This window comes from Alligator mississippiensis, chromosome 1 (assembly GCF_030867095.1).
Source record: "Alligator mississippiensis isolate rAllMis1 chromosome 1, rAllMis1, whole genome shotgun sequence".
Classification (NCBI taxonomy): Eukaryota; Metazoa; Chordata; order Crocodylia; family Alligatoridae; genus Alligator; species Alligator mississippiensis.
In genome coordinates this window covers 91043696-91187874 of record NC_081824.1, presented here as the reverse complement: position 1 = coordinate 91187874, position 144179 = coordinate 91043696, and the positions used below count along the sequence as shown (strand labels likewise).

The 144179-nt window shown below is 42.5% G+C and overlaps 1 protein-coding gene across 4 annotated transcripts; it reads left to right on the top strand.

Annotated features, from left to right (window-relative positions):
- Positions 1-51162: 51162 nt before the first annotated feature.
- On the top strand, positions 51163-133870 carry HACE1 (HECT domain and ankyrin repeat containing E3 ubiquitin protein ligase 1). Of its 4 annotated transcripts, none has more exons than XM_014608495.3 (24): positions 51163-51353; positions 55506-55560; positions 57752-57841; positions 61440-61544; positions 67669-67744; positions 68585-68716; positions 70227-70309; positions 73342-73438; positions 74399-74500; positions 76120-76226; positions 82677-82827; positions 90393-90730; positions 93626-93694; positions 94438-94525; positions 98338-98449; positions 98546-98643; positions 98833-98920; positions 101540-101689; positions 106865-107061; positions 112839-112970; positions 122101-122199; positions 122991-123061; positions 132307-132420; positions 132950-133870. In XM_014608495.3, the coding sequence occupies exons 1-24, from the start codon at positions 51278-51280 to the stop codon at positions 133050-133052; spliced, it is 2733 nt and encodes a 910-aa protein (XP_014463981.1). In that variant the 5' UTR covers positions 51163-51277; the 3' UTR covers positions 133053-133870. The 4 variants fall into 4 exon arrangements, with proteins under 4 accessions (XP_014463981.1, XP_014463980.1, XP_019355452.1 ...); XM_014608494.3 differs by having other exon boundaries at positions 82677-82923; XM_019499907.2 differs by lacking the exon at positions 57752-57841 and having other exon boundaries at positions 82677-82923.
- Positions 133871-144179: the final 10309 nt, after the last annotated feature.

Sequence of the window (144179 nt, the reverse complement as noted above, 5' to 3'; positions counted from 1 at the left end):
TTTGGCAAGTACTGTAATCAATGGTATATTATACAGAAAGGAGGCACTTTGGAGTGGGCAGGGGCCATTTTAATTAGAGTGATTCCCTGACAGCTGCTCTAATTAAAATAGCTCGCTGTCACGTGTATTAAGCCCCATCACATTTTAAAATGGCCATGGGGGCACTTTAACTAAAACCCATTCAAAAAGCTTTAGTTAAAGCACCCCTGTAGCCATTTTAAAAGCAGGGGGAGGAGGGGGAGCTTAATACATGTGACAGTGAGGTGACTCATTTCTAATTAGACCTAATTAGACCGCAGAGCAGATTCAATTAAACAAGTCTGCTCATTCACATTCTGATTAGAACATGAACGAGCACGTTTATAGGCTGCCTATGAGAACATCAACCAGCAGCTGTGAGTGCTGTACTTTGAGTTCACTACAATGCTGAGAAGGCCAGTCATGTTCTGTGGATGCTAATGGATCAGGAACTTAAGTACCTCCGTAGAGGCACTTAATCTCTGTTGTATTCTAGACTATAACAGATTTTAGGCACAAGGTGTTTGATTTGGACCATTTCTGAAGATACTGGGCACATCTACATGTGTGACAAGCTCATGCCTGGTGCTGCTGCCCCAGTGTTATGGGCGTGCCCTGTGACCTTTTTGCCCACCATAACTTGATGTTCCAAGATCACCTTATGGTCGCTTGAAGGTGATCCACTGGTTCTCTGCAGGTCACATGTGACCATAGCAGTGCTCCGGCTCCTCTTCTCCTATACCCTGCCCTTTTCTGCTTGGGTATAATTGCCATTCATTGGGGTGTCATAGGTGTTTTTCACGTGGGCTGCCCCATGGTGATCGGTTCTTGCTTGAATCGTTAGGGGTCTGTCCTCTGCCTGTGTTAATGTAGGCATTAAAGAATGACAACTAAACAGGTAAGGTAACCTCAAAATGGCTCAGCTTGGCAGCCAGGCAAGGCACTGGTGCCTCGCTGCCCCAAGCTTTTCCCCCCTTTTTGGGATGTGAGTTACTTGGGGCCTTATGTCTCCCCTCATCTTCTTATGGGGCCCCTGGTGCCCCTTGGGTATGTGCCCTTTCTGGGCAGACCCTTCCTGGTTTGGTGCCAGGCAGGTCTGGCTTCACCTTGGGGTGACCACTCCTGTGCCCCCATAAGGCCAGTGCTCCCTCCCAGCCACCTGCTGGAGCGTCCCCAGGCTGTGGGTGTCACTGGTGGGCCCATACAGTTTGGCACTGCTTCAAGGAACTCTTCCCTGGTTACTCATTGTGGGCAGTCCCTGGGTACCTCTTTCCAGTTCCTCTGGGCTAGGGTCTTCAGGTGAGGGTCTCTAGGCATGTGCTCGGCCCCTGGTGTGCCACGGGTAGGGCCCAGATCAATGTCTCCTGCCAAGGAGCCTGTCAGCAGCATTTCTCCGGTGCTCCCAGTGGGCACCATACTCACTGTGGCACCATGATGTTTCCTCTGGGTGAGATGCAGCTGGCTCCTCAACTGCCATGTGGGATGTGGCCAGCTGTCTAACCCCTGTAGGGCACACAGTGTTGGAGCCAAACTGGTCCTGAGTCCATGGTGTCATCACCTAGCCCCTATATGGCCTCATACACATGTGTATCTTAAGTGTGTCAGAAGATGAATCTTCTTTGACCTCTAGACTAAGAGCATGTGCAGTAGTATCTGGAAGTCACCGCCCTTCGGTAGGGCGGGGTCCCCCGGGTCCGGGCGGGGCCCCCTTGTTGCCCTAAGAGCAGCTTCCTCGACGGCAGGCCCACTGTGCATGTGCGCAGTTTAAAAGGGCCCGCCGACCGGGAAAAAGCCCAGTTAGACATGGGAGTGGCGAGAGGCGCGCGGGTGAAAGCTCGCTGCGCCCCTGCTCCCCCGAAGCCCCCCAGAAACCCTCCAGCAGCCGCAGAGCCCCCCGCTGACCCCCAGCACAGCCGGGGTAAGCGGGGCCCGTGGAGAGAGGGGGCTAACCCCTTAGTGTGTGTGTGGGAGGTGGCGGCTGAGTGGAGCCGGGCCGGGTCAAGCCCCGCCCAGGCCCCTACTTCACCCAGCCCCCCAGGGAGCCATGTGACCGGAGCCATGCGAACAGGCTGCGCAAACAGGCGCGCTTCTCTGCCGGCGTGTGAGTTAGCGCGGAGTTCGCGTGGGAGGGCGTGCGGGTGGGCGTCGGACCCTGCCTGCGCACCCCCCAGGGTCGACAGCCCCAGCCGTAGCCAGCCCACCAGAGGCATGACACGGATGGGCACGTGCCGCACCCCGAGGGTCCCCTCGGGCTCCGCGGCCCCCCCCTGGCACCTCAGAGACGGCCACCCAGACGGAGCCCCTGGTTCCGGGCTCCACGCAGACGGAGCCCCTGGCTCTCAGCTGCGGGGGCTGCCTGTCCCTTTTTCAGGCTCTGGGGCCTGGGAGCATGGTGACCTCCCCTTGCGGGGTCTGCTCCCTTTTGGGGTCTCTGGTGCACCAGCTGGAGGAGCTCCAGGCCACAGTCCAGAGACTGCGTGCCATCAGGGACTGTGAGCAGGAGATAGACTCCTACTGCCAGGCCCTTCTCCCCCAGGAGGCAGAGGGTAGATCACAGTCTCCCTCCACGCCAAAGGAGGACTCTGGGACCTCTTGCTGTGTCCAGCCAGGGGCACGGACCAAGGTGGTCAAGGGCCCTAAGGCCTGCCGCACCAAGGCCCCTCCCCCACCAGAATTGAGCAACAGGTATGCACCTCTTGCTGCCCCAGCAGAGCCTGCTGAGTTGCCGGCCCCCACAGGCAACATGGGCCTAACTGCAGCTCCCGCCCCTGCTCTCCCCAAGACAAAATGTAAGGTGTTTGTTGTGGGAGACTCCCTCCTGAGGGGGACGGAGGGGCCAATCTGCCACCCCGACCCCTTAGCCCGGCAAGTCTGCTGCTTCCCAGGGGCCCGCATCCGGGACATTGCAGAGAGGATCCCCAAGCTCCTCAAACCCACAGACCACTATCCCATGCTCCTTATTCATGTGGGCACCAATGACGCGGCTCGGAGCACTCCCAGCCAGGTCATGAGGCGCTACAGGGATTTGGGAGCGGGGCTTAAGGGTCTGGGGGCACAGGTGGTGTTCTCGTCGATCCTCCCAGTCTCAGGCTATGGGCTGAGAAGGGACAGGAGGATCTATGTGGTCAACCAAAGACTGCGGCGCTGGTGTCGTCAGGAAGGCTTTGGGTTTCATGACCACAGCCCGCTCTTTGGCGAGACAGGCAGTGAGCTGCTGGGAAGAGATGGTCTCCACCTCTCTCCCCTAGGGAGGAGGCTCTTCTCAGCCAGACTGGCTGACCTGCTCCACTGGGCTTTAAACTAAGCCCGTTGGGGGACGGGGGGACTACCTCCACTGCTGGCCCGCTGAGCAATCCTTGCAAAGCCAGCGGATCACGGCACTCAAGGGAGCCCACCCCAGCCCCAGCCCTGGTAAAATCTGTGGGCAAGGAAGGACCCCCCAGGGGGCACTTGCCTGCCTGTACACTAATGCTAGGAGCCTGGGGAATAAGCAGGAGGAACTCATTCTCCTGCTCAGTGCAAAAAATTACGATGTCATAGGGATAACGGAGACCTGGTGGGACTCCACCCATGACTGGACCATGGGGATAGATGGCTATACCCTGTACAGGAGGGATCGTGTACAGAAAAGGGGCGGGGGTGTAGCTCTCTTTGTTAAGGAAAGCTATGCGTCCCTGCAAGCCGATATTGGCGACCAGGGTGGACAGCTGGAGACCCTCTGGGTTAAAATCCATGGGGAACACGGCACACGGGACACAATGGTGGGAGTCTATTACAGACCTCCCACCCAAAGTCCTGAGCTTGACCAGGAGTTTGCCCAGGAACTGGCTGAGGCCTCATGCTCCAGAACCATGGTTGTCATGGGTGACTTCAATTACCCAGACATCTCGTGGGAGGATTGCTCAGCAAAATCTGAGCGGTCGCAGAGCTTCCTCTCGTGCATGGATGACCTCTTCCTGACTCAAGAAGTCTATGGGCCAACAAGAGGCAAAGCGCTGCTTGACCTGGTACTGGCTACTGGGGATGACCTAGTCAGCGACCTAGTGATTGATGGGAAGCTGGGTGACAGTGACCATGAGCTGATCACCTTCGCCATCTGCTGAAAAGCTGGCAAGTCAGTCAGCAACACGCAAGTCCTTGACTTCAGGAAAGCCGACTTTGACAAGCTCAGGAGGCTTGTCAGTGAGGCCCTAAGGGACTGTGATCACAGGGAGAGGGGAGTTCAAGAAGAGTGGTTGCTCCTCAAGGGAGTGATCCTCAATGCACAAACTAAGTCTATTCCATCTCAGAGGAAAGGCAGCAATAGGGCACAGCAGCCCCCCTAGCTCTCCAGGGACCTAGCAGACCTCCTGAGGCTAAAAAGAAAGGCCTACAAAGGATGGAGGATGGGAGTCACCTCCAAGGAGGATTATTCTGCACTGGTCCGGTCCTGTAGGGAGCAGACCAGGAAAGCCAAGGCTGCAACTGAACTCCAGTTAGCTTTGAGCATCAAGGACAATAAAAAGTCCTTTTTCAGATACGTGGGGAGCCGGAAGAAAAGCAGGGGCAACGTTGGACCCCTGCTGAACCAGATGGGGCAACTGACAACTGACACCCAGGAAAAAGCCAACCTATTAAATAGGTACTTTGCATCGGTCTTTCATCAGCCCCATGGGCCGCCCATGCCCGCTACAGGGCCGGGAAGTCCGGGTGAGGGTGATCCCCTGCCCTCCATTAATGCTGACTTCGTGAAGGAACATCTTGAGAAGCTGGATACCTTCAAGTCAGCCGGCCCTGACAATCTTCACCCCAGGGTACTCAAGGAGCTGGCGAGCATCATAGCCCAGCCTCTAGCGTGGATCTTTGAAAACTCTTGGCGCTCAGGTGTAGTGCCCGAAGACTGGAAGAAGGCCAATGTGGTGCCTATCTTCAAGAAAGGGAGGAAAGTGGATCCGGCTAACTATAGGCCCATCAGCCTGACTTCTATCCCGGGGAAGATCTTAGAAAAGTTTATTAAGGAGGCCATCCTTAATGGACTGGCCGACGCCAACATCTTAAGGGATAGCCAGCATGGGTTTGTTGCGGGTAGGTCTTGCTTGGCCAATCTCATTTCCTTCTACGACCAGGTGACCTATCACCTGGACAAGGGAGATGAGATTGATGTCATATATCTTGACTTCAAAAAAGCCTTTGATCTGGTGTCCCATGATCGTCTCTTGGAGAAACTGGCCAATTGTCGCCTTGGGTCCTCCACGATCCACTGGCTGGAAAATTGGCTCCGGGGTCGGACCCAGAGGGTAGTAATTGATGGAAGTCACTCATCGTGGTGTCCGGTGACCAGTGGGGTCCCCCATGGCTCTGTCCTTGGACCCATACTGTTCAACATCTTCATTAATGATGTGGACACTGGATTCAGAAGCGGACTGGCCAAGTTCGCAGATGACACCAAACTTGGGGCAAAGCATCCACACCAGAAGACAGGCAGATGATCCAGGCTGACCTGGACAGGCTCAGCAAGTGGGCAGACGAGAATCTGGTGGTGTTCAACGCCGATAAATGCAAGGTTCTCCACCTTGGGAAAAAAAACCCGCAGCATCCTTATAGGCTCGGCAGTGCTTTGTTGGCTAGCACTATGGAAGAAAGAGACTTGGGGGTCATCACTGACCACAAGATGAACATGAGCCTGCAATGCAATGCTGCAGCTAGTAAAGCGACCAAAACGCTGGCTTGCATCCATAGATGCTTCTCAAGCAAATCCCGGGACGTGATTCTCCCCCTGTACTCGGCCTTAGTGAGGCTGCAGCTGGAGTACTTCATCCAGTTTTGGGCTCCACAATTCAAAAAGGATATGGAGAAGCTTGAGAGAGTCCAGAGAAGAGCCACGCGCATGATCAGAGGTCAGGGAAGCAGACCCTATGATGACAGGCTGAGAGCCCTGGGGCTCTTTAGCCTGGAAAAGCGCAGGCTCAGGGGTGATCTGATGGCCACCTACAAGTTTATCAGGGGTGACCACCAGTATCTGGGGGAACGTTTGTTCACCAGAGCGCCCCAAGGGATGACGAGGTCGAATGGTCACAAACTACTACAAGATCATTTCAGGGTGGACATAAGGAAGAATTTCTTTACTGTCCGAGCCCCCAAGGTCTGGAACAGCCTGCCACCGGAGGTGGTTCAAGCGCCTTCATTGAACACCTTCAAGATGAAACTGGATGCTTATCTTGCTGGGATCCTATGACCCCAGCTGACTTCCTGCCCTTTGGGCGGGGGGCTGGACTCGATGATCTTCCGAGGTCCCTTCCAGCCCTAATGTCTATGAAATCTATGAAATGGTACCCAGTGCAAACCTCAGGTTTGTGTGCAGAGCCCTGGTGTGCCCTGTGCACCGCACTTATAAAGGCTGTTGGGTTTTTTTGCTGAGAGAAAGAGAGAGAGAGGAGGTTTGTGAGTGGGCATGTCTGTGTGTCTGTGTGTCATAGTGATGTGTCAGGAGTGTGTAGTAGAGAGAGGAATAGTGATTGCTTGAGGGTACAAGAGAAGGAAAAGGTGTGGAGTTTGTACATGGAAGTGGTGGAAGTCATTCTGTGGATGACTGGTGCGGTGGTGTGCCTTGTGATTGTCTGGTGTTGTTGCTTGGCCTACAGTGTGTTCTGCGGGACCCAACCAGCGACAGAGAGCACCTCAGTGGAGGCTGTTGAACTGAACAATCCAATGGAGGTCCACACCAGTATTTAACTCCAGTATAACTCCATCATCTACCTCTGATGATCCCCAGCTGAAGGTTGTTTGAGTCAGCTCCCCAGGCTTCTTTCCCTGCATGTGCCTTGCACAGAAGTAGCAGCTCACAACATTCCTGTGTAAGTATTACCCCTCTTCTCAGGACAAGAAGGGATAGGGAACCCAGTTCTTTTAGTGTCAGGTGCAATTCACCTAGGTCACTCCTTCCATACATACATTCATGTATTCATTAGGATTGTTAAGGTTGGTATTAGGAACTCATTGTTGTTAGGAAGTCCATAAGTCTGTTAGGATTAGTAGGTTAAGAGCTGTTTGCTTATTCATGTTTCCTTTCTTCTCCCCTGTCATTGCTGTTGGAATTTACCTGTGTTTTAATAAACCATTTATTCATTTCAGTTCATTTCCCCTTGTTTGTAAGTTTTATTAATTAGCCATGGCTCAGGCCAAATCACTGGGCTACTAAGGCAGTGATAGATATGTCTAGCTAGCTAGCTAGTTTGCCAAATGCAGGAGAGGCAAAAAATCACTCCCATTGGACTGAGCTATTACGACAGCTACTGATTGCTCCATTTTAATCAGATATTAATCCAGTCCAACAATGGCTCATGCCCCCTTTGCTTCTTCCGCAGTGGAGAGAGTGTCTCGTGCTCTGGCGGGGGTGAGAACAGCTGGACCCATTTCTGGTCCCTTGGCTGTCGTTTCCCCCTGCCCCTGTCTCCAGTGTGCTTTTGGCCCAATGCCTGGGGGCTCCAGGCCAGTCGGGAGCACGCTTCTAGCCAGCGCGGTGCTGGCCCTCCCATGCGTGCTTCGAGGATCCATGCCGCTGTGAGAAGGTGAGTCAGGCAGGGAACTGTCACATGTGTATATTAAAGCAATGCAAAAAACTCCAGTGCTTATTACACTGTAGTTTATTGTTCTGGGCATGCTGTTTGCATGTGTGTTTGGGACCACAGCACATTGAGCTGGGTCAGAGCAGCCCCAGCTGGCAAGGGGTCCCTGAGGTCAGCCTGCCAGACTTGGACTGCTTCCCCTGGCTCAGTGTGCTGTGGGGGGGGCTGGCTGGGGCACAAGGGTATGTCAGCATGAGGCTAGCTAGCAGGCAGCCCCTGCATTGAAGCACCCTCATGCCCCAGCCAGCTGGGGCAGTGCCTACATGTGTGCTGCCATGGAGTAAAAAACTCTGTGAATGCAAGTACTATCCTGCTGCGGAGTAAATTAGTTTACTCCAACCTAATATGGGTGCACGTATAGGTGTGCAATGTTTACTGCATCGCTAATTAGTCAACTGCGCAGTAAATGTTCCGTGTAAGCATACCCAATGAGTAATGGTGATAGAAATGGACTCTTAATTAAATTATTTTAAGAAAAACACATTCATAGTTCACTTTTTATGTCATTCCTGTGGTATTTATTGGCAGTGTCACTTTATGACCCCAATTAAACTAATAGTTGCAGGTGACCCAATATTAAACAGAAGACTGGACATTTCCTGTGGCCCAGTTTCATGAATGCATTATTTTCATTTAAACATGGATTTCTACACTGGGAACAATAACATACTAATCTGTCTAATGGAATCAGTTTAAATTGTCATGACCTTTGGTCTACTCAGCATTTTGCTTCCATTGTTGATTATACATGCATTGCAGTTTACAGGAGATTATTTGATTACTATTAAAATATCTATCAAGTCTGCTTTCTTAGGAAGAAATGGAATTACAGCAATGTGTAGAAAAAACACTGATAAACAATAAAAGCCTGGAGAAAAGTAAAGATATATAACAGTGATAAAGCTAGTTAAAACTGACCAACATACAGCTTAAAATAATAAAGCGATAAGAACCAAGTAGTTACTAGGACCAGAAGGAGCATAAAAGGAAGTAAAAGATATTCTCTGGCTTGTGTGGAGCTTGTATTGCCTTTTATTTTCTAAGTAGGCAAATTGAATGTTAGTGAAAGATGCCATATTGACATCCACTGGAACCAAAACCTAGTGTAAGTTTAGAACAGTTACAACAGTCTTTGCAGACATCAACATGCCTAAAAGTGGACATGATGGAAAGTTTTTCAGGAGTAGAAATGTGTCATTGGAGAAAGTATGACATAGTGGATAGGTAGCAGGACTGGGAGGGAAATCTTGGTTTTACTCCCAGGTATGACCTGCTTTGTGACCTTGGGCAAGTATGTTTCCTCTCCTCCTCCTTCTGTCCATTTGACTAAAATACTTCATTGTAGGGGCATCTTGCTCTATGTTTGTGCAATGGAAATGGAGGTGTCTCAGCACTATTAAACACAAATAACATTTTGTTGTTTCTAAGCAGTTTCCATTTGACTTCTTTATGATTATTGCCACAAGTCTTTTGGTGTCAATATGGGACATTTTGAGTTTTAGTATGCACTCTGCCTGTCCACATGTACAGTGCCTTCCCAAGCAGGACCTCGTGCTTAGAGGTGGTCCTTCAGGGCAACAAATGGACAGGGACTTTTTTTTAATCTTGACATTTTGTGAGATAAGAAAACTGTATCTTACTCAGATATATTCAGTAGCATCATTATAATATCAAAATATAATAAATCATATTGATGAAGATCCCAATATGCCATCTAAAAGACTCGCACCACATTATTAGCATAGAGTGGTAAATTTATACTAGGATTTATATGACTTTCAAAGTATCTGAATATCTCAGTTGAAAAAGGCAGGAAAGGCAGTTATGAAAGGATTTTTATTATGGCAAAATCCATATGAAATTAAAAGTAGTTTCTCTGTTTAAAAGATAGGAACGTGAGGAACAGGATAGGTAAAATATACATATACCTATGGATGTACATGAAGTATGTGGCTGACCTGGTGTGACAAGGCCCACCTCAGAGGGTAGTTGTGGCACCCCCTCAAATTAATCTTACCCCTACTTAATCTCACCCAGTCTTACCAGATCACCTCCTGATACTGCCTGCCATGCTTTGCTGGAATATTAATATAAATCAGGGAGGCTGCCCTCAGACACTGGGATAAAGCCTCATTCCATCCTGCTCATTATGGGATGGCTTCACTCTAGCCTGATTTCTACTTCTCTACGCTGAGCTGGATGTCTGTCCCTCAAATTAGTTTCAGCCAATACCCTGTGTCTCTCCCTCTCCCTGTTCTGGGCCCCCAAGACCTGTTGCAGTGCTCCAGGTCCCCAAATCCTCCCTCAATGCTCTGGGTCCCTCAGTCTTACTTTGTGACATCTCGCTCTATAGTACCAAAATATGAGATGGCTTGCCAGCATCTCTGTAGCCAGTTTATGTTTAATCATTTTTCCTTTGAGACAATATTCATGTGATGTACTATGAAGGTACTATGCTCTGGAGCTTTGGGATTCTAGATAGGGTACATGAAATCAGTTGTTAGCTGATTTCACAGGAGCAAGACTACAATAATAAACTGTAACATTCTGCAGGGTACTGAAGAAAAAAAATTCTAAACTGAACAGGAACAGATCTCAGATTACTCACATAAAACATATATTCAATGCCAAGAGACTTTGGTCAGTCTCAAGAAAGGTGAAGGCAATGTATAAATGGAAAGACTTCCAAACAAGAAGGCTGTACAGAGATAAGTGGGTAAGTAAACACATCACAGCAAATTCATACTGAATTTGTTACATGTATTCCATTCGGCATGCAAGATGAGATGTTTATTTCTAAGGGATACCAAATGGATGAACTGCTATTTTCACACATACCAATCCATAGTAATAATACTTTTCACTATTATAAATTACTTTTTGTCCATCCTATATTACTGTCATCCCCGTTTTACAGATGGAGAAATCAATGCATAGAGATGAAAAATTACTCAACTAGTGTCACTCAGAAAAATCAGTGTTAATACTAAGTATAAGAAATGTTGATACTTGGTCCTGCCCTATAGCCTCCTGCTCAGACTCTCTAACACCTTTTTCTACAGTGTCAGCATCAAAGAATACTTTGTTAATAAAAGAGCTGAGAACTAGGAAGCTTTTGCAAAGTCCATTAGCATCTCAGCACTTATTACCTTCCTGTAAAATAGTCAACCTTCAGTCTATTGGGGACAACTCCAGAAGGGGGTACAGGAGGAAAAGTCCAGAAAGGAGTACAGGACCCCTTTATGTGCAATTTCTCTTCTTTAAATGAGAAATATTCATAGATTTCAACTTGATGGTAGGCCATACTTTTCAGTTAACAATTTATAATGGATTTTCTTATAGGACAACAAAATGAAAACCAGACATTCAGATATCAACAAAATGAGCCTCTTCTACTTAGTAGAAAAATAGAACACTTCCTATCTTCATCATAATCCATTCCAGTTCCTTATATCTAATTCAATTTATAAATCCCTTTGTCATTCAACCATAAACTGGAACTCAATAAAAGAAGACCAGTCACAGAATTTGGCAAAGCCACCCCGTTGTATTATTTGCAACTTGGGCACCTTTAAGCAACAGATAATGTTTGGATGAGAAAAGGCCTTTTATCTCTTGTCTTTTTCCAACTAATTAGTCTCTAACAGTTGAAGTAGTATTATTTGTTGTTATTATTACTGACAGTGATACTACCAGCATCATCATATGCTCCTATGCGCCCAAGTTACGTATCAGATACCCTTGTGCTAGGCACTGTGCAAACAGCAAACCAAAAGCTGGTCTTTGTCCTAAAGAGCTTAGAGCAGGGTGGTCCAACTGGCAACCTGTAGGTCACATGTGTGGTCCTTGGGTGCTCCTCCCTCTATCATTCTAGGTGCTTGTGAAGCTGCAGTCTCTAGACTTCTCTTTCTGCCCTCCTTCCATCCCTCCCTCAGCTTTTGCTCCCTTCTCCCACCCTAGGGGGATGTCGCAGTGCAGTCTGGGAGTCTGCAGTGCAGTCTAGTGAGAGAGCTGAGGTAGACCATGGTGCACTGCAGATGGTAGAGTAATGCTGGGGGGGAAAGAGGGGTTCTCTGCATCTGCAGTGCAGCAGGGGGCAAGGGGATACAACTCAGAGGCCCAAGGCTTGCACTAGTCTGGCTCCCAGGGCATGTGGTCCTTGCTGGTGTGGCCTGCATGGTGTGTGGCCCCAGGCCACTTAGAAGTTGGACAACCTTGATTTGGAGTATAAGAGAAGAAAGAAAGAATGAGATGATTGTGGACTCAGCAGAAAAACAGCATGTCTGTTTCCCAGTTTTCTAGAGATAACATTATAGAGGGGATTTTAAGGATGGATCAGGGAGACAATGAGGCACCCCTGCTCTTGGAGCAACTTGCAGGTTGCCAGTTGGACTACCTTGCTCTAAGCACTTTAGAACAGGGACCAGCCTTTGGTTCCCTATTTGCACAGTGCCTCATCCAAACATGAAGGCAGCAAGCACAGACATGATTGAAAATTCAACAAATAGGTAATAGAAACTGCCATCATGAAGCTGCTCAAAAATGGGCACTGAAATCTTGACATCTATCTCTCAAGCTGTCTTAATTGGGGAAGCTCCTATGAAAATCTCAGTCACACAATTTAAAGATGCCTTCTCTCAACAGGAGCAGTGCTGTTACTTGCTCTCTCAGCTATATGGATGCCCCCTCTTGGATTCCTGCTGGTAAATGTTGCCTTTAGACTTCTGAAAGCAAATCAAGCTCTCTGAAGAGAGACTGTTTCCTCCATCCACACAAGGCTCTAGCGACCTCTGCAAAATACTGTGAAATGCTCTGAAAATAGTCAGAGATTACTTCACTTCCCTCCAGGAATTAAATTAGATTTAATTATTTTGTCTTCCATTAGTTTTACCTAGAGATTTCAAAGCAAAGGGTGTTTATACACATGCGGGAGGTGGCAGGGGGAGGGGAGGGCACACTTTAATTAGAGCGACTCTGAAAGCTGCTTTAATTAAAGTGCCTGGAGCATCAGATGTATCAGCATCTCTGCGCTGAAAAATGGTGGTAGGGGTACTTTAACTAAAGCTCATTGAATTAGCTCTAGTTAAAGCATTTCTACCACCATTTTTAAGCAGGGGGATGCTGATACACGTGATGCTGGAGTCTGCTGGAGCACAGTAATTACCATGCTCCAACAGACTTGATTGATCGAGTCTGCTCCGATGTGTTGTAATTACAGTGCATTGGAGCAGCCTTAATGTATATGTATATAGGTACCCTAAGTATCTAGAAAGCTGAGCAGAAAAACAATGTTTTACTTGTCTATCTATATTCTCTATCCCTGTGTGAAATACAACCCCTTCTAATCAACTTCCTCCCACAGTAACTTGCTTATTAGTTGGTGATTCTTTGAAAAAAACCTGACAAGCACTAGCACAAACACCATATAAATAAGTAAGCAAGGTCTACCAGTTAATTTTGGTCCGAAGACATCTATTATTCAAAAAGAGGACCAGAAAGCACATCCATTCTTCTGCTTCCATTGAAACTTGGATAAAAGCTGAAGGGAAATGGGACATGAGACAACTTTGTGTCCAGCTTTGCTTTCAGATACATGGGGTAGACCTTAGTTGGTATAAACAATCATTGTTCATTGGCTTTCAAAACAATTAATGCTTAACACACTTACCTCAAAGCTTAGATTCTGACCTGTGAACCATTACAAGAGATTCAGTCCTCTGAGATAAGGGAAAGCTGAAGATAAAGCTTATGACAAAGCATTCATCCAGAAAAGATAAGAAGAATCCAAAACCTGACAATGTTTAGGAAACGCTGACAAATCTTCTTTGAGAAAACCTTTTTACTTTATGTGATACTGACAGTTTTAATCTCCTCCTGTTATTTCAAACACCCTCTCAATCCTTTCTCAACAAAAGCCAAACCAAACAGACTAACCAAAACAACCCCAAAACAAAACAAAAAAACCCCAAACTCCACCAATCCTAAGCAATTTTTCTGAACCATAAAAGAAAGATTCATTTGACTCAGTGTACAAATCCTTCTTTACAAAAAACAAAAAAAGTGGTTTATAGTCATGCTTAGTGTTGGCTGCATTTAAATTTACTTTATAGTTGGTCTCCATTACTGAACACATGCTGCTTTTGGCAGCAATTTAATGCTAGACAATGTATTTAACAAGATTTCTTTGTATGCAAATGTAAGACAAGGGGCTTTCCCCCCCATGTTTATTTGCGGGGGCGGGGGGTGGGAAACCTCATCTTATGTTCAAGTAAATATGGTAATATGATCACATATAATTAAATATCTGTTGCCAAAAAAAAAGAAAAAAACATTTTATAATGTTTTAACCTTTCTTTTCATTATGTGTTTATTATTTATCAAAACTCAGTTTTGGGGTGGATGGCGAGGAAGGGACCAGGGCTGAACTGCCACAACAAAGATCAGGCCCTTTACAGCTTCCCTGCCATCCACCCCTGGCACACCAATATCTTACAAGTTTAGGTTGTGGGTGTTTTTGGCACTTTGCCCAAAAACATTGCTGACCTCTGCTTTACAGGCTCCCTGGCTACTGGAAACACAGGTCTGCACAGACTGGCTAAGCAACCAAGGCCAGCAAGGAACTACTACCCACAACACCCCCTCCCTCCTTCCTTCATAGTTTCATAAATTCCAGGGTCAGAAGGGACCTCAGTGGGCCATCTAGTCTGACTCCCTGCTCCTGGCAGACAAGAAAAGGGTCACCAACCCTGGGATCATGTGATCCCAGCCAGGTGCCTGTCCAATCTCCTCTTGAAAACCCCCAAGGATACTGTGAGCACCACCTCCCTTGGAAGCCTATTCCAGATCCTGGCAACCCTCAGTGTGAAGAACTTTTTTCTAATGTCCAGTCTAAACCTACTCTCCAATAGCTTATGGCCATTGTTCCTTGTTGTTCCAGGGGGTGCCCTGGTAAACAGATCGTCACCAACTTCATGTTGCTTTCCCCTTATGAATTTGTATGCTGCCACAAGGTCCCCTCTCAGCCTTCTCTTGGAGAGGCTGAAGAGGTTAAGGTCCCTTAGCCTTTCCTCATAGGGCCTTCTCTGCAGGCCTCCAATCAGACGAGTGGCTCTTCTTTGGACCTTCTCCAGGTTGTCCACATCCCGCTTGAACTGCGGCATTCAGAACTAGACACAGTACTCCAGCTGCAGCCTGACCAGTGCCACATAGAAAGGGAGAATCACCTCCCTGGACCTGTTTGTGAAGCACCTACAGATGCATGACAAGGTGCAATTGGCTCTACCAACTACTTCATCACATTGACGACCCATGTTCATCCTGGAGTCAACAGTGACTCCAAGATCTCTTTCTGCCTCGGTGGTGCTGAGAAGGTTGCCCCCCAGCCTATAGGTATAATGGCAGTTTTTTCTCCCTAGATGCAGCACCTTATACTTGTCCTTATTGAATTGCATCCTGTTGCTCTCTGCCCACTTCTCCAGCCTGTCCAGGTCAGCCTGAATCTAGTTCCTCCTCTCCAGGGTGTAAGCTTCACCCCATATTTTGTGTCATCCCCGAATTTGGACAGGGTGCTTCCCACCCCCTCATCCAGATCACTGATGAAGATGTTGAACAGCACCAGCCCCAGAACTGAACCCTGAGGGACCCCACTGCACACATCTTTCCAGGTTGACAACGACCCATCCACCACCACTCTCTGAGTGCAACCCTTAAGCCAGTTTGCTACCCAGTCTACCGTATAATCATTGAAGGCAAATCTCCTCAGTTTATTTATAAGGATGGCATAGGATACTGTGTCAAAGGCCTTCTTGAAGTCCAGATAGATAACATCCACTTCGACTCCTGCATCTAAACATTTGGTGGCCTTGTTGTAAGAAGAAATTAGGTTGGTCAGGCAGGACCTGCATGCTATAAACCCATGTTGGTTACCCCTCCGCATCACATTAGCCAGAGGGCTCCCATAGATGTGCGCCTTGATCATTTTTTCAAGGATTTTCCCAGGGATAGAGGTAAAGCCGACTGATCTATTGTTCTCCAGATCCTCCTTCCTTGCCTTCTTAAAGATTGGGGTGACATTGTCCCTCTTTCAATCCTCCAGGACCTGACCCAAGCACCATGAGTACTCATATAACCTTGCTAGTGGTTCAGCTATGACACTCGCTAATTCCTTCATTACTCATGCGTGGAGTCCCTCTGGTCCCAGTGATTTTAAACACGTCCAGTCCCTCCAAGTGTCCTTTTACCATGTCAGCAATGACTGTTGGTCAGCTGATGTTCCCCTTGTTGGTGTCTGTGATGCATATTGAGGGTTCATCTAGATTCCTATTTAAGAAGACAGAGGCAAAAAACTCATTGAAGAGCTCTGCCTTGCCTCTGCTATCTGTCACTAAGCCCCACTGCCTTCCCTGTAGGGGTTCTATGTTACCCTGCACCCTCTTTTTGCTCCCAATGTACTTAAAGAAGGACTTTTTATTGTCCTTAATCCCTGCCACTAGCCTGAGTTCTAAAGCTGCCTTGGCGTTCCTGACTCCCTGCAGGTGTGGGCCTAGGAAGTGTACTCCTCCTTGCTAGCTACCCCCTGCTTCCACTTCCTGTATACTTCTTTTTTTTGCCCTTAAGGTACCCTGGATGACCCTGGTTAGCCAAAGGGGCTTCCTGGCCCCTTGGCTCCCTCTCCTCTGCTATGGGATTGTCTCACTCTGAGCCCATAGAATGGTATGACCATTCTGAGCCCATAGAGAGGAATGACCACCCATTCTGGACCCCAAAAACATGTAGGCTCTTGGTTCCTAGTATCCTGCTAACCAAACCCCTGAGCCTATTAAAGTCAGCCTTTTTAAAGTTTAGCACCTGTGTCCTGCTAGGTATAGTGCCCGCCCTTCTTTGGATAGTGAATTTTATCATTTGGTGATTGCTGTCCACTAAGTTGCCTTGAATCTGCAGGTCCCCCACCAGGTCATCCCCTGTGGCCAACACCAAGTGGAGCAAAGCATTGCCCCTGGTGGGACTCCTTACCTCCTGTGTTAGGTGGAGGTCCTGAATACAGGTTAAGAACCTGTGTGAGTGGTTAGATCTAGCTGACTGTTCCTCCCAGCAGATGTCTGGGTAGTTAAGGTCCCCCATGACTATCATGTCTCTAGACCACACAGCCTCTGAGACCTGCTTGGAAAATTCCTCGTTTACCTTGTCTTCCTGGTGGGACACCCTATCTCAACACCCCCTCCTTTTTTCCCTTCTCTATCTCTCCTGTACAACCTATAGCCCTCTATTCCTACCACCCAGTCATGAGTAGAGTCCCACCAGGTTTTAGTTAGTCCCACTAGCTCAAAGTTATTGCTCACAAGCAAGAGTTCTAGATCCTCCTGCTTGTTACCCATGCTTCTGGCATTTGTATATATACACTTAATTCCAGTTGTCAGGCTTTGAGAAAGGAAGCCCAGAGCACATCTGCTGTTTTTAGAAGCCTGTCAGTTTCCTTCCAGCAGCCTGCACTGATCCCTTCCCCTCCAACACCAGCCAGTGGACCCAGGTGCCAGAGTCAGGTGAGTCTGGTTGGGGTCAGCTCTAGAGAGAAAGTCAGAAGCATGTGGGTGTTTCTGGGTGAGGCTTGAGTGCTGGTAGGTTGGGTTAGGTGTTGACAGGTCAGGTCAGGTGCTGCCAAGTTGAGTGTTGCCAGGTTGGGTGTTGCTGGGTTAGGGTTGGATGCTGGTAGGTCAGGTTAACTTGGGCTTGGCTGGGTTGGATTTCCCTGCCTGCTCGTGTGGCAGGACACACACATGCACAGCTCTGGGGATGCAGAGGGGCTGGGCTTTCCTGGCCCTGAAGCTGTCAGAGTCAGTGGTTTGCCCATGTCACAGACTATCTCCCTGGAGCTGTTGGTGGAAGGGCAGGAACAAGCCATGCTGGAGGACACTGCTGTGGCTTCTATAGATAGGGTAAGTGTACAAACATTTGCTCTCCTAGTAGAAACTCTATCGGGGCTGCTTCTACCTCGCTGGAATTGGTTTGTCTACCAGATTCACCATTTTTGGTCCTATAGAAACTTTGTGCATGATTGTACACTCTACAGGGAGTACTGCAATTCTAGGGGTAGAATTCTGGTGCTTGTATGCACCCTAGGACAAAAAGGACACGGAGTATAACTTTAAAATGAGAACTATTCTTTGTATATGCTTATAAAGGAGGAATGCTGTCATTCTTGAAAGTAGTGAAATATATGTATACCAGGAGTATGAGAATGGTGACAGAGAAAGGATTTTTTTTCTTTTTAGTTAAAAAGTTTAGTGTTTGTATCTAATCCTAAATATACTGCAGTAAGAAGTATAGTCTTAATATTAATTCTTATTTTAAGTACACAACTCCTAGAGAGTTAGCAGCACCTACAGAAATCAAAGTTGTGCTTAGCAGGATATTAGATAACACTTTCTATATTAACTGATGCATATTTACCTTCTGAGGGCCAGATTTTGATTTCCTTACTCACGTTGAGTAATACTGCACTCGAAAAGTGGTCCCTTTGATTTCAATAGAAACTTGAAGATTAAGCTGTCAGAATTTGAATTTATATATTGAATGGGAGATTTTATTAAAAACATATGGAGAGTGATAGATGGAGATATTTACCTCTCTGTATGTGGTTGTGTATTTGTGCATATCTACTACATTTAATACATATAAATAATTATTTAGTAGGCATATTAATTATTCAGGTGTATTTCACGGAAATCAAAGTTTCAGTTTAAAATAGATAATTTCAGTTAATTAACAAAAGAGACAACTTAAGTCATCATAAGCACTGAAAACATTATACTATCTTGTCATATTTCAAAGTGTATTTATAATGTACTGATAATATATTGTTAATGAAAAATTGAGACAATTATTGGGATTTATTAATGACCCTTGAGGTGGGCAAGTGTGAAGCAGAACTCAATTTCTCATGAGCTTCCTGAACACTTGAGTTGAAATCTAAAGGCTCTGTGCAATCTGAAGCAGGTTTGTTTAAGTCAATAACATTTTATATGCTATATTTCATTACATAAAATAATACCTTTGCGCCTATCCACAATTTCCGTTATTCCATGGTCAGCATATCTAGAGCTTACTCTAGTCCATATTTTAAAATACCATTTTAACATCTGTAAAGCTTGTTATTTAACGCAATTTAAATTATGAGTCATATTTTTTGTTCTTACAGCAGTTTATTATATATTTGTATTTCACATTTTAAGCTTTCTTTACGGGGACAACTTTTCTTGCAATACAGTTTATTTTGTATTTACATTATATTTTTTCTTCTAAAAGGAAGGCCATGCTTTTTATACTTTTCCTGTTACGTTCAATATGTATTAATTGCCTGATAAAATGCCTCATGGTACCTCATGCCTTCCTTGAACACCAAGCTCAGCAAAATTTGAACTTCTGAAAATCAAGAATAAAGAGTTAAGGTATTTCAAATATAAATTCCTGAAATCTAAGGAACTTAGGGTCAAATTATATTTCATCTATTAGATACCACCGCATTTTTACTGAAGAGAACACCTGGGATTGCCACCTCACCAATCTTAAAAAGGCTTTCACCCAACAAGGACACTCGTCCAGAGGGGTAGATTGCACGTTTGAAAGAACCACCTGGATATCACATGAAGAACTGCTTCAGTACAGAAGAAAACCCCCCACAAATGGCACACCGCTGGTTATGACATATCACCCCTCCCTTGAACCTGTACAGAAAATCCTCAAAAAATTGCAACCCACACTAGAAAGAGACCCTATTCTTAAAAAGATCTTCCCAGAGCCACCTATCCTAGCCTTCAAACAAGCACCAAACCTCGCCAACCTCATCACCAGAAGCAAACTTCCTCGGGCCCAGAACACACCGAAAGGATCCAGACTGCGCCATGACAAGAAATGCAAAACCTGCCAACACATCTCCACCACCCCCACAATTACTACACCCCAAAACAGAGCCATCAGCATCCCAGGATCTTACAGCTGCACCTCCAGAAATGTAATATACCTCATCCAATGCACCAAATGCCCTGATGGAAAATATGTAGGAGAGACCAAACAACAACTGTGCACCAGAATGAATGCACACCGGAAATCTATCAAAGACAGAAATACCCAATTACCAGTGGGGGCACATTTCTCACAGGAGGGCCACTCTCTCTCCCATGTCTCAGTCCAGATCCTCAAGGGAAACTTACACAGCACTTCCCAGAGACAAGCCTATGAGCTCCATTTCATCAACCTCCTGGATACCAGAGATCATGGACTAAACATAGACATTGGATTTTTGATACATTATAATCTGCCTGGCAACTGACTCCCCAGCCCAGCCTCTGGCTTCTTTACTTTTCATCCCATCCAGGAAGAGCACACACAAACTGCTGAAACTTCCTTAGCCTGACGAAGGGTTTTTGAACCCGAAAGCTTGCTTAATAACTATTCTCCAACTATTTGGGTTGGTCTAATAAAAGATATCAAATTCACCCAAGGAACCTTGTCTGCCTATTTCATCTATTAGGCATTTAAGTAGATATGATGCCTAAGGGTGCTTATACATGTGGCGAAAATTGCCTGTTTTTGCGGTTTAATTATGTCATACTTTACATGTATGGGATTTTTTTGTAATTTAAATGAGCTTGTTATATTGCAAACTAAATCACATCCTCATGTAGTTCAGTTTGCAATGTAGCTACTTCTAGCACTGCAGCCTTTAATCTGACAGCTCACCCCCCTGGCCACGGGAGAGGTGGGCTGAAGGCAGAAGCAGCAAGGGGCCCAATCCTTATTTATCTATTTATTTATTTATTTTTTAGCAGACCCTGCCCACGTCTCCCATGGCCAGGGGGTGATCTGCCAGCAGACTGAGCAGCCCCAGAGCTGTGGGGGGCCCCAGTCCTTCCCTCCATGGTGGCACTGCCCCCCAGGGCCACCTGGATGGCTGCTAGCAGGCTGTGGGCTGCCCCAGCTTGGGCTCAAGGAACAGTTGAATCAGGCTGGGTGTTGCCTCTGAACTGAAGCAGCCCACCCAGGTGGCCCTGGGGGGTACCACTTCTGTGGAGGGAAGGGCCAGGGTCTCTCTGCAGCTTTCCCCCCCTGGCTGCAAGCAGGCTCCTTGGAAGAAAAAAAAAAGGATCAGGACCCTTGTTGCTTTTTGGGGGCGGGGGAGGGGAGTGGGGGGTGGGGACAGAGCCTCCCCATGTGTGCTGCCCCAGCTGAGCAGGCTGCTAGTGGCCTGGGGGCTGCTCCAGCTTGTAGACAGCATCCAGTTCAATCCAACTGTTCCCTGAGCTCAAGCTGGTGCAGCCCTTGGCCTGCTAGCAGGCCGTCTGGGCAGCCCCAGGGAGTGCTGCCACCATGGAGGGAAGGACCAGCCCCCCCACAGATCAGGGACTGCTCAGCCTGCCAGCAGCTTGCCCCATGGCCACAGGAGACACGGGCAGACTTTGAAGAAAAAGAAAGGATCGGGCCCCCCGTCATAAAAGTGACAGAAGCTCCTAAATTGAAACAGTGGGTTTTTAATCATCACAAAACCCTGCCATTCCAGTTTAGGGAATGAAACCCCCATCATGTGTACAAGCACCTTAAGTGCAATCCTATTCCAACCTGCTCAAGTGCCTTAAAAGCTATTAATACAAGAAGCTGGTAACATTTTCTCATTCTCACTGCTTTTTTATGAATGAATCTTAAAAGTCAGATGGTAGTCTTTTAAAAACATACATGCATTAATGGATTTGCAGCAATTGAACAGGGTGGAACAGTATTGCACTTAGATGCTTAATAGGTGGAATGGAATAGGTTCAATAGAGAATGTAGAATTATACTTTAAATGGCCCTTCATGTAGGTCCCCTGGAGCTGGCAATGGCCACTGGGAAACTGCATTTGTGGTGTTAGGACTTGTTGGACTGAGTGATGTAGGGATTAATTAGAACAGTTTGACAGAGCTTTGATTGGGATATGGGTACATGAAATGTCCTTTTCCCTTTGGAAGAGTTTCTGAGTCCCTCTCCCTGTACCCCATGTACGCTATCGAAGGAAAAAAGTGAATGCATACCTACAGAGTTACAGTATGCCTCATATTTTGAAATCTGTGCCTGTGGTGACACACATGGGCCTTTTACTGTCCTAATGAGATGGAGACTGTCCAACTGAGATGGGGTAACAATGGTTTGTTGGTTTATTGAAAAATAGATAAAAGTATTAAATGACATCCTTTATGCAAAAATGAAGATGTAAAATTCAGTAGATATCTTGTGGGTTCTGTGGAGTAGGTTAAATATTGGGTGTAGGGCAATTATAGGTGGTTTCTGATCAGTATAATTTATCCAAAAACAAGCTTGCCTAAGCAAAAATAAAGGCATTAGACTCCTTCCTACAGTGGCTGTTCTCCAGTGACTGCAAAACTAGAGTACAAGTATTGTGTGTTATGGGGTGCTGATCACTGAAGACAGAAAGAAATCTGAGAACAGGTCTCCCAGGCCCTGGATAAGCTGTAACCACCAAGCTATTGGATAAAAGTAGGAACTGTTACTCCCACGGTGTTGAGTGTGAAAGTTGCTGTGAGCATTGCATTTTGCACTGAACTCACAACTGCTTCAAGTCTGAATTAGACATTCATAGATTCATAGATTCTAGGGTCAGAAGGGACCTCAGTGGGCCATCTAGTCCAACTCCCTGCCCCTGGCAGGCAAGAAAAGGGTCACCAAACCTGGGATCATGTGATCCCAGTCAGGTGCCTGTCCAGTCTCCTCTTGAAGACCCCCAAGTATGTGACGAGCACCACCTCCCTTGGAAGCCCATTCCAGATCTTGGCAACCCTGACGGTGAAGAACTTTTTTCTAGCGTCCAGTCTAAACCTACTCTCCAATAGCTTATGGACATTGTTCCTTGTTGTTCCAGGGGGTGCCCTGGTAAACAGATGATCGCCTACTTCATGTTGCTCTCCCCTTATGAATTCGTACGCCGCCACAAGCTTCCCTCTCAGCCTTCTCTTGGAGAGGCTGAAGAGGTTAAGGTCCCTGCCTATCTGAAGTCTGAGATAGTAGGGACATGCCTCCCCTAGCCCTGAGTGAGATGCCTGGGCTCAGAGAAAGGGGGTTCAGATATATCCCTCTCCTTCTGACTCCTTCTAGGCACCTGCCTACCAAGAGCCTGGGCACACTGGGTCATCTTTAGAGGCAGCCAACTTTCCCCATGACTGTATAGAGATCCTAAGCACCCAATTCCTTTTTATGAAAAGCAAAATCTCTTTTAATTGTCTTAGTAGAAATCATATTGGCCATGTAAAGTTACCTACGGGTACAAGAGCATTAGTTTTTTTAAATTCTGAAATAATAGTGTCCAGACAGGGATCTACTGCAGAATAGCTATTGTGGAGCATTCCATGGATTATGTGAATTCTATTACATGATGGCTCCATGATAACTCTTCCAGTGTAGTCAAATTCTTTATTTTAACTGAATTTAGTTGAAAGTGTTGGAAAATGTTCACAGAATTAATTGATTGGTCTGGAAAGGTTGTTTTTCCAGGATGCTTGGATTTTTTTTTCAAAGTCTTGGATTGTATGTATTTTTAGATAGACTTGCTGGAGTCACTGTTTGATGTTATTTTGTTGGCTCTGCAATTCTTGCCTTGCCTTCTATTCTGAATTTGTACAGTGGTAATCACTGTTAAAAATCTGACAAGTGCTGATGAATTGATGACATGTTAACACGGCATTCTAAGTACAAAATGGTACATACCATGGGACTGTTCTAGTGCTTTCTATGCATAAATGCTTTCTAGAGAAGAAAACAGAGAAACAGCTGACCTTGTGCCAAGGAGCTCGCAACCTACAGATAAACTGACAAGTAGACAGAGGAATGAGAAACAAAAGCTGTTAAATTTCTTCTTTTATCTTCAAATGATCATTTCCATCTCATAAAAGATGCTGTCTCAGTGAGGGGTCCACTGAGACAAAGGCCTGAATGTGCCAAAACTTCTCTCCATCCCAAATTTCAGATACCCTACCTTGACAAGACTTGATGTCCCTGAAAACAATTCTATTCAGTAAAGACAAAACTTCACCCACTGCATTTCTCAGACCATGCTAGAGCTGGTAGAGCTTGATTCACCTCAGCAGGCACAAGGCCATGATAGGATTTGCACAAAAACAGCAGGAACATCTATACCAGCCAACTTTCTCAATGGTTTCTTCCCAGGGAAACAGATTTAGTCTCCCTGTGATTACATAACAGCCCATCTACTAAGTGCTCTGGTTTCACAGATGTCTTGGCTATCTCTGCCCATTGCATGAGCACCATTAGCCAGCTGCCCTACTGTGCCTGGCTTCATGTAGACTTCCTGTCTCTAAGGCCAACAACTCAGACTGTAGTCTGTCCTTTTATCTGTACAATGGAATTATTTACATGCTCAGTTTGCTTACTTCACATAGAAAGATGCCCTACAAAACATTTTTTTTTAAAGTGGTCATTACTGGTTGAATGGCAGATAAGCTGGTGAGTACAGATCTTTTACTGAGGCCAATGCTGTAGTTTTTCAAGTGGAAATAAATGATTATAGTGGCTTAAATTCAACCTGATCAGATATTTACTGTGTAGTTAGTATATTTTCTGTATTTGTTTATGACCAACTAGGCAGATGACATTTTAGAGCGCTTTTGCCATATATTTATAATATGTAGTATGGCATATACTATCTTCCTGTTTTCCTCTTTACTTTTTAGTAAGCACGAGTCAATCAGAATAACTTACGTAATTCATTAGTGATGACACCTTGTGGTTTTTACAGGCAATCTCCAAATTCTTTTTCTGATACAACTCTGAAGTTATCATTTGACTTAAGCCATTGTATTGTTATAAAAAGCAAGAATTTTACAACATGCAGTTATCTATGTAATTGACAGTGTATTGATCCCAATGATTTAAAAATCTGTTTAATATCTCCAATTTGAGCTGTTTCAAAAGGGGGCTGAGAAGAAAACTTTAAATCATTTTCAATACTCATTTATATTTTTCTTCAAAGCTCTATTTGCTTTCCAAACTGGAACATCTGCTCATTCTTACTATTTCAAATACTCAGCTCTGTAACAATGTTTTAGATGTAGATATGTATCCACTTAAATATGTTTAAAAACATTATTTTAAGGGATCCAAAACAAACTGTAATAGTATAGTGTAAAGGAGCAGGGCAGTATGTTTTTACATAGTTTGTGAACCCTTCAAAGATACTATATTTTAGAACACAATCCAGTAAGAGCGGCAGGTAGGAAACTAGGCCTCCCATGTTTGGATTTTTTTAGTATCTACAGTTAGTCGAGACCCAGCTGTGGCTCCTAGGTTTCTTTGTATTCTTTGCTGGTGTTAAAAGAGTACAATTTATAACAAACCACTAATGTTTGCAAAATGGGATCTATTTCAGAGCATGGAATACTATCTTAGAACAAATTGAACAGAAATTGTTACACCTTTTCTAATCCCAGGGCTGGTTTAATGCAATGGAGTTATATTTTTACACTTTGCTGAAGCCTGATGGAGCAAATTTCCTCTCCCTGACAGTAATACAGTCATTAGCTGTAGCTATATAGCTTGACTGGACACCACTCTCAAGGCTCATATTCACCTTCTAGTAATACTATTAGTCACTTCAGGTTCTAGAGAAATATCTAATAGCAGGATTAGGAGAGCAGAGGGAGTCCATTTGGAAGGTAGCACTGATCAGTGCTAGAAGAATACAGTAAATAAAGTATACTATTTTCAGCTAATATCCTTTAGGCCAGGGGTCAGCAACCCTTGGCATGCATGCTGAGCATGGCACACAAGGCCATTTTGCTTGGCACACCACCGCCAGCCCAGGTTCTAAGCAGCTGCTGCCAGCCATGGAGCCCAGGGTGCTCCCAACAGGTGGCTGTGAGGCTGCAAGCCCTTTTGCAAGCAGACTGGGCCCTGTGGGCCAGCTGCAGTTGGGAGGCTGCAAACAGGTGCTCCGGGCTTCAGCATGTTAGCACTCCAGCACTTTCCAAGGTAGACATTCTAGTTTTTTCAGCACTCCAGCCAAAAAATATTGACTCAATCTCTGCCTAGAGCAGGGGTAGGCAATATTTTGGGACATATAATTTTAATTTATAAAATGGTGATTGTCTTTTTGGTAGCATTCATTCAATTAGAGAATCCTCCTTATCCTATTATTAGCCTAATTGCAATCCATTTTCAAAGAGGGAAATTAGTAACTCAGTAATGAAGGAATGGATTCTGCTCAGGATTTCAAAATAAAAATTATGTATGGAATGACAGAAAGCCCCATCAGCCCAAATCTGGTATTTTAATAAGTTAATTAGCCCTAAAATAGGGGTTTGTAATTAAAGTCTCAATGGAACGGTGCTTGTAAAATTATTATTTTAATTTTTAAAGTATTAAGGTCGTTCTCCAAAATTGAAAATAAAATTAATACTTGTGCCTTGTTCATTTTGCAGCTTTCCTGATTGCTACCTCTGTGGAAGTGCAATGATAGTGAATTACAAACCTAAACAATACTTATTTTATGCGGGTGTGTCTAAACAGGACATTTACTGCACAGTAGACTAATTAGATAGTAAATGTCTTGACATCTACACGTGTGCCCCTATTAGGCTGGAGTAAACTAATTTACTCTGCAGTAGGATAGTACTATCCTGCTGTAGAGTAAAAACAAACAAAAACCAAAAACCAAACAAACTCCACAGCAGTGCATGTGTAGATGTTGCCTTGGCTGGCTGGGGCATGAGGGTGCTTCAGCGTGGGGGCTGCCTGCTGGCTAGTGGCTAGCCTAGGGGTGGGCAATTATTTTGGGTGGAGGGCCACTTAATGAATTTTGGCAAGCCATTGAGGGCACATGACAGGCAGCCAGGGGTACATAAATATTATTTTTCTACATTTTTTAGAGGCCCCACGGGCCAGATAGAATGGCCTGGAGGGCTGCATCTGGTCTGCAGGCCACATTTTGGCCACCCCTGGGCTAGCCCCATGCTGAAGCACCGTTATACCCCAGCCAAGCCCTCCGCAGTACACTGAGCCGGGTGGGGAGCAACCCTGGGCTGGCAGGCTGATCCTTTGGACCCCTTGCCAGCTGAGGCTGCTCCAACCCATCTTACATACTGTGTTTCCAGGGGGCACATTGAAATGGTATGCCTGGGAGCAATAAACTCCAGCGCAATAAACTCCACAGTTTGCTTTGCATTAATTACACATGTAGATGTGCCCTGCATCTCTGATTTAGTTGATAAGGTGCAAATTTACTTTGCCTTATGGCTAAATAGTCCAAAGTAAATACAATTTAAGTATGCTTAACACCACAGCAGAGTCAAAACATATAATATAGAGCAATTGCCAAAATGAACTTGGAAACATCTGAGATTACTGTATTTCTATGGACATGGGGAAAAATGTGAAAACTAAACTAAACATGGGGAAAGGAGATAACTAGTATTAAATTATAAATTAGTGAAAACAGAATTATCATAATCAATATCACTATTATTATAGCCAAAGTCACTAGGGAGAGAATCACTATGTGCGTCAGATTGCCAAACTGAAAATGTTATTTAGTACCTGGAAGTAAGATAATTTCTTACTGAGCAAACAAGCTAGATCGTTTAGTTAATCTCTATATACTCTAAATCTGATTTTGCAAAGATAGGTGGTGGCATCTGTTCTCACCGTGCCATAATACACGAACAAGGGGACACATGGCAGAATCCAATTTCACTTTGCGTTCAAATGGCATTTAGCCATGTAACTGCTGTTTTTGGCACTTGTACAAAGTTTTCCATCTTATTGTACATACAGCATGGACATGCAAGAGTTTACATGGCTACTAAGTATGTGTGGTAGGCCTAGCACTAGTGGGACAAGTACTGGGTGTAGGGGCCGAGGGGCTGTGGCCAGCAGCCCGGGCACGTGGGCCAGGGAAAAGGTCGGCACGGCGAACTAGAATTAGGCACTGACGCGTAGAGGTTGATTAAAGATTATTTTACTTATCCCGTAGGTGGTCGCGGTGCAGGCAGGAAAACTTTCTTGAGTTGCAGTTACAAAATGAAAACAAAACTCGAACAAGACCCGCAGAAAACTCGAGCCTTTTGAAACAACCCGGACAGAGCTCTGGATACACACATGAAGTTTGCTAGGTTCCGTGGACCGACCAAAATGAGAGTCCAAAAGGTGACTCTCCACGAGTGCGCAGGGTGGGGTACGTCGAGGGATCAGGCGGTGACAGGGAGAGGCTAGAGGTTGATCAGGCCCCTGTATCCTCTTTTAAGGCACACACGGAGTTCGTTAGGCTCCACAGCGCGCTTAGAGTTCTTCATGAGATGGATGTGAAGTTCTCCTCCTCCAACTTGGGCGGAAACTGCTCAAGCCTCTTATACGGCTAGCAAGCCAATAGCTAGCCGCCACATGGGAATAATTTAGAAACAGCCAATAGTTGGAAGCAAATTTACATACAGGTGGCGGGAACTCCTTTGCCCTGGGGTTTTCTCTATGCAACTGAGAATTGCACCGTGCAAAGAAAGCTCCAAGTGGCGGGAAATAATTCTGCAGTGCCGAAGTGCACACACAAAATCATACCCTTTGGGTCATGACATCCCCCCTTGCTGGAGGCACAGCTGAATTATACCACATGCTTGTCACTCGGGTCGCCAGTAGCTCTTATAACGGGTCGTTGAACTAAACGGGTAAACACAAAATCAGCTAACATAAGAAGTTCATCCTCCAGGGATCGAATTAAATAATAGCCGGCACAAATACATACACACATAACCAGATTCATAACAAAAAATTGCACAATCAGGGCTTCAGTGGGCGTCATGGCGAAGTCGCGCGTCAAGCCCTCACTTCTGCCGATGATGTTATCCTTCTTGGGGCTTCTCTCCGCCACGCACTCTGAATTCTGGATCTGTGAAAAGAATTCTCTTAAAACAGTTATTTCACTAATATTTACAAAAACCCGCACACAATAGGGCGGTTAGTTAAACGCACTACCACTTCCCCAAAACATATAATACAGGTGTTTAAACATGGCTAGAGTGGAGCCAACTCTCTCTTGCATGATCAACTGGATGAAATCGTTGAGGAGCCGTCGTCTAGCTCTTCCAAATAATGAAAACCTAACTCATAGGCCAGTTGCCATTGGCCCACGTCCCCTAAAATCTGAAGTTGCCGCTTATTGAGTCCAGAAGGCTGTAGGAGAAATCCAAACATGTATCGCTCCTCTGGCGTTCTCTGTGGCAACGATGGAAGATCGGATTCGCAATGTCTTGCGCTTTGAGCCTCGGTCAGGTGTCGATGTTCCCGATCGCTGGATATTCTTGGCTCCATCAGGATACGCAGTCGTGACAACTGACGAAGAAGATTACTCACAGGTTGGTTCACCATTGGGTTAAGCAGAATCCAGAGGACAGCGATGTTCTTTTGTCCATAAACCTCAAGACAACTATCTATGCTGTGAATGGTCACTGTAATGGTTCCAGGATTTCGTAGATGACGGTGAGGCCATGGTCTTATTTGCTGGAGTGATGTCAGTCCTAGTGCACATGCCCTGGGGTTCCAGGCACAGTACGAGACTCCAATAATCTCTAGCATGAGTTGTTCTGCGCCGGTATGTTCTGGCCGTCCGTCATGCCATGCGTGGGCTTTTTGACCGATCAGTACTGCAACAAGCGCTGGCAGTGGAATAGGCCAGTGAACATTAAACGCCACCATGTCGATGTCAGTGACATGTCCTCTACTCCACGAAGCTTGTCTGACCAAGAAGCTTGCTTCTTCCTGGTTCAGCAGGTTGGACCCAAGTTCGACGACCAAACATCCCAACCACACAGCTAGAGTTTCTTCAGGTTGGATTCTTGATTCTCTGCACAAATCCTGTAGTTCAGTTCTGGTGCGAGCGTAATAGGTAGTAGCAACTCGGCTGGTTGTTGCTACAGGCTGATCTGTTACTTCGGGAATCATTGCTGCTGTTATTGCTTCAGGCAGGAGGGGCAGATGCACTCCTCCGCTCAATTCTCCCTTCCGTCGGCAAGAAGGCGTGGTCGCCGGAAGCGACGCTGCGTCGGTGGGCAGGGTCGCCGGCCGAACTCTCGTGGGTTCCTCCGAAGCTCCACCCTTCTCTTCCAGTTCTTCCACGCGGTCTCCCTCTTGCTCAGCGCCATCTTGGCGTGGCGTCTCAAGATTTTCTTTCGCAGCCGCTTCTTTGACCGCTTGAACGGCCATACGCAGCTGGGCTTTCAAACTTAAATTTTTCTGCATTAAATCAGTTACTGTACGGAAAGTTGCAGTTAACACTCCCCCCTTGTCGTATCTCGGGGTTACCCTCTCATCTGCGGCGCGTTCCTCCATCTCCAGATCTTCGCGGAGCTCGGATGGAAGCTTGCGACCCCTCAATCTAGACGCCACTATAAAGGGGGCAAACCGGTCGATTGGCACCGGTTCTTCACTCTCCCGAGCACATCTTAGGCAATGCGCACACTCCCGGGTGAGGGTCAGGTTTACTGCGCCTGCCGGGCTGACTCTGGCGAGGGACACAGTGTCGAGGGGCCTAAACAGGACCCGTTCATCACTCATTATACACCCGAATGCTGTGGGGTGAAGAAACACTTCTCTCTCTCTTGGGGCTCCATCTTCGGAAGCTCCCTCTTCTCCCTTCAGCGAAAGGCGTCCGCTGATAAACCTTTCACCTGTTCCGCCTGCCTGGTGGTAAGCGATATGCGCCTCCAGTTCCACGATGCTTGCTACATCGCGTTTCCCACTTCGCCAAGGGCAGTTCTCAACTAATTCTAGTTCTATCGTGCTTTCCCCGTATCCCATCCTCGTCGCCATGTCGGGGCCGAGGGGCTGTGGCCAGCAGCCCGGGCACGTGGGCCGGGGAAAAGGTCAGCACGGCGAACTAGAATTAGGCACTGACGCGTAGAGGTTGATTAAAGATTATTTTACTTACACTGTAGGTGGTCGCGGTGCAGGCAGGAAAACTTTCTCAAGTTGCAGTTACAAAACGAAAACAAAACTCGAACAAGACCCGCAGAAAACTCGAGCCTCTTGAAACAACCTGGACAGAGCTCTGGATACACACACACACGAAGTTTGCTAGGCTCTGTGGACCAACCAAAATGAGAGTCCAAAAGGTGACTCTCCACGAGTGCGCAGGGTGGGGTACGTCGAGGGATCAGGCTGCGACAGGGAGAGGCTAGAGGTTGATCAGGCCCCTGTATCCTCTTTTAAGGCACACACGGAGTTTGTTAGGCTCCACAGTGTGCTTAGAGTTCTTCACGAGATGGATGTGAAGTTCTCCTCCTCCAACTTGGGCGGAAACTGCTCAAGCCTCTTATACGGCTAGCAAGCCAATCGCTAGCTGCCACGTGGGAATAATTTAGAAACAGCCAATAGTGGGAAACAAATTTACATACAGGTGGCGGGAACTCCTTTGCACTGGGGTTTTCTCTATGCAACTGAGAATTGCACCGTGCAAAGAAAGCTCCAAGTGGCGGGAAATAATTCTGCAGTGCCGAAGCGCACACACAAAATCATACCCTTTGGGTCATGACACTGGGCAGTTCTGTACATGTGTACCTGGATGACTGCAAGACCCCAAAATGTAGCCAAGCAAAAAGCCAAGATGGGCAGAAGAGGGCTGTCTTGTGTTTTAGGCCAGGAGCCTGGTGGTTGGGGCACTTGTGCAGGAAGGAGAAAACTCGGGTTCTAGACCCACTCTTACACCCATGTGGGGTGTTAACATCATTTCTCTGACCTCCCAGTGCAGTGCTCCAGTTGCCAGGCTATAGATTAGGCATTATCCAGATGGTCACTTGGAGCTGACCCAGTAGGCAGTCTCAATAGAAAGATACATGGGACCAGGAGGAAAACAGAAAGTTCAAGGTATGTGGCTCAGTGGGATAGTTGCTGGCTTAAAAGACAGGGCCTAAGGGAGCTGTGCTCAGAGACAGGGTTTCAACCTCTTTCTCTGCTCAACACTGTCTGGTTCCTTGTCTCAAGCATCTTTTTCAGCCTCTCATTACTTTTTCCTTCTTATTTTTTGTAAAAATGCCTTTTATAATAAGTTGTCAAAAGATGCGTAAAAATTCAATCCACTAAAATTTCTCAAGATATTTTCATAGCTCTTCACTTCTGTTTCCTACATGAAATTTATTTTCTGCGCAGAGCATGAGGTTTTGAATGGGGAAATACAGGAGATGTGTTATCTACCTCCTGGTCTGTGAATAGGGATATTCTGCAGCCTTTGCCTGGGGTTTTATAGCAGAGGATATGAATAATTGCAAACTTGTCTTTCTCCCTGCCAAGCCCCTACATTCTTCTCTGCACTAGTCTATGTGGAGCTGTCCTTGCGGTATTCAGTTTGTGAGACTTTTGTTTGTTTGTTTTTTTAAATTTGTATCTGAGGTCAAATTAGCCAAAACTAATTCCAAATCCAAGAGCGCAGAACCATAAGTGGCCCTACTACTGGCAAACATCCTCCACCCACACCTGGAGTTTCAGATGTTTCCAAATCCTTTGGCGGGCATCCTACTTGCAGGCCCAAGCCCGGAGGCTTGGGGGTCATATGCCCCCAAGTTTTGCTTGCCCTTAGCCATAAGGCCCTTGGAGCAAGCTAGGGAGGAGACTTCCATTTCCATAAAGTGGACTTAAAGCTGCTACACCTCAGCGGGTACTGAACCATGCCGGAAGAGCAGTTCTCCTGAGGCATGCTTCAGAAAAACTGCCTTCATGGACACAGATACATTGTATTTCCCCTGCCAGGTTAAGAAACCACCACGCTTGTCCTGAGCCTTCAAGAGTCCGAGAAGCAGTTGGTGAGACTTCCTCTTGTATTAGTTCAAAACCACTCACCCACAGTTGCTGAAATCCTAGCAATTCTATTGTCCTGAGGGCTCTAGCTAATCCCAAACTTGGAGTGAGTTTCACTCCTTCTGATTGAAATCAAATCCCAATAGGTGTACTTTGCTTCCAACTAGACTTTAATACTAATGTAGTAACTAGATTTGTCCATTTAGCAGAGGGCATTAAAATCAGCTTATGAAATCAAATTTGTTCAAAATACAAAAATTACACTTTTCAGATATCATTTTCCTCAACAATATGGCCAGAGATATAAATACTAGGAGCATGCGAAATGGTCCGTATTCAATTAGGATTCAGCCTGAATTGCGGGCAGTGATTCGATTAGTTGATTTGGATCACTGTCCCCAATTCAATTCAGCCAAATCCGAATCTGAAGATTTGATGCCAATTTGGAGAATCAGTAATTTGGTAATAGACACAGCTTTAAATGTTTTTTCTACATACCTCAAGGTACTAAGCATGGCTCATGAATGTTGCAATGGTGGGGTGGATGGACCGTCCTACAGGAGTGTTGGGGGGGCCCTGTGTGCTCAGCAGCGAACCCAAAAGTGGACCAGAAGTACTTCCAGTCCACTTTCAGGTCCACTGGGGAGCATGTGGGGGCCCCCCCTGCTCCACCCTGGCTCAGCAATAGGCCATGGGGGAACCCTGGGTTCCCCCCAGACCCAAGAGGCACCAGTCACTGAGCCGGGGGACATGGGGGGCACTCCTCCTGCACTCCCTGGTGGACCTGGGAGTGGACCAGAAGTGCTTCTGGTCCACTTTCAGGTTCACTGCTGAGTGCACTAGGGACCCCCCACCCCCCGTGCTCCTGTAGGATGCTCCATCTGCCCCACCATCACAGCATTCATGAGCTGCCTGCTACCTTGAGGTATGTAGAAAAATCATGTAAAGCTGTCTATCTGAATTACTGAGTCTTTTCGAATCGATTCGGAGGGTTCCAATTTGATTTAGAGAGATTAACAGGTCTTCTGATTCCATTCAGATTCAGAGAGTCAGTCACCGAAATGGGCCAGATCTCTGCCAGATCGAATCAGGGACCATAGCTTCGCACAGCCCTAATAAATACACTATTGTTAGCTAGCAGCAACACATAATAACATTGGCATTTATATCACAAATACAGTAATAAGAACAAGAGCTTAAGTCTGAGAATAGATCAGATTTCTCTTAACAGTATAACTGAACAAGGGCATACATAGCTCATATTAACAGTTAATTTTGTTAAATGTCCCACTGACAATCGAGTAAGATTTCATTGATTTTATTTAAGATGGATATGTAAATTAAGTAACTGATTCTTAGTCAGAACCACAGAGAACACTGAAACAGCTGAATGTTAAATTTTCATGTCATTAAAATTATTGACAGCAAGATTAAAGGTAGATTTTGGAGCAGAATGAAAAGCATCTGGAATAACAAGGAATTATACGTGTAAGTCAATTTATCAAGTTGTTATAATAACCAAGCAGTATAATTTGAGAAGGTTACCCTATAGTGAACACTGGTAATGTTTTACACTGCCAGATGCACTGAAGTATGACAACATGAATATGTGCATTGTATACATACACAAATTTATTACAGTGTTGAACTTCCCAATAATACACATATGATCATCATTACTCTTTTCTTTGGGATTATGCATGGTTCTCTTTCTGGAAAGATTTGATCATGTTTCCTCAATTCCAAGAAAAATCTAGCCAGTAAAACAAATATGTAGTATCTTAATAGCCAAAAGAGACAAAAGTTACTGATTGAGTTCTGTTTAGTCGTATTCTTTGTTAATGCGTTGATGTGTTTGACTAGTAGAAGCCATGAGACATCCCTCACTTGAAATAGGTATCTGGAAAACCATCTCTTTTAGAGCTGTCCTAAGACTTACCTGATACACAATGGGCGTGTCAACACATGCCATTAATGAGAAGCAAGGAACTCTGGAGTTTAATGCCGTTTGAACACATGCCCAGGAATGCAGCATGTTGAGCTAGGTTAGAGCAGCCCCAGCAGGCAGGGGTACAGGGAGGTTAGCCTGCCAGCCTGGGGCTACTCCCCTGACTCAGTGTGCAGTGGATGGGCTGGCTGGGGCACGAGGGCGCTTCAGTGCAGGCTTAGCCAGCAGGCAGGTCCTACACTGAAGCACTGTTGTGCCTCAGCCAGTATCTACACATGCACTGCTGTATCATTTTTTAACTCTGCAGCAGGATAGGATTTGTATTTACAAGTGGCACATATACACCCTGGGCCTGGGGAGGTAAATGAACTCTGATAGAGTTGGTTCAATTAATCTAATTCCAGTAACTCATAAAAATTCCAGTAATGAAAACTTTAGATTTCTCAACCTTTTTAGACAGCAGGCACCCCTGAATAGACTTGAGGCACTGCTGGATAGCTTGGAGGCACCCCTTGGAAAATGCCAGCTCTTAGTTTTACGAAAAACTAGAACTCTTGGTTCCAAAATGATACCTTTATTTAGACCAGCTGGAAAATGGCAAGAAAAATGTCCTTTTCTGCAAGCTTTCAGGATCAAAGTCCTTTCGTCAGCCTCTGGGAAAAGTTTTAGTTTTTCCTTTTTTTGGCTACAGAAAAATAGAGCAGTTTCTTTGTTGCAAAGAGCTCAGAAAGACCACAACAATGAATTTCCACTTGATATCTCTGGGTTTATTTTATCAATCATGTTCGCAAACATAACCATGTTAACATTGTTAAGAGCACCCTTGAAAGGATCTTAAGATAGCCCTGGGTATTGTGGCACCCTGGCTGAGAATCATCACTGTAAATCTTGAAGAGGCACTGGCAACCTTCTTTCTTCCCTCATTATAAAATGGCAGACCAAAAGAAAGCTATCCTATTTTACCCATTTTAAAACTCTCAATGATATTTTTGTCATTCAAGGAGACTTGGTTTTTCTTTCCTTTCAAAGAAGACTCCTTCCTGTTTTATTGTCTGTCAGTGCTTGGATACAGGTTACTGCTTTGAGCCAGAAACTTGGAAGATATTTCCAAATAACTGAAATTAATCTGCTGATAGTCTGCAACATTTCTTATAGTCAATCCTTGGTTCAATTACTGCTTTTTGTTTTAATGAGCCATTCCAACTTTGTGAAACATATGTCTCTAAAAGGTATATGTCAGGTAGGAGTTGAAAAAAAACATTTCCAACACATTCAATTGGTTACTATGTTTATATTACTGAAGTATCCAAAGGCCTCAATTAGAATTGGCACCCTTTGCATGAAGCACTGTATAAACATGACCCCTGCCTGAAGAGCTACAATCTAATAAAAGACAAGATGCAATAACAGTCTGATATAAAGCCCACAGAAGTCTTCCTGTCCATATGGCCCCCCATCACATAAGTATCTGAGCACCTTCTATCTAAAAACAGAAATAACAATATCAATTTATTTCCTTCTTCCTTCCCTGTCTGTAGGATAAATGGCTTAATGAGTTTATAATGTTGTCTGCCTGTGTTAGGAAGGCACTGAGAAAAAGCTAAGTCAAAGTGCTAGGGTTTGGTGTTTTTTTTAAATTCCTTCTCTGACAACAAGCCGTCTTCCAAATCTGTCTGGAATAATACCAATGATTATTTCAATTTTTCTTTAAAAAATTCTCTCTGAAATAAAGGTTGGAATAAAAAGTTCAACAAGCTCCTTTGTTATAATTGTCCTGATATTATCTTTTTGCAGATAAATGTAATCCCCTCTCCAGTTATATGGAAGGTCACAGCCAATGAATTTACTGGAAAATCTAAGAACAATATTTCTTGCACACTAAAAACCAACTTGACTTCATTTATTATGAAAGACAAACTTCAACCAGTCCTTTTGTGTTTGGATATGACATCTTCAGTTATCCTGGCAGGTTGCATAGATATAATAACATCTGTGTAGCTCAGTGTTGAAGAGAACTCCTCAATTGCATTCAAAGAGTAAAATACATAAAAGCTTTTGATAAGCTGGGAATCAATAGCATAATGTGGAGTTGGCAAATGGGCCACTGGCCCTGGGTGCTGTCTTACCGGCACGAAAATGGTGGCTCCCCTGGGGAGTTGACATTATGGCAACAGCAGCAGCCCCATGCTACTCCTGCTGCAAGCAACCAGATACATGGACACCATGCTGCTGCTGTACTTGCCCCAACTAGAGTGGGCAGACCATGTGGCAAAAGTATCTGGGGACTTGAACTTCCAGACTCTCAGCAGCCCCTTCCCTCTACCTAGTAACACCTCACCTCCTGTTCTTTCTTCCCCTCTCCTAACTCTCCAGCAATATTTGTCCAGGGCACAAACCCTGCTAATTTATGCTTCTGCTGGGAATCTTGATCTTTCATTGATAAAACATCTTTTTGCTCTAACACTGGGAAGTGTATGAGATTCTGACACAGTATTAATAAAATTTGCATTTGATGTTTATTATTTGTACTCTGCAGAAAGACATACACAGTTCAGTCTGTCAGCAGCTTAATCCAATCTAATTTTTGTATTCAGGTCTTAACAAAAACGAGTTTAACATAATGTTCAATTAATATTCCATTCTTCCTCCTTAAAAGGGTGATTTAGAGGTCTTCTTATTCTTATACTGAGTGTACATTAAATACAAGTGACCATTCATTTGATGTTCTATGGCTCATTGAAGCCCTCATTTTAGACATATCAACATTAACATCAGGATAAAGTTGGTGAGTTCAGGCCATGCCATGCTCCTCCTCTTCTGATCCACCTTGATCAGCAAGGGTTCTTGCAGATTACTGGTTGCAAGTGGTTTATCGCAGCAGTGACATAGCCCCTGTTAAAGTAGAAGAGTTCTCACACCAGATTGGCACAAGAATCAGCCATGAGCAACTCTATGTATGCACCTTGGCATAAATTCTTTGTAAGGATACACGTGGTCAAAGACTTCTGCCATGAAACTGAGGGGTTCACAAGGTGTCTTGCATGGTTTCCTGAGGTTATTTTATTAATATGGCATATGTAGCCTCTTCAGATAGGCAGTGTCAATTTGGGTTCAGTCTTATTGTTCTTGGGCACTTTTACATGTGCTCTGGAGGTGGGGCAGGTAGTGCTTTACAGTGGCTTAAAGCGCTTTTGTGCCTTGTGTATTAGCATCCCCATGCTTAAAAATGGCAGTGGAGGCACTTGAGCTAAAGCTCATTCGACAAGTTTTAGTTCAAGAGACCCCGCTGCCATTTTTAAGTGTGGGGATACTGATACACAAGACACAGGAGGCTCTGCTCCAATGCACTGTAATTACAGGGCATTGGAACAGCCTTTGTGCTTATGTACAAACACACTGTAACAGGGTGCCATCCCAAGGGTGGTCGAGAACCCCTGGAGGTGCCCCTAGAGTCCCCTTTATTTCAATCCACTTCTGGGAACAGTCTCCTCTTCACTCACCTTCCATGTCTTGATGTTTCTTTTTGTTTCACAAAGGGGAGGCTGCCCCAGGGCTTCCCAGATTGGGTCTTCACTCCTGCAGGCGAGGAGCTCCTGCCTTAAGAGCTAATTGCACAGTTCCATACCATCCCTACACTGTGCCCCATGCCTCACAGATGTTACTCAACTGTTGTCACCTCTGTTGGGGCCTCAGCCTGTTTAGCCACTGGCCCTTTAATGTGGCTAGGCCTTCTAGCCTAGGTCCACTGTGTTGGACCTGGTTTTGAGGTACTAGCTCTGCTCCTTCCTTTCCTGTTGCTGAGCCCCTGACCTCTGGCCCTCTGCACCCCTCTGGCACCAGGCTCTCTGGTCCCTGTCCCTTGCACTATTTGCCAGGCTCCACTATGGCTCAATACTCACTGGAGCCTTGAGCCTGCCCCTGGCATGGCTCAAGGCAGTTATGTGCCTCTGGGCACTAATGAGGCCTCCAAACCTTCCCCTCAAACCTCATCCCAAACCTCTGGTTTAAAGTACAACATAAACACTAAGCCACTGGGCTATAACAAAGAAAAATGATAGAGGCAGCATGCCTGCTTTCCCCATGGCTCCTTCTTCCTAGGTCACTCTGTCCTGTACTTGCAGAGCTGTTTTCTTCCAGTCTCCCAGGCATTCAGGAACCCACACTCTACCTCCACCTGGGCTGGCTACTCACATTGGATCCATCCAGGGTTTATATAGCTCTAGCCTGAGCTGTCTCCTGGTCATGTGACAGCCCCCAGTCAGCTGACTGGCCTGCAGGGCTACCCTTTAACCCCTGCTCTGCTGGCAGGCTGTGCCCTGAAGACTCAGTCCTTAAAGGGGTCATCCTGCTTTCTAGTAACAGGATTATCTAGTAACAGGATTAGGGTTCCCTGTTACACAGCCCTTATGCCCACATGGCTTGTGGTATTTGATATCAGTATAATCTGGATATATCTTGATATTACAGCCAAAAGTGCTTTAGTGGGGCAGTGATTAACTTAAGTGGTCCTTACCTATTCATATTTGAAAGAAGCAATTCCTTAAAATCAGCATTTGACATGAGTCAGTTACTCATGTGTCATCTCCCTTGTGGATGGGCTGTAAGGGACAGGATCCAGACCCTTACAGACAATGGTGAATTTACTTTCTAAAAGAAGGGGTTGTAAGAATAACACCTGACCATTCAGACTACTGGGGGAAGAGAGACAGTATATCGGATTAGTATTTCACATCTCTGAAAGGCTACCCACATTCTCCCAGTCAGGAGAAAACTTTCCTGATATCAGGAAAAAACTTTTAGTCCAGTAAATACCTGCACCCTTTGTGGGGGCAGAAAGTAATATGCATGGATTCCTTAGAATCTAGTGGGGGAGGTATGTTAATGGACAGATAAGAAACTATATTTCAGCCTTGCCTTGAGAGCAGGGTATTGTCTCTAGTCTTCTTGGGTATGTTGGCCTTCAGCCAGGGGCTGAGTAAAGCAAGCTGCCAGGGGAGGCTGCTTTCTAATATGTTGAGCTGGGTAAGAACGGCAGTCCTGGATTGAAGTTGCAGGGTAAGAACAGGGTATTGTTCTGATAGTTTCTTTGTTTATTCTTATACCTCTTATATATTCTTATGCCATTTCAACATATGGTTGTGATTGCTTCTGCTTGTTCTTATTTTTATAATAAATCACTTTGTCACCTTTCATAACCACTTAGTGTCAGTGATCACTGTGATTACAGAGCGTTTGACCAGATGGACGAGCCTCTTCTAAGGAAGGGAGGGGGAGTGGTCTATCTTTTCTGAGCGCACGGCCAGACAAGGATGTGATTCTTCTAGCTGGAAAAATCCCCTCTACTAGGAGCTGGCGGGTCCTGGATGAGATGGTATAACAGAGAGCCTGGGGCTCTCTGTTCATTTAAGGCAGAAACAGGGCAGCCATGGAGCTTTGCAGGCCAGGCAGGGTGCATCAGCTGCAGGTCACCATGGCAACAGGGCACTTAGGCCAATTAGCAGGTACTGCAGGCAGCTGGGGGAATCTGCTCACCGGAAGGGGGTGGGCCCTGGGAGGATATAAGCCTGAGGCTCAGGCTAGAGAGCTAGTCTTTTCCTAGCAGCCACAGGGTGAAGAGTTCCTGGAGGGACTATGGTGCTGTTGCTTATGACTCCCTGGGGAAGCTATGGGATGTAGCCTAGGGTTGGGAGGTTCTGCTAGCTGAGCAGTGAGGGAAAGTTTTCTGTCTTAAAGGGGAAGAGGGCTGCTTCCTCTTCTCTTGTTTATGTTATAGCCTGGGAGCTTATGGCTTACGTTGCAGTTTACACTGGAGGTTTGGGTTGGGACTGTAGGGGTAGTATTTGGAGGTCCCATTCATGCCTGAGGGGCATGCGATTGATTGCCTTGAGTGACTGTTGAGCCTACAGAGAGGCAGAGTGCAAGGCTACAGGGGCCCACTGCCCAAGAGGGGCATGACCAGATGGGTCCAGGGGCCTGGCACCCAAGAGGGCCAAACCAGAGCTAGTGCCTCAAAGCCAGGTCTGGTACAGTGGGGCCTAGCCAGAGTAAAGGGAAGGAGGCCAAAGCCTCGGCAGGGGAGAGCAATACTACAGTAATGCCTGTGTGGCTCGGGGTATGGTGCAGGGAAGGAATGGAGCTTTGCAGTTAGCCCTTAAGGCTGTAGGTGCACCACACTGGCACTGTCTAGCGAGACCCAGCGAGCCACCTGGGATCAGTAGGGTGCCATGGAGCCCCAGTGGGGTGTTCTTCTAGGCTGGGGCCCAAGGCCTGTGGGCAGCCTCCCTGTTAATAATTTTCTTATTCCATCAAGGCATGATGGGTGAGAAGAGAAGGCACTCTAGGGGCGGAGCAGGGCATGATCGTGGAGCCACCAGAGGGTGTCATGGCTGCCCCTGGGTCCCCATTGTGCTGAAGATGGGTAAGGCTGAAGTTCCACGGACCTGGGAGTTGGCCCCTGGCACATTTCAGCTCTTTCTCAGTGCTCAAGCAGCAGACAGGAGGGTGGGGTTTGGGGCAGAAGGGCAACCCTGAAGGTGTGAAAGCACCCTGGCAGTGTGTCAGAGGTGTACCTGGCCACATCTGGGGTCAGGGCATGTGACTACTTCTTTGCTTTTTTGTTCTGATTGAATGTATTTAAAAATATGTAGACTGTTCAAGGAAAGCTTTATACAGTATGACTAACATTACTGCTAATTCTATAAAAAAAATCACTTGAAAGTAAACCTCATGAAATGTCATCAGTTTGAGTAAGCTTTGGTACCAAGCATAAGCAGCCAAACTCAGATTATTTCCCCTTAGGTCCTTATGTGGAGGGGATCCTTTCTGTAACTGCCCTATGCCCACATGATAAAGGAAACAGGAAAAGCTATCTCCCTGCAGCAGCATTTTTCCCCTTCCCAGCTCTAGCACAGTCCTCACTGATAGGCGCAGAAGGTGAATGGGTGGGTTAACTGGACTAGGGAAAATTCACATTACATACAATCTATTCATGAAATACTGAGTTTTGTGCAATGGATTCTTCCATTAAGACAGTGATTCTCAACTTCAATAGATTCAAGACAACCCTTAGGAGCTGCCAGCTCTTAGCTTTCAGTTAGCTAGGAGGTCAAGCTGACTGGCAGTCAGATGGAGTTGCAGTGGCCAAAGAGCTTATCTTGGGGAAACGCAGGTGTCCAGTTCATCCCTACAATGCAGTATTTTCTGAAACAATTTTAGAACTATAGAACTGTCATAGATCCTTATGATACCATTGTCTGACATGATTATATTATCAGGGATTCATTGTTAAAAGATTTTGTAAACCAGCGGTGATGAACATAGTTCAACAGCATATTTTAGTTGCCAGATTCCTTACTTTAAACTGAAAAAGTACGCACTAATTTATCTTTAGAAGCTTTCTTAACTCAGGGCTGATTAACTTCCTAAGCAAAATATTTACCTCTAATGGAGTGAATCTGTGGAAATCATGTCAAATTAATGTTCTAGGAAGAGCCAAGTAAATCTTAAATTAAATCCAAACAAATTGCTCCATGCCACTCTTCTGCGAAGCTCTGGCAGTTAATCAACATCCTAGCTGTGTCTGTAATACTGCAGTGAGAGTGAACAAGCTGTTTTGTTATTTCTCCACTGACTACTCTACCTCCAGTGACCTTTCTGCCTGCCTGACTGCAGGTCACAGTGCACCTATGTTTGAGTATAAAACATCCTCCGTTTAAAATGGAGTTAACTAAGGATTTTATATCATTGCTGTGACAATGCTAGAATTCTAAATGCATCTCAAATGTTACATTCATTTAAAAACATGTCCTCCTCTACTTTTGAAAGGTTTATACCTTTGGCATGGCATTATCTCAAACTGAATATTTAAGAGCTTTCAGCAAAATGCAGGGTAAAAAAATCACTTACCCATGTGATTAAAAAAAAAAAATTGAAATCTTTAGGCTTCCATAGAAGAATTGAATCAATTTCACCTCAGATTTTTACTTTGTTTTGCTTTCAAAAGATTGCACTTCCTAGGACCACTTCTGGCAGTGTGCCCATGGATGAAAACCTTTGAAAATGCATTAATTTTGCTCCTCTCTTCTGTAATGATTATTATGAAAAATGGAAATCAAGAGTTCCGCTGCTTATACATGTTGTAGTTCCTGCATATACGTGTTGTCTCCAACCTTCCCTTGTTAGCAAGGTCATCAAGAAGTTGGCAATGAACAAGCAGCAGCAGTTCTCACAACCCTTACTGTCCTTGACCCTTCAAACTGAGCTTTAGATCAGGGAATAAAATAAAAACAGCACTGGAGTGTTGGTGAATCACCTCTGTTTTGTAGAATACTATTTAATTTTAAGAGCAGCAGCAAAATTGAACATTAGGTACTACTGACATTTCTATATGCCCAGTTCAGGGTGGGTGGAGTTGTACTGCATTGCTTATTTTTCTTAAAACGAACCTGGAGGATTGAGATACTTTATCTTTCTAAAGAGCTGTCTGTTCTGCAGGGCTCATTCCTTCCTTTTTTTGTCTGTCTCTTGGACCATTAAGGTGGATTGTGATAGTCTTAAATTCTAAGACTATAATGATGATACCCAGATTCATACTGGGTGTCATACTAATTCTTTACAAACTGGTTGCAGACAATGTCATTTCCTATTCAGAACCTAGAGAAAAAGACATTTAGACAAAAAGCAGTTGGCTAAAGCTAAGCTGAGGTAAGATATGGGTGCTAAAAATTAATACTGCTCCTTAACACCATCATAACAGCAGTAGCCAGAAATGCCTCTTCCCATTTTCAGCTGAGAAGAAGATTGCAACATTTTCTTTGGTATGTGATGTTGTCTCAGGTAAAAATGTTTGCTGGATATTTTGACTCTTACTATGAACAAGAGACCATAATCATATGGAAGGAGAGTGGGAGCTGGCAAATATGATAAAGTTCAGGTGAATGAACCAGATGGATTAGCAAAGGTGCTGCTGCTGTATTTACTGTGTTTCTAAGGAAGGGGACTTCTGGCCTCCTAGGAGACTGCACAGACATCCATATAGATCCAGACTTGAGCATCTAGACAAGTCTTTTAGCTTCATTTCCAATTGTCGTCCTCCTGAGTTTCATTGGTTGCCATCTCCACAGCTTCTGCCTTCAAGGTTCTGGGGTCACAGTGGTTACGATACATTTTTCTTCTTCTTTTTTGCATGTTGCTGGAAACCTGGTGTTGTCCACAATTTGATTCTATGGCTGGCCAAGTGTTGAAACTCTTCTCAAATTCACTGTAAAAAGGGCAAGTTTTTCTCCTGGCTCCTTGGTTAATTGTTTAAGCCTCAGGATTTTATATAGTACATGTACAAGCCTTATATATTTTCTCCTGAGCTGTATCCCAGAGTGCATCATACTTATCTAGGCCAGATGCTCAGACATTGAGTCATAAACAAAACTATTTCTTATCTGGATCTGCTTCTGGTCTGAATCTTTCTGTCACCCAGAAACTGTCCTCTAGCTCTGACCTGCTTTTTTTGAGGAGTGATGAAGCATGACTGAAAAAGCTTGCAATAGAAAATGAGAACACAAAGATGGCCATGTGTAGCCCACTTTGCATATGTGAGGAACTTTCTGAAAACCTGAATATTGTATTTGCTCACATACAATGTGCCATCCCAAATAAGATATGCATATTATTTTTGAAAGACAGAATGAAAGACAGACAATCTTTTCTTGAAAATATTGGTAAATAGCAGTAAGTAACTGAAAAGAAGCAGCTAAGCAGCCTAGCATGGTCTTTGTGCAGCTCCATGTAGTGCAATATTACTTTCATTCCCTTATTTCCATTCCCTCCCCCACTTCCCCCGGTAGATGTTTAAGGTACTGGCTGCTATTACTGTATTTTTGGAAAAAGTTGTGTGTTGTTTGCAATAAAATATAGCATTAGGCATCAAGGTCCATAAACGTAAGGTGAAGTGCCACCTAAGTGAAATCTGGGGTACTGTGGGACATCCATTTGAACTGATGCAACTGCTATGCCAGTTCCAGTACTTCATATCTACACAAGCAGTAAGGCATAGATGACACTCAGAGCAAGTCCTGCTGTAGCAGTGCTATGAATGCGTGTGCTCCACTGCAACCACTTTTGTGCGGCTACATTTTGTTACAATGCTTGAGAGTTTCTGTGGTATTGAAAATAACAAAGTTCTCTAGTAAAAAATAATTCTCTGGATGTTTTGGCTTGACAGACCAGACCATCTAGCAACACCACTTGATAAATCTTGCTGCTTTTCACTGAGTTAGACAATCCTTTCAGCATTGTGACATTCATTAATTGAATTCAAGTAAAAAATAAAACAGTAAGATTTGGTGCAATTAAAGTTCCTTCTCTTTTCCTGTTTAAAATATTCAGGCTTTCAAGAGATACTCATTTCACTTAAGAGCTTCAAAATATCTAATCCTTGTTTTGGATTCCTGTCATTTGGATAACTCTAGAATAAAGTGTAAATTTAAACTTCAAATTCAGCTCAAGAAATCTAAAATATTAAAGTACTTAGAGTGGATAAAACACCTGGGCTTTTTTCTGTTATTGCAATATATTTTATATTGATTTTAATATATTTATATTACACAGTTGGTCAAATATTTGTAAGGATTCTGTGTAATGATTGCTCAAATGAAATACAACTAACAATATCAGTTGAATGTATAACAACAAAGCCCTATTATTTTTAATTGCTGATTTTTTTGGTTGTTTCCAAAGGAGTCCTAAAAGTCATAGAGCTATTTGCCCCTGAGGTGGAATAAATTATCCTTATTTACACAGTTTTTGAGCATCCTCGGTGTATCTAGCCTGACAGTCCTTCCAGACAGAGGTGTAGAACTGAGGTATAGAGGGACTTGCCCAAGGACAGCCAGGACATCTGGGGTGCAACATGTAATTGAATCATTCTGTCCCAAATGACAGGCTAGTACTCTACAACAGCTCTGCTGAAATCACGACTGTTAATATCAGGGATGAATTTGGCACAATGTATAAATAGGTCTATGTTGCTTAATGTACAGAAAAACTAATACACAGCTGTACCACACCTCTTTAGCTCTGGAGGTCTTCTTGAGGCCCGCCAGAGCCCAAGCCTGGATATCTTTTGGAAGTAATGTTAGACCTTCTTATTTGGGCAAGCATTAAGCAAACAAAACTAAGCTAAGATATTGTTTGGGGGGCTCAGCTTTATGTGGATATTCTAGTTTCCATGTTGTTTTGTTTTCTTGTCAAACTTCTGTTTTATGAGTTATTCTGTCCTCCTCTTGAAAGTTGTTTTATCCTCTTACTGTACTAAACCTTTGTTGGGAACGGTGACATATAAATCAAATGAATAGGAAAATAAATAACTGGACAAGAGAATACAGAAACCACACATTGCTTACAAAGGTAATATTTCCCTAAGTTTCTCAAGAGAAACGAGTAAGCATATATTTGTGCTTGCAAGATTAGAGACTGAAAGAGGACACCCTTAACTGAACATTTTAGTGTACAAAAATACCCACTTTTCATGTTTGAGGGAACATGCCCTCATCTATTAAACCATAAATAAAACTAAATCAAACACTCCTATTGCCTATCAGGCAAATGCTCGAGAAAACGGATGGCATATGCACCATGCCTTGAATATCAAGATTCAGGCTGTCATTCCAATTAGGATAGTGAATGCTAGCGCTGAAAATCTTCCACTGTGCACACCACAATCATTTTAATCAAGGGACTTTCAGATGACATACGTCAATGACTGTCCGGTGGGAAGAGAGGCTGTCTCTAAGGTAGATAGAAGCTTTTTGAGGATTAGGAAGTATTATTGTATTTTTAGGTATGTTGGCAAGTTTGCTTTCCTTTTCAGCAACTCTGATCCTTCATCTGATTTCTACTGTTTTTCTCTTGTGGAAGGCAGTCTTCAGAATTTAAACAACTACTCTATTTTTTATCTGTTATCTGTAAACCAAGACTGAGCTCTAGGAAGTGCAAACTTCCCTTATTCATCATCAGTGGGGTATTAAGTGTAAAGTCCTGCCTGCACAATCAACATCTCAATTACCTTTTAAAAACATTGTGAAAAAATACATTTGATACTAGAACTGGAAGCTATCTGATAATTTCTAAGAGTAGACTGGAGTCTGGCCACCATATCAGTAACAGGTATTCATTTGAGACAGGATCTGATTGACACAGGATACTGTAATCTTTCCTTTTATTCAGGCTGATCAAAAATGTAAACTTAATTTAAGTAGATTTTAAAATTAGCCTCACAAAGCAGTTCTGGAGGGACAGCTGATTACTCCTAACTTATTAAAATATTCACTGCAAACATTCTAATTAGCTATATACATCTAGCTAAGGAACTGATAGTCTATCTGTGTAATAACTAATTTTCCTGAGTCAACTATGATTATGCCTTGTTCGCAGCTATTACATGTATATCCATGATTATCTGGCTACATCCATTATTAAGCTTAACATTTTCAAAATAGCTCATGTACAACTGATTGACTACAAATGTATTAAATACTTTTTTACAATGCTGTGAATTTTTGATTTATTGAAAAACAGAAGAGATTTTTTCCATTGCTATTACAACTTATTCTTTTGAAAAATGACATTATGTGCTTTACTACCATATGACAACATGTGTATTCCCTCATTACTTCTATAATTCTTAAACACATACTCCTCAGATCTTTAGAGCGAATCTGATATCTTTTATTAGACCAACTTAAATAGTTGGAAAACAATTATTAGGCAAGCTTTTGGTTCAAAAACCCTTTGTCAGGCTAAGGAAGTTTCAGCAGTTGGTGTGTGCTCTTCCTAGATGGAATGAAAAGTAAAGAAGCCAGAGGTTGGTCTGGTATGCATACAAGACAGGTAGTCAGTGAAAATGTAGATTGAGGAGTCAAAGGGTGAGAGACAGGCTGTGGGCTGTGTGGGAGGGTGGAGAAAGAGAAGGGGGATGAATAGTGGAGAGATACCTGGGGAATCAGATGTTAGGCAGGTTATAATGTGTCATAAATCCCATGTCTATATTTAGTACAGGTGTGTAGGTTGTAGCCGTGTTGGTCTAAGGACTTAGGCAGACAAGGTTCCTTGGGTGAATACGATATCTTTTATTAGACCAACCCAAATAGTTGGAAAATAATTATTAAGCAAGCTTTCGGGCTCAAAAACCCTTCGTCAGGCTAAGGAAGTTTCAGCAGTTGGTGTGTGCTCTTCCTGGATGGAATGAAAAGTAAAGAAGCCAGAGGCTGGGCTGGTATGCATACGAGACAGGTAGTCAGTGAACATGTAGATAGAGGAGTCAATGTGTGAGAGCCAGGCTTGTGGGGGTACGGGGGGGGGGGGGGGGTGGAGAGAGAGAAGGGGGATGAAAGTGGAGAGATACCTGGGGAGTCAGATGTCAGGCAGGTTATAATGTGTCATAAATCCAATGTCTATATTTAGTCCATGATTTTTAGCATCCAGGAGGTTGATGAAGTGGAGTTTATAGGCTCATCTCTGGGAAGTGTTTTATAAGTTTCCTTTGAGGATCAGGACTGAGAGATTGGAGAGAGAGTGGTTTTCTTGAGAGAAATGTGCCCCCACAGGTAATTGGGTGTTTCTGTCTTTGATAGATTTCCGGTGTGCATTCATTCTGGTGCGCAGTTGTTGTTTAGTCTCGCCTATGTATTTTCTATCAGGGCATTTGGTGCATTGGATGAGATATATTACATTTCTGGAGGTGCAGCTGTAAGATCTAGGAATGCTGATGGCTCTGTTGTGGGGTGTAGTAATAGTGGGGGTGGTGGAGATGTGTTGGCAGGTTTTGCATTTCTTGTCGTGGCACGGTCTGGGTCCATTTGGTGTGTTCTGGGCCTGAGGAAGTTTGCGTCTGGTGATGAGGTTAGCGAGGTTTGGTGCTTGTTTGAAGGCTAGGATGGGTGGCTCTGGGAAGATCTTTTTAAGAATAGGGTCTCTTGCTAGTATGGGTTGCAATTTTTGAGGATTTTCCGTACAGGTTCAAGGGAGGGGTGATATGTCATAACCAGCAGTATGCGATTTGTGGGGGGTTTTCTTCTGTACTGCAGCAGTTCTTCACGTGGTATCCAGATGGCTCTTTCAAACGTGCAACCTATCTCTCTGGAGGAGTGTCCTTGTTGGGTGAAAGCCTTTTTAAGATTGGTGAGGTGGCAATTCCGGGTGTTCTCTTCAGTGCAAATGCGGCGGTATCTGAGGGCTTGGCTGTATATCACAGCTTTTTTGGCGTGTTTAGGGTGATTGCTGGTTCTGTGCAGATATGTATGTTGGTCTGTGGGTTTCTTGTATAATGTGGTCTGTATTTTATCATTCTGGATACTGATCATCGTGTCTAAAAAGGAGATGCTGGTGCTGGAGTATTCTAGAGAAAGTTGGATGGAGGGATGGTGATTGTTGAATTTCTGATGGAACTCAATCAGAGATTGTAGGTTTTCAGTCCAAATAATGAAGATGTCATCGATATATCTTAAGTATAGCAAGGGTTTGATGGTGCAGTTCTTGAGGAAGTCTTCTTCCAGGTGGCTCATAAAAAGGGTGGCATACTGTGGGGCCATTTTAGTGCCCATAACTGTTCCCATCATTTGGAAGAAGTGTTGATTATTAAAAGTGAAATTGTTGTGTGTGAGGATGAGGTGTATAAGGTCAGTAATATCTTTGGGTCTGTATTCTGAGTTGTAATCTTGTTCCTGTAGATATATAAGGCAGGCTTGGATGTCATTTTGGTGTGGGATGTTGGTATATAGGCTGGTAACATCCATGGTGGCTAGGAGTGTGTTGCTGGGAAGGTGGTCTATGTTTTTAAGTTTCCGTAGGAAGTCTGTAGTGTCTTGTACAAAACTTGCTCTCTGGGTGACAAGCTGTTTTAGGATTGATTCAATGAAACCTGATATTTCCTCAATTAGGGTCCCATGGTTGGATATGATGGGTCTGCCAGGTTTCCCTTGTCTGTGGATTTTAGGAAGCATGTAAAAAGTCCCCGGGTTAGGTAGTGTGGGGATCAAGGTCTGTAGTTTTTCGTGTAGTCTTGATGGAAATGATTTGATGGTTTTGTTGAGTTTTAATTCAGGGCTTAATACAGCAATCACAGCCCTCCCACCCCTAGCCTTGGCTCCATACTCTGGATTTTGGTGTTGGGCCCTGCCTGCACCCCTTGGATGCCTGGCACCCCTTGAATGCCTGGCCCCACCGGGAATGCTGCAGGCTGAAAGAAACACCTATTTTAAACCTTTCCAAGCTGACAGATCCCCATATTTCCTTAGAACAAAACTCAAACTCTGAGCTGCCATTCAGCCACTACTCAAATCCTTGGGTCGGCATGCTGATGCCCGCTATCCAGATCTGCTTTAAAAAACGGGCAGGAGATTTTGCAAACAGATTCAACATTTGAAGTAGTTTTATCCCACAGATTTCAACAGAGAATCTTTCCGGTTTGGAGATTTCGGTACTCAAGCTGTGAGGTCTGAGGGAAGGTTATTATTATATGAATCTTTTAGTGCTCTACTGTCATGTTCCCCGTACTTTTTTTTTGTTTCCCTGGCTTCCCTTTCCTCATATTTTCCCATGGAAAACAGGGAAGAAATTGGGGGCTGGGGGGGAGAGAGAGAAGGATGAGGTCAGGAAAAACAAGTCTGTTGGGAGAAAGAATATAGATTTGGGGTTTCATTAAAAGAAATAACCTCAGAAGTCAAACTGGTTTATTGATTCTGTGGTTCCCTCCCCGAAGGTCAAGCCTGGACACACCAGACTGGGAGGCTCCACATCTTCCCTTCCTCCTGCTGCACCTGGAGGGCTCCTGTCCTGTGGCCCTTTGCTGGCTGCCTTGTCCTGTCCACCCTGTTCTTCCTGTCCTGTCACCCAACTGCCCAACTCAGGAGCCTTCTGCTCAGGAAAGCTGAGGCCTCTTTGAATTAGTTTCCTAGACGGGGCAAAAGTTATAGCCGTGTTGGTCTAAAAGTACAAGCAGTCAGTGTGCTGGAGGTGAGATCTTTTATTAGACCAACTAGGCATTTGAAAAAAATCTTTTATTTGCAAGCTTCCAGGCACACACGCCCTTCCTCAGACATTGGAGAAATTGTAAAAACTGTAAATTGTAAAATTTCTCCCAGATAGAAGTAAAAATGCGTATTGCACACAAGTGCTGGAGGGCAGTATAACTTCTCCTGGCTGGGAAAGTCCTTTGCCCTCTCCTATGCCCCAGGAAGGCCACGTGTACCCGAAACCTTGCAAATCAAGAATTTTTTTTTCCAGCTGTCTAGTTTGTCTAATAATATGGCGCTGTCTTTTAATAGTGGGCTCAAGGGGGTATCTTTTAACATAATTCAAATCATGATACCGAGTTAGAAGTATCCATTTAAGACAAGGTCTTATTATATTTGAGTCCAGGACCATTTTCTAGTTCATAGCCAGACTAGCAATGTAAAAGTGTAGACAGCTGAACCAAAAATTATTCTAATCTTATCACTAGAACCTTATGGAATACAAAACAGCACCTCCACCCCGCTGACGGCTTGGTCTACAAAGTGGATCTACCCCGCCTGGTTTCAGCCCCAGAGTGCTCCCTACCCATCAGCCAGCCCCACCCCCGGCACCCAGCACAGCCCCAGGGGGAGCAGAACCCCCCGCCCCAACACCCAGCCTCATCAGGCCCCGCCCCCAACACTGAGGGCAAAGCGGGCTGGCGGCGGCGCCATGTCCCTCTACTGAGCATGCGCGCTGGGTGGTGCATGCGCGCCGTGGGCCCTCTAGCATGGGCGCGGGCGGGGTAGTGGGCTGAGGCCGGGCGCGGGGTTCACGCTGCCGCCGCCGCCATGGGCTGAGGGGCCGTGGCGCGGGGGCGAGCGCCCCGAGGATGGAGAGAGCCATGGAGCAGCTGAATCGGCTCACCAGGTCCCTGCGCCGCGCCCGCACCGTGGAGCTGCCCGACGGTAGGAGCCGCTGGCGCCGGGGCGGGGGTCTCTGCGTCGGGTCAGCCCGGCGGGCGGCACCTGCAAGTGTGCGGGGCCGGGGCTTGTGCACGTGTGCGGGGGTGAAATAATGCAGGGTAATAATCACAGTAATACAAAACGCTTACATCATACAGGGAAGTCACAGTTTTGAGTGCCAGTGGCGAGTTCAGCCCAGGACCCATTTGTCTGTCTGCCAGCCGCCTGGCAGGACTCGGTCGCTAAGGACTATATGTTTGTGCCTTCCTACCCTTTCCCACCCCCCCACTTTTTTTTTTTTTTTTTTAAAGAGAGGTTGGTAGGCGTGTTAGGGAAGAAGGCAGAATAAAGAGGCAGCTTTGTGGGGTAACTCAATGAGACTGAGGCCACAGTGAGCTAACCTCACACGTGGGAGAGAGGGAAGCACGTGCAGAGTTGTTGTCCGGGTAGGGAAATGTACCCAGAGCCTCTGTGCAGGCATGCGGGTGGCAAGGAGTGGGGAGCTGACTGTGCAGCTGGCATGCGCCTCTCGGGGTGCTCTGCAGGCTCCATTAGTCTTGCTGGTGACAGATGGTGGCGGTGCATAGGGCAGCCCTGATTGGCTGACCCTGACTGCCTGAAGTCAACATGGGTTTCCCTGCAGTGCAGTGAGGGGTTGGTGAAGGGGAGTGCTCTGGAGCAGCAGAGTCCAGCAAGTGACACTCTCCTGGGGGCAGGGAGAAGGGGAAAGGCTGGGGGACTGTTCTCCTCTGACTGAAGTCTCAGCATGGACAGGTGTTTGCTGTCCCAGGAGAAGCTCCCCTGGGAGTGATTTAACTCTGGTTGTGCCCAGGTTATTTTTCTTCCTTTTTGACCCTGGGAGAAAAAGCCTGAACATCTGTACACTTATGGTTTCTCCTGAGAGAGCAGTTACTCTCCCAGGAGAAAATGAATGTCTGTACAAGGCCAGAGAGAGAGAGTATAGGCTTTGGTGAGGTTGAAATTCACTTCATTGGGTACATCCCCCAAACTCGCTTCTCCACTGGAGTTCATTTGATGAGATGTGTCTGATGCAGTGAACTCGAGTTCACAAAAGCTTGTGTGTGTGCGCTCACACACTTATATATAGATATGTATATATAAGTCATATCCTCTAACAGATGCCATGTCTCCACACCAACCAACTCATGAAGTGGCTCTGCTATTCATTTTGCTCTGTATGGGTCATGTGAGTTTGGCACCCCATAGATTGAAGCTGCTGGTGAGGAAGAGGAGCCATCCATCTTGATGCTTTGCAATCGAGGGATATGCCTGAACGGTTTCATGTTCTTTCCTGTCTCTCAAGTTCTGCAGGCAAATATATCTGTGTAGAGGTACCTATATAGAGATACATGCACACAAATTAATAGATATAGGTATAAAGATAGATAAAATGTGTGTGTGTGTGTGTATGTAACTGTAACTGTAGCTGCATGTGTATTACGGGGCAGTGTGCATGTCTGCCTATATTGGGAATCTGGATTAAGAACTGTGGGTATAGGTAAGTGTTAACTGTTGAGCTAAATTTAAATGCTTGCTGAAAAGCACTGGTACTGGTCCATTTCATGCTTTTTCCTCGCTCCCTTTTTTTCTGCTTGTTACTCCTGGGTTCTTTTATAGGGAGCTGTTGTGAAGATGCTTAAAATTTGTCTTGGAGACTTAATTTATACTCCAGTTTTTTTCTCCTCTGCTTACCAGGAGGGAAGAGCAAGAAACAGAATCTTTTTTTCAGGTCTTTACACTCTTATTTTGCTAGTCTGCCTTTAAATTAGAAAATGATCCTGGACTCATTTTTTCAAAAATATGATAGGAACTTGTCTTGAATTGATACTTCTAATTTAGTATCATGATTTTGAATTCTGTTTTCAACCTTTCAATTCCATCTTCAAGGTATGCAAGAAGTTAGAAATCAGTCAGTGCATTCTGAGCTTTGCTATAAGGAAGAAACAGTAGAAAACCAGCAAGCTTTGAAAAATCTGATTTTGTTTTGAATGTGCTGGTGGCTAAAGATTCACTGTAGTTTTGAATTGAGCGAAGTCATTCTTCACTGCTCTCTATGAGATGCTTCTAATTCCCCCGCCCCTCCACATACTAGTGTTGTAAGCAACCACTTTGAGTCATCTACTTTATAAAGTTCTAAAAGTGATGTTTATTTATGGCTTTAATTAATTGTTCATATTTGCAAGATATTGCGTTACAGAATTCTGGTGCACGTAGAAGCAGAAAATGGATTATGAAACTATGTAAAAAGCACGATTGATGAGTAGCATGGTTGTAATGCAATTTAGATTTATATTTTTTCTTTTCCATTCATAACTTTTATGTAATTGCTTGCCCAAGACTGTAGTGCATCTGTTTTATGCTTTAGTTGAAGTGCCAGTGCACTTGCACAAGAATATTCAGAATAAGAAACATTAACATCTACTTGTTCTGAAGGTGTTAATTCTGATTACTTCATATCTTGTAGTAACCAAATTAAATTGATTGATTAAAAAAAAAATAAAAAAATGAAGAGCAGCCACTTCTGCTCTTTCCTCTCCCTCTCCCCTCTCTGTTTCTCCACGTCTCGATTTATGGTCTCCTCTGTCTTACATGATAAGTATATATTGCCGCTGTCTGTATGATATTCCTCCCTTATCTAAAATCTGGCAGTTGGTTAGACTCTGAGCATATAAGGAAGATCTTCAGTCAGGCACCTGAGAGATCTCTTGATATTCTTAGGAATATCAGTGCAACCAAATACTTTAGAGAGGTGAAAAACAACCCCCCAAAGGCAAATAATATCCTTGGGGAGGGGAAAGAATTATTTGGGCCCCTAACAGGCTACTAGCAGATTATTCAATTTTAAGGGCATCAGACATCTCCCCCCCCCCCCCCCCCCCGGGCCCGATGCCCAGTCTGGCCCAGGAGAAGCTCCATGGCCCAGGTGCGTTTGATGCTTCGTACCTAACACATCCCATATCGCTGGCATGCAGTGGCAGTCCCTCGATACAAGGATAATAGTACATGTCCCATATGTGGAAACATGAAACACTTGAAGCTATATATCACATTGATTACTATTCTGATGATACCCTATCATACTATCCCTTCCAAAACTCCTCAGGATCCGTCAACTCAGATTCTTCTCCCTGACTATGTTTGGAAGATCATTCCCCAGCCTCACTCCTCTAATGGGTAGAAACTTTCTACCTTGACACCTTTTCTTTGTTAATAAACAAGCTAAGCACTTTTAATGTTCTCACATAAGATTGCTTCTCTGTTCTCTATTGGACGCTTATCTTGCTGGGATCCTATGACCCCAGCTGACTTCCTGCCCTTTGGGCAGGGGGCTGGACTTGATGATCTTCCGAGGTCCCTTCCAGCCCTAATGTCTATGAAATCTATGAAATTCCACTGATTTTAAGTGGCTCTCCTTTGCACCATTCTAGTTTAAATTCATTATTTCTATTAGCCCCCAATTGCTAGACTGTATCCCTTTAAACATATCTTCCACATTAACAGTGGTAACTTTCCCCCTTGAATTTAATTTAAACTCTTAGATAAGAGCAGAAGTATCAAGTATGCAGGCCATATCCAGGCTGTGGAGTCACTATATTTGGCCTGCCAGACTACTGGGACACCAGAAATTGGGGGTGTGGCCTGGTATAGAATCTGGGATACTTGGACTCCCAGGTACATGTTGATTGGCAGGAGGAGGGCAAGGAAGGGCTGTTACAGCCCTGGTCACCCTCTAACTGCTTCACTCTTTGCCAGTGCTGCAGTCCCATGTCTTTGGTTGCTGGTCTGTTGCCACCCTGTGCTGGAGCCACTGCTGCTATTGCTGTGTGTCCTGTGCTGGAGCTAGAGGTGCCATGGCACAATGATGCATGCGGCAGCCACAGCAGCTTTAGCTCCAGTTCTGGGTATGTGGAGCCAGAGCTGCTCCTGATGCGTGCCCTGGCCTGAATCTGTCCCAAAAGGACCTCTGTGGCCCAGATCCAGCCTGGGGCACAAAGTGTTTGACATCCCTGAATTAGACAATTTGCGTGTTTTTTTTCTATCATAGAAACTTTAAAAATTGGGTACTTACTGATGGATAAACTTAATGCATGAAGAAGCTTTTATAGTGACTAGCTCATTTTAATTTCTACACAGATAACGAAACTGCTGTCTACACCTTAATGCCAATGGTTATGGCTGACCAGCACAGGTGAGCCTTCTGCAAGTCTGTGTAAGGTACAGTGGTGTACTGATGGAGGGGAGGGGGCCATGGCCCCTAGGCGCCAGCCTGGGTGGGGGGGGTGCCAGCCAGAGAGATCATGACGCTTCCTGCATTTGATGTATGGTCCACCCACCTGCCTGGCAGGCTCTACATTTTTGACCTGTTCTGGCCATAATTCTGGCCACCACCCCTCCCCTGGTGTCCGGTGTGCTGTGATCTTAATTGCCCCGTGGAAGTGGGGTGGGGTGGGAGAGGGGGCACTGCACCGTGCTCAGCTCATTCCCAGGGGCACAAATTTAGGCATGGGCCTCTGGGCACTGGAGACCCACGGTATGCCACTGAGAAGATACTTCTTAAATTTCCTTACGTGTAAGGTTGCAATCACTAATATGTTGTATAAACATTAAAATGTTAAATTAGTACTGCAAACACTCCACATAGCACATTCTGTAACTTTCTTTGTTTAAGGATATAGGCAGCAGTGTGTCTTGTAGGGTGTAATTATCTGTCAGAGGTTCTGTTGCTACCATGCTGGGTCATAGAGTCTGTTTTAGGATGGCACTGTTTTCGTGGGCTGGCCCGTCTTAGTATATCCAAGTAGCCTTATAGAATTCAGGCTTATGTGTGGTCTATGTACGTACATAAGACCAGAATCTGCTGAGGGAAAGGGGACCAGTATGCCATTTGTGCTTGGCAGAGTAATGGCATGGCATTCTGTCTCTGTTGAGAGAGAGACAATGCTATGTATAGATACATATATATGAGAGAGAGAGAAACCATGCCGTTTATTCTGCCCAGCACAAATGACAATACTATATATAAATATATATGTATAAATAAATATGAGAGATGGAATAGGTCAGGGGTGGGCAATTATTTTGGGTGGAGGATCGCTTACTGAGTTTTGGCAAGCCATTGAGGGCCTCATGACAAGCAACCAGGGGCAGATTAATATTAATTTTCTAAATTTTTAGGGGCCCCGTGGGCCGGATGGTCCTGGCGGGCCACATTTTTCCTACCCCTGAAATAAGTGCTTGAACAGTCTCCCCTAGTGCATGTAAGCTAAGAGTTGGGCAACAAGATTGATGCTTTAGGATTCTGTAGATCAGGAGTGTTAATAATGTGGCCTGCAGGCCATATTTGGACCGTGGAACCATGTCGTCTGGCCCATAGGGCTGAGAATTTGGTGGCAGGATGAACAGTGGCCCACGCCAATTACTACTACTGCCACTTGCCTTATTACCAAATTTCCAGCCCCACAGGCTGGATGACATGACTCCACACTCTTATGTCCAGGCTGGAAAGTGACTGCTATTCATCCAGTCCCCAGCGAGTCCTTCATGGGTTAGATGAGTTTGACACCCCTGCTGTATATGACGGCTGTTGGTGAGAAAGCAGAGCTATTCATTATGATGCTTTGGGATTGATATGACAGATACACATAACCAGTTTCATGCCTCTCCTCCGTCCCTGTTGAGTTTTGAAGGCAACTAAGAAGCATCTTCTTACCATGTTCAAATTTTTCGATTTGTTACTTGAATAGATGTGCGTCCTTCTGTACAATATCTTTTTTTTTTTGTCTGATATTATATATGAAACTCAGTTTGAACAGTTGTATCTCAATTAATTCCATGATCTGTCAAGGACTGTAGGATCCTAGTAAAGTTTCACATATTATTCATGCTTCAGATGTCTTGCATTAAAATTGCAATTCAGAATAATATTCCTTCCTAATTTTGTTACATTAGTGCTCTGTTATCTAAATTTGGCATATGTTTAAGAAATTTGCCAGATATATGAATAGAAGTGTGAGAAAAGGAGGAATTGGTTTAGATGAAACTTGCGGTTGTCTAAAGAAAGCCATTATAATGGTGGCCTTAGTCTGCAGTAAGGAAATGCTTTGGATATCTTGTCCCCATTCTCCTCAGTTACATATGTACAAAACAACCACACAGTATGGTATACTTGTCCATGCCATATTGAACTCAGAAGTGGAAGAGCAAGGCAGGCATCCTAGGAGCTGTGGAATCCTGCCTCTTATAACCAGTAAGGGAAAAAGAGTGGTCTTTTTGATGATGATAAAATAGAAATATACCTGATCACAAAATAGCCTGTATTGCAATGTGTGTGAAAGTTGACAAAATTCTTTTTTTACTTTCTTTCCTCATTTCTGTTTAAGGTCTGTTTCAGAGCTACTGTCAAATTCAAAATTTGATGTTAATTATGCTTTTGGAAGGGTGAAGAGGAGCTTGCTTCATATTGCAGCAAAGTAAGATTTAATGCGGTGTTTGTGTCTAAGAGATGACATTGGAAAAAAAATACACCTGGTTTCTAGACTTATCTTTCCTTAGTTTCAATGTATTTTACTATTACGTGTTTCTTCTAAAGTTTTCTTAAATAATTTACTGATATAATTAAAGTTGATTGTAACATAGAACTGGCCAGACTAAATGCACAATTTTAGTGTAGTGTCTGTCTTCCATACCCTAATGAAAGAAAATGTTGGCTGCTGTTTATTGCTTTGTACTTTCTCAGAAATGGGAATGTTGGGTATGCAGTTAGCTGCCTAGACAGACATTATCTTAATCACTACTAGCTGTCAAAGTTTGTTCCAAAGTATTTGAAGCTCTGCTTATTTTGGTAGTTCTCACAGCCATTTTGTCTAATTGTCATAATATAAAGTGTGTGGGAAACATTCAGATATTTGTTTTTTGTCATGGTAGGGAGAGGTGCTCCCTTGTCAGCTCTTAATTGGGCAGGGAAAACATTGAGGTTGGGTACTGATTATTTTTAATAATCTAAACTTTTTATATCCAGGCTGAAGTGCCTGCCTGTATATACTAAATGAATCATTTGACATGTTTTTCTAATAGTCAATCTAAGAAATATGTTAATAGATGCATATTTCTGTTTATTTCCCATCAGGTAAATCTCCATTTTGAGAAACAAGCTTACTAACATATTTAGTAGGAGAGAAAGTTGTTGGAATTGCCTTACAGAAAATTAAACCTTAAATGGATAAACATTCTTTTTAATTTGCTTTAGGAATAATTCCAAGATAGTGACTACTTTTAGACTCTCAAAAAAAGCCTAAATCTAGATCTTGGAGGAGATTTATACTTGGCTAACTTCTGCAACAGGAGCCATTTGTGCACTATGAAAATAGAATATTCAGAAGCAAATCTTTTCAGTAAAATTGTATTTAATCATTGAAAATTGAATTTTTCAGAATATTTTTTTTTATAAAGCTTGTCTTGTAAGAGAAAGTATAAATAGCTTTCAGAAGCTGTGTTGACACATTTCTCAGAATCTTGTATAACTTATTGATGAAAATAAATAATTTAGTTTAATTGTATAAAATAGAATTTGTTTTTTAATGTATTTTGTATTCCGTACCTGGAAAAGTGATTTTCCTTGCCTTACCTGGGATAGATCTCTAATATTTTTTTCTTCCTAACTACCTTAACTGTTGTCAACAAATAATCAGACAAACCCATTACTAAAGTATTAAACGGTAACTGAATGTTACTGAATTCAGGAATATATTTAGTGTTGTGGATAAATGGACTATTCCTTTAATAATATTAGATGAGAGAGAGAAAATAGAAACCAGAAACTTATTCAGTGTTTACTCCTTCCTGTTCTGTTTAGAATTTTCTTGATGGCAGTTACAATTCCGGACAGCTTTCAGATAGCACTGGCTAATTTGAGGACTATGTGTTATATGCTAACAAAACTAGTAGTAAAGTCAAGTATTTGGATGAGTCATGTAACTATTCCTCTTTTTGGCCTTGCTTAATTTCATGTGCTTACCCTTCTTGGGAAAACGAAACCTCTTAAACTTTTGATAAAAATAATATTATAATAAAAATGGTTTAGATATCTGCTGCCTAGTCTGGTGCTGTGAAAGGGCAAGTTGGATGGGGGAAAAATAAGCATAATGTCAAGGAAGAGCAAATTAAGCAGTTTGATACTTCTCTGTACTTAACCAAAACTATTGTATTTACTTAAGTAGAAGATGACTTTGATTATGAGATGACCTCCCCATAATGAGTGTCTATATATGAAAATTTATACATTTGTTATAACTTTCCAGGTATTAAATCTAATTACTGGAGGTATTGAATTTGTCCCCCTTCACTGCTATAGCAGAGAAAATAAATCTGCAGGGGTCAGATAGCCCCTTGCTCTCTGCTTACCCCCAGCTTTTTCCCTTGACAGCCCCTTCCCCCTCTCCTTACTGTCAGACCCTGCTGCCCCTGAGCACAGAAACGAGGCGCACATTTGTAAACAATAACCTTGAAATTAAACACGGCTGTAGCAATTTGATGCACATAGTATCCCTGCACTTATTTTATCCATAACTGATATTACCTTAAAAAACCCAAAAACTGATGCACGTTCTATCACCTAAACATACTTCTGATTTACTTATATGTAGCATAAACGCCAAACAATATTAATCCAAAGCCAAAGACTCGTGATTTATTGCATAGTGTATTGGGCTGGGCCCCAGCAGAGTTGACAGCATTTCAAGCCATGGTGACCCCATGGGTCAGCACTGCTTGGTACATGCATGAACTCCAGATTACACCCCCACCCCAAAGAATCCCTGTGTTAATTAGCCCCCACTCATGACTGGAACTGGGTGTTCTTGTCACAAGTCCTGGGATTGTCCAAAAATATATATGCAGATAAAGCTCAGGGCATCCTGGTTCAGCTTTACCTCATGGAGGGTAGGGCCACAACTAATCATGTGTGTTTGGTTGAGAGGAGGGGCAACAGAGGGATTCAGGGTGAACTGTTTGGGGCCCTGTTAGCATTTAAGACTGGTGAAAAAACAGGAATCATTGGAAAAGTGAAAGAAAGGTACAGCCCAGCTGTGGAAACAAAGAGGAAGTAAAAATATATGCAGTGCTGTGGCTGACCAGGATTTGAAAATGAGTTGGCACTGAGGGCAGCTGTGCTTAGAGGGCAGTACCATATGTCTTATTCAGATGGGCTATGCTAGTCTATTCTTGTGGTAGGTTCAGTTCTTCCCTAGCTTGTTTTTGTGGCCATATGGCTGAGGGCAAGTGAAACTTGGGGGCATCCGAACCCCAAGTCTCCAGGCTTGGGCCTGCACGTAGGATGCCTGCCAAAGGATTTGGAAGTATGTGAAGCCCCAGGCTGGGGTGGAAGATACTTGCTGGTAGCAGGGCTAGATATGGTTCTTGGATGATTCAAATGGATTTAGATCTGATCTGGTTAATTTGACATGGGACACGAAAAATTTTCTTTTAAAATAAAAAAAAAGTAAGTTTGGCCAAGTGTTTTACAGTCATGCTGTGTGTTGGCTGCATTTCATCAACTTCATAGTTGGTTTCTATTGCTGAGCACATACTGCTTTTGACAGCAGTGTAATCATAGACAGTGTATTTAGCAGAATTTCCTTGTATGCAGTTACAAGATGAGGGGCTTTTCCCCCCCCATGACAATTGGGGGGTGGGGGGGGGGAAACCTAGTCTTGTAGCTGAGTAAATATGGTACTTGCATTTGAAAGGCCCCAACAGTTACATTAAGCTTAGTAAGTTTTCTTCTGTAAATTTAATCAAAACACTTCAGTGCAGTGTCTTTTCTTTGTTTGTTTTAAATCAAGGGGAAAAAAAGATAAAGTCTGCATTTTGTCCTGGCTTTAATTTATGGAAATGAGTGAAGTTGCATGCAAATGTGTATTAGGGCTAGTTTGGCTTTTAAGCCTCTTGTCTGCTTGCTATGTCTCGCTGTAAATTCATTTGATTGAGATTTTTGTGCGTGTAATGTATGTATATGTATATATGTATATAACTTTTTTTCTTTCTGTCTTTCTTTTCTCTATCTCTTATCAGCTGTGGGTCAGTTGAATGTCTAGTTCTGTTGTTAAAGAAAGGGGCAAATCCCAACTATCAAGATATCTCTGGATGCACACCACTTCATTTAGCTGCAAGAAATGGGTAAGGAAAATAATTACCTTCTGAAAGGCATCACAGACCTAGTTAATACTATTCTTTTTTCATGCAAGTTAAATTGTTTTTTTTGCTTTTCAATTTTGAAAGCAAAACCATAGAAAGTGTATTTACCTTGATCTTGTGTGTGTAAATTTGTATTTGAAAGAAGATAACATTAAATATTAATTGCTATGTAAATATAAGTAATATGTGTGAATTGCTATAACCATTTAAGCACTTTTTTTCTAGTTACCAGTTTAACAGTTGAAGAAATTGTTAACAGGTCTTGCAAAGAATCACAGGTGTTCACTACTGTAATAGTTTGTGATGCTCTTAATAAACCAGGTTAATGAACTGAAGGAGTAAAGTGTGAATTGGCTTATTCAGGATCTGGAAAAGGAAGTTGAAGTGGTTTCACATTGGAGATGGCTACTAAGCTAACTGTGTTCTCCATAGGAATTGTCTTCAGGGCAAGAAAGACTAATATTACACGTGTGTGTGTGCATGTGAGTGTGCATTAACAGTATAAAACAAGGCTTTGGCTTGCTGCTGCTCTTAATATCTGGTATTGGACTTCTCTGGTAATTCTGTTAATGGCTGAACGTGTATATTTGGCCTGCTTGGGAGCAGTAGAGCTCTAGAATGTTGACTTATACCTTTCCACTTGATCTGTTTGTCCTCTCTATACATGCTGCCTTGGTGCCTCTTCTATGTCACCTTTTTCTGGCTCTCATGACTGATAGATTTCTTCTATAATTGCAAAAGGAAAAATATGCATGAAGTCTCTCGGTTGTTCTCAACCTTTTTGGATTCAGGGCATCCCTTGGAACATGCCAGCTCTTAGCTTTCACTCTTTTTTTTTTTTTTTTTTTTTTACCCTGGTGAAACAATAGAGTAATTTTTCTGTTGAACAGAACTCAGACTACCACAGGTCAGAATGTTTTTGATACCAGGGATTCCTCTTTGACAGCTTTCAGTATTTTGTGAATCATATATAGGTGTTTGCTCAACCAAGAGTGGTAATATTGCGCAGCACCCCTTTGCATCCATATGTCACAACCCAAAGGTGTGATTTTTGTTTGTGTGTGCTTCGGCACTGCTAAATTATTTCTCGCCACTCGTAGCTTTCTTTGCAGGGTGCATTTCTAGGTTGCAAAAGAGAAATGCACGGTGCAAGGAGTTCCCGCCATTCGTATACAGATTTGTGTCCCACTTTTGGCCAGTTCTAAATTATTCCCACGTGGTGGCTAGTGATTGGCCTGCTAGCCGTATAAGAGGCTTGAGTGGTTTCCGCCCAAGTTGGAGATCTCCGGAGGAGAACCCTGCAAGGGAGGACTCCGTAAACATCTTGAGGAGAACTCTAGGTGTGCTGTGGAGCCTATTGGACCCAGTGTGTACCTTAGTGCTGGTTGTAGGGGTCTGATCGGCCTCTGGCCTCTCCCCGTCGCCGCCTGATCCCTCGACGTACCCTTCCCTGCGCGCAAGTTCCACGGAGCCTAGCAAACTTCGTGTGAGTCTATTCAGAGCTCTTTGCTTCGAGTTACTTTCTTCAGTTGACACGACGGGCTCGCAGTTTAGAGCTTTCAACCGGATTGGGCTAGAAGGTTCACGGGAAGGAACTCTAGTCCGCCTCTCTTCTTTTCTGTCTGTAACTGCAACTCAAGAAAGTTTTCCTGCCTGCACCGCGACCATCTTCGGTGTAAGTAAAATAATCTTAAATCAACCGCTAAGCGTCCGTGCCTAATTCTAGCGTGCCGCCTGCCTTCCCCGACCCGGCATGTCCGGGCTGCTGGCTACAGGCTGCCGCGCGAAAACCCCCCTCCCCCCCCCCCCTCCCCCGAGGGCCTCGGACCGCTCCCGGCCCGCACACCATAAAAGGATATCATAGGACCCCATGGTACTGTGTCCTGATTTGAGCATAATTGCCCTAAAACGGTGGCTGTTAGTAATATGCAAGTGCATATTACAGTTGCTCAGCAGAGAAGTGAGACTAAATATACATAACATGAACAGAAAGAAATCTGGAGGGGTCTGTTGTAATAACTGTATTATTTTCATAATGGAATGTGACTTTTCAGGTTGTGTCTTTAAACATAGCTGTAATATTAGCAGCAATCCTAGAGTTGGGTTCTATTTTAAAATGTGTTATAGTTGTTAATAATGACACTATTACTAAAATTCCCGTGAAATTATCTGATGTGCCTGACTTCTCTTCTGTCATCAGTCCTGTCCCCATCCCTCTTTTGTTTTTGTATGCTGTAAGTTGTTCAGGAAGTGGATTGTCCATGTCCCTATCAGGGTGGATTTGATTTAAATCAAGTCGATTAAATCATGATTTAAATAACATTTTAACTCGCTGGTCAGGAAGCTTTGATTTAATCATTGTTTTCTACAAAAAGTGCATTCTTGTTGTTTGGTAAAGGCTTGACTGTGTGTACACAAACTTGCAGAGAGACAATAGGGCTGATGGGTGGGTAATCGGGTCTATTATCTCTCATCTCCTTATACTGCTGTTAACAAGGATGTTATCTCTGGAGACAACAGACTCTCCCTATGCCTGAAGAAGGGTGTTTGTGCCCAAAAGCTTGCAAAGAACACATTTTCAAACTATTTAGTTGGTCTAATAAAAGATATCACATTTATGCCAAAGAACTTTATCTGCCTATGATATCTCTGGAGATGCTTCCTTTCAGTTCTCAAATTGTGGATTTGCATCACATGCTTAATGGGATCTTCTAAACTGAGCACTGAGTCCGATTGGATAGAGTGGTTTTATTTAATCTTTACTAATCTATAGAGGAGCCTCTAGGAACCCCAGCAGTTTGGGCCCCTAATATATTCCATGGCCTGTTGTGACCTATTTATAAAACTTTTAAAAAGCTTACATGAATATAATGTCTCAAATAGTATATAACTAGAAGTTATAATCTCTGTTCCTTGATATCTTTGAGCTTTAGTGTATTTTAAGTTAAAACCATCTATATATAAAGTTTATTTTTTTAAAGCATCTTAAAGACTAAAAAATATTTTAATCGTATTTTTTATGTAATTACAAAAAAATCCATTTTTATATATTTTTAAAAATAATTGGTTTTTATCCACCCACCCTGGTGTCTATTCTGTGTATTACATCTTGGATGCTACTCCTTATATAAATCATAGCAGTGAGTACATTACCAAAAAGCTTTCAAGTGCTGGGGGTCTTGAAAGGTGTCAGTCTCTAGTTCCAGTTAACACTGGTGAAATTCTTTACTGGAAAAGGAGAAAAAAGGAAGTCCTAAATTTTTATTACCCCTAGATTTTTCTAGTTAAAAATACAATGGCATTGTCACTTGAGGGACCATAAGTATTGTCAAATGGAAATTTAAATGTCCAGTTAGCAGTATGTTTAAATTGGCAGTTTAGCTTCCCCAGGTGAGTTGACATTAAATTAAACACATGGATTAACCTATCAAATGTGCAGAGCCATGCTGCAGTCACCTGCTTGCATTGCATGTCTCTGGGGAAATATACAAGGGGTCTTGTGCAGCAGCAAATTGAGCTATTCTCATCCTTTCCCAGTGACTTGTGAGGGAACATGTCTGCACTTCTGAGTGTGCTGGAGGAATTGAAGGAAGGCACAAGAAAACTCTTGATTTTCAGGTGGTTTGGCTTGTTTCAGTTTCTGATGAAAGGAAGTAGCTTAAATCTCCCTTAACACCCCAGGGCATTGAGGGAATTGGCAGGGGTTATCATGGGGCCCTGGCACGGCTTTACAAGCACTTGTGGTGCTCTGGCCAGGTGCCGGATGACTGGAAGAGGGCCAATGTGGTCCCCCGTCTTTAAAAAAGGGAAGAGGGAGGACCCGGGCAAGTATAGTCCCGTTAGTCTTACTTCAATCCTGGGGAGGCTCTTTGAGAAGATTATCAAGGACCATATCTGTGATGGGCCAGCTGCGGGGATGATGCTCAAGGACAACCAGCATGGTTTCATTAGGGGCAGGTCCTGTCAGACCAAACTGATTGCCTTCTATGATCAGGTCACAAAATCACTGGACACAGATGTTGCGGTGCATGTAGTCTTTCTGGACTTCAGGAAGCCTTTGACACTGTCTCCCACCCCATTCTCATTAAAAAGCTAGGTGACTGTGGCACTGATGCCTACACAATCGGATGGATTGCAAATTGGCTGAGGGGTCATACTCAGAGGGTGGTGGTGGACGGGTCATTTTCGACCTGGAGGGAAGTGGGCAGTGGGGTCCCCCAGGGCTTGGTCCTTGAGCCCGCACTGTTCAATTTCTTTATTAGCGACTTGGACGATAGAGTGAAGAGCAGCCTGTTTAAATTTGCAGGTGACATCAAGATTTGGGGTGAGGCGGGTACGCTAGAAGGGAAGGACAGATTATAGCAGAACCTGGACAGGTTACAGGGGTGGACAAATGAAAATAGGATGGGATTCAATACTGACAAGTGCAGGGTGCTGCACTTGGGCAGTAGGAACCAGCAGCATACCTATAGGCTAGGGAACTCCCTTCTCAAGAGCATGGTGGCAGAAGGAGATTTTGGAGTCATTATTGACTCCAAGATGAACATGGGCGGACAATGCGAGAACACGGTCAGTAGGGCTAACTGTACCTTGTCCTGCATCCGCAGATGCATCACAAGCAGGGCCAAGGAGGTGATCCTCCCTCTCTATGCGACACTGGTCAGGCCGCAGCTGGAGTACTGCATCTAGTTCTGGGCGCTGCTCTTCAGGAGGGATCTGGACAGCATTGAGAGGGTCTAAAGGAGGGCCACTCGCGTGATCCGGGGACAGTAGGGCAGACCCTACGAGGAGAGGCTATGGGACCTTAACCTGTTCAGCCTTCATAAGAGAAGGCTGAGGGGCGACGAATTACTGGGGGGGGGACCATCAGGGTTTGGGAGAGACCTTGTTCCCCCGAGTGCCTCCTGGAGTAACAAGGAATAACAGCCATAAGTTGCTAGAGAATAGGTTTAGACCAGACATCAGGAGGCACTACTACAGGCGGCTAGGATCTGGAACCAACTTCCAAGGGAAGTGGTCATGGCTCCTACCCTGGGGGTCTTTAAGAGGCGGCTTGACATTTACCTGGCTGGGGTCATTTGAGCCCAGTTTTCTCTCCTGCCTAGGGGAGGGGGTCGGACTAGAAGGTCTACTTAGGTCCCTTCCGACCCTAAATCTATGAAATCTGAGTAAACTCAAACTCCCGGTTTGGTCATTTTAACTACATCAATAAAAAGTGTCCATTTTAGTTTTACCAAGTTGCCACATTTAAAAACATTGGTGTCTCCCCCCTCCCGCCTTGTGTGAACTTCAGCAAAGCTGTTCTTTGGTAAGCTGCGTTCCTTTTTTGGCAAGGTTTGGCAGCATTGTACGCAAGGAAAGAGAACTGGTCATAACGCTGGCTTTTCTTGGTTTTTGTGGTGTTATCAAGGATAGAAGTCTGTGAAAAGTACTGGGGAAGAGGTAAAGGTAACTTAATTGCCTCTAGGATCATTTGCTGCTTCACATGACAGGAAACAGGAGACTCTGGACAAACAAGCTAAATGGAAAAGAAGTGTGATTTATCATTTTTTATGAACAGGAAAATCCTTACAGTATTAAAAATTACTTAAAGAGTCTTTAAAAACTTTTTCTAGTACTTTTCTATGAAAGTAATTGCTGTGTTTGCCATATAGTTATGTGATTGCGAAAGTACGTGGTATTTTAAACAATGGGTCAGTGGTGTAAGCTGATATACATCTATTGAAACCAATGGAGCTTTATCAGTTTACATCAACAGAAGGGCTGGCCAGTTCTCTTAGATATAGTTAACATGACAGCATGGACTATATATAAGACTAAGACACTTAAGTACTGTGATACCTGTAACACAGAAACCTGTCTGTACAACCCATCATTTTCCCTCTCTGTGCCCTAAGATAAACCTCTAAGCTTTATAAGTTTTCTATGCTGTTGGTTACCATTTGCTTTTTAAAAAATATATCAGGGTTACTTTGAAATGAATCAAGTTTACTTGCTGTAGTTTATGCATGTTATTAAATACCCTGTACAAGTGGCTAGAGCAAGCTATTTACAGGTCCTTTCTCATTTTGCATGGCTGGAATTTAATATGTTCTTCCCTTTACAGTCAGAAGAAATGTATGAGCAAGCTGTTAGAATACAGTGCAGATGTCAACATTTGTAATAATGAAGGTCTGACTGCAGTAAGTGCTCTAAATTTCAGTGCTGCTCTTGAAATGAATAATTTAATGACATGCTGAATTTAGTAGAAGTGACAGTCAGTTTTGCCTACAGAGTACTTGGCCAGCCTGCCATTGGCAAAACTATCGTAGTTTGAAGTTTATTTAAAAAAAAAAAAAAAAAGCAAAATTTCATTTCGGTGACAAAACCAATTTCTATTTTTTTAAAGCAGTAAAATCTGTAATTCAAATAACACATTGTTTCAAAAACTCAGCTTTCCATTCTCAAAGTGACTTCTTTGATTTGCTAGGACAGTCTGACAGATTTTCATGTTTTGAAGTAGGATTTTGATTTACTTCCCTATGGTCTGCATAGTTCTATCAAACTGCATTGACCTCAAATCAGTGAGGGTACATTTGTGGTATTAAATTATAGTATATTTGTGACTAATATCTATATTGGCCAGAGCTGAGCAAGATAGGGCTCTTCCTATAATAATCCCATTCTTCTTGTACACTTGTTGGAGCACCAAATCCTTTTTTACTTGTCTGTCCCCTGGTTGCTGTTCCTATCACTAAGGTATTCAGGCAATCTACTTAATGTGTTTTTTGGCAGATACAAAGAGGTGGAGGGTGTTTTTCTTAACCCATCTACCAGAGATCAGAGGGAGTTGTTCTGCACCCAGTGTCTTTGAATATCAGGCCATGTTATCTAGTTGTCTAAATGTTCACTTAGAAGTCCAGTTTTGTGCTTCTGTTCATAAAAATGTTAGTAGAGCATCAGGCTTTTATATTTGTTCATGAAATACTAATATTTTTCATAGTCATTGTGATGGTATATATAATTGTATGTCTTTTATTTAGATTCACTGGCTTGCTGTCAATGGGAGAACAGAATTGCTTCATGATCTCGTACAACATGTCAGTAATGTAGATGTTGAAGATGCCATGGGACAGACAGCACTTCATGTGGCATGCCAAAATGGCCACAAGACTGTAAGTTCTTAAAAATAATTTGAATTTATTGTAATTAAAAAGTTGGCAAAACTCTTTAGTGTTTCAGAAAACTTACCCTTCCAAAAAACAGTTCAGGCTAGTCATGCACTTTTACAAAGGTTAGGAATGCTAAGAATCTATCATTTATCTTAGTAAATGATCTCAACTGGATATACTTGTATGGGAATAAGTGGTTTATTCCTGTGGGGATGATTGATCTTGCAGTTTTCTGGAGGGGTTTAAATGATTTAATGTATGCCCTGCAGCTGTTTCTGTAGTTGATTAATGTGTATTGTTATTACATAGTTGATTGCAGGTTTCGATGTCATGTTTAATGTTTTTTTCATCCATTACTCATTATAACGTGTTTGGATTCACATTTATAACTTTTACAATATTTTTTTATTAGGATGTGTTTGAAATAAAATCTAAATTGATAAATTCTTAATAATTCAAAAAATCAAATGAGGCTGTGGACTGTGCCAGTGCACAACATAGTTACTTAAATTAGGAAGCCTAGAAGCATGATTGCTTCTTATCAGATATTCGTGTGTGTGTGTGTACAGTCTTTGAAACTGATCTTGCATAAGGACTAAGCATGCTGCTTTGGAATAAATATGAACAATTATAGATTATTTGTTTGAATTGTATTTGGATAGATTTATGAGATTCATTTAGAGTTTTATAGTGACCACTTTGAATATGAAATGGTATCTCGTGTACAGTGTGCTTGTACAAGTCCATTCTACTGGTGGTAAAGAATGAACCATCAAGAAGGATTCTGAAGATGCAAGAAACAGGTTTCAAGATAGCAACAAGCCCTTTGACTGATTATTATAGTCCCAGCAACCTCAGATGAATGGGATAAAGTAGTGTGGGATGCTAATTCCCTTTTTTTAATGTTAAATATTCAGAGAGGTTGTTAGCTATGTTAGTTTGAATTTGGCAGAAGGTAAGGCAGGGTGGCACATTAGAGACTAGCTGATTCAGAGAAGCACGAGCTTTCCTAGGTAACAACCAACTTCATCTGATGCTAAGGCCTGACAAAATAGATTGTCTGACAACATAGATTGTTGCCTTTGAAAGCTCATGTCCCTTGAAACCAGTAGCTTTTCACTTTACGTATACACAAAAGAACACATTAAGAATGAAAATGTAATTAAAACTTCAGAATGTGTTAACCTCAAGTTACTGACAAATATGTACAGCTTTAACTTTGGTATAAGCTTATCTAGGATCTGATTTCAGGGGTCTTACCAAATGACTAATGTCCTATAAAAGGCCTTTGTATTAAAACACTAACTCTTGAGAAATTGAGCATGTGAAAGCTTTATGAGGTATAACAATTACAGTCATTTTCCAAGTGCTTGGGAATTTTGTTTTTGAGATTCACTACTGGAAATGAAATCCTTTTGCATGACTAAACAGATGGATAAACTAAACAGTTTCAAGCTTAGTGACATTTTGACTTCTTTCATATTTGACTTTTTTTTTTCTCTCTTCCCAAAAGACGGTACAATGTTTGCTAGACAGTGGTGCAGATATTAACAGACCCAATGTGTCGGGAGCAACTCCACTCTATTTTGCTTGCAGGTATGGCATATTTGACTTCCAAACGCTAAACAAAAAATAATTTATAAGCATACAAAACTACAGGAATCCAGTGCATAGCAAAGTACTTACGTTGGGAAGTATGAAACCTTACTTTGCATTTAATCTTTCTCTTGAATGTGATATTATCGGTGTGTGCATGTGGTTTTTCCCCATCTGAGTAATGCATACTATATACAAGTCCGATACTGCAAACTAATATGTACCTGTGCTTCTATTAATATGCGAGTCATAACTTGAAAACTGTTGAATTGAAAACTAATTAAATGTCTTAAATTATAGCTTTTTTTTTTTTGTCAAAGCAAAAACTATGAAACTGGCCCAGATTTGACTAAATTAATCTTTTGTTCTATGAATGTTTTAAACTGGATTATTAAAGTAATCACATAACCAGCTGTTTGTGAGCTCAGTTTTCTTCGTATACAGCTCTCCATAACCAATATTAAGGACAAAGAAATGTTCAAACCATCTGAAAGTAATAGTTTGCCAGGAATATAGGCAGGTTATATTCTTTCCAAGTTTTGATATCACTAATTTTGTTCTACTTTTTTAAAAAATCTTTTAATTTTTCTTGCAAAAAGGTTAAATGGAAATGTTTTGTGAACCATAACTATGAGGGGTGCTAGCATATAATGTGGTCAAACATGATTTTGCACTACTATAAACTGGCAAATGTAATGTAGATTGGCTTTAAGTAATCTATCATGTAAGATGTGCATGTAGGACGTAAAGACTTAATATTGGAATGAAATGATGTTGTTGTTTAGTCAATTCTGTTTTATTTATTGTTTACTTTTATTTCTAAATTAATCACATATGATGAATAACTTTTTGTTTTTAATTAGAGCATTTCAGCTATTTGTTAGAACATTTACAATAGTATAATGCCAGTGTTTTGGTTACAGGTTAAACAGTTCATCTGTGATTAAAATATTAATGTAAACAAAGAGAGAATGGGTTTACCTGGTGGCCTGACAAGGCTGTGTTGTAGGAGACCAAGTCTGTTTGAGCTTACATACTCTGACTCAACAGTTGAGGAGAGAAGAAGGAGAGAACAATAGATAACTACTAGTTAATTGAACATCTCTTGACACTTAGTTTAGGCACTGGTATTGGCACTACCTTTAGAAGAAGTGGCTTGCTCCAGACTGGAGGCAGGTTTTTAGAAAAGAAAATAATGCACAGGGGGCAGAATGGTAATTTCTTGAAATGAATAGTTCTTGTTTGGGACTCAGAAAGGCAAGGAGAGAACCCCAGGTGCTAATTCTAGAAACTAGTTCTATATTAATGTTCATCTTCCCAAGATAGCCTTGAAATAAGATTTTCATTGTTTATAGATTTATAGGGCTTAAGAAAAATATATTATTTCAACGAAATTCATATAATGTACATAAATCAGATTACCTGGGGTTTTGTGTGGGATCAGAGCATGGTAATGCAGCATATGTTTTGTATTGCTGGAGTCGTAGCAGCAGCCTTAGTGTCATGGGGATTGGATCTGGGTAGTGGGCTGTCCAGTAACTCCTGCCCTGTATGACTGCTCCATTTACAGAGGGGAGAATAAAATTGCCGTTTAAGTTGTGCAGAAACTTTTGTGTTAGTCCTTCAAGAGCTAAATTTCATCTTTTCTGTCTTGCAAGTTATGGTATGTGCAGATAAGCAATATTTGTAAAATACTAGTGTATATATGTGTACATACACCCCACAGCAGTATATGTATTCTAGTGACTATAGGCCTCAAACTGTATGTTTCATAGAAGCATGCCTGTCTATTTTTTGCCTTTTTTTAGTTTTAAAAATTTAGTTTTCTTAAGTGGTTATTGGAATTTGTGGCATATTATTGGTATTTCACTTTTTGGTGTCATTTTGTTTCAGCTAGCGTTGACCCATTAAAATAGCTAACTGTACATTGCATGAAGCAATTATATTTGACAATTAGATTGGGGGAGAGCTTGACTGCTGCCCTAGGGACCCTAAGATTTCCACTCTGCACATTTAAATCCTAGATTAGACAAAACAGAAAAACTTACTGTACAAAAATAATATTGCCAGAGTAATATGCTGAATGACAGAATTCTTTTTTATCTTCACAACCTCAGTAATACAGAAATAATGTGTATGACATGCATTTATTAATGATCATTTCTATTTCCTTATCCTTTTAAATCTATTGTAAACCCATCCACATGAGTTATGGATAGCTAGAACATTAAGTAAGAATGCATGATAACAGGTAATTGGGGTAGCTCCTAGGCACTGGAAGCAACCATAATATCTCATTCAACAAGTATAATCTTTGTCCTGTGAAAGTTACTGTGGAGTAATCCATGGTGTGAATTTATAATGCACTAATCACTCTGCACTAATTCCTTGCAGTAAGTACAAAGTATGTTACTCTGCTTCCAGTTTCATAGCATACCCTCCTTTGCTAGGTAGACAGACTCAAAATTACATGGAAGAATGTCTGTAGTCTGTTAAAGAAGTACTATGAAGATCCTATTTATACTTCCAAGCTCAGTATTTCTTGGAAACTATTTTACACGGCCAGCCATATGGCATTTTGGGCTGGAGCCACACCCCCTGCCTGGCTGGAGCAATGCTCCCTGTCTCTCTGTCTGTGTGTGCCCACAGCAGCAGCAGGTGGGGGCTTGGCTCCAGCCAGGCAGGGGGCGTGGCTTCAGCCTAGAATGCTGTGGCACACCTGGACGTGCTTGACAGCACACTGGTTGGGAAACACTGATCTAGGCCTGTCATTTTAGTTCACCTCTTGTTATTTCAAGCTTATTCCAATAGGCTCGGAATGCAGATTCTCAGTAGTGTCAAAAGAACAAGAAATGGAGCTCTCTTCTAGCCTTTCTTCCTCTTTAAAGATTTTTATGGGATCTTGCTGTTGGAATCAGTTTGGGAAGAATACCTACCGTTCTGCTGATTAGCTGTTTCATTTAAACTGTTGTAACTCTCATGAACTAAATGTTTGTAAACATTTCCCCCCTCCCCCCCTACGCTCTGTACAGCCATGGTCAGAGAGACACAGCACAAATCCTTTTGATGAGAGGAGCCAAATATTTACCAGACAAAAATGGAGTTACCCCACTGGATCTCTGTGTCCAGGTATACATTTTATTTATGTTAAATTAAAATAGCCTACAATGATTTGAAATGAATTGTATTGTCTTTGATTGCTTTTACTATTTGAAAACTATGACCTTATTTATAAGAGTGAGAGAACTGTGAACTACTTTTATAGGGGGTTCAAGGAAACAGTTTTTTCTTATTCCTCTAGTTTCCTGTCCTTTTAAATATAAGTCCATCCACATGGGTTTTATTTCTTGAGGTAGTTCAGTTTAGCGCAGCTTTCCCTATTTTTGTTTAGTATGTATTTAGAATAACAATTTCTGCTCCCTTCCCCTCCCCCACCATAATTACAACAATGGATAGCAGCCAAGGCGTTCTTCTTAATGTGAATGCCTACCAGTTTGAAGCTTCTTCTAAAACAAAATAACTGTTTGAAAGATTATGGTTGCTCTGTTTTTTCCAAGACCTTAAGTGCCCTTTCGAAGGCCACATTTATTCATACAATGACTTACATTGTCTAGTTATAACTAATTCTCTCAGGCATTTGTGTGAAACTGCTAAAACAGTAAAGATGTAAGGGCCTCTAGATAAGAGTAATTCATTTTTCCCCGTTACTTAGGCTAATGTGCTTTCCCTGACGGAATGTGTTCAAGAGAACTTTATTTGCTGCTGATCCTTTTATTTTATGGTACTTCTGAAACATTAACTTCCAGGCCACTCTTTTTAATGCAGTGGGGGCTAACCTTTTGGGTAGGTGTGCCACAAATTGAACCTCGCATCCTTTCCACAGGCCATGCAGATGCCCTTTCCATGCCAGATCTGTTGCTCTACTTCCTACCCTATTTGTTGCTCTGTTCTGAGCTTCTTTCTTGATCTGCTGTATGCCACTAATGTCACACATTCTGCAAGTTGGCCATTCCTGTTTTAAAGGCCCTGAACTTTTGTTGGGAAGGGTGCTACATAAATTAATAATTGTTTTAAAATGCTTTCTTACAGGGTGGGTATGGAGAGACTTGTGAAGTTTTAATACAGCATCATCCTAGACTATTTCAGACAATTATTCAGATGACACAGAATGAAGATCTACGGGAAAACATGGTATTATATTTTTTGCAAAATGTCCCTGATATTTTAGGATCTATGCTCTGATTTGATTATATCGATGAACATTGTAGCCCATTGAGTATATTCTGATTAGTATAAAATGTAGCATAGGGTTTCACAATGGTTATTAAATATGAACCAGTTTCTACCATGGAGAGAGGGTGTAAAATTAGATGTGTAGGCATCATTAAATGGGTTTGAGTTTTAGCTGAAACCCTGTTAGTGTTGTCAGAACTTAGCAATTTTGGCAGATAGGTCTGAGCATCATGAGAGCTGGAAGAACAAATTGTTGCAAGCTTTTAACAAAATCACTACAAAGTACTGTAAACATACAGTGACATTACAGAAAAAAGGCTATTCTGCTTCAGTACTGGCTTCTGCAGATATCCACTGTAGGCTGTCTGCTAGGAACCTTGACTTTCTTGGAAGACAGTTACTTGCATGCCTTCATGCATTTTTCCCTCTATAATTCACATTTTGTATTACAATATAGAGACCACAACTACCTGTATTCTATTTCTTCAAGTTGTCATGGGTCTTGAAATTCTATATAGCCCATTCACTTCTCAGTGATTAGCCTTTTCTTTGTTTCCTTTGGCATTTAGCTAGTTAATGTAGTTTTTCCTTCAAAAAGATTTTTGCCATCTCATTGTACAATGAGATGCCTATCCACGTTTGTCTTGATCATGATTTAATCATTAGGTAGTAGCTGTAAATCTTCCTGAGATTCTGTATTTTAAGACAAAATGTCTACAAAAAGCACATATTGTAATATGTGGGTGCAACTTCACTGAGTCTGGCTTATTAAATATGAGATGTTTAAATTGTATGGGAGGTGCAGAACTAGACAGAGGAAACAAGTTTGAGGACTTGTAGATCTGCATAAGGTAGTCATAATCCTGGGAAAGGAAGAGGTTTTGTAAATACAAATGCTGAGAAAGGTACTTAATAGAAGGATAAGGAGCTACTTTAGGGGAGTTTAGCTAGTAGAAGGGAAAAACAAGAGAACCCAATTGTGGAAGCCAAGACAGAGTAAAAAGGAGCATATGACCAACTTAAATAGTTGGAAAAAAATTTTAAGCAAGCTTCGGATTTTTTCGAACTGTTTAAGTTGATCTAATAAAACATATCAGATTCACCCAAAAAACCGTGTCTGCCTATAATATAGTATTTATTCATAAGTGATAAGTGACTGCCAACATGGATTCATTAAAAACAAGTCATGCCTAACCAAGGTGACCAGTCTTTTTGGAATGGGAAGCAATGGATGTGATACACCTCAAGTTTAAAAAGGCTTCTGATGCCATTGCACGACTTTCTCATAGCAAACTAGTTTTATTTTACTTTCTCATAACTAAAAAAAAAGTCTAAGGGCATAGGCAGACAAGGTTCTTTGGGTGAATCTGATTCCCCTAAAGAACCTTGTCTGCCTATGTTCTTAGACCAACACAGCTACAACCTACACCCCTATGAAGTTATATACATTTAAATTATATAACCATGAATGACGGTTTCTGTGAAGTTACCAGTTTTGCTAACTATATATTATAGATTAGGTAGAGTGTAACACTTAATAAGGTTACATGTTATTTCCTGTATTTTAATGTAACTAGTTGCGGCAGGTTCTAGAACACTTGTCCCAGCAGAGTGAAAGCCAATACCTTAAGATCCTAACAAGCCTTGCTGAAGTTGCTACAACAAATGGTCATAAACTGCTTAGGTAAGTGTCAAAATGTAAATAAGTCAATAGTGAAAAAAATGTTTTTACTAATGTGTTTGGTTCCACTTATTTATCCAGTCTAGATTTCTAGTCACACTGGACTGAAGACATAATGTCAGTTATTCATGCTTTTTATGTTTGGAGAAAGCCTCAGCCACTGGGATTTGCCTCTTAAGTCTCTTTAAAAAAGCTAAAAAAACCCAATTTCCTACTGGAGTAGATTGACCTCAGATTAGATCTTGTATAGCTATTCTTTGGATATGTCACCGTTTCACTTCCACTTCTCTGGAAGTCCTCATTCATACTCTCATTTTCTCTTGTTTATAGCAGCCCTGAAAGCATTTCTGACATCTGTGCTGCTCAAACTGGTATGTGCAGCCATCTTGCATAAAGAAGTGTACTCATTTGTCATGTTATTCGAGCTTCTTGATACTGGACTTGATTCCAAGTGGATTTGGTCTTTAGAAGCCTACATGGAACTTTTTGGAGACTCTTGTCCTATTCCATGTATCTGTTGTTACCATGAAGCAGGGAGTAGATATAGTACATTTTGTTTCTTTCTGTAGCTATAGCTATTTGTAAGATCTTTCCTTCACTGTTCAGCATTTCATTCCTTTTTTTCTACTATTCTAAATCTTTTAATCTTTATATGTAATGTATTTTGGGATATACCTGTAAGTAACTGGGATACCTTAGACCTCGTCTCCCACTTGTAAGTTTTGTCACTGACTGACCATCATTTCATACAATTTCTTCATTTGTGGTATGAAACGCCTCTCCTAGGGTATCTGAGAAAATTAAATAGGTATTACTCCTTTCAGTATCAGAATCTACTAATTTAGATGATAGTGAGACAGTTTCCTTGAATCATTTTGGAGACGTAGAAGATGCTAACGGATAGAATTGCTTCATGATAGCTTTCTGGAAAAGAGAAGGGAAGGTTTAGTGACAGGGTGTTAATTGGAGAGATTATCAGTCTCAAGAAAAGGAAAGAAATTCTTGAGTATTTCTCTGACAGTCTGGGATAAGCTCACACCCAGCAAAATGACTTTATGCCAGTTATGTTGAGTATAGATCCAACTTCCAGGTAGCTTGTCAGAACTCCCCATGTAACTCATTCTTCCACAGACTTATTTGTTGTCTTCTCTTTTGACATGGTTTTGCTTTAATAGATAAATATTAATATTGTTTAAAAAAAATCTCAGATTTAAATGAAATAAATTTTAATTTTGTGTTTTGTATTGCAAAGATAAAGCTTTTTTGAAAAATGAAACAAAACCTCCAACCTCCTAGCCTTCTAACATGAGCATAGAAGAAACCATCACTGTTAGGGTTGGATACTTGTACATTTGCAACTCTTTCAAAAGGGGAAAGTTTTCAGAAGGGCCGCAGCTGTTATGTGTGAACAAGCAGGGAACAATTCACATGTAATAACATTGCTTTAACTTTAATGTTGCTTCATCCAGTTTAATGTCGGAACAGTTTTGCTACATTTGAATCATTCTTGCCGCCTTCACACACAGCAATTAGGGTGTCTACATGAAATGTTTACTGCAGAGCTGCCTAATTAGCTTCACAGTAAACGTTTTCATGTCTACATGTATGCCCCTATTAGGGTGCGCAAAACTAATAAACTCCGGAGCAAGCTAGTACTTGTAAAAAAACAAGTGCTAGCCTGCTTTGGAAATTTTTTTTGTGTGTGCAGCAGCTGGCTGAGGCACTACATTGCTTCAGTGCACGGGCCACCTACCCTGTGCTGAAGCACCGTCATGCCCCCGGCAGCCCCTCTGCAGCACATTGAGCCCAGTCAGAGCAGTCCTTGGCTACTGCCAGCTGAAGCTGCTCCAGCCAGCCTCAATGTGCTGAGCATGAATGCACTCCGGAGCAATATATTCAAGTTTGGTTTTTTTTGCTCACGGGTGCATGTTTAAATGTTGTGCCCAGGAGCAAAAAAACTCTAAAGTAATAAGCTCTGGGGTTTATTCATGCACATTAATTGCAGGTATAGATGTGCCCGGTATGTACAAGCTGATGCTCTTTTGGAACATTTCCCTTTTGAAAGGGTTCCAAATGTACATGTATCCATGTCCTCGGTTTAGGATAGGATTAGGTCTCCAAACTTGTGGGATGCTCACAAATACTCCAATATGTAAAATGGTAAAATCACAGATGGATCAGATTTCTGCTAAGGTAACAAAGGATACAAGGTTTTCTTTTATACTCCTATAGTTTCATAAAATTAATTTTAGATCTTAAGTTTTATATCTCAAACTTGCTATAATGCTGTAAATAGATTCAAAAGCTCAGCTTCCTACTTTTCTTCGTTGTAGTCCATCTCTATCCTTCAGTAAAGTTTGTTAGTGGTTATATATGGATACAGTTTTTGGCCACAGTCTTTTTGTGTGACCTGGGCAAATTGTTTATTCACTCTTGCTGTGTCCACATGAGTGCAGAAGTTTATTTCCCCGGGGACAAGAAGCAGCCGCACACTTTGTGTGGCTGCTTCTTGTCCCTGGGGAACACCTGCGCCATATGCCCTCTGTTGCGCAGTAGATTAGGTGGGGTAGGGGAGGCTGGGACCAGCAACTGTGCTGGCCCCAGCAGCCCTCTCTGGAATTCTGGGGGCCTCGGGGTGCTGAAGCTGTGTTGCTCCTGCAGCTAGGAGCCTGGCCAGTAGCCAGAACATGGCTCTGGCAGGCCAGGCTCTGGTTTTGGGCAGTGCATGCTGCTGCTTTTTCTGCATGGGAGTTATTTTATTTTTTTTGAACCTGGGATTTTCCAAGGTCACGCCTCCCAAATACCTGAATGTGTGGTGCTTCAGACAGGTCTGTGGCATCACGTACTGCATGGCTGCGCTTGTCTGGATGTGGCCTCTGTGTTTTCATCCTGTTATGTAAAATGATTAATTGTCTTAACCTCACAAAGGGATTGAGAATAAAATGTGGAGTACAGTACTTGCTTATAATAGGGGGTGTAGTAGAGGAGTGGTTATGATGTCCTACCACAGATCCAAAGTTGTTAGTTCAGGCATCACTTGAGGCAATTTTTAGTGGAAGTCTGAAGTCAGCTGCAAATGGGTATCTGGTCATTCAGACTGAGTGGGGGGAGGGTCAAAGATGGCTGGTTTTGATGCCTTAACCATGCTAATATGATGAATCACCTAGGCTTTGGATGGAGTTTTGACCCTTCCATATTTGAGTGAAGTATTGGGAGCTTATAGGTATGTAGAGCTTACTTATACTAGTATAATTGGACTTCTTGTAAAAGAGAGGTTGTTTTGCTGTTGGAGCACTGCAGAAAGCATTGATGTTTTAAAAATTCAAGTTGCGTAAAAACTGCTTTTCTTTATCACTTGTGTTAAAGAAATGTTTCATAGTAATGGGGTACAGAGTGAGGACTAGCTGGAACTCTAGTTTTGAGTCCATTAAGCTGGCATTATCCCAGCATTAATTCTTCCTGAGAATTGATCATATTCTTTCTAAAAGCATTCTCAACCTGGAACATAAAGAGATTGGAACTAAAAACTACAGTGTAATCAACATTTGATATTATGTTTTTCTCAAAAAATTCAATTAGTTTCTTATGTTTGCGAGAGGTAAATAAGAGGAAGGAAGATGTGAGCTCATCTAATAAGGTGCAAATTTAAAACCTACTTACATATTTCCAAAGTACTTTAAATACTTATTTTATTTTAAAAGGCAGTCTAAGAAGTGAAGTTTCTTTTATGGTTCCTTTCTTAAAGAAAACGTACAAATTGCCCATACTGTTGACTGTCATGTCTGGAACCTTTTGCTTTCAAAGTACGCAGGGAAATCAAGTTTTAGCACAAATTGGAACCAGTTTAAATATAGCACATTTATGCATTGATTTTGTGTTTTGTATTGCAGACAAATATGAATCTAAGTATTTAAAAAATCCTAGACTTGGCTGAATGCCAAATTAAGCATACAATTGCTAGCCATATTTTAGGTCTCCAAGTCTCCAAATATGCAAAATGCCAGCCAGTGCCTCTACAATGAAAAAAATCACAAACAGTTTAGCATTCTGCTAAAGCATAAATTTGGGATGCTTCTGCAAATCTGCTTGAAAGAATATTATATTTTTGTGGGGGCATTATTGTTGCACGGCATTATTTGGTCTCACCTGCATAGGTGGAATCTGACTGTGTTATAACCCTGTTAATAAACAGTTCAATAACTTAATTGTGCAATACCCTCCAAGGCTTTTCAGAGTGAAGAACTTCTGTACTGGGCATGCATAATTCACAGCCTGTAATGTCAGATTTGAAACTTATCAATAGTGGTAAAATAATAACGTCTTGCAGTTGCTTAAGATTAGTGACTTACAGGCTCTTCAGTTTTCAACTCTTTTATCAGACTTTGAGAACTTTTGGATGAAAGACCCTTTCACAGAAAACGGGCTGAACTTGACTGACTTCGTACTAGAGTTTTGTATAGCAAGGCTATTGCCATGGCAGGGTATTTTATACCTCTTCTGAACTGGCTTATACAAATCTTTTTTTGAGGGTGCGCATGTGTGTGTTCTTTCTTCCTTGCATTTTATTCTATTCCTACCTGCTACAACCAGAATCCAACTTAATACTATTCTGGGGCATACTTTGGTTGTCATAAATAAGTCTATGAAGTCTATTCCTACTAATTTTCGCAAGTTGAAATTTTTTTGTATCTGATTCTGCTTTGCTTACAACAGAATATACTTTTCTACTTCCCATTAGCACAGGGGTGGGCAAAATACAGCCCGGGCGCCGGATGCGGCCCGCTAGGCCATCCTATTTGGCCCACGGGGCCCCTAAAAAATTTAGAAAATTTATTATTTGTCTGCCTCTGACTGCCTATCATGTGGCCCTCAATGGCTTGCTAAAACTCAGTAAGTGGCCCTCCACCCAAATAATTGCCTGTCCCTGCATTAGCATGTCAGCAGGTTCCATTGCATCTGGTAGCGTCCTGATCACATTGCAGACCTCTAGTCAGTGCTACTTGTCAATTAATTAATTAAGTTATGACCATCTAGATTTTACATTAATTTTCCAGATGTTGCAGGGACACTTACTGCACCTAGATGGTGAGTCTAGATGAGTGCTGTCTCATTTAGATACACGGGTATTAAACTATTTTTATTCAGTAAGAGTTATAATTAATAACTTTTACATTTACCAGTAATACTGCGTGGGACAGTATACGTGACTTAGTATGCTATGCAACACATTTATTTATTTATTTTTTGAAGACATGGTATAATTTCTATCATTTTAATGAGTTGAAGAAGGCAGATGGCTCTTAATGAATGTACTGAGGATGGTACTAGAGTTTTTGGGGGGAGGAGGTTTCCTTTTTATTTATTTAAAGAACCATTTGCTGGCTGCTTCAGCAATAGAAATAATTATCCAACGTGTTCAGACATAAGAATAATTTGGATTATCCAGCAGGTATAAAAATTGATAGACAAATGTATTTAGCACATGGTATTATTTATTTTTTGGTTCTCATCCTTTTTAGATTCAGGGCACCACTCCATAACTTCTAAAATTTGGCACCCCAGTTGAGAATCCCTGCTGTGATGTTTCTGTTTACCTTAGTAGTTCCTGTCTGGGATACTGCTGCCCCTTGTGTCTCATGCACAGTCAGATAAGCCTAAACCAGGCAGAAGTTCCTACTCTTGCCACAGCTCTTCATTGTCTGCAAGACCCCCATGTTTCTCGTGGAAACGTAGGTGCATGGAACAGTTCCACCTGCCCTGCATGACCGTTTCCAGGAAGAGAAAGAGACCTTCGACCAGGAAGGGCTGTAGCAGGACTGAGCGTTCCCTTCTGGTATAGGTTTATCAGATAACCCTAATACAGGCAAGAGCATTTGCTTTTGTGGCAGCCCTTCTTGTTCTGGCTGTGCACAAGCTTGTGGGGCCATTCCACCTGGCCATGGCAGTAACAGCACCATGGTAACCAGCTGAGAACCACTGTACTAGACTCTAGTAAGATATATATTTATCACAGTTCTAGCAGCAGACTGAAAGGTATTTTCATTTTTGGATGAGAAAATGTCTCTGAGTCATCCTGATCTATGGTTAGTGGTGTTTTAAGGCCTTGTTGTAGAACTACTCCTGTATTGTCTACAAATTTAATTTCTTATGATTCATTAGAGATGAACACAAAAGAACTTCTGTTTACTATTTTGCATTCAATTACTCATGCTAAATATGTGTAGACCTGTGCAATAAAGCCTATAGCCTGTGTGCTTAATCTTGTGGGTGGGTGTGTGGATAAGGGGTATATTCATGTTTGTTAGGCACATAGTTTTTTTCTTGTCAATGTACATCAGAGAGATGTAACCCTTGGTGATCTGAATCCTAACATGTAAAGAAAAGTGTCTTTAAATAGCATCATTTAAAAAAAAATGTTGAAAGAATACTTAAATATTCCATTTTTTCCCCCAGCTTGTCAAGTAATTATGAAGCTCAAATGAAGAGTCTCTTAAGGATCGTGAGGATATTTTGTCATGTCTTTCGCATTGGCCCATCCTCTCCCAATAATGGAAATGACATGGGCTACAATGGAAATAAAACTCCAAGAAGTCAGGTGTTCAAGGTCAGAAAAGTATATGATGTTGTTAGGAAGATAGACATGAAAGTGATAAATTTCACAAAGCATTTATTCATTAATCAGACATCTCATGAACAGGAAGTAAGTTTATTTGATTACACTACTCATTTTTAAGTTATATGCATCTCTTTGCTTTTTGTCTAATGATTTTTACATGAGCTCTGTTTAACCATGGCTTACATCTCATCTCATTCTTCTTGTTCTTTATATTCTCTAATATATCATTTATAAGGCATATAAATGCTTTTATACCTTGGCTTTAGCAAGACTTTGATATGGTCTCCTGCAACATTCTCTTAAGCAAGCTAAGGAAGTATCGGTTGGATGAATGGACTGTAAGATAGAATGGATGGATCGTTGGGCTCGCAGGGTATTAATCAATGGCCTGATCTAGTTGCCAGCCTGAGTGCTGTAGGGTTCAGTCATGTGGCCAGTTTTGTTCAATGTCTTCATCAGTGATCAGGAAGATGGGACCCTCAACAAGTTTGTGGTTGACACCAAGCTGGGTGGAATAGCAGATATGTTGAAGGGTAGGGCATGCGTTCAGAGAGACCTAGACAAATTGGAGGATTGGACCAAAAGAAATCTCATGAAGTTTAATAAGGTCAAGTGCAAAAAAGTCCTGCTCTTAGGACGGAACAATCCCATGCACTGGTCCAGGCTGCGACTGACTGGCTAAGAGCAGCTCTGCAGAAAAGGACCTGGGGGGGTTACAGTGGACAATAAGCTGAATATGAACCAATGGTGTGCCTCTTGAAACAGGCTAAGGGCAAAATGAACTGCATTAGTAGGAGCATTGTCAGCAGATTGAGGGAAGAGTTTCTTCCCCTCTACTTGGCGCTGGTGAGGCTAAATAGTTTTGGGCCCCCTACTACAGAAAGGATATGGACAAATTGGAGAGAGTCCAGCAGAGAGCAACAAAAATGGTTAGAGGGCTGGGGTCCATGACTTATGAGGAGAGGCTGAGGGAACTGGGCTTATTTAATCTGGAGAGGAAAAGAGTGAGAGGGGATTTAATAGCAGCCTTTAACTACCTGAAGAGTGGTTGCAAAGAGGATAGAACTCTAGACTGTTCTCAGTGGTGGAAGATAACAGAACAAGGAGTAATTGTCTCAAGTGGGAGCAAGGGAAGTTTAGGTTAGATATTAAGAAAAACTTCCTCATGAGGAGGGTAGTAAAGCACTGGAACAGGTTACCCAGAGAGGTGGTGGAATCTCCGTCCTTAGAAGTTTTTAAGACCCAGCTACACAAAGCATTGTTTGGGATGACAAAAGTCTTTAGTTGGGGATGGTCCTGCTTTGAGCAGGGGGTTGGACTAGATGTCCTCCTGAGGTCCTTTCCAGCTCAAGTTTTCTATGATTCTATAATTACCAAGCTATTTTTGTGGAATAATAGCTTTTCTTTCTGTTTTAGTAGTATTTATGAGTATTCTCAGTGTTTTAAAACAGAGCTGTCCAACTTCTAAGTGACTGGGGGCCACATTTCCCTGAATCCATAGTAAAGGCTGCACCAGTGTGGTGGGGACCATGGGTCTTGGGGACCTCATGTTCTACCACCTTCTCCTCTTCCTTCCTGCCTCCTTTCTCCCCTGTTGCACTCCTTGCCTAGGAACCTTCCCACTGCACCGCCTTCTTGGCCCCTCTGCTGTACCACATGCCTCCCTGCTGCTGCCCACCCACTGCACCAGGCACCCTCCTCTCTGCTGCTCCCTATATCTCCCCACTGCACCGTGCACCCCAACTCATTCTTAGCCCTTCTGAAGCAAGTTTCCGTACGCTCACCACTTGGGCACCCTTGACCACGGGCACCCTGAAGACTGCCATGCTGTACTGTCCTGCTCCCTGGAGCAGGGGTAGTGGGAGGATGGGAAAACCAGAGGGATGGGGAGCCTGGAGTTCCTGCCTGCTGCTACAGGTGGAGCAATAGAGGGCAACAGAAGCTGTGTGGGAGGGAACCCAGGGCTACAGTTTAACCCCTTGCAGGCCTCTTGTGGCACGTGGGCTGGCAGTTGGACAGCCATGCTCTAAAATAAGAAACACGGTAGATTCAGTATCTGTAATTCTAAGTTAATATTTGGAAGCAATTCAAGTTTTATTGTTTTATTTGATCTAACTTCTTGAAGTAGTTGCGGTTTTAAGTCAGTTCTTAATCTATGAGTTATTTTTACTTTTAATCATTTTCCAGAGGCAGTATTATTTAAGAATATTCATATTCAATTAATTAATTAGCTTCACTGCTGCCTTTAAACCTTTGCTGTAGCTACTGGTTTGTAAAAAAACAAACAAACAAACAAAAACACTTTGAAGGTATATTATTACATGCATGCTACATGTATGATAGTTTGTTTTGTACAGCATTTCAATTTGCTGTTGACTCAGTGCCTTCCTTTTAAAACAGCTGTTTTAAAAAAAAAGTCTGTCAGTTGTATTTTCTTTGATGTGCATGTCATTTTAGCATTAAGTAGTATATGTATGATGCAAGATTAATACATTAACAGGGATACAGCAGTCCCAAAACTGGATATTCAGTCTCACACTTTGTAAGGGTTAAGTATTAGTTTATTTTATTTTGTTGAACAGCTTCTGCTGAAACAAGGAAATAAATTCTATAATTTAAAAAGATATTTCTTGGTAATATTTTAAAACCTGGTTTTAAAATAGGTTATTTAATTCTTGATAGTAATATAGTTAGAAGCAGGGTGAATCATGACTTTTGTCATGAATTAAATCAACAATTGTCAAAAACCAAATTATATACTTTAATTTTGCTTTACCTTTCTACTACTTTAAATTTTCATTAATTGGTAACTACTAAAACACCTTGGTAGTTTTTACATTAAATTGGCAGCTTTTACTAACTGAAAGGAGACAAACATTTACCCATGCACATCTATTTAAGTAGTTAGACAGACAACTTTTCAGAGACATTTTTAATTTTTACTTTTTTTAATGTTTGGAACTGAGAGTAGTACATATCTTTTACTAGGTGATCATTACTATTTTTACTTGTGATTTTTTTCAGGCTCATTTGGATGGAGACAGGCATTCATTTAAAATCCATAAATGTGGTGTTTCAGAAATTGCTGATTAAATTTTTACTTAGCTTGATCTCCATCCTTTTTTCTTTATGAGCTGTGTTGGAAAATATGAGATTTTTTTTGCAAAAATATTGCTAATGCTATTATACTCTCTTCTTAAATGAAATCCTACTTCAGTTGAATATTTTGATATGTAGCTGAATGTTGCTAAACATTTCATCCCATATTTGTTTTACACACTCAATTACCATTCTTTTCAGCTAAATTTAGTAGCAGTGTGTAATATGTAAAGCTTATATTACACAGTTGACACTATTTTCTGAAAGTACACTGATACACGCTTTATAAAGGATGTACGACCAATCTACACTTTCCAAAGAAATGATCAAAATATATTTAAGTAGATGATGTCATAGGTTTTTGATTAATCGACAACTCCGAATGTTCATGATTTTTTTTTTTTGCTTGGGGGTTTAATGAAATTTATCTATAATTAAAATCTTAAAATTAGAAGGAATAATTCTTCCTTGGATTTTGCTTGGTCTCTTTAGTACTTTAAGATTAACTGACCTCCACTTTTCAAGGGGTTAAATATAAATTAGAGGAAAGGGTTTAGTCTGCCCTAGCAAGAGAGAGTGCTGAATTAAAAATCCTAAGGTTATATGTTGCAAACAGTGTGTCTGTCCCTTTTGGACTTGGAGTATTTGTGTTACTGGAATCCCAAGAAACTTTTGGGTTCTCCCTATGAATTGATTTTGACTCTTCCTTATCCTTAGCTTAAAGTGCTGCCATTGATCTTAGAGTTCGGTTCTAAGGGATAGAGGCCAAAATGTTCTGACTTTGTTACAGAAGTATTAGTAGTTTCTTAAGTAGTTGATAGTAGTCTCTTAAGTAGTTGATTTGCAGACCAATTGGGGCTTTGCAAATACAAAACACAGAAGAAGAGGGAACAAATGCAAAAGACTTGAATGTTGTGCTCCTTTTAGGACCTGCGAAGAGCTTTGATCATGGGTGTTACAACAGCCTACTTCATTCTTTGTAAGATTCATTTTATAGCAGATACATTCTTCATAGGATAAAGCAGTTAACTGCCCTCTGGGAAAGGTAGTTGTAGAAACTTCTATTTGGGAAAAAACAGGTATCTTATGCCATGTTGTATTTCACAGTCAATACAAAGTATGTGTTGTTGTGTGCTGAAGTTGGGGACATAAATTTGATTGTTGGTGCCTAGGCTGTGCACCACTTTTTTCCTAGACTAGTGGAGAGTGAAGGTGAATATATTTAATAGAAATATACACAATAGTGGGCTGTCTTTGGCATTTAATAACATTGATGCCTGAATCAAGGAAAGTTGTTTTTAGATGGTATAACAAAGGGGAAAAGGAACCTTTACTGAAATCAAATTAACCATTAGAATAATTTAAAAAAATATGACAGCCTTCATTTTTACTAAGCTGGTACCTTAGCTTTGTCTTGGTTGAAGATGTCCAGACAGCTAACCTGCCTAGGCGTGCTCATTGTTGCTAGAATAAAATATGGACAGCATTGAATGAGGATGGCAGGAATATGTATATAAAATGCCAAGTTAAAAAGCTATACTAGCAAAACAATAATTGAAACTGTCTAATCATGACATTGAGTACATCCCTTGAATTTAATTAAGATCCTGAGAGATACTGAGTTGAAAAATGGAAATCATTTAGTATGGCAAGTCAGATGCATATATCTATAAGGCATAGTGGGAATTAAAAGAAGAGTACTCAGACACCAGCAGAGAAAGGAGTCTCACAAGCTTAACATCTGAAAGGTTTAGAGGAAGACATGAGAAAAAAATAAGGGTATTCCAGGAAATGCCTGTCTTAGTCTTGGTGAATCTGGGTTTTTTTCATATTTTTTTTGTACATTCAATACATCTTGTTTTAAATTAGAACCTTTGTTTACATTATGTTGTGGTAAAGTTTGATTGTGCATCTTTGTAGGGAAGCCAACCTTTTTTGATCTTATGTCAGATGCAGCTGGGGAGAAAATGGTACCTACGTTGGCACACTCAGTTGAGGTAACCCCAAAGAAGCACCATCCAGTTACTGGTGTGATAAGTAGGGAAACAGGAGGAAGAAGAGCAAGCTTTAGAAATGGAGTACTAAAAAAATTCAGGGAGGGAAATCTGAGTCCACATCCATTCTTTAAATACTCCTATAAATAATGCTTTAAAGTGTGGGAATGACCTGATACATGTGATAACATGTTTGTATTCAAGAGGTGTCTATCGTTCATTAGGAGTTCAGTTCTCAAATCATAGTGTCTGTTAAGTAAACCCTCTATCAGCTTTTGAGGCCCAGCCTGGACTTCTGCCAAACCTGTGGTAAATTTCTGTTGGGAAGTAACCTCCGTAATTTCTTGAGTATCAGGGTGCAGAATAAAGATTTAACATTCTAAAGGGGTAGACTTGTATTATGTGCTGTGTTCATAGCTGGAAGGAGGTTTGTACCCCATGTACTAGAGGTGTACCGATACATTGGTCCGATATTGGATCGATACCAAAATAAAAACTGGCTGTGTCGGATATCAGCCTGATGGCGCTGATAATTTGGCTGATAAAATGCGTGTGCTGTGCGCAGCAGCAGTCAGGCAGCGTGGAGAGCTGCCTCCAGCTGGTAAGTCTGGTGTGGAGGAAGGCGTGTGGGTTGGGGAGCAGATCAACGCCCCCTGCGGTGAGGGAGGGTGCAGGGACAGGCGCTGCCTGGGCAGGGTGGGCGTGGGGGGGGGCAGCTCCCACCACTGCTTGCACCCTGCGGGGGGGTGGCTTGTGCCACCAGATCTGTGTGGGGAGGGGTGGGCTGCAGCCGGGGCTGCGTGGGGCTCTTCTCGGTGCGGGCTGGGCTTGGAGTGGGCTCCAGCAGCCCTGGGAGGATGCTGCATCCACCCCAAATTTCGCCTCTGCTTCCAGTAGTGCCACAGCCAGCTGCCCAGCACAGCCCTGGCTCTTCCTGGCGCGTGAGTAGAGACAGGGCATTGAGCTGGAGCAGTTCTGGGTGGTTGGCAGTGGCAGTGCTGGGAGCTGAGCTGTGGTGAAATTCGGGGTGGATGCAGAATCCTCTCACCGCCTGCCCTGCCCTGTGCAGGTCTGGGAGCACCCCCTCCATGCCCTCCCAAGCTGCAGCTCTGCCCCTGCTGCCCCACCTGGGCAGTGCCTGCCCCCTCCCTCACTGTGGGGGGATGTTGATCTGCTCCCCCCACACCCCTTACCTCCCTTTCCAGCACACTGGATTTACCAGCTGGAGGCAGCTGTATTGGAAATCGGATTGGTATCAGCCAACATGCCTCCTTCAGTATTGGATATCGGTATTGGCCCCAAAAATCTGTCGGTGCACCCCTAATTACTAAGTATTTAATATGAGTTGCATATATATGTTAGTTGTGGACTGAATTTACAGAACTTGTTAAGCTTAAGGTATTCCTGTTAACTGATGGTCTAGTTTAACACAGCACGTAAAAACTCCCTTGTCTTGAAATTGAGTACGAAGTGGCCAGGCGGGGAGAGGGGTAGGGGAAGTGGCGGGTAACTACTGCAGCCCTGGCTCTGACTCTAGGCTGCTGCCTGTGTCTCGCCACCTCTGCACCCCCTGCATCTTTCTGTCCCCAATGGCCTTGTGTCCCTTTGCCCTATCCTCAACTTCACCCCCGGCTCTTGCCCCTCCTCAGCATATCTTTGCTTGCCTGTGCTCCAGCCTGGGGCATAAAGAACATCCCCAGCCCAACTCTGTAGCAGCAATGTACTGTCAGCACTTGCTGCTACTGGACCAGGCTGGGGCTGTGCTTTGTGCCTCCGGCTGGAGCCTGCTGGAGTAGGCAGAGGCTACACAAGTGTGGGGAGGAGGGCAGATCCTGAGTCGGGGAATAGTGGGGTAGGAGGGAGATTGGGGGGCAGATGGGGAAGGGAGATGCGGGCCCAAGGCTGCAGGGAGAAGGGGGTGAGGGGGAAGACAGGGACAGTAGAATAATTCTTCTGTTGCTAAGAACTCAGAAACACCACAGCAGGTCTGAATGTTTTTGACACTATGGATTCTTCTCTGAAATCTGGATTTATCTTGTGAATTTTGGAGGTGTTTGTATGCCTAATACTGTTAATATTGCACAACACCCTGCAGCACCCTTAAAAGTATTTTATGGCACCCTACAGTGTCATGGCACCCTGGTTGAGAACCACTTCACTAAAAGCAGAGATTAAAAAAAAAAGGCTTTTGTTTACTGTGCTGAATTGATAGATTGTACTTCACTTTTTATTTAATTTTATGTAATTTTCTAAATGCCTTTTGGATATATAAAAATAATTTACATGAACATATACTTGTTCTCATTTCTAAGATGACTTATTAGAATTTGATGTAGCAGTTTAATTACGTGCATGGAACTAATGTTGTATTTATGTATTTTATCAGTTGCATGCTATCCCCATTGCAAACATTCATAAAAATGCCCAATTATGTTTTTGTTACCTCTTTGTTCATTGCAGCCCCTGGAATTACTGTGGCACTCATTAGATGAATGGCTTGTTCTGATCGCTACAGAATTGATGAAGAACAAAAGAGACTCTACCAACATTACTTCCATCTTACTAAAGCAAAAAGGGCCAGAGCAGCAGGATGCTACGCCTACGCCTTCCTTTGACACTGCTGGAACTGAGAGTGGAGAAAAGCTATCCATTGACGCAAGGGATTCTAAAGCATATGATGCTGCCGGGAAGCAGGAAGCTTGTGCTGATTGCCAGGATGTTATCTCCATGACAGCAAACAGGCTAAGTGCTGTCATTCAGGCATTTTATATGTGCTGCTCCTGTCAGATGCCTCAGGGGTAAGAAGAATTCTGCTTGTTACCTGAACTATTATTTTTTTTTAAACATCTATACTTTCCTGGGAAAACATTAATGCTGACCAGCTTAAACTAATGACAACCAAGAGATCACTTCCTAGTGCTTTCACTAGTTCAATTATTGGAATGTTTTTTTTTTCCCCTGCTCTAATGACACCTACCTCTAGACAATGCAGCCTATTTTCCTTAATCATGTGATTGCAGTTCTGTTCATATTGACTGTCTAGGGTTTTTTTTTTCTTTCGGTTTGTCTTAACCACATGGGATGTTTGCAGAAAAATACTAATTTGACGTCTTGGAATTCATGTGAAGAATAAGCAGCCAAAGCAGCTGAAGTTGTGCCTAATTTGACATTTTCTCCAACTACCATAGTAACTGTGATATCTAGAAAACCACATGTAGAACTGTCATTTAATTTAAAAATAGATAGTGGAAGCCAAACTCACCTGACTATTATTGCTGAGTATTGTAATAAGATATGATGCTTTTCAACTGTAGGTCACTGGAGTGCAGTCACTTTGAATTCAGTCTTAAATTGGCAGATACAAGTTTGTAGCATGTGACATCCATTCCAGTAGTTCATGGAAACCACGTTGATGGTACCAATCCAGTACCTCCATAAATAAGTATCTCCACTGTAATTAAATTTTCATGGGTCTCCAGATTTGAACTTTCCTGAAAAATATGCTACTTGATTCCACCAAGAAGCAGAACCTTGGAGGGTGTTGTACATTAGGATGATATAGGAGAGCTTGAACTAGGGCTGCTTTGATTTCCTCCCCAGTCCCCCCTGCAAAGTTATCGTGTATAGGTTTTATAGCTTTATGAAAAGTGCTTGACATGCACACAAAACAGTTTAAAAATGTTTCCACTTTCATAGAAATATACACAGTAGTAACAGTGAAAAAAGCAATTGATGTAACTCAAGAATTGAATTTAGGGATATTCCCAGCAAATTAAAAGTCTGATCAAATTTCAGATGCAAGTACAGTAAAAGCCGCGTTAACCAGCACTTTATTAACCGACATGCTCTATTAAGTGGCATGATGGTTGACACCGGTTGACGTGGCAAAAGGGAAGCTGAAAGTGGGACTTCCGGTTTTGTCGAATCCCACAGTCCGGGGGAAAGCAGCCTGCATGAGGTAAAGCAGCCTGCGCGGAGCCCCCCCCTCCCTTTTCCCCTGGCACACTGACACGAGGGGAGGGGTGGCATGGTTAATCTGAGATGTGGATGCGACAGGAGGTGCGTCTTTGCCCACCCAGGCAAAGATGCCTCTTGGATAACAGGCACATTTGGTTATTTGGCACCCAGATACTTACTAGGCATAATGTCCTTTTACGTACAACAACAACTAATCTTTAGTTTCCCACCCTTATAATATATTCAGTTTATTTTGGAAAATATATTTAACTTCCTTCCTAGGTTGCTTTAAAGATGGTGTTCCAGCTGTAAATGAAAATTATGATTACAGGAAAGTGTAACTGGTCCCCATTGTTAATAAATTACTGAATATGCAAATGGTATAGACTTATCTTTAAAAACATTCATTTAAATACATTTCCTTACTTGGCAAATTGAGAATGCAGGATTTAGTTTTTCTCTGTAAGAGCTGATAGACATCTAAAATAGTATAAAGAACACAGTTCCATATCCAGCTTTAGACATTTACTGTCACCTGCTTTTGGAAGGAAAATACATTTCTGAATTTAGTTGGGAGGAAATAAATCATGCCAATGGCATTGCATCAGACTTATATTTCAGTAAATATTTAATTCACCTTCTGTGTTAAATAGCTTTGCTTTTGGAGATATAAATTAAAATCTTAACATTTTTGATGAGTTGGGTGGGGAGCGTTTAGTATCTTTTGTCAAAAAAAGACACATGTATAATTGGATCTCTATTTTAGTAATTTGTGTAATATATAAACTTCTGTCTCAATCAGTGTAGTAACAGGAGTAATTTGTTAGACTTGTGCCTCCTAGTGGTCTGAAAAATCACAGAAAAGAGCATTGTCAAAACTTTTAGGAGCTCCTGCACGCTTTGAGAGCCATATGAGCTAATTCAGTGCTTGATGAACACAAGTCCTTTGGAATAAAACCTGGCTCTGCAGCATGTTTTGCCCCACTATATATTGGGATGGCCACATAGTGGCTTGCAAGTCGCATGTGGCTTCTAGGCAGTTTAAAAGTGGCTCCAGAAGAAAGTCATTCCTAGTTATTATTTGCAGTGGGCACTGTGGATAGATCATTGATTCTGAGGCACTTATATTGAAAACGTTTGTTGTCAAGATTTTGGTTTGCTGCTAGACAGGTTAGAAAATTTGGTCGCTCATTATGCAAGTATGCAGGATAATAAATTTGCTAAATAGCACTATCATTCTATATAAGGGATTCCTTTTTTTCAGTCTTTTTCCCACCCTCCTTTTATTAAAAAAAAAAATCATAAATTAAACTAATTAGGGTTTCAGTACTGGTTTTTTTTAATAGTTATTTCCTCATTCCATATGCAACTTAAAAAAGCGCGAGGTGAATGAGTCCATGTTCCATTCATTGGACAGAAAACTGTTTACAGCCTACGTCACAGGGACATGCATGTGTATACCTGCATTCTGAAAGAGGCAAAAGTCCTGCAGAAGGTTTCTCATGCAGTCCATTCACAATCATATGCTTTCTTAAGTTGAAGAGCAGTTACCAGTCAGGTTATATGTCTTGTTCTTGCCATTATTTCTGGACTCTTTTGGGACTGATTTACATAAATTTATGGATATTAATTTTTATACCATATCTAGATTTGTTATATGACATCTGTTTTTGCTTGTTTTTGTTCTTTAACTGAAGAAAACTACTTTATGAAACATACATTTACTTGTATTACAGGATGACTTCACCTCGTTTCATAGAATTTGTCTGCAAACATGATGATGTTCTGAAGTGTTTTGTTAACCGGTAGGCCTTCAAATGTTAAATGTTTTTATTTCAAACGTTACTCTGAAAACCATATTTAATGGTCATTCAGAGATATGTGGCTGCGTGCTATCTTGGCAGGTACTCGCACTTTGTTTCAGTTTCCCCATGCCAGTGGTCCCACTGAGCCCCGTCGAACTACTCCTGCTCCTAAGCAATGTATGTTTGAATGTAAGCAGGTACAGGACTGAGGCTTACATGAGGCTGTTCTCTTTATGTAAACAAGTATGGTTTATGTTTCAGATCTCCAAATATGTTAAGATGGAAATCAGGCTTTTGGTTTGTGAGCAGGTCTTTTTCCTTACTCTTCCAAACAGAGGCTAGAGGTCAAAATTTACCCCCTTTCTGAAGTTTGTTTTTCTCACAAAAGGAACTTTAAAAGAAATGCAAAATCTAGCTTAAGCATTATGCCAGCATTTGGCTCTTCCCACGGAATCCTCCAAGGACTACTCAGCTCACAACCTTACATATTCTTTAGAGAACCCCTCTTGCTTCTCTAAAATAAAAGATGAGGTAAAATTCACTATTTGGGGCAGTGTGTCAAGAAAACACACTTTACGCTATGGTGGTGTTTTTGAGTTTTTTTTAAAATGTTCTGTACTCACTGTGCCATTTTTTAAAATGTATTTTAGGTATGTTCAGTTCTGTCACTAGAATGTTTCATTAGTTGTTTATATTTTTTACCAATGACATTCTAATTTTAAAACACTTTTTTTTTCTTTCAGAAATCCTAAAATCATTTTTGACCACTTCCATTTTCTTCTTGAGTGTCCTGAACTGATGTCCAGATTTATGCACATTATAAAAGCCCAGGTAAATGTTAAGCACAGCTTAGTTAAACCTTTAATGAAACATTCATTTTCTTTTGCTCTGTATCAGTAGAATAAAATTTAGTTATGTGTAAGAATTGTATTAGAGCAGTGGTGTTCACACTCTGTTCTGGGAAACCCTGGGGTTCTGCAATAGGTTATTCAGGGATTTTGCAAAGAGATTTGGGGTAATGGAGCAGGCCTGAAGGCAGTGCATCCCCAATGCCAGGCTGCATTTCCTGGCTCCATGGATGTGGGTAAGGGTTCTGCAGCAGCAGAAGTGCTATAAAAAGGTTCTGTGGCTTTAGGAAGTTTGAAAACCTCTGCGTTGGAGCTTTAAAGAAATACATCGTGATATTATTTGATAAAGTGGAGTTTTAAAATTCTGTTTCTTTCCTTTTTAAAGCTAAGGCATTTCTATATGATGCAAGGCAGCTTCCTGCAGGTGCACATCCCAAGCTAGCTCTCCTTCCAGAACCAGTAGCAGTACAGCCATGTTTTGCTTCTTGGGTATCAGTTGACAGTATCACACTAACATAGTTATATTACTTTTGCTTCCAATGCACAGAACTAGTTTGGGGGATCTCTGTACAGCTCTGCCTTTGACCTTATACATATACCTTATTGATTTGTATTTTAGGAGAATTGTGGCCAAATATCTGTGGTACAGAGCTGTGCAATACTTTGCATTCGTCTTTGAATTATAATTCTCTTGCAGCTTGCCTTATTCATACTTTCAGGAATCTTGCATGTTCTCTGTATTTGTTTCCTGCTAACTGTCAAATGCCATTTGAAGGTAAAATTCTCTGAGGGTTTGGCTAAAGAGGGAAGTAAACACTTGATCTTAAGCCACAAAAGGCTGAGAAGCGATTAAGGTAGGATCTAATTAAGATAGGATTCCAATTTAAAGCTGAATAACTATCCGGTAATAACTTCCCATGTTGACATAATGCCCATGCGTAAATGAGCATCTGCTGCAAAATGGTCATTATTATCCAAGGATTGCTGGTGGGCAACAGGTGGCTTATGGAGAGAATTTTGTTCTTCAGCAAATAGAAACAAATTTGAACAAGGGACATCTTTATTAGGAAGCCTTTCACTTATCACCAGTAGTAGTCATAGCTTTGCTTCTTCCTCATTGGAAATACCTCCTACATTTAAAAAAACAAAATTAATTGTTCGTCTTTTGAGACAAGTTTCTTTGTAAAGATTTTCTGAAATCTGACCATTTTAGGCTGAACATAAGGAAAAAATCCTTTACTGTCTGAGCCCCCAGGGACTGGAATAGACTCCCTCCAGAAGTGGTGCAGGCAACTACTCTGGACTCATTCAGGAAACATTTGGATGCTTATCTTGCTGGGATCCTTGGACCCTAGCTGACTTCCTGCCCCTGGGACAGAGGGCTGGACTTGATGATCTTCAAGGTCCCTTCCAGCCCTAATGTCTATGAATCTATGAAATCTGAAGAAGCAGTGGATGGTGTCCCTGAGACCTGCTAATTTGTAGTCTTGTTGAAAAAATTCATATATGGAGGGTTTATAGGTATAGAGGACTCCCCCTGTCCTCTACTGTCCACAGTATTAGGCAGTTTGTATGTAGACTTGAAGAGAATGTTTAACCCTTTTTTCTAGTTATTCAAGTAATTTTTCAGGGTGGGATAAATTTCTGAGGATTTTTTCATTCATTGGTTGATTTTCAATCCATTCCAGATTTTATTTAGCAAAGCTCCATATTTTGTCCTATGTATGAAGTAAAGGTGTATTGTATTCAGCCTGATGGATGATCAGTAAAGGAAAAGCAGACCTGTGTGTCAGGTTTTGCTCTCAGCAAAATCTTCTAAAATACTGAGATTATATTAAATTAAATATTCATAGTCAAAAAGAGGAAACCATCTGATCAGTTCAACTAGTGCCTGCTGAAAAAGGGTTGTGTTTTGGTATAGATTTCTAGGGAATTCTAATCTTTTTGTAGGTCTTATTTGTTATTGAATTAGAGCTCTCAAAAGTACTTTAAAGTGCAGTAAATTATATGTTTTGTTGTTGCTATCATTTTGACGATGCTGTGGTCAGATAATTTTTATCCAGGGCCTTGCATTTTAAAAATTGTTTTGGTTTCCGCATTTTACAGGAAAAACCTTCCACTTCTAGTGTTAAAACATGCTTATGATAGTGAACAAAGCATCAGCTGACTAAGGATTTAAAACATCAAATCTGAATTTCAAAGCCAGTGATTCTCATGATAGTCTGTGATGTAAATGGAGCTTTCAGTGGGGGATTTGGGACGAAGGGTGAGTTCTTGAGACATTCCTTTATTGGATGGCTGCCTGAAGGAGACATTTAAAAAAATCAGTGGGCTAATGCTCTTTCATTAAACATCTTAAATCTTGAAAGTTCTAGATTAAATTCCTCTGTGCACTACAGAGAGGTAGTTAGCTATGTTAGTGTGAAGTCAGGCAGAAGGCCGGGCAGGGTGACACCTGAAAGACTAACTGGTTTAGGGAAGCATAAGCTTTTGTAGGCAATAGCCTACTTTTTCAGATGCCATGAATTGGCTTGTTTAACTGCTTTTATAACCAAATAGTGGCATGCTTGGCTGTAAACTTGTTTTATCTACATAACTTGTGCTTCATATTCAGCTGCCATGTTTGCAGTAATCAGCAGTGTCACCGTACCAGTTATTTACTCTGTGTCTCAGTTTCTTCCTGTAACCTGTTCTGTACTCCTTTTTTCCCTTCCGGAGACTGGATGCCAGGAACTGGATCCCAGTAACCTTTTTCAGTAATCTCTGCATAACTAGTTTAACTAACGTCCCAGCATCTTAGAATTTATACCATCTAGTGCTCCTGTGACATTTTTACCTTTTTGGTGCTCTTGTATTTGAGGCATTTGTTGAGATGATGTATGTTAGTGGTTTTCAACCTTTTTTCATTTGTGGACCCCTAAAAAATTTGGAATGGAGGTGCAGACCCCTTTGAATTGTAAGTGTGGATATTCTTATACTTTTGATTGATCGTAGTCCTTTCTTGCAGACCATAGGTTAAAAACCACTGATGTAGGAGAATAGCCTATGTTTCCTAGGATGCACTGATGCATATGCATAAATATTTTTCAGCTCTGGTCATGAGGCAGAAAGAATATAGAAAAGGCAAACCTGTATGCATGTGTCATGACCTAGTTACAGAAACATATCTGTGCTTTTAGTTTGAACAAGGTCAGTTTTGGATCAAAAATCAAACATATTAAATTGTTCACACTTGAAAGTAGAATAAAATAAGGCTTTTTTGTTAGCAGTTTTTGTTTACAAATATCTTTTTAATTGCTTATTCAGTGAGGTCCTCTAATTGTCAGATACTATTGGTTATGAAATTGGGGATGAAAAATGACAGAAGGATGTTTGTGTGTAATATGCTAAGTGAGGATGTGAAGGGTTGCTTCAAAGAAAACTTTGTTCATAAGAATCCATTATTGTAAGCTTTGTTGAACTTGAAAGTGAACTAATTGGTTGCAAATGTATTCAATTACAGATATAACATTCAAAGTGTCTGGACATAAGCTTTAAATTGTCAAGGGTCTTCTTTTCCAAATGCAAAAATGAGCTATAGAAAATGTGCTTTGAGTATTTTTATTAGTAAGATATGTGCTTGGTTTTACTCTTACTCCCTTTGTGAAATCTTGTTAAAATGCATGCATATTGGCTACTAATTGCTTATTATTAGAGTCCCTCATTGGAGCTTAATATTTAAAGTGCATTTAACTTAATGGTTCATTATCAGCCTCAAGAATGACTAATACATTGCACATGTCATCTCTTTTGCAGCCATTTAAAGATCGCTGTGAATGGTTCTATGAACACTTGCATTCGGGACAGCCGGATTCAGACATGGTACACAGGCCAGTCAATGAAAATGACATCCTCTTGGTTCACAGAGGTATCGCATGACCAGGAGAAAATGCACCTACAAATGTATACAATTTTTGTTGTTATGAGATTAAGACTACAAAATTAATTAATATTTCATATTTAGATTCTATTTTTAGGAGTAGCTGTGAAGTTGTCTCTAAAGCAAATTGTGCAAAGTTAAAGCAGGGGATTGCTGTACGTTTCCATGGAGAAGAAGGCATGGTGGGTAAAATATTGCAAACTGCCTTAGAAAATGCTTTAAAATATACACATAAATAATATTGTTACAGTAATGGAACTATTATTAAATTTAACTTGCAATTTAATAGTACACTTAAACTCAATTGTTAAGCTATTTATATGATTGATTGTTCTGCTTACCATACTATATGTTATCCATTTGACATGCAGGGTCAAGGTGTGGTACGCGAATGGTTTGATATCTTATCCAGTGAGATAGTTAACCCAGATTATGCATTATTTACCCAGTCGGCAGACGGTATGTTTGTATTTCGTATTATTCCAAACTTAAAAAAAGGGTTAGCAAATATTCATAATATTCATATATGAATGAAAAAAAAAATATATATATATTTTTCAAATATTCATATATATATTCAATATTCAAATATTCATAATCCAAGTAGTCTTATATTGTAAGTAGACTCTGCAGCAATGATTCTTAATCATTGTGCCATAAAATCCTTTCAAGGGTGTTGTGGAGTGACCCACAATGTTAGTACTATTAGGTGTGCAAACAGTGTTCACAAAATAAAGCCAGAGACTTCAAATACAAGTCCATTATGTTAAAAACATGCTCACCTGTTGTATTCTTTCTGAATTCTTTGCAACAGAAAAATCACACTATTTTTCCAGTCAAAAAAAGAATGAAAACTAAGTGTTGGCATTTTCTCAGGGGTGCTTTGAGTGTTAAAATGTTGAGAACAACTACTCTAAAGTAAAACCAGCTGGTATTCGCCATGGAACAGCTCTTCTGTAAGTGGCTTCTGGTTGCTAGGGTGTATTTATATTTTATGTCCTAGAAACCGCTGAAGAAACCTTCTAGATGCAAAGCTTTCTACCTCCCTATCCCTTTCTATTTTAACCCCCCTTTCTTAGGGGTCTGCAGATAACTCTATCAACAGGAGCAGTCTGGAGTTACTTTTTGATAATTAAAAGAAAAAGTTCTGGGTGTGTGGAGGATTCTGTAGACTGTTTAAAAAGACCGAAACTGAAATGTCTCTACTACAGCCACCTATGGGGTAGAAGTGGGTAGGCCCTAATTAAACGAACACTTTTGTATGGTCATAGTTCAAGTCTGTGAGTAGCCAGTTAAAGTTTTGGTACCCCTTATGTATATACCCAAATACTGCAAGACTAGGGCCTATATTACCATGAACACAGAACCTAGTAAAACCTGGATACTTCGCAAGGTTATGTTGTGTACCTCCTTGAAAAGATAAGGATTTGTGAACTAGCTGGAGGTGAAGATGCAGAGCCACAGCTAACAGCTCTGTGGGGCCACTGATGTGTTTCAACTTTTTGCTGACCTTTTATTTCAAAGAACACTGCTGCTGAGTTCCAGCTATGTGGAGATAGGGCACCCATTGAAATAATAACTGGAGAAAACAGTTGCATGGTTAGCTATTAATTTGGCCATTCACTGCAAATTAAATTGGTTGTGAACCATCCAAAGGTGATGGTTCCCGGTTGAATCCCGGGAATGATCCCAGGATGATCCCAGTTCTAACCATATTAGCATCATACTGAAGGTATAAGTTAGTGGTCTCTGGGGAGGGTCTTAGTATACCATTTTAACTTGATTCTTTGTTAAGCCTCTTTGAAATGTTGTTCAGAAGGAAAAAATTACAACCTAAGTTAAAAGAAAAAGGAAACTTGTCAAATTTTGCACATGCTTTGGTGTTTCAGAATCTGCAGCTAGCTAATTGCTTTTTCAAAGTAGAAGAACAGGAGAAAATAGCTTTGAAGTGGACCACAGATAAAAGTATAACTATGTTGAAGAAAATTGTTTGGTTCTTGTTATAGTACTCTGAACAGTGAACATTATATAAATTCACTCAGTCTGTAACATACAGTTGAAAGCTTGAAGCTACATAATTCACCTTAATTATATAGAGAAGCATTTCCTTCTGTTCTTTTGTAATGTCAGATCTTGCCCATTACAAGTTGCGTCTTAAGTTTTGATGATGTGCACTTATGTGCACCACCCAGGAAGGCCCTTAACTTGTATTTTAAAACCATTACACTTCTCACTTCTTTCTTTTAAGAAGGAAATTCCAAGGCTAAACACAGGCATTGGATTTCTCCCAAGATGAAGTCTTTTATCCAGGGATCCTACAGATGGCCAAACCTTTTGTCCCATGTTAAGTTCTTGAAGTAACTGAATTAAAATTTTGCCCTAGGACAGTCAGGATTAACTGGAATCATTGCCATTCAAGCCTGTGTCTATAAAATATTCTCTATTAGAATAGACTCTATTCTGCATCTCACTTAATGCGAGTCAAGATTAAATACAATATCTCTTTGCTCAGTTGATAATAGTAAAGGAGGTAACTACAGGTTGGTGGCCCTGAACTGAAAGGACTTGTCTGCTAGTGGAGCTATTGAGGGCTAGCTGTTCCTGAATAATTCCCTTTACGGATGCTTATTTCAGAACAGGAGCACCTTTTTTTCTGGTTTAACTTAATCCACTTCATAAATTTCAATCCTTCTCTTCCAGAACAAGTTTGTCTATGCACAGAGTTATTCTGAAATAGCCATTCTTTAAATTCACTCAATGTTAATCCAAAATGACTTGAAAATATAAGTAAGGTCTATTTTTTTTAAATGATAAGAACATGTGTACAACCCCCTCCTCCCCCCTTGAAAAAAAATCAGCTTTTCAAACTTTTAAAAATTGAGTTTTAACTTCTCTCATTCTCATATTGGCCAGACCAGGGGAGTCTACTAAATGGTTGCTACTCTTAGTTTTCTACAAGAAAATTGTGACTATTCAGTATATTTGAGAAGTACAAGTTAGAGTTAAAAACAAAAAAATAAACAGCAGTGGCAAAGTCCAGGCTAACAACAAAAATGTAATAAATCCTTTGTTTTACAGGAACAACTTTCCAGCCAAACAGTAACTCTTCTGTGAATCCTGATCACTTGAACTACTTTCGGTTTGCTGGACAGATCTTGGGTTTAGCTCTGAACCACAGGCAGTTGGTGAACATTTACTTCACAAGGTCTTTCTACAAGCATATTCTTGGTATAGTAATTAAATTCCTATTTTGGAGAGTTAGATAATTTAGTTTGCACCAGTAAGTGTAGCTGGGTGGTGCAGTTGCTTGTGTGCTAATCTTTCATCTTTGGTGACCTATACTTAGGTTTGGTAGAATTCGATTTTTATTTTTTATTTTTTAAGTAATTTTGACTGATAATATTAATGTTTTATTTTTAAGCATTTATTTATCTTTTTTTTTTTTTCAATTTTCAGGATTGCATTAAATTAAGGGCGTGGGAGGCTAAGTTTATTAGTGACAATTGTAACTACTGTAGGACTGCCACAAGCTGAGCAGCACAGTTGCCATCAGTCCCAGCTCCACTTGTCCATAGCTCCCTTGTCCGTTTTGTGATTAGGGATATGAAAGGTTAAATGTTTAAACAATAAGTACATTTATATGGTAACGCATTACTATTTAACATTTAGCACTGGGTGCAGTCCAGCGGGGAGGGGAAAACAGCATGGTGCCTCAGGAACAAGGAGGAGGCAGGGCAGGTAGGTAGGAAAGCAGGGACTAGTACCCATAGCTTATGAGGTTAAAGAGGAAAACAGGTGACCTAATGACTTGTCAGTTAAGCAGTTAGGTACTCATTTGCAGGTACTCCCTTCTTCCTAGTGTGCTGGTGGCTGCAGTAGGCTGGGAAAATCCCTCACCTGCTGCTGCTGTTTGTGACTTTGCATGGGCTGTGTGGTCTGGTGGGGCTTGCCACTGCCTCTTTCCCCCCACCTCCATCAAAGCCCTGGGAACAGCTCCCAGCAGCAGCCGTCCCAGCTGCTATATTATCATATTATCATTAACCATTTAATGGATATAATTAGAGGAGGTTAAATGAATAGTTTTTTAAATGATATTTACTTCCCTATTTGTCACTTTTCCCTTGTTCCCAGGCCCTTGGGGTTTCTAGGAGTTGCAGAAACTACAGTCAGCACAGTTCTCTAGGACTGCTCCCCTGTTGTCACACACTCCACAAGCCATCATTTTTCTTGTATCCCCTTTCTATACATTTTGATTATTAACGGTGGAAAGTGTTTTGGTGGTCTGTGAGTAGGGTGAGCACTGATGCATCCCCAGAATACAGGACATCCCCTCAGCCAATTAGCAGCAAAGGGTGAGGCCACCACAAAAAGGCCACCTCCTTTTTTCCCTCTGTATCTGGCTGGCTTGGACCCCTGCTTCTCTTGGCACAGCCAATAGAATTGTGAGGACAAATGATTGACATATATTTCCACCAATGAACTGAAAAATAGGACTTTTTGCAGTCTGTTCCTCATTTAGAAATGGACAGGGGACAAGGGGCTTAAAAACCCCTGGTATAAAACAGGACCAATGGCTACCCTATCTGTGCGAGAGAGATGAAATTGATGTTTATCAATGTTAACTGATAAAAATTGAATCCTGCCAAGCCTACCTATATTCAAAAATGTAAAAAATACTCCTGAGGTTAAAATTACTTCTTAAATTATGAACATTGCTTCTAAAATTTGGTATAATTTCTTTAGAAGTCCGTTGTTTTAATCTTCCCTTAAAATAATTGGGTTATTCCTGCAAATTCTTTATGGTTGCCATACTTTCTCTTCGCACCATATCTAGAAAATTAAGTCTTTCCTTGATGGCAGAAACTTCACCTCTGTTTCATGTGCAGAGATGCTATCCAGTAATCACAGAGTGGTCTGCTTGCCTTTGCTTGGGAACAGGGCCACCAAGAGCTGCTGGTATTTCCTCTTGGGAGGGGAAAGTGAAAATAAATTCTGTTCTTTGAAGACCTCTGTATACTTCTGCTTACGAAACATGATACCTCTGGGTGCAAAGCTGCAGAACTATCATGAAAATTGGTGTCCACTGTAGGAAACTCATGCTAGTTCTTGCTTAAAGATAATCGTATTGTCCTATTCTACAAGGGACCTTATCTTCTTGCCCGTCACCTCCATTTCTTTGTTAGTCCTGTGGTAGTTTGCTTATGTGTTTTCAGGGCTATCCTATTCCTAAATTTAGGGAAAATATATAGGCTGCAGTTTCCCTGCCCTGAGAGCCCTCATACCCTTGCTTTGAGAGATGAGCTTTTTGCCCAGCAATTGTACTACAAAGACACTCCTATCGGGCCCCTGCTATGTCAGAGCATGATGCACTCAGTAACTCAGTATACAATTTGTTTCTTTTCTTTCATGATCTAGAAGTGGGGGGGGGAGAGTTTTGAGGTTCCAAGCTTATGCTGCCCAGGCTTATTAACAACATGGTGATTAGGGGTGTGCAAAGCTTCGGTCGCCGATTTGATTCAGAAAAGATTTGGCCCGATTCAGAGGCTGAATCACCGAATCCAAATCAAATTGGGAGACCAAATAAACCCTCTGAATTGATTCGGAAAAGATTTGGAAAAAGTTTTGGAGGTTCGGAAAGCAGTCTTTCAGGGGAACAGAAACTGAGAAGAGGGAGGGGAAGCAGGGGGGGGAAAAACTGACATCTGTAGCTAGTCAGTGATCGTGATCTTTTCTTGAGTCCCCTTCCAATCACAGTGCTCTGGGGGAGGGACGTAGAAACAGCGCATACGCCTCTGTCTGCAGCCTTTTGTCCCTTTTGTGAGGTGTTTCTGCCTGAGCAAGATAGGGGCAAGCGGGTGGCCCAGAAACAGGTGGGCAGGCAGAGATCTAACTGGTATCGGGAAGCCCCCCCTGTTACAGGCTACCATCCTTGCTGTTTTCATCCAAATCTGCCTTAAGACACACAAGTGACACAAGTTTTGCTTTCAGCAGTTTGAGGTGCAGTTTCCCAAAAACCAATGCACCTATCTACTTGAAACTTGACAGGCTTTGTGCCCTCAGAGTGGGCTACTATCCCTGCTGTTTTCATTCAAATCTGCCAAAAAATGACAGTTTATAGGTATTTCAGTGATTCCCCGTTATAGTCTATGGCCAAATTACCGAATCTCTCAGAACCAGCGCCGAATCTTTTGAAGCCAATTTGGCTGAATTGATTAAAGGCAGTAATCTGAATCGCCGAATCGAATCGCTGTCCTCCAAATCGGCCAAATCCAAATCAAATACTTCCCTATTCGCACAAGCCTCGTGGTGATACCAAGATTCTCTTAAACAGGATCAGATGTATGCTACTGCTTTGACAACCACATTGCCTTCTTTCATGAGCTTGAAACCAGGATTTCTTTGGTCCCATGTTGTTAAATAAATTGGCGCTAGTGATTCTGAAGTGGCATTAAGTTACAAGTTATTCTCTGATGCCATATGTTTCATTTGGCATGTCTACACGAGATGCTGATTGTTCAGTAGCCAAATATTACTGTGCAATAGTGTGTCACAGCATGGTACTGTGCAGTATTAGGCTACTGTGCAGTAGCGTCACTTAAAAGATATTTGTTGATGCTACTGCACAGTAACTCCTGCCATGTACAAGTACTAAATAGATGTGGAGATGTGTCCAGTGATTCTCAAATAGTGCTCCTATTGCAGGAGTCCTATTGCACCCTGCTGTCTGCCCAAGGTGCCCGTGCAGTCACTGTCAGCATGGAGCTGATGCCAGAGTTGTGGAGCCCTGTGCAGCTGTTTGCACTCTGCCCGCTGCTTGCTGCAGCTGCCCAGAGCCTGGGCTGGCTACAAACAGCTGTGCTGGGTTCATCACCTCCGTGCCGGGAGCGGGGGAGAGACCAGGGCTGCACTGCCTCGGGCCCCTCCCCCACTGCCTGCTTCGAGGCACGCCTGCTTGCGCTGGTGCAGAGCTGATCCCGGAGCCCGGCACAGCTGTTTAGAGCCTCCCGGCTGCTGCCAGTCAGGATCCCAGGCTGCTCCCAGCAGGCCGCTGGGATGCTGCAAGTCCTGCTGGGAGCAGCCCAGGCTCCGTCGCTGGCAGCAGCTATCCGGAGCCGGGGCCGGCCACAGTGTGCCAAGCAAAATGGCCTCGCGTGCCACTCTGGGCATGCATGCCAGGGGTTGCTGACCCCTGGGATAGACTTTCAAGATGTATTGGGAGATGTATGGACCATTGCTGCATCTTATCTAGAAAAAAAGTACCTTACAATATAGAAGTCTTTCTTCACAGCACAGTGTGGGTATAGCAGGAACCCATAGATAGGTTCCCATGGTGTTGAGATGCAAAGCAGCAGCTTGAGTCTAGGACATTATACTCTGTTTTGCAGTGTGCTCAAGTGGCCAGCGTGAAGGAATGCACATTTTAGGTGTGTGAATGGACAGAAATGACTAAGAATAACAGAGAATAAGGTGCCTTTCCTGTTATAGAACACAAGGAGAAGAAAGTTGTTCCTAGAAATGGAAGAGGTCTTTATGGCTTTGGCTGGTTGAAAGGCAAAGAAGAGGTTGGAGGGCCTTTCTTACCTCCTCTTGTTCATAGTGGGGAAAACAGGGGCAGGTCTGGTTATCAGTAGTGTTTGCATAATATAAAAGCTACAAAGGGGATACTTGTTTGTAGAGATGGATGAAAATAAGCAGTTTTAAAATTGCTTTCTATGCTTGGCTGAGCATCTAGCAATTTTATGTGCCCTTCAGCCTCTTTACATTACGTTATGAAAGTTAATTTGGAAGTTGCTTAAAAGTTTCACAATCTAGTTTTTGTATTAGAAGTTAGTTAGCATAGGTGAAACAGATTGCTGCTGAAAGGATAACAAGTCTCATAAGGATCATGAGGAAAAAAGGAGAAATTTAAAAAGCCAAGGACATTAACATGTATTTCAAGTATAGAAAAAATCTTTGTAATCACTTCATTGGTATTTTCTTCCAATTGCAAACTGTTTTTTAGTGGCCAGAGATGGTGTATATCACAGAAACAGTTGTACCTGTGAAGTGTTACAGAATGCAAATTCCTGCAGCATAGGCTTATTGTTTTAGGAGACTGAAGGAGCAGGGTGATTAATTTCTTTGCCCTCATGATGAACTCAAGGCTTGAATCAATGTAACAGAAAGGCAAAGCTTCTGGTGGCTTTGGTCCACCAGGAGACCAAATATTAGAAATAACTCTCTGTGGATTCTTTCCAAATGCTGAAGATGTAAATTACATTGTGTTGTGGATCAGGACTCTGGGGTTTTTTTCTTTTATCACTGCATTATTTTAGGCTATCTCTAGAGGGCAGTCTTCTACCACGGAACAAGCAGGATAGAGCAAATAACTTTATATGTGGATTTTGGTTTTATTTTTTCCAGGTATTCCGGTAAATTATCAGGATGTAGCGTCTATTGATCCAGAGTATGCCAAGAACTTGCAGTGGATTTTAGATAATGATATCAGTGATCTGGGTCTAGAGCTGACTTTCTCGGTTGAGACTGATGTGTTTGGAGCAATGGAAGAAGTGCCACTGAAACCAGGGGGAGCAAGTATTCTTGTTACTCAGGAAAACAAAGTGAGTGAGATCTACCCAAAATTTATTGAAAAAAAAGTTAGGTTGAAATATAAGTAACTAGAAGCATCAATTATATACAGTACTTAAAGCAAACTATGGCCATAATTTCTAAAAGGTACCTGGCAAAATGATCCCCAGATTCAACCACTGCTGTGAGGAAAGTTCTATAAGGAGCTCATGGGTTCAGTGAATTTTTTTTTAAAATCAAATGAAGATTTCTAAAAGTGACAGTATATATTTATGGCATATAATTAAGCTGTCCTGGAGGATACTAGCAGGAGAAAACAGCAATCATTGCCACAGATGCAGATAATACTGTGTAACATTTAAGTGTCTGGAACATTTAAGTGTTCCAAAATGCACAAATTTCACTAAATAATGGAATAATTAAGGTATATAGGTATATGATATTTACAAGTGCAAAGCACCAGAAACCTCATTAGAAATCAAGATCTATGTGAATGGCGGCCTTGCATTAGTACAGAAAAATATGGTATAAATTTATTTGCTAAGGGAAAGGAATAAGATTTTAAACAAATTGATTTAAAACAGGTAATTGTTGAAATCTTAAATTAACAACAGTCAAGACTGGAGTTTAACAGTATAACATTTTGGTCTAATGTAGTAGAAGATGCCAAAGTTATAACTGGGATTACAAAAAACCCAAACAAATGTGCGTACTAGACTTTGGTTAAAAGTATAAACAATAGATGTTGTTTTAGAACTATGTTAATATGTTGAAGCATATTTGCTCTGGTTTGACTTTAGTAGTGTACGGTGTATATACAATAGTAATTCAGCTTCTTGCTGGTGAAATACTAGGCTGTTATACTGGCAGATATCCACTTGGTGTCATCATTTATTTTAAAATTTTCTTAGACAGCCTTGAAGACTTTGACTGTGAGTCTTCATATGCCTAATCCTCATTTTTATTAAGGCAGAAATGTCATTCAAATAACTACCATATATAATATAACCTTGATTCCCCTGCCATCTTGTACTGTTCATATTTGTTCTTTTCAGTTAATATGTAGTGTTATAAGGGACTATGGAGTGCAGGGCAATAGGGAATCAATCCAATGTCAGTTTTTACATTGGAGGGGAGCCACAATACTATTGCTTGTTTCCAGTCTCTCAGTTTTTCTTGTTTTGAAATATATGTATGTTGCAATATTTTTTTTATTTCAGTGTTGCCATTAAAAAACTTACTGCTGAGGGTCTATGGTGTTTTTTTCAGTTTTCATGAAGTTAGAAATTTGCTAATATAATGTCAACTTTAATATTATTTAAATGTTTATGTATATGTGTGTTCTTGGGTATATTACTAAGGAATTCAAGCTAAATCCTTCCCAGTTTGAACACTTAAAGCAGATCTTATTAGTGACACAGGGTTACTAGGACATCTCCAAAGGTCAAAATTCTTGTTGTTACAAGTGTTGATGTACACTTCTGAATCATGTTTCCACACTAGCTCAGCAACATGCTTCAGTTCTAATATGACGGGATGACATCTAGAGTTTTATATAGACTCTATTTCCATTTGCTCCTTAGCATTTTGGGGGTGATAATAAAAAGACTAATTGGCTCCTTTGAAGTATGAACTTTAATCCATTAGGAAGAAAGAGATTGTCAAACCATGACTGTCTAAAGGACAGCTTTTAGATTACTTTCTTTTATTAATGTTCAGGGCTAGAGACAGTTCAGTGATTGAGAAGTAAAGGTATATATCATGATGTGAGTTTTTGAAGATATCTGTGAACTATTAAACAAAAGTTAAGAAAATATTTAAAGCGTATAATTTAATAGCTCCAGTAGATTTAAAAATACCTTTTAAGAAAGGACTTTAAATATGTGACTTTGTTTTTTGCAGTGCAGTCTCTGCCCCAGTAGTTATAGAGAAACTTTTTAATTGAAGAACAAACCACCATCTAATAAAATTCATTGTATCTACTACATTTGTGGTAGGAGAAATTTTATCTTCTAAAGTTTCCATCTTGTTGGGTGTACATATAAAAAGGCAACGTGCACAACCAGCCCAACCAACTCAAAAGTCATGGAGAACAATGGGAAAAATCACATGCTAATTCAGTCTAGCAGAAAAGCATTGCCAATTGGAAATGCCACCTAAGTATTTAAAACAAAGTTGACTTGGGAGCTAAAAGCAAAAAAGCTGTCTAGATTGTGTTGCATATGTAAATATAATTTGTAAACTCTTGGAGAATACCTAAGTGACTCTACTCCTGGTTTAAATACTTTTTTTTCTATACAGGCAAAGGAGTAGATGTTCCACAAAAGATATATAATGACACCTGCTCATAAACTAGTGGAAGAAAAATGTCCCCTTATACTCAAATAGTACAGTAGGTGACTAGTTTGTGTGACAGAAGATGAAAATAGGGCCTTTGCCCACATGGCTTGAATTGTAGTGTCTGATCCACAGTGTGATAGTGAAATGGGCTATTGTTATAATTAAGCGGTTGAAACAGGAAAACATCTTTCATGCATTACAACTTTGCCATTAGCCTCAGCATTTTTTTCTTGTTATGTTTTCTGAATAGCTGTTACTTCTCATGACCTTAATTCAAAAACTATGGAAAGAACAAACTTTGACCATGAGCTATCATTAACATAGTCCAGGAGCTCAACTCTTCAGTGAAGTTTATCTCTGTCCCCCAGGAAATTTTCCCTTTAATTTTTTTTTTCTATTAAATATTTAGTGTGACTGCCATGCTATTTGAATCTAAACTTTATTTTTTCAAACAGCTTAAAATACAGCTGTCTTCCAAATGTAAACGTCATAACAAACATAGATTCTTGTCTTGCAACATGTGCGGTGTGAAATCAGGGAAGTCATATTTTGATTTAGCAAGGTCATTTTTTTTATTTGATTTTACATCAAAGCAAAAAGGTTTAATTTAGCCATATGTAAAGTTACCTATATGTCTAAGCAAACCTTTCCTTATAAAAGGTGTTGTTTATTCTCTTGTGCAATGTAGATGTAAATCTCTGTTTGTGGTAAGGCTGTTTGTTTTGCATGATGTACTTCAGGCTTCTGAGAGAGAGAGCATATGAATGTAGAGAGAGGTAAACTTCATTTCTAATTTTCCCCATCAAAGCCATCATATCTGAATATATTGTGCTTCCCCTATTGTGTTCCTGTCACCAGTCAAGGTACCTCTATAATATAGAGAGATAGGTACCTATATTAGTCTGAAGTTAGGCAGAAGGCAGGGCAGGGTGACGCCTTATAAACTAAGGCTAGGTACAGATATTCAAAAAGCCATAGGCGGAATCAATCTAAGTTACGTGATTTTTCTGTAAGCAGTGTAGCTTAGCTCACTAGTGAACAGGAAACACATTTGCTCATTGATGATGGGGGCAAATCTTAGACCAGGTTCTGCCATTCTTTAAACCAGTCTGTGTGCTGTTCTGTTCTGTTCTGTTATGGTACAGACTAGGGCTGTGCGAAACGGGTATGTTTCATTTCGGTTTTGGATTCGGTCATTTCGGAGGGACAGTGATTCGTTTTGGTGTTTCAGATTGCTGTTTTGATTCGGTTCGGCCAAATCTGTTTTGGTGCTGATTTGGAGTTTCGGATCAGCTGGGGAGAGGCAGGGACAGCCGAGTGACTGCAGGTTCTCCCGTGGCTCCTCTGGCTGTGCCTGCCTCTCTGGGGGCAGAGGGAGCTGTGAGAGAAGCCCCCATGGCTGCCCGGCCCCAGACTCCCAGCACTTTTTTTTTTTTTACGGCCTGCACTCGCTGGCTGTAGCAGCGGCAATCGGGGCCTCTGATGGCTCGTGGCAGAGCCCCTCTGTGCAGTGGGGGGCAGCAGGTATTGCCCCCCTGCCTGGCACCTGCGCAGCAGCTGCCCCATGGCATGGGTGTAGCGTGGATTGGCAGGGCGCTGTGTGGGGGGGGGAAGGGGAGGAAAAAACAGTCATTTCTTATACTGACGTACTGTGTACATTCTTATGTACAGGTCTCTTATTCTCTGTTAAGGTCTCGTTATTGTCTGTTATTCTAGGCTGTTAATGAAAGGTTTTCAGTTTTGCCATGTAGCAAGATTTTTACTTTTTTTTTCTTAGAGTAGAGGTCTCCATGCCAGTTGCTACAGTTACACTATTAAATACTTTTACTGTTTACCAACTTTGTATTAGAATTTGGGTCTCTAGAGTTTGAAGGCTTATAACACTAAACTCACTGTAATGATAGTTACAAGCACCTTCTATTCTTATAATAGGCTAGATTTAAATAAGTTTAAGCAGCTTACAACCTTCATAAAGGGGAAGTTAGATAATTGTTGTCTAGTCAACATTTTCTGTTTGCATTTTTTTCATAGGACAGTTCAACTCTTTAGCCCTTACAAGCCATATTTCCTACTGGCTGAAGGTACACAACAGGTCTTTTTTCGAGGCTTCGGAAAACAAGAGGCTTCTCGGCCCCTTGAAGGCTGAGATCAAGTGTTGATCTAAAGATCAAAGAGAAAAATAGTTCTGTTAGAAATATTAGGTTAAAGATAGTGTCTTTTAAAATCATTGTCTCTTCCCAAAACACAGAGATCTTAGCTGAAGATGTTTCATAAACATAACCTTTTTTTTGCTGTTATAAGCAGTAGTAACACACAAAAATATTGTTTTCTGGTTTCAATGAAAATGTCTCTTCCTATGATTTTTTTTTTTTCCTTCAAATTAGTGGAATCTTAAAACAAAACAAAACAAAAAACCCACAAAACTTTAAACATAACTACATAGCATGCGATTATGGAGAAGTAGTGGCACAAAGCTAATTGATTTGCCCCCAACCAGTGATTAGATAGGACACTGGGTATTGTATTAAAAAATTAGGTCTAATATGAATCAAAACCCATTGTCTTGAAGCGAAACAGTGACTGAGTTAATCTGTTCAGTATGTTAGCATGAAAGCACAACCTATCATTTCATAATTAGAAATCATGCATCATTGGGAGTCTAACCTGATTTAATATCCTTAGCTTTAAAGTAGTCTTGGCATAAGATCCAATTCCTAAGTTCGAAGGCTGTCAGCCTTGAGTAAAGAGAATGCATTAGAATTTTGTAGTGTGCATAATGGTGAGTTGGAGCACATTGGCACATATGAGGCCAGTTTTATCCCGGCAGCTTAATGCCAGGAGAGATGCTTTTCTGTCTCAGTTGGTAGCCTTTTTCATTTCTGATTGGTCATGGGAATAAGATTTTGAATGATAGAAAAGAATGAGGTAAGACCTTCCTTCATTCACTACGTATCTTCTAAAGTGGACAAAGAACCTTCCACTTAAACATTTCAAAGTATGTGGTACTGCATTTTAGTGATGTTTAATCAAATATTGTAGTTTTTTTATTCTTTAAAAAAAAAAGTTTTTCCTCCCATTTTTAAAAAGCAAGAAAAGGAAATTCCATACAGCGTTTTTTTAGGAATGTTGAAGTTGTGTTTTTACTGACAGGTAACGGGGGGGGAAAAAATTAAGGTTGCATCCTCAGTCTTAATCATAACCCATGCTCTGACTGCCCTTGTTTGCTACTCCCCAAAACAGCCTCCAGAATATATCTTTGTTAAACAAGTGAGGACAAAAAGGAAAATGGTTGTTGAGTGCCCTGTGTGCTGGAGCAGGGCATAGACTTACTTAGGTGAGGAAAGAATGCACTGAAAGCCTTAGTGAGAACTTACCTGGAATTATAATAATAATGCACATAATCCTGAATTCATGTATTTATACTATATAGTGTCTCATGTTGTAATCTCATAAACTTCTTTCATTTTAGGCAGAGTATGTCCAACTGGTTACTGAACTTCGAATGACAAGAGCTATTCAACCTCAGATAAATGCTTTTTTACAAGGTTTTCATATGTTCATACCACCTTCTCTTATACAACTTTTTGATGAATATGAACTGGTGAGTAGCAGTATGCCTGCATTATTTGTAACTGACAGCACTCAGCAGTTGTTGTGTTGGCTACAAATGTCCAACTCGGGATCCTTAAAATTCTAGTTTATTAGGCAGATTGAAACACTGCAATCATAAACCTTGGGGGGCTGGTCCCCACACACACACATACACACACACACACAGTAGCAGGCTACAGAGTCAGATACCTATCCTACAAGCGCTGGAGTCTGTCGCTGAGGCTTCTTTCAGCGTGGTGTTATCTTCCAGAAGGAGGTCGCCGGCTGGTCCTTCTGGCTGGACAGGTCTGGTTGAGTTGGAGATCAAGAGGGCACCACTGAGGGTCACTTTCCACTGCCTTTTATCTGTCCTTAGCAGACTTTGGTGACTCCCCAGTTTTCAGGTTTGCCCAATCCAGGGGTTGTTGACCCTTGTGGGACTCCCCCCCCCCCCCCCCCGGTGGCTACTGGATGGCATCTGTCAGCCCCAGGGGTCGTCCGCATGTACGTGCAGGTTTGGGAGTCCGTTGATGAATTTTGAATAGGGCTCTGGGAGCAGTTGATCTGGAGATACTCAGCCCAAAAATTGGTCCCTGGCATTGATTAACTCAGGCCAGGGCTTCTAGCCCTTGATCAGTGACTTTAGAGATTTTCTGGTTGTTACATTGTCTTCTATTGAGTTCTTCGGTTGGTTGATCTGCAGCTTCCCAGGTGTTAATTGCTGTGTGCTACCTTGTTACACATTCAGTCACTGATTCACTCGCTCTTTCAGGGGCCAGCCTGATACAGAGAAGGACAGTTTGATTCCTGCCCTTGTTAACATTGTTACAATGTATAACTTACTAAAACACATTTAGTTGAAAGTTGAAAGGTGAGGAGTATAAAATATAAGCTACAAATGCCATGGCACACAAATAGATAAAAATACCAAAATACAAGGGGAGATGCAAAATGCACACATACAAATTTTAAAACACAATTCCTTATCTTAAAGTGAAAGAGAGAGGAAGGAAGAAAAGGTAGAAAAAGAGAAACATATCCAAAGAGAGGAGAGCAAATGCAGGCAAGAGGAAAAGGGGCTTTCTGCTACAGTTGTAGATCACTAATGTAAGATACAGAAGTAAAGGCTCAGTTCTGTGGAAGATAAACATCTGGTATCCATGACTTCGGTTTTATTTTTTTAGATCTAGCCCCAGATATAGTACATCTTGTGTTAAATTCAGGTGTGTGCGCTCAGGCACATAGGTCTATCTATGAACTGAATAGAGAAATGTCACTTTGTGGATAACTAGAATCATGGGTGGATCCAAGGAAAGATGTGTGGGAGGGATGTGGGTACCCTCCATTCCCTTGGTAGTGCAATAATGTCCTCGCTGAATGCTAATACTGCACACCACCCCTGCCCTTGGCCATGGCACAACTCGGCAGGAGCGGAAAAGGTGGCAGTGAAATCCCCTTGGATTTCAGAGCTGCGTCAATACAGGTTCTGGTAGCATTCATGCTGATGAGTTGGTAAGTTCATAGAGCTCACTGGATGTGTGGTATTCAGCTTCTCAGCTGAAGGGGGAAGCAGCTGAAGCAGTTGCACTGTCCACCCTGTGTGCGCCGGGTCTGACCCCGGGTCGCTTTCGTCGCTCTGCACACGGGCTGTGGCCAGCAGCCCAGGCAGGCTGGGTCGGAGAGGGCGGGCGCCGAGCTAGAATTAGGCACAGACACGTAACGGTTGATTTTAAGATTATTTTACTTACACCGAGATGGTCGTGGTGTAGGCTGAGAACTTGCTTGAGTTGCAGTTACAAGAAAAAACACGAACACACGTGGAGGTTGCTAGGCTCCACGCAGACAAACTCCGGATGTCCAGGACAAGCGCGCATTAAACTCGTTGTTACGTCTTATAGTAGGGACCGTTCGAAGACGGGAAGAGGTGGGCGGTGGATCAGGCCGCCAAACCCCTCTGAGCGACACACAGGGTTTCTATTACCCAGCCGCGCACACCCAGAGTCCCCACGAGATGGATGCGGAGTCCTCTTCGGCTTGGGCGGAAACTGCTCAAGCCTCTTATACGGCTAGCAGGCCAATCACTAGCCGCCATGTGTGAATAATTTAGAACTAGCCAATTGCGGGGCACGAATTTGCATACGACGAGCGGGAAACCTTTGCACCGTGCATTTCTGTGCTGCAAAGGAAATGCACCCTGCAAAGATCGCTGCAAAGTGGCGGGAACACTTCCCTGCGCGCGGGTTCTCTGCGCAGCAGAACTCCTCCTTGCAACGAAGCTGTATACCCATGGGGATAATTCTTAGTGCCGAAGCACACACAAAAAAAAATCAGACCTTTGGGTCATGACACACCGAACCCTAGATTCATCTTTGGTGCAGCTTGTAAGGGAAAGGAGTACCAATTTTCTCTTCTTCTGCTTCCCTCTTCCACTTTCAATATGATATTAACACAATCCTACTCCCTACCAGACAGGTGACAGTCCTGCATCCGTTAATTAGATGTTTCTTTTGATGTGGAATCCACACTGAAATACTCTGCTCTGCCTGGGCTTAACTGCTTAAGTCTGTGCCTTTTGAACTGCAGATGGGCAGTGGGAGCAGGAGTCCACTGCCTGCCAGTTAGAGCACTTGCCCAAGAAGTGGGAAATGAGTTTTAATCTCATCAGCATGATGGGACTTTTCCAGGCTTTAGTCCAGGGGCAGGCAACTATTTTGGGTGCAGGGCCGCTTACCCAGTGTTGGCAGGCTGTTGAGGGCCGCACGGGTAGTCCCACCCCGTGACAGGTGCCCCACCCCTTGACAGGTGTCAATGTTCCAATGTCTTGGGACCAATGTCCCAGGGCCAGCACCGGTGGGGCCCAGAGCAGGGCACAGGCTGGCAAGGGTCTGTGGAGCCAGGCTGGGCTGCACCAGCAGGGAGGGGGGAGCTGGCCCGGCTCCATAGAGCCCCTGCCAACTGGGACCCCACACTCCTGCCGCCCTGCTCTGGGCCCCACTGGCGCTGGCCCCGGGACATCCGTGTTCCTGCTGGCTCCCTGCCTGCTCACACTCAGTGCCCTGCCATACAGGCAGGGGGCAGCTCTCAGCCCCGACCCCCTGCTCACCAGCAGGGGAGAAGCTGCTGCTGAGCATGGGGAAAAGTGGCCCCTTGCCTGCCCCATGGCCAGTGCTCCCTGCTGCAGCTGCTCGCAGCCTGTGTGGGGCTGTTTGGAGCAGGCCCAGGCAGGCTGCAGGTGGCTGCAGCACGGGGCTCTGGCCATGGGGTGGGCGAGGGGCCACTTTTCCCCACACTCAGCACCAGCTTGTAACCTGCCCCACTGCCAGCCTGGCAGTGGGGCCAGGTTACAAGGTGGTGCTGAGCGCAGTGGGGTGGGGAAAGCAGCCCCTCCCTGCCCATGCCTGCCTGGGACTGCCTGTGCCTGCTCTGGACAGCCCTATGTGGGCTGTGAGCACCTGCAGCAGGGAGCACCAGCCATGGGGTGGGCGAGGGGCCGCTTTTCTTCATGCAGGGAAGGAGCCTAGGGAAAAGCTGAGGGGGGGGAGGGGGAAGTGGCCCCTCCCCCGCCCCACAGCCTGTGCCCTGCACTGCAGGCACTCGCAGCCTGCGTGGGGCTGTCCAGAGTGGGCACAGGCAGCCCCATGCAGGCTGCAAGCAGCTGCAGTGTGGGGCACAGGGCATGGGGTGGGGAGGGTCCACTTCCCCCCCCACTGTGGTCTTTCTTTGCCTGGGGTCCCCCCTGCCCCCCACCTACCTGAGCTTCCTGTGCCAGGGCAGCCATGGTGCTCACAGCCCAGAAACCCCAGCTAGGGGGCAGGGCTGGGCAGGCCTGCTGTTGTTGGAGTCTGCTGGGCTTCCCCTGGGTCCTACTGCCCTTGGTGCCTGTCAGTTTTGACAGGAACCAAGGGCAGAGAAATATTAATTTTCTACATTTTTTTAGGTTCCCCATGGGCCAAAATAGAATGGCCTCACGGACTGGATCTGGCCTGTGGGCCGTATTTTGCCCACCCCTGCTTTAGTTTCATCAGCATGATGGGATTTTCACATTTTCCAGGTGCCAGGGCAGTGCTACACTTTTTGGTTTGGCTGAAGGTTCCTTCCGTTCTTCTTTGAAGATGGCCCACTGGCAGCCAAGGGTCCAAAATTCATGGGGCAAGAAGGGCAGCAAGCAGGAGAGAGCCTGGTTCTGAAGTCCCTGTGAGAAGGGAGCCCTTCTGGAGTTCTGCTCTCTGCTTCCATGGCTACCTATCCTTTTTCACTGAAGTTGCTGGATAAAATGCAAAACAGCACTGGGTTTGAACCTGGAAGTGAGAGAGAGCAACTGTGCTTCGCCTCTTTTCCCCTGGGTTTTTCATGGTTTTTCTGTCTTCCTGAGATATGGGTACTTGAGTAGGATTTTTAAAAGTCCCCAACTTCAAAAAGACATAGGCAAATAAGAACATAGGGATGTATACGTTGCCTTTTTAGTGTGCCTAGTAATGTTGCAAAGCCCACTTGCTCTCCTTCCAGGTTTCAATCCTAGAAATAAGACATGGTAGCTTCCTTATTGTCGCAGAGCATAGGCCAGTTAGTATGTCTGAGACAGCTGAAGCATAGTACTTGAGTGCATGGTATAGTGCTGCTTTAAGGCAGCTATATTGCTTCATTTATGAGATTTTGGCAGATGCAAGTGTGCAGGACGTGCTTCTTGGTGGCATTCCCAGGAATGGCAATGAGACAGTATAGATGCTGTCTGTGTTATTGAAAGTAAAAGATAGATCCATATCATCCTGTTTATCTCAAAAAATTGTGAAAATGGGAAATCTGACTCAACAAAACCCCTCTCTGGAGCAGAGTAGCTTAATAGAACACCTTATCATAAAACCAGAAAACAAAGAGTAGAAGCTCTATAAAATGTCCCTACCCGTTTACTTTTACTAGCAGGTCTGAACTTCAGACTCCACTTCTGTATACACGTTTAAGTCAGTGATTCTCAGTCTTGGTGTCACAGCACTGGGGGCACTTGAGTTCCTTTTGAGGGTGCTGCAGGGTGCCACACAATGTTATCTCTATTAGGTGTGCAAACGTGATTCATTGGATAAACCCAGAGATTTCAAATGTGAATCCCTAGTTGGGATTTAAGTTCTTTGCAATAGAAGAACTGTTCTATTGTTAGTCAAACAAAGAGTGAAAACTAAGAGCTGGCATTTTCCCAGGGGTGCTAGGGGTCTATAAAAAGTTTGAGAAACACTGACTGAAACAGTTTGATGTATGCAGATATAAAATGTATTAACTTTAAAAAAATGTTTTACTGGTGAAGTGTAGCATAGGAATGTGCCTTTTGCACTTTTTCTTCAAAGTACATTTCTGCACAAAAGGGTAGTGCCATCAGATAAAGAGCTCAGAAGTAACCCTGTATCTGTTGTTTCTTTTCTTGCTCTTTGAGATTGTCCTGCAAGAAATATGTAAACTTATAATTTAATCTCTTCTGTCAAACAGAATAGTCATATGTCCACTCTGTGGTTCCTATCCAGTAGTGTGAGTAGTGTTGTATAACCAGGGCTTGATCTCCAGGTGTCCTATGCTGCTGCCAAATCCATGGTTGTCCCTTGTCATTGGTAGCTTGAATCAGCAGTAGTGGGGGGCTAGGGCCAGTCTTGCCAGTAGGGCTGTTAGTGGCTTGTGTCCCTTGTTCACTCTTAAGTCCAGGTCCCCTCATGCTCCTCAGGAGATGCTGCTGTAACGTGGGAAAGTGTCAGCATAGCCGGTAGCCAGGCGGTTAAAAAGCTTCCTGTCATAGCCACAGGTGAGAGCAACCAGGGGGCAGTGAGAGGGTCCATGCACATGGTAGCTTTTGTGTTAACCCCCTGACTGCCAGCCAGTGCTTTTTTGATCTTCACTAAATTCATCCTTTCCCCCACACAATCTGCTATTATACCCTGATTAAGGGGATAAATGTAAATCTAGAACCTGATCTGCCATTCAGGAATTGTCAACAAGGCCTATCAGTGCAATATTAAGGTAACTTTACCTTCTGTTCTTCCTTTCCAAAGCCAGCCTGTTCTCCATATTATATTAGCTTCCTTTTAGACAAGGAACAAAACAGAGCTTTAAACTTCAAACTCAGATTATGACTTCCTGAGTAGGGGTTTGTGGTGCAACCACTCGATCAGTGGTCACCAACCAGTGGATCTTGATCCACCAGTAGATCTTGGAGCCTCTTGCGGTCAATCTGAGGTTGGGGTGGGGGGGCTGAGTGCCAGTGTGCATGCAAGTGTGCATGCACGTGCGCAGCCCAGCCCAGCAAGTCAGTTCATGGGGGAAGGGGCAGGGCTGATCATGGCCCCTGTGGTGAGGGACAGTGTCGTAGAGGCAGGAGCAGGGTAAATTGAGTATGGCCCTGGCTGGGTGGGACTTACCTGCTGGGGAGGCGCACCTGCAAATATTTTTTTTCTCCCTTTGTCTTAATCTGCCTTCCCGCCTGCCCCCCTACCCCACTTCCCCCCCCCCCCCCCCGATTTACCTGCTGGGCAGGGGGTGGGGGGGGCAGCAGCGCATAGTAGATCTTAGGTTGCTTTTAAATGCCAAAGGTGATCTCCTACTTAAAAAGGTTGGAGACCACTGTACTAGATGGTACGTCTCAACATTTAAAATTTAATGTAGTGTTTCCATTTTGTATTTAAAATTAATCAGCTTCTTCAAATAAAGTGCATTTAGAATTGAAATAAATCTCAAAGTACTTGACCAGTACTTAGACTAATGCATTTATAATATATTGCATATATTAGCATGACAAAAGCGCCTATATTATAATTATCACATCAGGAAATTCAGTTGATGTCTTGGTAGGCTCTTTAAACATGATATGTCGAAAGAAAGCATCAGAAGTCTTAGACTGTGGTATCAGGCCAGTGACTGATGTAGATGATACAAAGTGGATTGGACTAGTACAATATTTTCATTGATTTCTTTTATGATAGGATGCAGAAAAGCACTAAGAAATGCTGTACATCTGCTATACTTTGAAGTTATCAGTAAATAGCTTGTGTGATAACTAACCTTAAATATATTAAATCACCTCAACAAACAAGAAATGCTTTATTTTTTAAAAGGAAAAATTGTCATTTCAGCTGCTCACTTCAGTGCTTAAAGTTTTTACCTACCAAATTTGTAGCCAGCTTTATTGTGGAGATACAAGGTTATTTCCCTTTTAGAACAAATATTAGGGAAAGCTTAAAGGGTTGGTGTCTTCCACTCGTGTAGTTTTGTTTTAAGTATCCAGAAGTACTTTGGAGAACTCTTCCTGTTTCAAAGATCTGTAAAATAATAAAAGCACAGAAAATATTTTTAAGGTTTTAAGAACACGTCTTTTTTGACCTCATTAATACCTGGTACTTATATAAAAGTAACATCATTACTTTTATATAAGTAATATCATTCTCAGTTTTCTATTCTAAGTGCTCAGCTAATTCCCAAAATAAGGTTGAAAGTTCTATCTATCAGAGTTAAATATTTTGTCGGGGAGGATCTACTATATCTTATTTAAAAAAAATACAAATAAAAAATCTCAAGAATCCTAAAACAATGAATGAGAGATATAGCAGGAAGGAAAAACTGGTCAGTAACAATTTCCTCTAACCCAATGGTTGTCAGCTGGGGGTATGTGGACCCTTAGGGGTACTTAAAAGGGTTGTAGGGGCTACGCAGAACTGATATGGCCGATTTTAATTGCTACGTGTGTGTGCAGCTGCAATGCAGCTCATGGGTGGCCAGGAGCGTTGCCTGGCCCCATGGAGAGCAGCCAGGTCTGGCTGGTAAGTCTGTTGTGGGGGAGGGAGTGGGGCTGGGGCCGGGGCAGGGACTGCCTAGCCAGGGTGGGGCACAGGACTGAGTTGTGTGCGGGGGGGATTGATCTGCATGCAGATAGCCCTGTGCGCAGATCCAAGGGCACATGCCCACCATGCCTTCCCGGGGTATGCGTAGCGTCAGCAGCCACCTCCATGTCCCCCCAGACGAGCTGCTGGTGGCTCCATCCCACTCCCTACCCCAGCTATGTGGAGCCTCAAGCTGCCCACCTCCCCTTAAAAACAAGAAAAAAATATAAAGGGGTACATGAGATGAAACTTTGAGACAGAAGGGGTACACTTGTTAAAAAAGGTTGAAAACCTCTGCTCTAAGATGAAGAGAAATGCCACCCTGAGCCTTTTAGTGTGAACCCATAAGCTTACCATTGGAGAGAAACTCCTTTTCCCCAAAACCTGTTTATAGATACATAGATGCTAGGGTCGAAAGGGACCTCAATAGATCATCGAGTCTGACCCCCTGCATAGGCAGGAAAGAGTGCTGGGTTCAGATGACCCCAGCTAGATACTTATCTAACCTCCTCTTGAAGACCCCCAGGGTAGGGGAGAGCACCACCTCCCTTGGGAGCTCGTTCCAGACCTTGGCCACTCTAACTGTGAAGAAGTTCCTCCTAGTGTCTAGTCTAAATCTGCTCTCTGCTAGCTTGCGGCTATTATTTCTTGTAACCCCTGGGGGCACCTTGGTGAATAAAACCTCACCAATTCCCTTCTGTGCCCTGTGATGAACTTATAGGCAGCCCCTTCAGGTCTCTTTTGATAAATGTGTGCAGTATGAAAGGTGGTAGACTGCAGTAGGATATTTTTTAGTTTAAAAATCTTAACTTTGCTCTTAATATATTTACTCAGAAGTCCACAAGGGAGTAAAAAACAGAGTTTTAGCCTAAAATGGCTTTTTAGTTTTTTGTATTTTAAAAGGGGAGGCCATGCCTGTCGTCCTTGGCAAAGAAACTGTAAGTTTCATAGCTGAGACGCTTTACAATTTGAAGAGTTGTTATATTCAGTTAAAATTCAGTGTTGTTTGTTTCACAGTATACTTGATCATTATTATTTTTACTTTTGATAACTCACAGTTGGACGTAAGCATACTTTTGTGAACTCTCCTTTTTTAAATATGGGAGACTTATTGTAAGATTTAATCTTTTTTTTGTTATTAAGAATACAATATTGAAGCAGGTTGAAACTGAACAGAAAAGGTATTTTGGCTTTATACAGGATTATTTTTTAATCAAGGTAAATAAACTTTTAAAATTAACAGTTTGGAAGACTAATCAAGGTTTTTTTTTCTTTTTTTTTCTCCTGAAGGAACTTTTGCTCTCTGGTATGCCAGAAATAGATGTGAATGATTGGCTAAAAAATACAGAATACACAAGTGGTTATGAAAGAGGAGACCAAGTTATTCAGGTAAAGTCTCTTCTGAATGGATGTAAAATATTGCATTTTAATCCCTCAGAGTGTTTTTTTTTTTTGCCATCCTTTGGTAAAAACTTAGGTTAACCAAAGTTTTGCTGTAAATTATTTCATGTAGGCATGGAGCGTAGGAAAGCTGTCTGTGGATTTTGTGCCAGAGGTAGACAAGGTTCCTTGGGTGAATCTGATATCTTTTATTAGACCAACCCAGATATTTGGAGAATAGTTATTAAGCAAGCTTTTGGGTTCAAAAGCCCTTCGTCAGGCTAAGGAAGTTTCAGCAGTTGGTGTGTGCTCTTCCTGGATGGAATGAAAAGTAAAGAGGCCAGCGGCTGGGCTGGTATGCATACGAGACAGGTAGTCAGTGAACATGTAGATTGAGGAGTCAATGGGTGAGAGACAAGTGGGGGGGAGAGAGAGAAGGGGGATGCAAGTAGAGAGCTACCTGGGGAGTCAGATGTCAGGCAGGTTATGATGTGTCATAAATCCAGTGTCTATATTTAGTCCATGATTTTTAGTATCCAGGAGGTTGATGAAGTGGAGTTCATATGCTCATCTCTGGGAAGTGTTTTGTAAGTTTCCTTTGAGGATCAGAACTGAGAGATTGGAGAGAGAGTGGTTTTCTTGTGAGAAATGTGCCCCCACAGGTAATGTGCCAGAGGTAGTAACTTCCATAGTTTAAACTACAGATAAGCAAATATGCCATTTTTGTATTCACTTTTTTGGTTTCAAAAAGATTATTGGGAAATGTAAACTAACTTTCTTTGGTTTTTTTTTTTTTTTAGTGGTTTTGGGATGTGGTAGAAGAACTATCTCAGGAGGAGAGAGTGCTGTTGTTACAGTTTGTTACTGGCAGGTGAGAGGTGTTTCATGTACCATATATATATTAAGTAGTTATCTAAGGGTGCTGACAGACATGGAAAAAAACCAGTGATTTACTGGAAGAGGTAGCACCTTAATTTTGACCCTGCTCTGCAGCATCTGAATGGATCAGGTGCTTCCGTGGGACTTTTTGGTGCTTTTATTGTTTGAATCAGCTATTAGATACAAATGCCAAAAAGTCACACGGAAGCACCTGATCTATATAGATGTTGGGTCAGCTGGGTCCAACTAATGCGATGCCTCTTCTGGGCATACACTGCTTGGTGCTGGGGTGCCCTGAGCTTAAAGTGCCTGTTTCCCCCCTCTTCCCAATATCTGTAAGCGGCCTAAAACTTGCCCTAACTAGGTAGGAAATTGTTGTAAGGAATAACTGGAACAAGAGCTGTTTTATTCAATTGGGTAACCTATATAGTCATATAGTACTAAAGTAACATGTTTTGCTAACATTTATATTGCCAACAGTATGCTACTTGTCAGTATTTACCCGAATTTAAGATGCTCTCCCCCCCCCCCCCCCCCCGAAATTAGATTCTATATATTTCCAGCCATGCTGATGGAAAAATGTCCAAGTTTGTTATAATTTGCAGGTATAGAATCTAATTATTGAAGGGTCATCTTAAAATTGTTCCCCCCACTTCTACAGTTGGGAAAGCAGAGGGACAAGTGGGTAGAAGGGGATCAGGTGGCTCTCTGCCTTTGCCCCCATTTCTTTGCCCTGCAGCTTGCCTGCTCCTGGCAGCTTCTGCACCACTATTTACCACCCCACAGCCTCTGGCATGGCTGAGCTCTGACTCGGTTCACTCCTGGGTCATGGAGCGCACAGAAATGTGGCCCAGCCACTCAGCAGCATCTCAGGGGTGCCACTGCTGTTTGTCCAGGCAAGGAACAGAGTTCCATGCTCTGGGAAGGAATGGAGCTGGAGCCAAACTAATCCTGAGTAGGGGGGCGGAGGTTAGAGGGAGCAGGTGTCTGCTGCGGCTCTGACTGACCCTGATGCAGGCTTGGGGCAAGAATCGGAGCTGCAGCAGCCCTCGGTTTCCCCTCCCCCCACCTTGTATTTGAATCCAAAGATGAAGGGCTTTTTTCCCCCCCATGCTGAATGGGGAAGAAACCACATCTTGGATATGAGTAAATATGGTGCGTTTTGGTACTCGCTTACTGCTGTGATTTCACTACTCTCTCCTATGTTATCTGTAGTTAATCTTTAGTTCCAGTTATTTAACAAGGCTAAGTTTGAAGATCAAGTCACAAAACAAATAATTTTACTTCTTTCATTTTTTATTTTATTTTTTATTTTATTTTATTTTTTTTTAGAACTTGTTACAACAAGAGGTTTTTGATATTGACTGAATAGTTATCTGGCTATCATAGATACTCAATTCTGCACCAATTTACTGATGTATCTGAAAGCTTTGAAAATATGCATGTGAATCCATACCTGAATGGGCATAGTCATTATGCTGCTCCAGCCCATAACACACTTGAGTGCCCAAACTCATCTTTCTTCTTAAATTGTTTCTTTGATTGGCATTTAAAATAAGCATAAAGCAACATAAAGTTAAGCCTTAGAATTTATCATCAAGCTAGGCAGTTCTTAAGGTTATCCTTCCAAGATGTCTGTCCCAACTTCTGGTTCTCATTGTCTTAAAAGCTGTTTTTCTTTACCCATATTCAAGATGGGCTTACTTAGCCATGCTTGCCATTATGAACAGCATGAATTAGTGAGTCGATCAGGATTTCCATATGCCTATTTGCGGGATATGGCAGTATAAAATTTTATTACAAAATAATGTGGTCTTTGTAGATTTAATTTTTCTCTCTTGTTGCTCTTTTTTGGAGCGGATACAATTTATTCTACTTGTTCCTTTCTTTCTGTCTTTTCTCTTATTTTGGGAATGGCAAAATTTGGCAATTTTTTCTTTTCTTTTACTTTAATGAGCAAGAAATGGCATAGAGGTTTTTGGCCACCCTTTTTCTTGTAGCAAATAATTTCACAGTACGAACAAAATACCAGAATGGCTTTGCCTCCGACTTCTAATCTGTTAAGAATTTTGTCCCTGAAGAACATAGCAGTTTGAGTTTATATGTGAATTTTGATCTATTTCTCCAAGGCTTGCAGAATTGGGTAATGTAATTTTAACTGTACTTTTTCATGACTTGGTTTCTCAGCTTCTTAAGGAAATCTGCTTTCTTATCTTAGTTCAGTTTGCTATTTCTCAGTCCAGATGGCAGACAAAGTTCTTTTAAGTTACAGGGTCATGTTTCAAACACTCCACAGAACACGTCACCAAAATACATTCAAAGTTGGATTGTAGCAAGCACTGGGCCCTAGGGATGGCCATGATGCCCCCTGCTAGCCACGCAGCATCTGCTTCACCCTGGCTCTCTGAGTACCTCCCCTCCCCTTCTTGCCTGCCATGCCCTGGTGTAATTATTTAACTTGGAAAAGGGAGGCTGCCCAGGGGTCCCAGAGCGAGCCCTTGTCCACTAACAAGCTCTGCTCTAGCACATTAAGTGCTTCAAGGGCAAATTTTTGTAGCCTTCATCCTCCGCTGCAGCCATGTCCATGCCTCACAGATGGTGCTATCCTTTCATTTTCCTTGTTGGGACCTTGGCTTTCCTGGTTTCTGCCCCTTCCCTTTTTCTGGGCCTTCTAGCCCTTGTCACACCTGCTTTGGCTCAGGGCCCTTGGCCTCAGTATCTCTGGCCTGCTCAGGCGCTTCCCCCTGGCCCCATCTCTGCCCTGCTTGGGTGCTGGGCCCCCTTCCCTCAGCCCCATCTCTGCCCTGCTTACGTGCTGCACCCCCTGCCCCCAGTCCTATCTCTGCCCTGCTTGGGTGCTACTGGGACCTCCTCCACCCCTGATAGTCCCAATTTAATCTGCTGGTATAAATTCCAAAATGAAAACAAACAGTTGCTGTAACTAAAACCCTTAGCCCACCAGTTATATAATCAAACTTAACCCCCTGCCCTGGGTCATAATCTTCTGCTTGCCTCCAGCACCTTACTTGAATTCCCAGGGCACTTCAGCAGTCAGCTAGGCACTCTTCTGCAGGAACTCTTTCCTTTGCAGTCTTCAGGGCCAGACTGCCTGTCCAGGCTTATATGCTCCCTAACCCCTGCTGCCTTCCAGTCATGAGGCTTCCCTTGGCTGGCTGCAGGTGTGCCCTTTAACCTAAATGAGAAGCTCGCTGCCTAGGCAGCAGTGTTTCCTTGTTACCTTCCTTCTTGCAGCCGGTCCCTGTTCAGGTGCCTGAGCTGTATCTGCTGTTGTTTCTCTCTTGAAGTAACAAGAGCATTTTGGCTCCCTGTTACAGGGATCCGCTTCATTCGGAGCATTCTTAATGAACTGTTGACCCTCAGCAAGATTCTTTGACTATCTTGCATGAGACTCATGTGTGAACATACTGATATATGCTGTTTGCAACAGGAATTGCATTCTTTTCATCGGTACCTTTTAAAGCTCTGTACTGGAACTTGGTAGAAATGAATTAAATTATTGTTACTTATCGCCTCTAATGCATCTAGTTATGACTGAAGTTTTGCCTCAGCTGTATCTCATGGCAGAAAAGTTTTTTGTTTTTCAGTTAGGAATAGATCTGTTACTTTGAGCATTATAGTTTTTCAAACTACTTCATCCTCTACATTTGCATGTAGCTATGAGTACATGCATGTAAATCCATTGCATGTACACATGTAACTGCAGTGACATCCTTGGAAATCTGGTTCTCTTAGCACAAAAAATAGAGTTGGGTTGAGATCTATAAGTTTCTACAAGTATGTCCATGGCAAGAGGAGGATCAGGGAAAGTGTGGGTCCCTTACTGAATGGGGGAGGCAACTTTGTGATAGAGGAGGCAGAAAAGGCTGAAGTGCTTGGTGCCTTTTTCACCTTGGTTTTCACAGGTAAGGTCAGCTTCCAGACTACTGCACCGGGCAGCACAGTTTGCGGAGGAGGTGAGCAGCCAACACTGGCAAAAGAACAGGTTAGGGACTATTTAGAAAAGCTGAATGTGTACAAGTCCGTGGGGCTGGATGGGATGCACCCAGGGTGCTGAGGGGGTTGGCTGATGTGATTGCAGAGCCACTGGCCATCATCTCTGAAAACTCATGGCGATTAGAAGATTCTCAGATTACTGGAAAAGTCCCCGTATTGAAGAAAGGGAAAAAGGCGGATCCAGGAAACTACAGATCAGTCAGCCTCAGCTCAGTCCCTGGAAAAATCATGGAGCAGATCCTCAAGGAATCCATTTCTAAGCACTTGGAGGAGAAGAAGGTTTTTAGGAACAGTTGACATGGATTCACCAAGGACAAGTCATGCCTGACCAACCTGATTGTAGGGCTGTACAAAGCTTCAGTCGCAGGTTTGATTCAGTGGAGATTTGGCCTGATTTGGTGGCCGAATCTGAATTGAATCAGGAGACCCTTTAATCTCTCCGAATCAAATCTGAACCCTCCGAATTGATTTGGAAAGATTCAGATGTTCAGACATAGACACAGCTTTCAATGTTTTTTCTACATACCTCAAGGTAGCAGGTGGCTCATGAATGCTGTGATACTGGGGCGGATGGAGCATCCCACAGGAGCGTGGGTGGCTCCCCAGCATGCTCGGCAGCAGACCCGGAAGTGGACCAGAAGTGCTTCTTTCCAAGCACTTCTGGTCCACTTCCACGTCTGTTGGGGAGTGTGTGTGTGTGTGTGTGTGTGTGTGTGGGGGGGGGCGGGCCCTGTGTCCCCCAGGCTTGGTGACTGGTGCTTTCTGGGTCTGGGGGGGGCACCCGGGGTCCCCCCCACAGCCAATCACCGAGCCGAGGAGGGTGTGGGGGGGGGGGTGCCTGCAGGCTCCCCAGAGGATCCGGAAGTGGACTGGAAATATTTCCGGGTTTGCTGCCGAGCACGTGGGGGGCCCCACTGCACTCCCGTGGGACACTCCATTTGTCTCAGCATCGCAGCATTCACGAGTAATGCCTGGTTCCATGAGGTATGTAGAAAAAAGATTTTAAGCTGGTTCTATGTCTGAACTGCTGATTCTCCGAATTGGCATCGAAGATTCGGATTCGGCCTGATCGAATCAGGGACTGATCTGAATCAATGATTCAGCCCTGATTTGAGCTGAATCTGAATCCAAATTGAATAGGGCCCATTTCACACACCCCTACCTGATTGCCTTCTCTAATAAGATGACTGGCTGTGTGGGTGTGGGGAGACTGGTGGATGTCTTGATTTTACCTTGATTTTAGCTAGGCTTTTGATATGGTCTCCCACAACATTCTCGCTGACAAGCTAAGGAAGTACAGACTGGATGAATGGACCCTAAGGTGGATAGAAAACTGGTTGGAGCATTGGGCTCAGAGGGTAGTAGTCAATAGCTTGATGTCTAGTTGGCAGCCAGTATCAAGTGGAGTGCCTCATGGGTTGGTTCTGGGGCCGGTTTTGTTCAATGTCGTCTTCTAGAATGACCTGGAAGATGGCATAGAGTGTACCCTCTGCAAGTTTGCCTATGAGACCAAGCTGGGGGGAGTAGTAGATATGCTGGAGGGTAGGGCTAGCACTCAGAGAGACCTAGACAAATTGGAGGATTGGACCAAAAGAAATCTCATGAGGTTCAACAGGGACAAGTGCAAAGTCCTGCACTTAGGATGGAACAATCCCATGCACAGTACAGGCTGGGGCTGACTGGCTGGGCAGCAGCTCTGCAGAAAATGTCCTGGGGATTACAGTGGACAGTAATATGAGCCAGCAGTGTGCCCTCATTGCCAAGAAGGCTAATGACATAATAGGCTGCATTTGTAGGAGTGTTGCCAGTAGGGCAGAGGAAGTGATTCTTCCCCTCTATTCAGCATGGGTGAAGCCACATCTGGAATACTGTGTTCAGTATTGGGCCCCCCACTACAGAAAGAATGTGAACAAATTGGAGAGAGTCCAGCGGAGGGCAGTGTAAGTGGTGAGGGGGCTGGGGCACATGACTTATGAAGAGAGGTTGAGGGAACTGTGCTTTAGTGTAGAGAAGAGAAGACAGAGAGGATTTAATAACAACCTTCAATTACCTGAAGAGGGGTTTGAAAGAAGATGAAGCTAGACTGTTCTCAGTGGTGACAAATCTCAAGTTGCAGCGAGGGAAGTTCAGGTTAGATGTTAGGAAGAACTTTCTCACTAGGAGGGTAGTAAAACACTGTAACAGGTTACCCAGAGAGGTGGTAGAAGCTCCATCCTTGGAGGTTTTTAAGACTTGGCTAGACAAAACCTTGGCTGGGATGATCTAGTTGTGGTTAGTCCTGCTTTGGGCAGGGGGTTGGACTAGATGTCCTCCTGAGGTCCCTTCCAACCCTACTTTTCTATGATCTGTTAGTGAAAAGTATCTGTATTTGTCAGAATATGCAAAGTGGAAATGAGTACTGAAGTATAATTCTGTATTTATAAAGCATGCCTATAAACAAACTCTTAACATTTTTTTTTTTTTCTCAACTGAATGCTTTGCATTTTCCTTAATGTGTGTTAAGGTTCTGCATGTGCTGGTTGGTACTCTGTGTTCAGAATTTACATGATATCTTTTCATTCTTCTCATTCCAGCCTGAATATACCTTTAGTGCCACTTCTCTGAAAAATCAAATATTCTTTTTTCCAACCAAGGACCATAAAATTAATTTAATGGATCGAGTAAAACAAATACATTTATGATGGTGGCATTACTGTTTCTTTGAAGTCTTTTAAGCATTATCTTAACTGTCTTTTCCCCCTTGCAATTTTGTGTTCTCTCAGGTGTCATGAAAACCTAACTCATGATGATTTCAGCATGTTTAAAACAGAGTAGTGTTAAATACATTAGAAAAGGCATTTTTATATGGTGCTTTTCATAAGTTCTGTAACATGAGTTTCCCAGATTTGTGCAGAAATCTCCAGGTGAATGCATTCAACAAAAGGTGGGTGGTTGGTTCCTGGCCTGCTTGGTACCCTTTCATTTCTGTGACAGTCCTGGTCTAAATTCTGTGGCAGGGCCCTTTGTCTGCTTTTCTGTTTGGCTGTTGCAGACTGGAAATTCAGGTGCTTGTCCATATATATACTGCACTCTTACTTCAGTAAGCAGCTCGCATTCTGAAAATGAACATCTTTCGGCCTGCAGTTTCTTTTGGGATCACATGTGACCTTGAATGCCCGTATTCGAGAGCAATCCCAGTATCCATATTGCTGGGCATTTCTCTTGGATATCAACTTTATTGTATACATTAGTGTTAATTTAGTGCATTTTGCCAGTTGGCATCTTTTGACTATTTTAGTTAATAGTTGAAAAGTTCATATTGGTTTCTTCCTGGGCAAATATGAATTACTGAGGTCTCTGCTGGCACCAGGATTTTGAAGTGTGGCATGCCGAGTGTCCTGGTTTTAAATGTTTAACCTCTTGAGAAGCAACATATTCGGTTAGCAACAGACAAACTTAAAGGCCTTTTGGTGTAGGGAAATTCCATGTCCTGGTTTAATGTAAAAGTGTCAAAATGCAGCCCATGGACTATGTCTGGCCTACAGAGCCCTGTCATTTGGTCCACAGTACTACCCATGGGTCTCAGACTGGACCTGTGCACTGCATGCAGAGTGCCCTGGATTGGCCAGTATACAACATGCTCTATGCTGCAGGTGGTGCATGTAGCCAGCTTGGGACATGCACTGCATGAGGCGCCACGCTGAACTAGCCTTTCATGCTGGATCCAGTGCACAGGGCTGGTCTGTGGGCCCAGTCTTGTCCCCTGGGGCTGATGAGTTTGACACCCCCACGTTACTGTATTGTATGCATGTCCTTTTTGAAATGTTTCATTAAAAGTGAGAGGCATGGCTTAACCTGTTTTACTAGATCTTTCCACAAGAAACAACTAAATTTCTATTAAGGCTATTAAATAGTTAAGCATTTTGATATTTCAGTTCTTAAACTTCCAGTTTGAATCTGCCCAGCCCTGCCCAGGGCAGTCCATGGCCCCCACTCCAGCCACTGTGCATGGCTTCCTGGGAGGGCTGCTCTTGTTGCAGCTGCAGTTGCCTGGGTACTGGTTGGCTCACCCTGCATCCAGTGGCTCATTCTCCTCCTGCTCTGCTGTGCCACTCCAGGCAGGGAGAAGCTGCAGCTGGGTGGCTCCTATGCCAGCATGAGGGGCTCCAGCTCCAGCTTCTGGCTGCCTTCCACCCGCTCCGCCTGCCTGGCTCGATAAACAGTTGCTTGCAGGTGGCTGAGTGAGTGGAAGTTGGCTAGGAGCCCTGTGTGCTGGGGCAGGAGCCGCCACCCAACTGCAGCTTCCCCAGTACCTGGAGCGAAGCAGCAGGGGCAGGAGGAACCTTTGGAGGCAGGGGGAACTAAGCAGTATCCAGATGGCTGCAGCTTTGCTAGGAAGTTTTACCATGGGGGAAGCCAAGGGCCAGATCCAGTCAATTCATGGGTGCCCATCTGCGAGCCAGATCCAGTCAGTTGGAGGGCCAGATCTGGCTTGCGAGCCATATTTTGCCCATCCCTGCTTTAACATCTTCCTGTATGTTATAGGCTAAAATGAAAGTATAAGTTGATGTTGTTAAAATAAATGGTTTGTACTTTACTATAGTTGACCATCCTGTAAATTGTCTTTGAATTCTTCATAGGAGGTTGTCATTTACAAAAAAAAAATGTCCTGAAAAATGTAAATATGGTCACTTACAGTGTAGATACTGTGTTTTTTAGATTATTACAAGAATATCTTTTATAGATAAGTTTATAGTCATTCTTAGGTATTTAACATTTCACAATATTGCAAAAGATAATTACTGTATTAAATCACCTTCCTTTAATATATTTTACTTCATTATAAGAAGTACCACAGTGTTTAATTTTGAGTCTTTTAAATGATACAGAGACATCAAGAACATTTTGATCAGACTCATAACAAGTCATGGGAAGGGAAGTTTTAGCCTACAGTATTTCTTAACTATTAAATAATACCAAATTTAATCTGCACCAAGAAAATGACCAGTTGCTAAGAATGAGTCGAGAAATTACAAAGCCTCTCTTAATAGTAGCTAAATAGTTTAACAACTAATGTTAATGAGAGAAACCCACTTTTAATGTAATAGTATAATTGCATTTTACAATGGGACTTGCAAAGCCATTAGGAATTGGATACTATATGTGACAGATTTTTCTGTACGAGCTATGTTTTTGGATTGTAATTGCCCTTTTCATGTTTGTATAATCTGTGAACATTTTCAGTTCCAGGGTGCCTCATGGTGGCTTTGCTCATATAATGGGTGGCAGTGGACTGCAAAATTTTACAATTGCTGCTGTGCCATATACTCCAAATCTGCTCCCAACATCAAGCACGTGGTATGTTAAATAGCCTCATTTAAATGCATTAAGAAAATGAACGCATTCCTTTCATTGTTTTCATTAACTTTTTTACACCCCCAAAACTGGAAGGTTTGGTATCATCTCATTAAAAGGAGACCCTCTGGTCAGTTTGCAATGTATCTGCTCTCTAGTAGAAAACTAGTTATTACAAACAATAGGTTGTTATATTTTTCTTCCCTGTTGTTGAAGGAAAAAATTCTACCTATTCTATTGTATTTTAATGGAAGGCAGTACAATATCACTAAGGGACACTTGAAGCTAAATTACTGTATTGCTTTTTATTTTAAGCCAAAAGGGAACTTATTTTCCTGCAGTACATTTGAATGCTGAAAGGTACTGCAATGCAGCAGTGCGTTTTTTTATAAATATGACATCTTTGGGGTTTTCTGATTCTAATGCAAATCTGGGAGGACAATTTCACGTTAATTACTTAATACAAAACAATCAGAAATTTTTATTCTTAGATTTCATATTTAATTGTGTTGCTTTCTTCCCTTCTTTTCAGTATCAACATGCTCAAGTTACCTGAATACCCAAGTAAAGAAATCCTTAAGGACAGGCTTCTTGTAGCGTTACACTGTGGAAGCTATGGTTACACAATGGCATAATGAAGTCTAGAAAACTCATCTGACTACCGATGTGCAATTCAGAGTGGCAGAAGTAATTTAGGAAACTGTCAACAGAAAAGCAGCCTAGATGCTGCAGTCCATAGGAGAGGCTGACTTTTAAAATTCATAAAAGATCAGTTTTTTCTTCTCCATTATATGTTGTTTAAGTAAGTTTGTGATGTTACATGACTTAAATTTCATAGTATGTTCTATTTTCATTGGTTTATTGGTAGCTTTATATGAAAAATAGTGTACTTTCTTCTTCATGTTAGTTTAATCTTAATCAGAGGGTTTGTCAGAATCTGTTTACACCAGTCTTCATTTTAGATTTTCAACTATGTGGTTGAACGGACATTTGCGTTTTAGTTTACCTTTCACTGAAATGGTATACTGGTAACATACAGACTCATAGTATATGCCTTGATGCATGTAAGAGTGCCATTTATTTTTTCAAAGAACAGTGTAGAAAGTTTAATTTAGATAGTGTATAAAATAGCAAATCTGATGTATTTTCCCATATATTGCATAGTACCTATATCAAAAAGATTTTTTTAACTTTTTAGTATTTTAATGTATATAACATGTAAAGAATAGACTATTATCACTAAAGTAAGCAAATGGAATTTAATATCTAATTTATATTAAAATTTACACTATTGTACCAAATATTTAAGTATTCGTGACTTCATGGTCAGTTTGCAGTTAGAATTTGTATATATAGTTTTAGACGTATATCAGTTTGTTTGAATACTTTTTCTCATGCTTTCATATAGTTATATGTGAAGAGGATATAATTAAATTTTAATATTTTACCAGAATCCATGATTGACGGGTTATTTTGTCAAGACTAAATGTAAATGTTAATTGTCTCAACAGTTGTAGTGAAAATTATCTGAATGGACATGCATCTAGTATGTTGACAGGTTATTTGCATTTAGTAGACATCAACAATACATGGGCAAGAAACTCAAGTTGGTTAAGTAAACTGAGAGGACTGTAATTGATGGAAATCCTGAGTGGCATCTTGTGGAGTACGGTAAAATCCCTGTTATCTCGGATTTTACTAACTGGCATACTCTAGTAACCAGAATTTCCAGCCAACTGGCCGGACATGGTGGGGCAGGGGGGGAAGGCTCGCATGTGGCCACCACCACACTGTACTGTTGCCACTGTGCGACCAGCCACCGCCCTCCCCTCCTGCTCCATGAGTGGCCAGCGCCACCCCTCTTCTATCCCCACTCTGCATCTGGCCAGTAACCTTGTGCCCTCGGGTAATCAGCATTTTTACATTACTGGCACTACCCATTCCCCACTTGTGCCAGATATCAGGGATTTTAGTGTATTAGCAAAAAACCCACCATTCCCGAAATGCAACACCTTGAAAAAGAGCTTAATGAAATTATTGGAACTCACCTACTTGCTTGCTTTCCCCTCCTCTGCCCTAAGATACTCATGGAGAAGATTGCTAACAGCTACGAACAGGAACATAGTTTAAAAATTATTTCCCTGTTTGCATATAGAGTCTAATAGTGTTCAGTAAACTTATGATATTACTTGTTTTTGTTTTTTTTTTCATTTCTTCCTACCTAATGTTAGAAGGAAAGCATTTTGAGTAATGTAATCATTACTTCCTCAGTCTGCCTTTTTGTTTAGTTGGGATTCTTTTTGCTTCAGTTGAGGATGTTTACTTGTAAATGCTTTTCTTCTGAACTGCCCATGCTAGTGATTAGCAACATTTGGTAGCAGCAGGCCAGAACAACCCAGCTTAGGTCCTGGGTGGGCTGTCACTAGGACCTTGCTGCCACTGCCACTAGGGCCTTGCTTGCACTAGGACCTTCTCCCCACTGCCTAGCTTCAGTGCAGCACAGAAAACCTCCCTCCCATCAAACGCAGCTGAAGCCCCAGTTTCATGGGCTGTAGGTTGCTGATCCCTGACATAGACAATTTCCTTCAAGTACTTCACATGTCTTTTGTTTCATTGTAAGCTCTACAGTCTTTTACAAAGAACATCAAACCTTCCTACTAAAAGATAATATCCAAAACATGAACTGTCAAATGGCATAAGACGTTTCAAACTTGTATTTTTACTTGGCTTGTCCATTCCCATGAAGGATTGTTGTAGTCTGCTTCTGTAGAAGCTTATAGTGAAGTACATGGAGAGAGGACTGACAGACCTTCAAATACATTTTTACATTGTCTAAATCCTAGTAGTAAGATGTGTTCTTAAAAAGAAAGGAATTTAGGTAGGTAAGAAAGGAGGGACAGAAGCTCATGCAAAGTCAAAACAAAACAAAACAACCTTTCCCCCCATTTTTTTTTAAGAAGTCAATTTTGCTTCGAAGTAATTAAATACTTTGGTGCATAGAAATATCTAACCATTTTGTACAAAATATAGCCCTGTGCAGAGCTATTTATTAAAGGTATTTTACTACCTGGCATAATAATGATATGTAGAATAGTAGATTCTGTTTTAAAATAATTGAGTTGTATATAGATTTTCTTGTATGTCTTGTAGGTGACTGGACAGCTGATGCAATTTTATTTACCAAAGACAGACTATATTTTCCATTGTATTTTTCTCTTGCTGATACTCACTTAAATATCTTGTTTAATAAGATTATGATTAGATTATCATATTTTACTTCCAAAGTTGGCAGCCCCAGCACCTTTAAGCTTAGAGTTACTGGTGTTTATCAACAATATTTTATATTTTAGACTAGAATTACTTCAGCTAAATTGAACAAATACTCTTCGTGGATCAACATTCCTAAAATATTTGGAAGGTGGTATATATGTATAATGAGTTTTAAATGGAAAGAGTTTGTTGTAGTACATAGTTTTGAGTTTTTTTGTTACTAATAAAGTAAAACTTCTGTTATCCGGCATCTTACAAACTGGCGTGCTCCACTAAGTGGCATGCCAGCTTGTAAGATAAAGTGAAACTAGAAGTGCCCACTGTGGCACTTCTGGTTTCTCTGAGCCCCCACAGCCTGGGGGCATACTGGGCTGTGTGGGGCCCGCCTCCTTGTCCTGTGGGGCCCACGGGAGCAGTGGCAATGCGGCAGGAGGGGTGGAGGGATGCCCCAGAAGTGGCGGCTGGGGCCGCTTAATTAACCAGCATATTTTGTTATCTGGCATCCCCCATTCCCGGGGGATGCTGGATAACAGATCTTTTACTGTACTACCATTGCAGAAACAAATGAATGGTGGGAAACAAAAAAAAATCACCATTGACATGAGCCAGTAGGGCTGTGCGAAGCTTTGGTAGCCAATTCGATTTGGAGGAGATTCAACCTGATTCAGCGACTGAAACTCTGAATTGGGAGACCCATTAAAAACTCCAAATCGAATCAGAAGCCTCCAAATTGATTTGGAGAGCTTCAGCGCCAATTTGGAGATTCCAGCCATAGACTAAGCAGGCACCAGTCCTTGAGGATGCTGGACACAGCTGCCTCCAGCTGGTAACTCTGTTGTGGGCAAAGGGTGGAGGGAAGATGCACAGGGGAATGGGCAGATTAACATCCCCACAGCAAGGGAGGGATTGGGGCTGGGACAAGATGCCCAGCCGGGGTGGGGGGTGTGGGACTTGGAGAGGAGGGCTCCCACCACTGCACACCACTAGTCCAGGGGGGCATGGAAGTGGGCATGTGCCCCTGGATTTGTGCAGGGTGGGCTAGGCTGTGCTCTGTGGGGCTAGCCCCAGCTGCAGTTCAAAGCGCAGCCCTGGTGCTGCCTGCCCTGCAGAGCACAGTGCAGCAAGGGCTATGGTAGGGCTGCAGCCACCCTACAATTCTCCATAGCCCCTGCTGCCAGCCCCTCCCTGATCTGGCTACATGCACCTGCTGCCATGCCCTACCGCTGCTTGCCCAGCCAGGTCTCGGCAGGGCGAAGCCACAGCTTGTCTGGGAGGCACGGGGAGGCTGGAGCAGGTTCTGCTGCTGCGCGCCACTTGTCTGAGTGCCTCCCCGCCCTGGCTGAGTGAGCAGTAGAAGGGCATAGTCCCCACTCTTAGGACTCTTGATCTGCCCCCCATGTCCCTTTCCTCCCCCCTCTGCTCACCACAATAGACTTACCAGCTGGAGGCAGCTGTGTCCAGTGTCCTTGAGTTCTGCTGCCTGTTAGTCAATGGCCGAATCTCCAAATCGGCGCCGAATCTTTGGGTCTGAATTGGCCGAATTGAATCAGGACAGTGATTTGAATCACCGAATCGAATCACTGTCTCTCCGAATCGGCCAAATCTGAATCCGAATCAAATACTTGCTGCTTTGCACAAGCCTATGAGCCAGGTCTCCTGGAAATTGTCTATGCTTCCGCTTTAATTTATTTGCATTTAAAAAATATTTGCCAATAGTATGTCATTGCCAAGTGTGTGTGAATTTAATGAAAACCATATCAATGTATACATGCATTAGGGAGCGGAGCTTTTGTTTTTGTTATACCAAGAACTCCATATCCTTGCTTTTGTAGCTTTCAACATTCAGCCTTAAATACACATTAACTGGGGGTGGGGAAGGAGTTGTCTTTAATAGACATAAACAGGATTACCTGCTGAAGCTGATCATGTGATGAAAACAGGATTTAATAATCATACTAAAAAGACTACTTTAGAACACCTGCACCCTATTAAGAGCAGTGTATGACAAATCTGTTGAGAAGCCATACCTTAATATAGCTTATAGTTTAGAATGATTAATTGGATTGTATCTGTTCTCTCCCACTATGCCAGAACAAGGCAGGGTGGGTGTTTCTCTTGAGCAGAAAAGAGCAGATGTCTCGTCACTGCATAGATCATGAGAGCTCATTAACTTTTATTATCTTTATAAAAATGTTAGATAGCAAGACCCTAGCTTTAGATGCACAACATATTTTCAGACATCAAATGTTGCAAAACTAGTAAAACCATGACCTGTGCGATGTAACCTAATGACTACTACTGTATATCCCATATGAATTAAAGCAGTCCATAGATAAAGGAGGATAGGAAATTAAATCTTCTGCAGGCTTAACTTTAGAGATTCCAGTGTTCAAATACAAAAATATTAATGCAAGCTCTGCTTTAAAATGTGGTTATTTCTGTTTAAAACAGACTGCAGCTTTAGTTCTGTCCCCCTATTTACCAGAACAGAGTAAGCAGAAATGGAAAACATTGTGCCCGATGATACTGTAGCATGTACAGCATGGACAAGGAAGTGGGATGGGGTTGCTTTCACAAGGGAACTGGTTGAAAACTTGAAATATCATTTGCCTCCACCATATCACCATATATGCATATGGAAATATGGTGCCCAAATATGGAACTATGTGCCCCTTATCTCTTCCCTCCCAGTAGATTCTTAATATTATTGTAGAATTGTTAAGTCAGAATTTTTGATGGCAACGTAATCATTTGTAGGATCTGAATCAGATGTTCCTTGCTCTCAAACACTAGCATAAATGTCCATCTTGCATATCTGTGTTGTGTTTGCTCAGTCTTACCAAAATGAACCTTTGTGTTTCTGCTGACTATACTTAGACAATCTTTTATTGCTTGCTGTCCACATAGTTTGAAGCCTTTTACTGCAATGCTTCCTCACCTGGCTCCCACAAGAGCTTTAAATTTTTAACTTTTCACTCTGCAGCCTAAGATTGAATTTGTGAAATTTCTAAACAACCATGATTTTGCTTTTTTAAAATTGAACTGAATTCATGTCTTAATATGGCCTTCTCACTTGTGAGAGCTAAACATTATTCAGGTTTTATTTAAATAGAATTGCTGGGCTCTTTTAAGTTTTGGCTTCAATAGATTCTGTGTTTAATTTATTGATTTACTTTCAGAACACACCATGACAGATTCTGATCAAATTCCTTTAACATTCCCCTCTTCACAGCATTAGCCTAAGTTCAGTTTTCTGCACATTTCTGAAGAATACAGTTAAACCCTAGCATTATGTATTAAAAAACTTGACTGTATGTCTAAAAGCTCCAAGTCACTTCTTCTAAAAGCTCCAAGTCATTTCTTAAAGAGTGTGCTAAACAGCTACTTTGTATATATTTAGTTTTAATACGTTAATATTTAAAATAGTCTAAAACTTTTGTATAAACAAAAAATTAAAAGTAAATTTATATGTTCTTTCTGTCAGTCTCCAAATTCTGCTGCTGTAATGATGGAATGAAATTTATAGTACCTGCATCCCAAGACAGAACTTCAAAATTACATTTATCTTTTAATGGATTCACATTCTTTTTCCTTTGAACTTCAGGCAGTTTCAGCTTCTTATATTTAGAGTTGCATCAGTTTAGTTTGCTACGTCAGCAAACAGAAAATGTAGTAAGTAGGTCCTTGTTGCTAGTAACGTTCAGTCCTCTATTAGTAGCTAATGTATTCTTAGGTTGTATGGTCAGATAAGAAACCACATATGTTGCCAAAATGTTATAAGCACCATGGTAGCAGATGACTACTATCTTGGTCAATGATTAAAGTAGGAACTTACAGAGCTGAAAATATAAGCTCTTGAAGTATGAACTAAAGACCAGGATTCTGTTGCTGGGAATGGTAAACAAACTCATCCTGCTTGGGCAGTGCAAAACTTACACACTCTACAATATATTGGGCAAGGAGATTAGTTGGGGAGGCACTGAGGTCACAGAGGGGACGGGAGTTGAGAATCCAAGATGAGTGGTGGTTTCTTAAGGAGACGGTCTTCCAAGCCCAAAGGGTGACAGTCCCAACGCGAGTCAAAGGGGGCAAGAGTGCTTAAAAGCCTCCATGGCTCACCAAAGGCATTCAGGATTTCCTGAAAGCTAAAAAGGAGGCATACACCCAATAGAAGGGAGGGGCCATCGCCAAGGAGGATTATACCAGCGGGACTGTTAGGAAGGCTAAGGTGGAGACAGAACTGGGACTAGCAACTCGGATCAAAGACAACAAGAAGTCCTTTTTTAAATGCATAGGGAGTAAAAAGAAGGCACCGGGTGACATGGGTCCCCTTCAGGACATGCTTGGCAATCTGGTAGTTGCACCAGATGATAAAGCTGACCTCTTTAACAAATTCTTTGCCTCCATATTTCTGAGCAGGGACATCCCCCCCCCGCCCCCCCGGGATCCCGGATGAACTCAGAAGAGGCACAGCCGGGCCCAGCATCAGAGACGACCTGGTCAGGGAACTTCTGGTGGGACTGGAGGTCTTCAAATCAGCAGGTCCAGATTATCTCCATCCAAGGGTGTTGAGGAAATTGGCAGAAGCCATTGCGGGACCCCTGGCAAAGCTGTACGAGCACTTGTGGTGCTCTGGTGAGGTGCCTGAGGATTGGAAAAGGGCCAGTGTGGTCCCCATTTTCAAAAAAGGGAGGAATGAGGACCCATGAAACTGTAGGCCCATTAGTCTTATCTTGGTCCTGGGGAAGCTCTTTGAGAAAATTATCCAAAAACACATCTGCGAGGGACCCCTATGCTTAGGGGCAATCAGCATGGGTTCATTAGAGGCAGGTCCTGTCAGACCAACCTGGTTGCCTTCTATGACCAGGTCACAAAATCCTTGGATGCAGGTGTCGCGGTGGATGTAGTCTTTCTGGACTTTAGGAAGGCCTTCGACACCATTTCTCACCCCATTCTCATCAAAAAATTAAGCAACTGTGGCATTGATGCCTACACAGTCAGATGGGTCACAAATTGGCTGGAGGACTGCACCCAGGCAGTGGTGGTGGACGGGTCATTTTCGACCCAGAAGCATGTGGGCAGTAGGGTTCCCCAGGGCTTGGTCCTTGGGCCTGCACTGTTCAACATCTTCATCAGCTACTTGGATGAGGGGGTGAAAAGCACCTTGTTCAAGTTCACGGATGATGCTTAAGATGTGGGGAGAGGTGGGCACGTTAGAAGGGAGGCACAGGCTAGAACTAGATCTGGACAGGTTACAGGGGTGGGTGGATGAGACTAGGATGGGATTCAATACTAACAAGTGCAGGGTACTGTACCTAGGGAGGAAGAACCAGCAGCACACCTATAGGCTGGGGAACTCCCTTCTCATCAGCACAGAGGCAGAAAAGGATCTTGGAGTCATTGATTCCAAGATGAACATGGGCTGCCCATGTGAGAACGCGGTCGGTAAGGCCAATCGCACCTTGCCATGCATCCGCAGATACATCAGGAGCAGGTCCAACGAGGTGATCCTCCCCCTCAATGCAACATTGTGGCCAATGTTGGAGTGCTGCATCCAGTTCTGGGTGCCGCACTTCAGGAGGGATGTGGATAGCATTGAGAAGGGTCCAAAGGAGGGCCATTCGCATGATCAGGGCTCAGCAGTGCAGGTCTTATGAGGGGTGGCTACGGGACCTGAACCTGTTCAGCTTCTACAAGAGAAGGCTGAGAGGGGATCTGGTGGCTGTCTATAAACTTACGAAGGGGGACATGCAGGGAATGGGAGAGACCTTGTTCGCCTGAGCACTACCAGGAGTAACTAGGAATAATGGCCAGAAGTTGACTGAGAGGAGGTTCAGGCTAGACATCAGGAGGCACTACTTCACAGTCAGGGCCGCTAGGATCTGGAACCAACTTCCAAGGGAAGTGGTACTTGCTCCTACCCTGGGGGTCTTCAAAAGGAGGCTAGACAATCACCTAGCCAGGGTCGTTTGACCCCAGCATTCTTTCCTGCCCATGGCAGGGGGTCGGACTTGATCTGCTCAGGTCCCTTTCGACCCTACCAACTATGAAGATCTGTTGACTCTGAAAGTTCAAGGGACTCTGAAGATTTAAAGGACTTTGACCATTTCAGTATACCATACCTCTAATTGAAACCATGACTTTTAAAATTATTATCCTAATCTAGCTTTATCTTGACTTTTATGGATTGTCTCCTGATTCAAAACAGGTTAAATGTCTTCAGGGGTTCTCTTACTATGTATTTATGCAGATACTAGAACAATCTGGACCAGATCTTGCTAGTGGTCTTTATAAAACAAAAAAAAAATAAAGGGATGTAGAAAGAAAACATCAAAACTACAAGACATGTTATGGTTCTTCATAGCTTCCGGTTTGATTATGTTTTGAGAAAGAAAGTGCTCTGGATGGCTTTTCTGCAGGCTGTGTAGCAGAATTTAGCTGGTTAGAAGCTCTAGGCCAGAGGTTCACAACCACCAGGCCACGGCCTGGTACCAGACCACAGTGGGTTGGCTACTGGGTCATGGCATAAGCCCCCCCTTTTGGTCCCCCATTTGTCTGTCTGGGTAAGTGGCTTCTGCTGCTGGCGCTGACATGCGGGATTAAAGCTGGGGGGCAGGTCAATCCCAGGAGGAAGGCAGCCGGCTCTGCTGCTCCCGTGCCAGTCTGCAGCACAGAAAAGGTTGTGAACCACTGCTCTAGGCAATGTCAGAAAAGATGGGTCCATTGGCTAGACTCTAGCTGCTAGAGTTCCATTAATTAATTTCTCTGCTATAGACTACACAATTTTAAGTTTCCCAGGGGAGCTCTCCAAATGGTTTAAGTGGTTGATATAAGGATCTTCCATTTTTTAGGCATACATATAAAGATTTTCTACATACAATGGTTAAAAAAGTGAGGCCTCTTCTAGAAAGTCAGATGTCCAGTTTCACCAATGCTGTAGTGATAGATCAAGGGCAGGACCCTTCCTTCCTTCCTAATATATACAAAATGAAAGTTGTTGGTTCAGTAAGGATGCTAACTTCAGCCACTTATCAACTTATGCAGACCTTGGCCTGATATGGCCTGAGAGAAACCACCAAACCTGTAAAATTTACCAAAGAAATCAAAAAAAGGTTGATACAGTGGTGGCCAGTGACATGCACAAAATAACTCTTTGTCTAAGAGTATTTTCCTTTCACTGTTTGGTCCCTGCTAACCTTCAGCATTGTGAAGTTGTCCTTTGATACAAACTTTTTACCTCAGTAAGCCTTTCTGGATCAGGATCTTTACCTGTGATAGGGCTGTAGGTGCTTGGCTCTTAACAAGGCTATTTTAGGGGCTGTGACAGCTGAGAGTTGTTTCTGTGTGGTGAAGGTCATTGCTGAACACTTTGTAAGGATTAGACCAGGTATTTCTTGTTGTTTGTTCATGCATTGTGAGCTGTATGTTGCTGCTAAGAATTTAATTAAAGTAGAAGAATAGTGAGGCCTTGTAAGTAGTGAGGCCTTGTATGTAGTGACTCAGTTAAAATTAACCTTATCAGGAAAATGCAAAGGCTTGTACTGCTATTGGTCAGTCATAAGGAAAGTTCGTAGTGTAAGAGTGAGTGGCTGTGAGTCAACAGCGTAGCTCAGAAGTTATAAATTGGCTAGCACATCTGGAAATCAGCAGAAGGAAGATGCAGCATTGTGAGAGAAGCTACTAATTTAAAGATCAGTTGCTGACCTGAGTTCTGTGGACCAATGGATCTCGAGGAGCCGGAGGACTGAATACCAGGGTCCTTCCCGGTACCTCTTGGACAGTGCAAATCGGGGATGCCTGACTTCATGGAGCTTTATAGAAGAGGAACTTGTCATAATCAGGCATCAGAGGGGACTGCCAATAAGTTGCCAACATGAATTGTTATCGTCTATCATTGTTGTCTTGTTATATTACACATAGTTGTGTGTTCGTTAAGTCAATAAACCTTTCTTAGCTTTTTACTCCCGACCACTCTCTTAATCATGAACCCTACTGCTTGTGGCTGGGACAAGGGCCTAATCCTATTTCCTTTATATGCTTAAGTGACACTTACATAGCTACATAACTGCAGTTTTTGGCACTGACGCACAGTTTGGCATTCAGCGTAGAAATAGTAAACCTGTGTTCCCCTTATAAACATGCTCAGAAGGCTGCACTATGGCAGCATAGTTGGCAAACAATTTCCAGGCATTCACGTAATGCCACAAGATCCTGAACTTTTAATTGAAGAAAAAAAACTACAAAGTGTTAGAGATTGGAGGGAAGGTCTTTCCATGCTTTTTTTAGAGGTTTTATTAGAATGGCCTCATGGCTAGGGTATTTGCTAGGGTCCTAGCTCCCCCTTAGCAGAGATTTGACCCTAAGTTTTCTGATTCCTTCAAAGTTCTTTGAGTCCCTGACCATAGGCTAGTCATTTGCCAGAGTGCTCTCCAGTCCTCCACTTGAAGCTGATCCACTGCATCTTGCATTTGATAGTTCTTGGACAACTAAAT

What these genes read in the sequence shown, in the direction of transcription:
- HACE1 (XM_014608494.3), top strand. Translation starts at nt 51,278, where the DNA reads ATGGAGAGAGCCATGGAGCAGCTGAATCGGCTCACCAGGTCCCTGCGC. An exon ending in CCACTCTATTTTGCTTGCAG is followed by an intron (nt 70,310 to 73,341) that starts GTATGGCATATT and finishes CGCTCTGTACAG; the next exon opens with CCATGGTCAGAGAGACACAG. An exon ending in GAGGAGACCAAGTTATTCAG is followed by an intron (nt 122,200 to 122,990) that starts GTAAAGTCTCTT and finishes TTTTTTTTTTAG; the next exon opens with TGGTTTTGGGATGTGGTAGA.